A 144,179-nucleotide genomic window follows, 5' to 3' on the forward strand; every position below is an offset into this window, starting at 1 on the left:
ACGTATTAATACACCTCATGTTGCTTACTAAATTTAGAAGAAGACTTGTTTTAGGATCTGATTCTATTAACATCACCTCATGTTGTTAAATGCACAAATTATGAATTGGATTCAGAATCAGATCTATAAAAACCGAATGCTACCTAAAAGCTAGTTTCATGTCATAATAACCAAGATAACTCTTACCATTTCTTGTAGAGGGTTGTCTCCCATGCAGCACATAAGCCTACAATGAACATCAAGAGAAACCTCAAAATTTGTTTATAAAAATGTAAGCAGTTAGGGCAGGATCTACTCAGGATCGGACATGGGTTGATCACGATCTCTAGTCTCCATACAACAGTATATACATACATATGTTATTTATAGATATTTGATTTCTCTTCGTACGGAGTGGTTCGGCATGGGGTAGTCTCAGGCTACCCTTGATCCATATCTGATCCCTGAGTTACTGCGAAAGGCAGTGGCCGAATGGTGTCACCTATGGGACCCAAATTTTATTTCAACTAACTAATAATAAGGGGTTTGTAATTAACAAATGAGAACTAAAAACTCTGAAATTTAGTCTAACTTACAAACATCCATAGGGGCATCTGCATAGCCTTCAATCAGTAATGTATGAAAGGGAGTACCGCTAGGTCCTTCTCGGTACATGACACGATACGCATCATTGTCTTCTTTTACCTATAAAGCAGTATAAAGATATACTTGTAAGGAAGATACTCAAAGAGCAACTCTAAAGAGAACAAGAACTCTTTCAATTCAAATTAGTTGAACTATCTTCCATTTTCTTGCATCTGAATAACTCTTTTTCATGAATTTCTTGCATTATATAGAAGAGGTACAAATAGTTTAAGACGGTCTTGATTAAATTCAAATATTTTGGTCATTTAGTAGAAATGTTACGAAATTTCCTTGATCAGGAATTGTAAAAAGCGAACAATTAAATTTTCGTCTCGGTCAATATTTTGGGAGGCATGGAAATGGAATGTTAAGGTCATTTCGGCTGAAATATTTCAAAATTTAAATTTCTTGTGGTAGATAAAGTTATCCGACTCCTCGTGCCATGCCAGATAATAGTTATAATCGAATAAATGAACGATAATTTATTTGAGAAATATACATATAGTGGGAATCCAGATGAAAAAACTTTAGAAACTTTTTGCTCTTACCTTCCAATCACTCTTACTGTCATAATGATCATCTCCAGAAGCACTTCTCATCATGTCAAGAAAATTCTTTACTTCCTTGGATCTTCTCTCGAGGACTTTTTCATTGGGTTCTGAAGGACAAACAGTAATACAAACATCTATAAAAATTTAATATTCCCTCAAACTATAGTTTAATTCTCAATCAGATCTTCTAGTAGTAAACTACAAATTACTTTGTTAATTGATGATTACCTTCTGTGTCTGATACTGATGATGAGAGTAAGAATTGTCTCTTCACAAGCTTTTTAATGGATTCCTGATTTATGAGTTCTTGAGATGCCAATGTTTTGTCCATTTTCTCCCTACATTGTGATATTTTCTGGTATTTCGTTGCCATTTTCTCCGAACTCTCTCCCGAAAATTCCCTGAAAATCGAGGGGAAAAACGTAAAATGATACATAATCTTTAACTAGGACTAATAGGGGGAAAAGGGGAAAAATCTCTGAAAGTATCTGTCAGTGATGGAAATCTTGCAGAAGAAAGCACAAGTTGATTTACGCGATAAGAAAATAATAACTTCGTCATTTTCGAATGAAATCTACCTTTGTTCGTGCTATAAGGTCCTTATATACATACAAATATATATGTTCTGAAGAAACTTACAAATTGATAGTTCAGATCAATGTGACCAGGAAATTTATCGAGACGAGGAGAAGCTATTGATAAATTCAGTTGAGCTTCAACTGAGAAAAGGAAGAGGTCAATCTGAGAACAAATAATGAATGTAGCAACCTCAAGAACAATATGATCACCATTAAAGCTACTGAACCAATTCTCCAACTGTAAGTAACTTATCACTACTACTTATCTATCAAGGGGTCCATAGAAGTAAAACCATCTATCTACTTTTCTTGGTTATTGGTTATTGGTTAGATCAATATATCAATTACTATTGTGGGTCAAGCTGATAACTCATGAAATTAGCTAGTTTAGTTAATAATGTGTACTAGCCATTGACTTGTATGCTTAATATCTTTGTAACAGGTTGTGTCAATTGATCTTAAGAGTGATTTTCATGCAACTTGTAGGTACTTTGGACTCCAAAATTAAGAAGTGGAGCCCCTCAATGCAATTTATAGGTAGCTTTTATTTATGGGGAGGGCTACTTTGTCCTAAAGCATCAATATCATAATGATGTAGCATTCTTCTAAACTACCTAGGTATCTAATGTTCACCTTTTCATTACCACATCTTAGTAATGGAATCACAAAGTCCCACTTCTGTTACTCTTGAGAATGGTCAGCGTACTTTAACATGTATGATTATGTGCCTCGAATCCTAGACCTCAAAGGTGGAAATAGTGGTGGCCAACGGGCCGTGCCGTGCCGGCACGACCCGTTTGGCAGCCGTGGCGTGTCAGACACGCCACGGCCACGCCAGGCACGGCTTGAGCCGTGCCGTGCCCAGACCACAAAGGTCTGGGCACAGAAACGGCCCATGGGAACGGCCCCGGCGTTCCCGTTGCGTTTCTGGCCGTTTCTGTGGTCGTTCCGTGGCGTTCCCGTAGTCGTTCCCGTGGCCGTTCCATGGCGTTCCCGTGGCTCCGACCCATTCATAAATATTTTTTACTTGTAAAAAAAAAGTAATAAAAGAAATATTACATTTTTTTTCAAGTAAAAAATTGTGATGTACAAAAACTTTAAAGTCTATGTCATATCTTTGTTTATTTTATTGGAAAAAAGTTGTATAAAGACTCTCCACATTTACTTTATATTTTGTGGTTTAGGTGTGGGACTATCTTTACCACTTTATTTATTTATTTTTTTGAAAATAAGTTTTAGTTTGTTTCAACAAAAAAGAAATCTAAGTAAAAAAAAAAAAAAGCAAAACCTCTTTTGTACTACACCAATTACTAATAAATGGGGTGGGAGTGTACAACACCCTCAAAAGAGAGTGTTGTACACCCTAAGTAACTTTTTAAAATTAAAAAAATTAAAAGTGTTTTGAGGATGTTAGTACACCCTAGGTAATGCTTAAAAATTCAAATAACTAAATTGGCCTGTTGCTAGCGTGTCGTTGTTGCCGTTTCCGTTCCGTGTCGTTCCGTGCCCACGGGTCGTGCCGTGTACGATCTGTTCCGTGTCGTTCCTGCGTGTCTAATGGGACGTGTTTAACGGGTCTGGGGCTCTAAAATCCTAGCCCCGACACGGCACGCCAGACCCGTGACGGGTCGACACGGCACGGAACGGACCGTTCCGTGCCGTTCCGTGTCCTCAAATAAACGGGTCGTGCCGGTCCGTTTCCGTGTCGACACGGCCCGTTGGCCACCACTAGGTGGAAACTAACTTTTTTTTTTGATGAGAAGGTGGAAACTAACTTAATAATTACTCTAGAACTCAAGGTTTGTTGACTAAATAATTCTTATTTAGTGAGAAAAATAATCATTTTCCTTTACAAGTGGTCGCCAATAACAGTCAAGAAGAGTGCGACATTTTTGAATATCAAGAAGATTAAGTTTCATGTATTTAAAATATAGGGTCCGTGGGTATATAGACCAAAATAATATTCAAAAAAGGTTTATGATCCAATCTTCTCAAAACATGGATATTTAGTCCTTTTACATTATGGACATAATAACCCATTCTTTATGAGAGAACTACCGTCCATGTCCTTCCTACAAAAATCACGGGATTTTTAATTTCCCAGGGTCAATTTGGAATGTTTCTAATGTGGGCGTGATTTAGGGGATTTAAAGCAACTAACGTATAAATCCGAAATTGATTTTTCTCTATCTTCTAACCGTTTTGGAAAGCAAATTTATTTCCAAATCAATTCAAAACAAAAATCGTAATCAAATCAATTTTCTCTCTCTTTACAGATTTGGAAACCAAATCAATTTTCTCTCTCTTACTATGTAATTTTTTTAGATTCAAATCAATTTTCTCTCACTTAACTTTCAGATTTGGAATATATTTTCTAGGATCAATTTAGCATGATTTGGGGGTTAATATACAAAACATATATATCACTTTCTCTCACTTAACTTTTTGTTTTGGAAATAGTATTGTGAACATTAAAGCAACATATGTTTCCGTTTTTACTCATACATAAATACACATAGAATACAAATGATGAAACAAATACGTAAATTATGTATTATTTATGACGAGGAAACCATCATTTGTCAAGTATACAACATAATTTATCAAATGTATGTGGGTCTTGTTCAATAAATTACACATAATTTCTTTTACATTACATATAATTTCTTTTACATTACACATCCTTTACATTATGTTACAAGAAAAAAGTACAAAAGCTTCTTTGGTTCAAAAATGGTGCCCATCCATGTACTCTCCATTAGTTTCGTTGACTCACTTTGATTTGATGATTCTCTTTGAAATTTCATCTGGTATATCAAATCTACACACATAAATACAAATACATTAAAGAAAAAAAAATCATATATTGTATTATAAACTACATGTACAGTTTCGTAAATTATATATAATGTTTGTCAAATTTTGACAACATTTGAAGGTTTTGAGTAGTTTGGTAAACTTATCAAGGCTACTGTTTTGGGTGAAAAGTACACGTAATGGTAAATAAATAATATATAATTTATGTGCACTTATACGTAAATTATATACATAATAGTAATAACATGAAGATATACGTAAATTATATATACTTTATTGCAAAGTACACGAGATTTGATAGTAAAGCGAAGTATTTCTACTAATGAAATGAGTACTGTTTTGGTGTTAAAGCACGGGTAATGTTCTATAAATTACCCATAATTTACTACAAATTGTGGTAATTTACGATACGGTACATGTACTGTAAATTCTGTTATGAGTAACCGTACGTTAAGAACAAATGTTTCATAAATCCGTACGGATTGAAAACCAGATCTGAAAAAAAAAATGAAAATATCATTAAGCTTAAACTACAAATCTAAAGATATCTGCTATGATGATTGATTGCAATAATGTTAAACTCGAGTTGAAGGATTAAACATCAAGATCAAAAACATAAATGAAATTTTAAGAGAGAGAAAGAAAATAAACATCAAACATTCGATTGATGATTGATAATCTGATCTCACGAAATATCAGAAACAACAGAAGATTAAACATAGATCTAAAGAAATATGATATTATCACTGGATGCAAACATAACATACTAACTTTGAAGGAATCATTGAATAAGGAATAAACATAAAGATCTTAAACAGTTATGAAAATTTTAGAGAGAGAAAATAAACATCATACATTCGAAGTTATTGAATTAGTAAACAGATCTTATAGAGCGAAATAATTAGGGTTTTATTTATAAGAAGAAATATTAGATATTAACAATGGTGTTTATAAAGATTTCGAAAGTATTAAACCTGATAAATGATGAATTTGGACAGCAATATAATGTAGAAGAAGGAGATTTTCTGAGTTTAATGGAGGTTTGTCAACTAAATCGGTTTTAGAGAGATCAAATAAAGAGTTTCCGTTACTGAAAATAATGAAGATATCCTTACTTTGAATAGGAACATGATTGGAGAGAAATATGGAAGATAATAATGAAGATACCCTTACTTTGAATAGAAACATGATTGGAGAGAAATATGGGAGATAAATATGGAAAAAGATATGCATAGATTTCGAAGATAAATCAGTTATAAAATATGGAAAGGTTAGATTAGGGATTATGAAATAATATTTATTCTAGAGATTTGTGTTTTCTCTCTAGATGAGACCAAATGGACTAGATATCCATTTATATTATTTTTTTGGTTTTAAAACCCTTTATAGGATTAGAGAGGATTATATCTACTATTAGGACCCTTTTTTTGGACTATAAGCCCAAAAATTCTAAAATATATCTAGTTATTAAATATTATTATTAGATAGATATAATTAACTTTCTATTATTTATTAGGAAATTATGCAACTCTAATATACTCTATACATATAAGTTTGCTTCTAACTTTTTATGAGTAGATATGAGAAAATTTCCGTCCGAATCAAATCACCCACGATTGTGGCTATTTAACAAGGGGTTTTAACTAAATAAGTCAAAATAATATTGAAAATGAGCAGAAGAAAAGCACAAAACATTTGCTAATTATTGTTCAAGTAAAAAACATACAAAGTCTAAATACCCTTTTGTTTTCATTTCTTTTCTTTAAACTTTGAATTTATATAACTTTTTTTTTGAAGTGTCGGATTTCTACGAAACTTACATATTTTGAAATGATTTTTCATTAGCTTTCAAACAAGATCCATATTCGATACTTTCTTTTCAAAAAAAAAATTTCAGAAATTTTTTTGACCGTTTTTCTGCAAACTGCAAACTGAGGTTGCAAAATGTGAAATTGCAATCCGTTGTTGCAAAGTATAAATTGCAAACTGAATTTGAAAAATGTCAATTGCAATCTTGATTTGCAGGCTTTGTAAAAGGTAATCTCAGGTTGTAGAGCTTGCAAACCCGATTTGCAAAATTCGCAAACCCGATTTGCAAAATTCGCAAACTCGATTTGCAAATCGAGAACAAAAAAACAGAAGTTTGCAATTGAACCCAATTGGCTTGCATCCATTAACATGTCATAGTAACCCTTGGCCCGCCGCCATCTAGATGAGCCATGTTCATTTGACTGGGCCTTAAGGATTAAGTAATTTTTCTAGGCCCAGTAGATACATTGATAAATTATATGGTCTTTCTATTTTAATATATGTGTTCATTGCCACCACTTTTTAGCTTAATGGTTGGACACCAACTCCACATATTAGAGCTTCCAAGTTCGATTCTTATTGAACTGAAAATTCACGATTTATTGAATTTGAGTATAAATAAGATAGATTTAGGAATGAATGAGATCTCATGCCCCATAAGATGGTCTTAAGAGTTTTGATATGACTTTTAAGACCCAAGATGCCTGTGAGATGGTAGTTGTCGAACTTATATAATTTATGATGTAATATGTTCATGATGTATCCATGTAATGTAATGATGTAATGATGTAATGACTCGAGTCTACATAAAAAAATGTTTTTTCATTACACCTTATATACCCATCCATGCAATAAGGGAGTCACTTTTTACTAAGTAGCTAGTGCCCTCTATTTGACCCTTGTACTTTCAACCTATTCTTTGATTTCTTCTTCCACTTTTCTCTTAAGGTGTGGTGGAATTTCTTCCTCCTTAGACACTCTGCCACTTTCCTTCCTTAGATACCCTAGTACTTTCCTTCACTCTGACTCACCCATTATTTTTTGTTTGTATTTGTATATTTTTGTTGGTTTAGTTCAGTTTTTTATCTAATTTTAGTCGCATCCTCAATGACTAGGTGTCTCATCACAACCATAATTTTAAGATTTTGGGAGACATGCCCGCTCTCTTTAGAGAAAATTGGCGAGGTAACTTGGAACCTTTCCCCCTCGTGGATTACTCGTGTTTCCTTTTGAGATAGGTATGTGTGGTTTTCCCTAGTACGAGTGGTCTAATAATTTTAGTTGTTTTCTTTGGTAAAGAGGTTAATTACGTCATCTTTTTATGCATTTGGTCGAGATGGTAATAACAAATTTTTCTGAGGAGGTGTATAAGTTGTACAAGATCCATATTGGGGTAAGCGGGTAGCTAGCAACACATGTTATCTTGACTTATGCATTTTGTGATCTTTTGTTAACATCGTTATATAGTCCAGGGAATTTTGCTCAAATGCCCCGATCTGGGGTGAAAAGAGGAATTTTTGCCCCACATCTAGATTTTTTTGGAAAAATGCCCCTTTTCTATCTTTGCAATTTTTTCTTTCCCAACTTACCCTCCTATATATAACAACCGAGTTCTTCATCTCTCTCCTCTTGAATCTCACCAATCAGAGAAAACAACTGAGTTCTTCATCTCTTTCCTCTTGAATCTCACTAATCGCTCGATTTCTCTCAACCGAACATCCAAATTTGTTGCTCGAATCAATCCATCACTCGAGGTTAGTCAGTTTATCCCCTTTTCATCTCTTCAAGATGCCTAAGGTTTGAATCACAAGCTTGAGAAGCTTCCACTCTCTCTAGTCCAAAATCTATAAAGGACTCTTCTCTATTTATCTCAAACAGGTATTTCATCTCTAAATATTCACAATGTTATATGGTTAAGTTTGATTTTGTGTTGTGTCAATGGATTGAAATCTAGTGTTCGATTATTTACCAAAATTTAGGGTTTATACTATAAAAAAATGTAGGTTTTTTTAATTGTGTGTTTGATTGTGTGTTTCATTGTGAATGAAAGCATGAATGATGTTAGATGTAATTAGGTTTGATTTTGGTTCAAATCCTATTGAAAATTTGGTTTATGATTAAAATCGGTTGTACCAGTTCGAGTTGATCAAAACGAACTGAACACGTGCCAACCGATTTCAACTCCAGTAAGTTGTCCCTCCTTCTGGTGATACAATCGATTGCGCAATATCGTTATGAAATGGTAACAAACGACACGACCCTGCCGATTCTGTGGCCAGAAGGGTTTTCAGCAGACTTGTGTAAGTCTATGTCGAAATCATATGTATCATGTCGACATGGTCATAGATAATTGTGGTTAAGGTTTCATACATCTATTTACCATGTGTATTTTGTTTTTGTTTTGAAGGAATTTCTTTCTTTTTGTGCGATGGGATCTCTTAATATATGGTTATTCCACGGGGGAGATTGTGAAAATATGGATAAAAAGAATAAAGAATATGTTGGCGGTCAACAAGGTGGGATTGTTTTACAGGACGGTGCGACCCTTACTGTTCTTCGTGAAGTTGTTAGGGAAGAAGTTGGTGTAAATTTGGACATCGATTCAATGACTCTAAGTTTCCAGGTTCCCGGTATTTTCGAATTTGGTGCACCCATGGAAATACGTACCGATAGAGATTTCAATTTTTATTGGTCAGTTGCAAAATCTCACTTCCCTATGTGTCTACCTCTTTATGCGACAATTCAAAAGGGTTCCAATAAAAGCTAGTGTAACACTTTCAGTAACTTTTGTACCTGATACTTTTTGCGATAGAGGGTCTTCCAGGGCTTATGATCATTTCGATTTTGATTTGAATAGTTATTCAAGTACCTCAGAGAACACCCTAATTAAAGACGAAACAACCAAGGTTGAAAAGATCATTGGTGATACTCCGTCCGTTCCAAATTAAGAGTCCCATTTCAGAAATGTAACTTTTTTTCATAATTTTTACTTTTCCATTTTTACCCATATTAATTTTTAACATTTTTTTTGGAATTTAAAAAGATTAACACTATATATAATATTAGTTTCCATAAACACAAATTATTCTTATCTCTCTTTAAAAGATTACCAAAATACGAATTGTTTTAATTAAGTAATAATACATTATATATTGTCAACACGGGTATAATTGAAAAAACTAGGGATTTTATATGATAAAAGAAGAATGAGACTTTTGATTGGGACAGACGAAAAAGGAACACGGGACTCTTAAATTGGGACGGAGGGAGTATGAATTATTTTCCAACACCCGAACTTAAAGAAGATATTGTCTGTAATGATAATGTTATTCGGCAAGAAAGTAAGGGGAAGGATAAATTGAGAAAAAACTTGATCCGTAATGATAAAATTATTCGTCATACTGAAGTTATGGGCAAGGAAATTCCGGTAATTAAAAATAAATATATAGTTGATTTAAATTGTTCCGAAATTTGGGAGTATTCTGATGACGAGGTGGGTGGTGTAGGGAATGATTTATCATTAGATGAAGTGGAAATAGTTGATCAAAGTGTTTGGGGTCGAGGTAGTTAAGTTTGAGAAAGTTGAAGGAGATGATTGGGAAGACAATCATGTTCCGAAAGAAAAGAAGTTTGCAGATCAACATACATTCATTGGTTGTGCGTGTAGGGGTTTTGTGTATCTCATACACTACCTAGTGTTGTAAGCGGAATCTCAAACATCTCATGTTTAACACTAGATTGCCCAGGATCTATATGCATAAACTAATCAATGAACTAGAGAGGGATAAATACCTTAACGCGTTTTTCCCTCGAACCATTCCAATCGCATGCAAAGATCGAGAGCTCCAACTGTAGCTCCTCTACTTGAGACACCGAGTGAATAGACTTGATCTCCCTTCCTTTCAGACTGCTAGGACTTAGTAGAAGGTTGAGAAGAACTCTTCTTCTTGACTAGATTGATAGAATGGGAACTTTCTCTCTATATTCCTCTCTCTCCAATAGCTGTATATTCAGAGAGAGAGAGAGCTGTATAATTTTCCTTAGAGAAAAATCCACACCTTTTCTGTTCTCAACTGACCCAATATATAGACAAACCCTAATTAGAATCTCATTCAGATTAGGTTTTCTATTTTCTGGGTCACAGAAAAGATAATTACCAAAATACCCTTTTTGGGGTATTTTGATAATCCCCTTAAGTGTGGCCGGCCAGGGCAGCCCACTATGGGCCTTATATGGCCGGCCCACTTACTCTGGTCGGCCATCTCATGGCCGGCCCAAAGAGCCTCCTTTCTATCTTGTCCCAAATCTCCATTCGGACCCTTTCGGCCTTTCCAGTTGAATCCCATCCAACTTTAGCCAGTTCCCGTCTAGTCAAATCTCTCCGATCAAGTTACCACTCTTATGTGTAACCCGTTGTAGGATCCGGTCTATGTTAGCCTCGAATCAACTCCTTGATCCGATGATCGTAGTTGGCTTCTAGCAAAGCATTACGACCCCTAATTGGACCGGACTGGATGATCTTTACGTGTGGTCATCGTTATCCTAACTGACAAATTGATCGCATTGCCACCTTGGTCGAAGGACACTCCTTCGGAAGGACATCTCCTTCAGACCGAACGGATAAATCCTTCAGTCTCCCACTTGTACTTAGAACAAGTGCAATGCTCGATTCCCATGTCGCTTAGTATCCCATCTGATACGTCACACCGTTCAGACTTTCTTGATCCAGAGAACAACTGTCAATTCAAATGATTAACTCTTAATCCATTTGAGTGCGGCCACACATTTCACAGTTGCTTCTCCTCAAGTGGCCCGGAGATACTTATTCCTAACTTAATAGGAGGACATCATCCAGTCTTGTACTCCCACTTAACTTCATGTCTATCCTGTCTCCCTCAGTATGCTGCCTTTATAACCTCCTTTTACGGCGCGGCGTTTGACAGTACCAAAGTTCGACATTCCTTACATAAGATGAGTGGAGCACTCATGTTTACGGAATCTCTCCAATCTTGCCTATGAGAGTTTGTGACGCCTTTTTCAACTTCTTGAAAAAACTCTCATCTTTGGGTTAATCCAATGTAGATTCCCCAATCTACATCCATGTAATTGACTTAAATACCATATTCCTATAGCCCATGGAACTGCGCTATCAGTCAATTCCCATGCTAGTCTTCTTGAGTCATTGTTGTCCATGCAATGACCTGGACTAGGGACTTAATAATGAATCTATTCCATGTTCACTTAGTAGGGTTCCATTTACCAGATCACGTATCTGATAAACCTACCTGGAATTCCTCATTATTTTTGGACCGTCAATTAAATACTAAACCATGATTTAACGACGAAATAATTAAATTATTTCTGATAATAAGAGTTTGTAAATCTTGAGCCTTCCCGTGTAACTCCTTACACCCCCAAGTTTACCAGTCTAAGCTTTTCAGGAAAGCTTAATGCCTATGACCTTAGTATTACCACCATACTTAGTCAAGGTGACAGTTTAGTTAATAGATCAAATCTATATGGATTTTGTTTGTTATCATCCGATGATAATCTTCAGTATCGCCATATCGAATTAAAACTTCCCAAGTTTTAACTACTTTCTTTTATTAGTAAAGTTTGCAACAGACTCTGCCTGGAACCCTTCCAGCTTACTGTTCTTCCAAGTCAAGATTGTCATCTTATTCTGGAAGTTTGCAACATATGACTTTTCAACCTTTTATTTTCATACCGAGATCACACAAGTTCTTCTCAAGTACATTGTGTGATCCAGATCAGCTTATCTGGATTTGATTGGTGACGACCATAAATACTCCAAGTATTTTGTGACGTCGAGGCGAATGCTAATCATGTCCCACATGACCGATCTTATGCCTTTTGCATAACCATCTTTCTCATGCGTGCTTGCTCATCAGAATCCTTCAGATTCTAAATCTTGCTAAGCTGTGTGCCATTAGACTTGGGTAGAAATACTCCGTTTGAGTGTTTCACATTGGACTTTTCAAGACCTTTTCTTGAACAAGTCTTATCACCTTCTCGATCTATCTCCATAGATCTTTGGTGCCCAAAAGCATTTCACCTTTATGTGGTCCTTTTATTGAGTCAGTTCTAAACTGTTTTCAACATCAGAATGTTGTTCTCAATATCTAGTATGTCGTCTACATACCGGACCAAAGAAAACTGGGCCACTCCCACTAACCTTCTTGAACTTCTTAAATTCAAGATTTCTCTTCATTCCCAAAGAAAACAACTCTTGTATTCTTTGCTGAATCGAAGATTTCAACTCCTACTTGCTCGCTTTAATCCCTTGATGGATTTTGAAGCTTGCATTCTTACTAGCTTTGGAAGAGTTAACTTCCTCCTGAATGTGTCATGTACACATTCCTTTGCTAGTAATAGATCATTATGGTCATGCTCTGGGAAACACCAATGTTTCCCTCCTTGTCTGTTTTTCACTTTGAAAAACCTATTTGGACTTAACAGGAACCCTTCCATTAAGCAAAATAGACCAAGTTCCAAACTTGATTTCAGACATGGATACCATTCTGATCATATGGCTCCAAGCCATGTTTCGGAGTGATTCCGTCACAGCTAGCTCATTTTCTTCTTCAGCCGGATCCCATCCTCTGAGACAGATTTATGAGCTTTCAAGGTCTATAAGGGGTTTGAACAACTTTGAGACACTCTCAACTCCTTGAGGGTTCTCCTGCGAATCATATTTGCCCTGCGCGGGAGGATCTCCGAGATCTACCATCTCATCCTCTCTTTCCTTTTCTATCGGCTCAGAATAGTTAGGAATCGCGACTTCTGACATCGGTACAACGGTGTCAGTTTGTTGCTCGGATCGAATTTCTTCGATATCTAATATTTCTCCCACTTGTCTTCTTGAAATAACTCTTATTTCAAGGAAGACACCATCACGAGCAACAACCTCCTTGTTCTCTGATTGCTTGTGGAAGAATCCCCAATATTCATTTATCCCATAAATAAATATTCTTTCTTGATATGCAAACTTGGTTCTCGGAAACCATTTACGTTTCATATCTATAGACCTTCAGAAAAGACCACTTTTGGAACCCTTCCAAACCATACTCTTATGGTGTCTTTTCAGCTTTTGACGGAATATGGTTAGCTAGGAAGAACGACCGTGTTTGAGAATATATCCTAGAAAGTGTTCGGAAGATTGGCCTTAACCCATCACATATCGACCCATGTCTCACATGTTCGATTACTCCCACTAAACTCATCATCCATATGATGTGTTTGTGGAGCAAGGTGAGAAACTATTTCTCAACTTCTTTTGATGGTCATCAAATTTCTGATTCAAATATTCATCATCTCGATCCAATCGAATGACTTATATTTTCATCAAGTGGATTCAGGTTGACTCTAGTTAGTGTACCAATAATTTTACGTACATCTGTATGTAAAAAAAAAACTATTAGTTTACTAGCCCTTTCTCCCTTTCTAAAAGGTGACTTTGTCAAATGGCCACGTTGAACAAAATTCACATGTGTCGTATGATTCAAAATCATTAGACTTAGAAATTCATACCATTGGATCTTCTTCATGTGTTTTATGTCAATTTGACCAATGACAAAACATGAGTTGACCTCTCCGAATCCTTTGATTGTAGCCTATCGTATCATTGTTAACGCTCTTGGTTCTCTAAGAACCTTTCGTTAATTTAGCACTATTTTAAAACATCTGATGTTTCTAGAAGAACATAATAACTCTTATTAAGTTCTACCTAGATTAGCGTCTAAAAGAAGACTTTGATCCCTTTCAGCATCCTTAGCAACTCTTGCTTCTGCTCCCTCTTGGATCCTTTCTTCTTTTAGTCAAGCATGTGATTCCCACAAAGGGAATCTACAAAACTTGCTAGATTAACTTAGTCAACAAAGATACAAGAATCAGAATTCCTAATTCCTTTTCTTTCGTCTTCCAGGTACTCAGGGTAGTTTTCTTGAATGGCCTAGCCAAACTTTTACAACGACCCTTTAACCTTTTGAATCATAAGAACTCTTCTTATATTCTTTCGGTAGCTGAATCTTAAGAACGTTTCTTAGATTCACTTTTCCTCAATGTTCTTTTCAAGACGACTTTCTTAGAGGCACCATCCTCTCCATTCACGACTTCTAGTGGAACTCTTCCTTTAGTTGTCGAATGGTTGTGTATGCATCCATATCATTAATCTCTACGTGAGAGAAGAATTTTATGGATGTTCACAAAAGACTTTGGATAATCATATCCTCAGTCGTCTGAAGAACCAATGAACATTAGGAATGATATATTCTCGGACGTTTTCTTTATTTCGAATTCGAGAACGCTTCTCGGATTCCTTTCCAATCATGAAAATAATTTTCGTTTAATTCCTTCTGAAGGAATGAACGAAGGTTGGAAAACTCTTTTCTAATAGTCATATATCCTCTACTTTTAAAAGAAAATAAAACAAAATCCTAAAACTTATTATCATTGCAAAAACAGTTTTTGCCATATTATTCAATGAAAACCGTCCCCTTATGAATAATATGATTCCAAGACCCCATTCCTGTGAAGCTAAGCGTACTTTGGCACTGCCCTTAACTTCACCCTCCTGGGTGAGTAACTCCTTACTGATCATATCTCATATGACTCTTGGTTGATGAATAAGACCTTTTGTGTTCAATTCATCCTTTTGCCTCGAAATCCAAAACTCTTTTGCTGACTCGTTTGAGAATAACCATTTAGACATGTAGACCTCTTCATAGGTCTACCCGTATTGTCCCGAGGTAAAAGATGGCACCCTGCTTTGGCATGACCCACCATCGATGAACAAGGGCGCAACAGGTGTCTTAATCTGGGTAGGCATTACTCAAAATTCTTTTTGGGGACTCTTACGTTTTTGTTTGCATGCATTACTGTGAACACTAACATAATCATACACCACACAAAACGTAAATAAGTAAATGCGCGCGAGAAAATAAATCAAGCAGATATGATCCTAGTATGGCTCCTAACCTAAAAGATCTAATCTTCTTAGGTTCTTTGCTTGTTTAGCCTCCGTTCGCCTGGATCTCCATCCTCGAACATCCATTGAATTCTCCCACTCGAACCACGATCTCATCCTTTGGCTCTTCAATGGACTCAATTGTACCCTTAAACTCTAATTACAAGACTCAACGATTCGCAGATCGTATAAAACTTGAAATTAAATTAATTACAACGGGCACGGACGGGCACCCATCCGTGCTTAAAAACAAGATAGAACGATTCTATGGCCATACTAGAACCCGCATTCACATCCATACACACATAATAATATGACATTCATAAAACACCCAAGTATGTATGAGATTCGCTTACTCAGGTCGAATCTAGGTTTGCTATGTTCTAGATAGCTTTTCGGGAGATACTACCGACATCTCTATGTCTAACGTGCCTTAAGTCCCACTAATGGCTCGTTTGGTTTTATCTCAAAAGATTTTGAAATCGTTTTGGAAAAACTCCGATTCGGGCTTTGGTGGGCCCGGGTCGCTTTCGGAAAAATTATGGTCAAAGTTGGCAGAAGAAAATAACCTCCCACTTAAGTCAAGGCCCAAAAGACCCGAGTCTAACTCCAAAGACTTAAGTCAAACTTGGTCAAGGGACCCTTTGACTTGACCCAGTCAAGTCTCGGTCAAGGTCTGAACCAAGGTCAGACCCGGACTGGCACGTTCCAGACCGTGCCATGTCCCTCGGGTGGTCGCGTCCTGGCCCTAGGCCAGACGCTTCCAGCCCAGCAGACGCGTCCCAGACGCTCTGCCCAAGTCTGTGCTCCTCGGACTCCCAGTCCGAGGTAGCTTCTGGTCTCACCAGACGCGTCCCAGACGCTATATAGAAGGTCTGTCCTGGTCGCGTCCGGATTCTCAATCCGAGACGCGTCCGGACATGTCTCTGTGGTCGCGTCTGGAAGACGCGACCTCACGTGCTGGACGCGGATCCTTCGGGATCCCTGTCCGAGACGCTCTCGGACTCCCAGTCCGAGACGCTCTCGGACGCGTCCTCTGTCCGGGAAATTCTCGGACGCGTCCTAATCCGAGACGCTCTCGGATTCCCAGTCCGGGAAGGACTGGGACGCGTCCTGAGCGTCCGCGACTGGCCAGACGCGTCCTGGGACGCGTCCTGGTCAGTCCGGTCTCTGGACAGCACCCAATTTTCTTCCAAATTTCTCAAAAATTCCAACTTTTTGCTGTTTTTGATGAACTCTTCATCCAAAAATCAGCAATTTTGAAAACTCTTTTCAAAAAACCATCTGCTTTAAAATTTTATTTTGAAACTCTTTTCAAAAACACCAAATTTTAAAGTCTTCCCATTGAAACTCTTTCAATTTTCTATCAGATTAAGTCTAAATCTAATTTAAACTAATTAATTCTATGTCTAAATCCCTATTTAAACATAAAATAATCTAATCAATCAAGCTCGAATCTAATTCGACTAGTCAGAGATAGTTTCATGCAACCGGCTCGTGATGCCACTGTAGGGGTTGTGTGTATCTCATACACTACCTAGTGTTGTAAGCGGAATCTCAAACATCTCATGTTTAACACTAGATTGCCCAGGATCTATATGCATAAACTAATCAATGAACTAGAGAGGGATAAATACCTTAACGCGTTTTTCCCTCGAACCATTCCAATCGCATGCAAAGATCGAGAGCTCCAACTGTAGCTCCTCTACTTGAGACACCGAGTGAATAGACTTGATCTCCCTTCCTTTCAGACTGCTAGGACTTAGTAGAAGGTTGAGAAGAACTCTTCTTCTTGACTAGATTGATAGAATGGGAACTTTCTCTCTATATTCCTCTCTCTCCAATAGCTGTATATTCAGAGAGAGAGAGAGCTGTATAATTTTCCTTAGAGAAAAATCCACACCTTTTCTGTTCTCAACTGACCCAATATATAGACAAACCCTAATTAGAATCTCATTCAGATTAGGTTTTCTATTTTCTGGGTCACAGAAAAGATAATTACCAAAATACCCTTTTTGGGGTATTTTGATAATCCCCTTAAGTGTGGCCGGCCAGGGCAGCCCACTATGGGCCTTATATGGCCGGCCCACTTACTCTGGTCGGCCATCTCATGGCCGGCCCAAAGAGCCTCCTTTCTATCTTGTCCCAAATCTCCATTCGGACCCTTTCGGCCTTTCCAGTTGAATCCCATCCAACTTTAGCCAGTTCCCGTCTAGTCAAATCTCTCCGATCAAGTTACCACTCTTATGTGTAACCCGTTGTAGGATCCGGTCTATGTTAGCCTCGAATCAACTCCTTGATCCGATGATCGTAGTTGGCTTCTAGCAAAGCATTACGACCCCTAATTGGACCGGACTGGATGATCTTTACGTGTGGTCATCGTTATCCTAACTGACAAATTGATCGCATTGCCACCTTGGTCGAAGGACACTCCTTCGGAAGGACATCTCCTTCAGACCGAACGGATAAATCCTTCAGTGCGGAGGTAGAAGATTTGCCCGAAAAGTGTGGTGTAGACGAAAAAAGCAATCGTTATGACACTGATTCTTATTTTGTAAAGTGTAATGATGTTTTTGGAAGTAAGCAAGAATTAAACAGAAAGATGAGTGTGTGGGCTATTAATAGAAAATTTGAATATAAGGTAAAGAAGTCAGATAAATATCGCTTTGTTGCATCCTCTGTTGATGAGGATTGTAAGTGGTACATACGTGCAACTACAATAGGTGAATCTGGTTGCTTCCAGGTGCATTGGCAAGCCACTTCCAAAGTGATCGGGGAGTTGATCAAAGATAAGTTTGTTGGTGTGAAAAGAATTTATAAACCAGAAGACATAGTAGCTGATATCCAACCACAAAATGGAGTTTCACTGCATATAATGTAGCATGGTGGTCAAGAGAGCATGCTCGCAATTTGTTGAGGGGTGTTGTTTTCAGAAAGATAGCTTGAACCACTTCAAATTTTATTTCATGATTTTGGGATGTAGCATAAGTGGATTTTTACGTGGCATCAGGCATGTGGTTGTTGTTGATGGGACATTCCTAAAAGCAAATTAACTTGGTGTTCTGCGTTTGTGCTGGGATCGATGGAAACAACAATATTTATCCACTTGCATTTGACATTGTTGATTCTGAAAACTACATGTCGTGGCATTGGTTCAGGTATCAGCTTCGAAAAAGTATCGGTAATGTGGAGGAAATAGTCATAGTTTCTGATCGCTACAAGAGTATTGAGTAAGCGGTGATCGATGTGTTCCCCGGTGCGATGCACGGAATTTGTAATTATCATCTTAATATGAATGTGAAGGCAAAATTCGGACATGAAAATTTTAGTTCGTTGTTATTTAGAGCATACAAAGCCTACAAAGTTGTAGAGTTTGAACGATGGGCACGTGCTCACGCTAGTAAGAAACGTTATGATATGATGACATCAAACATTGCCGAAAGTTTGAATAGCTTGATGAAAGAGGCAAGACAACTTCCTGTTACACATGTTGTTGAGTTCCTTAGAAGTACATTACAAGACTGGTTTTTAAACGTCGTGAACAAACAACTTATAGCGACACAATTCTTACGCAATGGACAACAAACGTGGTGGAGGAAAGGAAGACGACGACTGAGCATTTTAAAATATTAGCGTTGAACAGTTTGAGGTACAATATCGTCTTCATCGTGAGGTTGTGGATATAAAAATTAAGACGTGCACTTCTCGTGTGTTCGATCTTCAACAACTTCCATGTTTTTATGCTCTTGTTGTTTGCAAGGAGAGATGTTTGGATGTTTTCCATCTTTGTTCAAGGTATTACCTTGTCGAAACAGTCAAAGATGTCTATGCATACTCGATTTTACCAGTGACATCGTCATCCACTTGGTCGTGTTCAGACGGCGCGTCAACCTCAAATATTAAACCTCTCACTACATGTCGTCGAGGAGGAAGGCCTAAGAAGGCGCTAAGAAAGTCTCGAGGTGAGGTCTTACCCAAGAGGCAGGTAAAATGTGGGAGGTGTGGTCAATTGGGACATAATCGTAAGACATGTAGAAACAACGAACCCGTTCATACTTTTTGCAAAACTCTTTCCAAATAAATGTTAATTTTTATGTTGAAACAATGATTATTTGATGATATTATCTTAGATTGTAAAATTTTAAGTATGTTTCAAATGATTATTTGATAAATAATAAATGAAGAAGGCTTTCTAACTTCTTGGAGTGTGACCCGATCCACCAATGTCGCGTGGCTTTAGTCAAAATCGCTTAATGTATGTCGTATTGTTCCTTCAGATAACAACATTGGCGAACCGATTTTAGTTCCAGTAACAAATCAAATTTCTGCTGTGCGTATCGATTTCGCATTGTCGTTATTATTCAGTTGATTTCGATTCCTGCTGATTGATTTGAACTACTGCACTTCATTTTCGATTTTCTATCTATTCCATTTACCAAATGCCATACCCTAGGGTTTATGATTTAGACACTTGTTTTATGTGACATCTATTCATATTACTATGTCACCATAGAGTGTAGGGTTTAGCTACTTGTGTAAGTTGACACCCATGCTTATAACCATACCATAGGGTCTAGGGTATCTATTGTATAGTCACATCCTTTGACCATAGTTCATATCTTGAGCTATGGTATACTACAAAGTATTATACTTGTGTGCGGTCACTTCATATGACCATACCCCAAGAGTACAGTGTAGAAATTGTAGATAACTTAGGTATGATACTTGATAGGTCTCATCCTTGACCATATTACAACATCTTGACTAAGTATATAAATGGGTTCATATGTAGAGTAGATAAACAACAGAAATTACTATTGGAGTTTGAAAAGTTTGTTTCCAACTCCAAGAGCATTTGAAGATAGATAGAAGTAACAACAACCCACGAGTTGAAGAAGGTAATCGTCGAAACATAATCACACCACCCAATAGAGCTCGACTCTATGAAGAACGAGAATAGTGGGAACTTCTGCGAGTTGAATGTTACAGGGACTGTATAAGAGTCCCTGCATTCCGAGATTACTATGTAAATCCCACGTTTCGTCAATACAAAAAAGCGCTTCGGCGCCTGAGAGATGGAGTAGCAAGGATGAGACTTCGTTTACAGAAGCGTAGGTTATTTTTTTTCTGGGGAGAGCACTAGTCATCTAAGTTCTCCATTTGTTATCCGAAGACAAGGTAGTGGTGGCCAACGGGCCGTGCCGACACGGAAGCGGACCGGCACGGCCGGTTTATTTGAGGACACGGAACGGTCCGTTCCGTGCCGTGCCGACCCGTCACAGGTCTGGCATGCCGGGGCTGAGATTTTAGAGCCCCAGACCCGTTAAACACGACCCATTAGACACGGAACGGATCGTACACGGCACGACCCGTGTGCACGGAACGACCCGCAACGGAAACGGCAACAACGACACGCTAGCAACGACCCAATTTAATTATTTGAATTTTTAAGAATTACCTAGGGTGTACAACATCCTCAAAACACTTTAATTTTTTATGTTTAAAAAATTACTTAGGGTGTACAACACCCTCTTTTGAGGGCGTTGTACACCCCCGCCCCCATTTATTGGTAATTGGTGTAGTACAACTACACCATTAAATGGGTTACAACCTATTTAATGGGTTGTACCCCATTTAATGGGTAACGTACTTAGCTCCCAAACTAGCCGTTTTATAGCTGTTGGGAGGGGTATTTCGGTCAGAACTTTTGTTTTGACCGAAATACCCCTCCCAACAGTCATAAAACGGCTATTTTGGAGGGTTAATTTGATTTGTTTTTCTAAATAAAAATTAAAACAAATTATAAATTTCTATTTTTGAAAAAAAAAATTAATTGAAGTTCTATAAATACCAAACATCTACTCTTCTCCTTCAACAAAAAATAAAATCTACTATTATAATATTTTTCTACATAATCCTCTTACCCTCTACTATTTCTTTTTACTTTATTTTTTTTACTTAGACTTTTTTTTTGTTGAAACAAACTAAAACTATTTTTCAAAAAAGTAAACAAAGAAAGTGGTAAAGATAGTCCCACACCTAAACCACAAAAGATAAAGTAAATGTGGAGAGTCTTTATACAACTCTTTTCCAATAAATAAACAAAGATATGACATAGACTCAAAAGTTTGTGTACATCACAATTATTTACTTGAAAAAAATGTAGGGTTAATTCCGTTTTGGCCCCCGATTTGTGACCAACTGGCCGTTTTGGCCCCCATAAGTGTCCGGCAGTTCGTTTTGGCCCCAAAAAATTCCTAAATGGCCCCAAATTTTTTCAACCTCCCAATTTTACCCCTATGGCATTTCTGTAATTATCTTTTTTTTCTTTTTCTTTGTCCACCTCATCTAACAATCACCACATCACCTGTCCACCTCACCCTTCTTCTCCGGCGAAAGGTTGCCGGCCGGAATAAAAAATTCCGGCCGGCCACCTTTACCCAAAAAAAAAAAAAAAAAAATTTTTTTTCTTCATCTTCTTCATTTCTCTCTCTTCTTCATCTCCTTCTTTCTCTCTCTTCTTCTTCTCCTTCTTTCTCTCTCTCTTCTTCTTCTCCTTCTTTCTCTCTCTTCTTCTTCTTTATCTCTCTTCTTCTTCTTTCTCTCTTCTTCCTCTTTCTCTCTAACCCCTCTCTCTTCTCTCTCTATAACTCCGGCGAAGGGGCGAAGCCCCTTCGCCGGAGAACCAGACCTTGAAGGTCTGGTTGTAGAAACCAGACCTTCAAGGTCTGGTTGTAGAACCAGACCGAGTCTGGTTCTACAACCAGTCCCGGTCTGGTTGGAAACCAGACCTTCAAGGTCTGGTTTCTACAACCAGACCTTCAAGGTCTGGTTTCTACAACCAGACCTTCAAGGTCTGGTTTCTACAACCAGACCTTCAAGGTCTGGTTTCTACAACCAGACCTTCAAGGTCTGGTTTCTACAACCAGACCTTCAAGGTCTGGTTTCTACAACCAGACCTTCAAGGTCTGGTTTCTACAACCAGACCTTCAAGGTCTGGTTTCTACAACCAGACCTTCAAGGTCTGGTTCTCCGGCGAAGGGGCTCCGCCCCTTCGCCGGAGTTATAGAGAGAGAAGAGAGAGGGGTTAGAGAGAAAGAGGAAGAAGAGAGAAAGAAGAAGAAGAGAGAAAGAAGAAGAAGAGAGATAAAGAAGAAGAAGAGAGATAAAGAAGAAGAAGAGAGATAAAGAAGAAGAAGAGAGATAAAGAAGAAGAAGAGAGAGAAAGAAGGAGATGAAGAAGAGAGAGAAAGAAGGAGATGAAGAAGAGAGAGAAATGAAGAAGATGAAAAAAAATTTTTTTTTTTTTTTTTGGGTAAAGGTGGCCGGCCGGAATTTTTTATTCCGGCCGGCAACCTTTCGCCGGAGAAGAAGGGTGAGGTGGACAGGTGATGTGGTGATTGTTAGATGAGGTGGACAAAGAAAAAGAAAAAAAAGATAATTACAGAAATGCCATGGGGGTAAAATTGGGAGGTTGAAAAAATTTGGGGCCATTTAGGAATTTTTTGGGGCCAAAACGAACTGCCGGACACTTATGGGGGCCAAAACGGCCAGTTGGTCACAAATCGGGGGCCAAAACGTAATTAACCCAAAAATGTATGGTGTGTTTGGATGGCGGAATCATGAATCCGCGGATTCATGAGTCCTTGGGATTCATGAGTTGATTTTAAGCTTGGAATTTAGGTTTATTAATCCAAAATCCTAGCAAATCCTAGGGGGTAGGGTGGGATTTTGGTCCAATACAAATTTTGAAATTTGGAATCCTTAGGATTCAAGAGTCCTAGGATTCTTGGTAGCCAAACAGACCAAGGATTCATGATTCCTACCAAATTCCACTTTTGATAGGAATCCTACTCAGGAATCCTGCAACCCAACACACCAGTAATGTTTCTTTTATTATTTATTTTTTGACAAGTAAAAAAAAAATTTTATGAATGGGTCGGAGCCACGGGAACGCCACGAAACGGCCACGGGACGACTACAGGAACTCCCGGGAACGGTTGGGTCGTTCCCATGGGTTGTTTCTGTGCCCAGACGTTTGTGGTCTGGGAACGGCACGGCTCAAGCCGTGCCTAGCGTGGTCGTGGCTAGGGCTGGGAAAACGGTCCGGGAACCCGAAATCCGGCCCTATCCGCCCGGACCCGATGACCGAAGTAAGCCCGAGCCGGGCTTACCCGACCCGTTACATAGGGCTATATGGGCCGGACACGGGCAGAGCTCTTTGCCCAAAGCCCGACCCGCTAAGCCCGCCCGTCAAGCCCGAGACTTTAGGTCAGATTTAGGGTCATAATCCAACGGTTGATCTTCACAAGATGTAGGGTTACTTACCAGCCATATAAAAAACATTTTTTTGCCTAAATCTTCACGAGTCTTGGGGTTTTTTAGATTTTAAGAGAGAGAGAGAGAGAGAGAGAGAAATAGACTTTTCTACAGTGAGTATTCTAGAGAGAGGGTGAGAGTATTCTAGAGAGAAATCAAAAGAAGATTAAAAGATGGAGAAGATTACTACCCTTGCTTTCTCCATCTATATGAGGATCAAAAGGATTTCAGGAGAAAGAGAAAGATGGACCAAATACGGATCAAATGGAGGAGCTTTCTCTATCTACCTTTCTTCTTTAAAAGTCATGTATTTATCTAATTTTATCATCATTAATAGATTATAGATCTGTTAATATACATTAGGAATCTCTCTTTCTTCTCCCTATGTTCTTGTAGAGACATTTTTATCTATGATTTTTTGTTTCTCTTTGTATCTTTTATTCTGTAAAAGACATATATTATCACTTTTAGTTTGATAGAAATTGATGTCTTCATCTTTAACAAAAATCATGAAGTTAACTAAGTATGAAGTCAATCTATCATTCATTTCCTCAACAAGAATGAAATCAAGTTTTGCTAAAGAAAAACCTTAAGATTTTTTTGAGATCTGAAAGAAAACCCTAATTTTTTTTCTTTTTTTCTTATTCTTGCCCGTGACCCGTCCGCCCGAGCGGGCTCGTGGGCAGAACCGGGCCGCGGGCAGACAAATGTCATTATTTGTCCTGCCCGAAATGTTTGATTGCCCGATTGGACAGAATAATCTCGAGCCCGATCCGCCCGAGTCCGTGACAAGACTGCCCGTGCCCGACCGATCCCGCCCGATTCCCACCCCTAATCGTGGCGTGTCTGACACGCCACGGCTGCCAAACGAGCCGTGCCGGCACGACACGTCCCGTTGGTCACCACTAACACAAGGTAGGCCTTACACCGACATTCTCTGGAGAATCTAAATAGTATAGATAACACTATGTGTGTTTAAACAATGAGGACGATCCAAACCTGGTGTTCGACGCATCTTCTGAACCTGAGGTCTGAATATGGGTTAATTTAGATTTATTATCGTAATTATTTTGTTTACGTTTTATCAAAATGTTGTTGAGTGCTTATGTAGTACTGAACGACTCTCCAATGTCGAAGCTTTTCTGTACCATTCGACATCGTCGAACCCAAAGTAGTGACAGTAACATTATTTACTTTTAGTAATGGCAATCGGTTGGTGTATATCGGTACTGTGTTTCAGTGTTCGTCACTGTCCGATCGTTTTTTTGTTATGTAAGCCGACACTCCGATCGATTAAAAATTTTAATTTTTTTAACTAGATATTTTATTACTCATGAAAAGTTCAAAAAACATAAAATCCACCATCGATAAATTTTTCAACTAAGTATCAATCATTTATCCACATTTGCCACAAAAACATCTCATTTTCGAAAGAATAGCGATACGTTGGCAACAACATTATTTATCCATTTGCATTTAACATTATTGATTCTGAAAACTACATGTCGTGGCATTGGTTCATGTATCAGCTTCGAAAAAGTATCGGTAATGTGGAGGACATGGTCATAGTTTATGATCGCTACAAGAGTATTGAGTAAGCGGTGATCGATGTGTTCCCCGGTGCGATGCACGGAATTTGTAATTATCATCTTAATATGAATGTGAAGGCAAAATTCGGACATGAAAATTTTAGTTCGTTGTTATTTAGAGCATACAAAGCCTACAAAGTTGAAGAGTTTGAACAATGGGCACGTGCTCACGCTAGTAAGAAACATTATGATATGATGACATCAAACATTACCGAAATGATAATCACACCACCCATGAGAGTTCGACTCTATGAAGAACGAGAATAGTGGGAACTTAATTCTACGGGCTGAATGTTACAGGGACTGTATAAGAGTCCCTGCATTCCGAGATTACTATGTAAATCTCACGTTTTGTCAATACGAAAAAGCGCTTCGGCGCCTGAGAGATGGAGTAGCAAGAATGAGACTTCGTTTACAGAAGCGTAGGTTATTTTTGTTATCCGAACACAAGGTAGGCCATACACCGACATTGTCCGGAGAATCTAGATGGTATAGATAGTTACTATATGAGTTCAAACAATGAGGACGATCCAAACCTGGTGTCTGACGCATCTTCTGAACCTGAGGTCTGAATATGGGTTAATTTAGATTTATTATCGTAATTATTTTGTTTACGTTTTATCAAAATGAGGTTGAGTGCTTATGTAGTACCGAACGGCTCGCCAATGTCGAAGCTTTTCTGTACCAATCGACATCGTCGAACCCAAAGTAGTGACAGTAACATTATTTACTTCTAGTAATGGCAATCTATTGGTGTATATCGGTACTGTGTTTCAGTGTTCGACATTGTCCGATCGTTTTTTTGTTATGTAATCCGATCGAGTAGAAATTTTAATTTCTTTAACTAGATATTTTATTACTCATGAAAAGTTCAAAAGAAATAAAATCCACCATCGATAAATTTTTCAACCAAGTATCAATCATTTCTCCGTATTTGTCACACAAAAACATCTCATTTTTAAAGAATAGCGATACGTTTTGTGAGAACACTTTGACCCTCTTTCGATTCTGTTACAATCCTCTGTATCACTAGAAGAAGCTTTCCCGTGACAACTGCTGCAACCTGTCGTGATCTTTCCAAAAAATCGAGGACATTTGTGTAGATCATGGCTCGATTCGTAAGCACACATAATAAAATTTATTCTGAAATCGATAAACATTGATAAACTATTAAGTTGGTTAAGACATTAGAAAGCCCCCAATACCAGAAAAAGAACTTACATCCTCATCCTCTATCTTTATTGCATCAGACAACCATTCGAATGCATTACATGTATTGTTCTTACATAAAAGGAAGTGGCCATTTCCTCTAACATCACCAATATACATTAACGACATGAACCCTTGGCAACCGTATCCGCATCCTACACGGTGCCATCGACATTTGAAAAGCACATGCCCTTCCTTTTTGCATGCTATACAAACATTGGCATTAGTGTTAGCCATCTTCAGCATAGGTGGTTTAACCAATATAAGACTACTAATGGAAATATTTATAGGACAACCTCTATGTATATAGAAAATGTTGATTGCTGCACAAGCTATTTCATTTATTATTACACATAGGGTTACATTGTTTTTTACGTTTCAATGTTGCAAAAGTCATTTAATAGTTGCAGTGTGTAGTTGATAGATGGGACAACACAACTTTTCCAATCTACACACTGCAATACATTTATGAATGAACCAAAATAATTTATACTTAACGTAAACGACATCTTATTGTTTCTTTTTAGAAAAAGAACTGTCAATTTGCTTCATGATATCATTATGTTTTGAAACCACAACTGTTTTTAGGTCAAATCAAAACATTTCCGACAGTTGGCGTATTTTTCTTGCTTTCCACTCATACAAATGTCACGGATATTCATCCAACCACTACATAAAGGGTTAATACATGGATACCCTGACCAAGGACAGTCAGTATAAGAATTATCATTTTCCTTACAGTAGTAACAACAACTTTGCGTTTTTTATTTTGAAATTTTTAACTCCATAGCATCATCTAACCATTGAAAAAATCACACATTAACTTGGCATTTCAAATATTTCCTACCTTGCGATGGACCACGTTCAAAACGAAGTAGTTTTGTAATACCCATACACCCATTATTTGAACATTTGAATATATCGAAGGACATTTGAATGCGGTGTGTTCGGAAGGTCACATAGTTGACATACGATGTTGGAAGATGAGGAGGACATATAAGTTAAACAATGATTTTGTAGGTAATGAGAGAGAGAATGAACTTATTTGTGGGCATTGAAGATGTTTTATTGTGGTTTCCTTTAAAAAATAATCGTTGGACAACGGTCGTTTACTTTTTCAAAAAATACAAAACATAATACCCATATCGACAGCCTTATATCGATTGTTGGTGAAGGGAACCGGTACGAAACAACCGATTACAGTGACAGTAAGTCGAAATAAGATCTGAAGCTTATTTCAATTGGGATATGTCCACTGTTATAAGCCCAATTCGCTACGAGGGAACCGAATTAATCTTTTTGTAAGGTATTTCGACAAGTTTATTGGAAAACATTCAAAACACATAGAGTATTACGATCAAAATTAATATCCTTACAACCATTGAAAGAAACAAAATTACGATTAAACCCACAAAGATTAAAATCCATATCCTTAGAGTATTAAGATTAAACCCATAAAGATTCAAACAAACACACAACAAAATACCAGAACAAGTTTATTTCCTTCCCGCCACCCTTGTCGTTACCCTCCTTGTCGGCGTAACCGCTTCAGTCGGGACAATTGGCGCTTCAGGTAGAATTTGGTCATTCAATACTTGTTGAATGACACTCATGTGCGAATCCCCCCCTCCACCCCCCCCCCCCCCCCATAGACCTTGAACGTAGCCATGGCGTTTCTAATGCCGTCCATCTGAAAAAAAAATGAAAACAAATGTAGTACAAAAATAAGAATAAGAAATAACCCATTTAAAAATAATTGCGTAACGTAAGTTTAGTAAACTCACGTAGTATTCGATTGACCTAATTTTGTTTTCCGCTTGGGTACACATCCTTTTTGTCGGGTTCTGCACCTTCGGGTGAGACACACGGTTCAACCAATTGATATAATCATCTCCGATAGTTTGCCAAGGGACAACTACTTCATTGGACCGTTTTTCCTTTGTCAAAATGTGATCGCGGTAGTTGTTCTAATACCAGTTGAAGTCCCCATAATCCTTTTCATCACCCCTCTTCTTCTTGGTCGGTCTTATAGGATCGTTTGGTATTGTTTGGACAATTCTGAACTGCCGCAGTACCCTTTTCAGGTAGATGTGGTTCAACTATGTTATTCCAAATGATACATCCAGTGAAAAATGCACAGTTGGAGGGTTTAGACCGACTACGATCGATAGGTTTGTATGGGGCCCAAGTAACCTAAAGAACAAAAATACCCCTTTAATGTATTTAACTTCATTGCAAAATATAAAATAATCGAATTTATCTTACCTCTCGATCCTGTAGGTCGTCTAGTTTTTCACGATGTAAAACCAGTCGATCATTTGGTTTCGCGACAGAAGGATGTTCTGCCCACTTACACATCATGGGCTTGCTATCGATAGGTATGTACTCCGTGTTGGGAACAGACTGACCAAGATCAAAATGGTCGTCTATCAATGCCTATAAGAATGATAAACATATTTTGAAACTTAAGCTTAAAAATACTAATACACGAGAGGATTTTATAAAATAAAATTGAAAATTACTTGGAGGAGTGGAAGATATCCAGCTATTTGTCCTTCCTTGGTCGAAGCATGACCAAGCTGCTGGAACAGATTCGCCAGACATGCCGTGCCCCAGGAATATTTGGGGACTTCAGATAGGTCCATCAACTACTGGAGATAGTAACGGGTACTTTGGTGTCGCTCTTGTCACAGAATAGGGTAGAATCCATCAAGTGCAGTAGGTACCCTCTGACAGCAATGTCCTTTCTCCGGGCGTCGTCCTAATATTTGCTACCCACAAACCAATTGAACCCATGACATTCTACCACTCCTACTCTTGCTCACTTTCATTTCAGCCTCATCGTCTTCTTCCGTGACCCCTAAGCCTTCTTTTAGAAGAGTGGATTCATGAAACTCCTTCTTTTCCATTGTCATGAAATTCCCTTTGATAGGCCTAAAAATAGGTCTATTCCCGCAAGTATACGGGGTCAAGTTATAGTATTTTAGTAAATCGGGAAATCGTCCCAAGGACAAGCTATTTTATCTAAATCTCGAATTAAAACCCCCTTTCATTAATTTTGATTTGTTTTTTTAGAAACTATTTTAAAAAGAAAGCAATACTAAAAGACTAATAAGAATGAAATCAAGATGAGAAGAAGAATCTAGGGTTTTCGATTTCACCACATAAATGGACTACTTAAAACATGCATTAATTAACAAATCCCTTTTCTCATGTATAACTCAAAATCTAACATAATAAACTATTTAGATTTCGGAATATATTCTTTAATAACACAATTCAAAATCAAGAATGTATGATTGACTACCATATAAAACTAATTTCCTACACTATCATTCAAGATCTAAAAGGCATATCTCATCTAATAAATCAATAAAAGCATGAAATATCTAATTATAATACATGAATGATAATAAGGTTATAGAATCAACATGAAATGACAATCAATAGGCATTGAAGCTCAAAATAAGGATTCATTGATTTATAACATATCTCAAAATAAGCCCAAATATGGGTTTCTTCTACATCCTAGATACAAAATTTAGCTACTCATGGAATCTAAAATAATATTCATTGAATTCATAAAATAAATGGAATTACAAAAGATTAATGGAAAGAAATCACCAAGAATGTTCCCAATCCATATTCCCATGTATCTCCATTTTGATGTCCAATTTAAGCTCCAAGTATCTCAAGAATATTGCTCAAAACTCCAAATAATAGCTTATTAGAAGATAAAAGAAGAGAAATTTAGAAGAGAGATAGAAGAAGAAGAGATTTTAGAGAAGAAGGTATGGAGAAATTAGAGGGTTAGAAGAAGAAATTAGGAGGAGAAAGTAAATCTAGAGAAAAGATGAAGGTGGTAGAGAAAATAGAAGAAGATGGGGGATTAGGGTTAGAAGATAGAAAGAGAAGTGGCTTAGAAATTAGATAAGGAAGCCATTTGAGAGGGTTTGCAAGTCTCCTTGTTAATGAGGGAGCAAGAGGTATTAAATAGGACACAAACCCTAGTATGGATGAAAGTTGGTTAAAGTTTCTCAAATCAAAGGCTAATTTATAAATAGGAAATCTTTGAACCGTTAGATTAAAGCATCTCGGGTCTGGACGGTCATAAGTGGAATAGTTGGGGGCAAAAGTGGAAATTCAATAAACCCTAATAAATGTCCTAAATCAGTCACTGGCGGCTGAGAAAAGAAGGGGAAGGCAGCAGCTAGAGTGTACCAGGAGACAAAATAGCTATGTTGCATAAGAGATAATAACCGTCGGATGATAAAGGCATAGATCTAAACGGTTATAGGTGCGGGACTATGGAAACTTCGATGAACCGCGATACATGGAATCGGATCAATATCAAGCCTACTTTGCTGAAACCGTTTGTAACATAACTAAGTTACACCCTCCTCCGTTTTGCGCCACGTGTCCCATTATAACAAATGCGTACCCGAGAGTGTACCGAATGCTAACCCCAACTTTGACTTCACATAATTCCTTCGTCCGGACTCCGAATTGACTTCCGTTTTCTCCTACGGGCTCATCTTGGACTCTATTTTTTACCCATGCAATGAACTTGTCCAAATTACCAAAATGTCCTTGACTCCAAATGACCAAAATACCCTTCATGCATCTTTTCCTCGTTTTTAACCGTTTTTCGCCCTAACTCTCCAAAAGACACCTAATCAAGAAAACCAACCATTTTATTATAATAAAGACTAGAAACGAACTAACTCGACTAAATTAAACGACTCAGATGGGACATTTTCATGACCCATCACCCTTCAATCGGGAGTCCCGTTATCTTATACACGTCTTCTAAAGTGATTGTCATTTCTCCGAAAGGTAAATGATGTGTTCGTGTCTTGCCGCCACCTCTCACTTAAAGCCGTGATGACTACACGATCTAGCTTGTGATAGGTGTATCGAGCTATTTGTAGGAGTCCACTTTGCTCGACAGGGTTACGAGCATCAATGCATTCTTGCTCAATGTCCCAAACAAGATTTTTCATCTCATTATCACCTGTTTCCACCACATGGCTGAGCTGAGGCCCTCAATGTTAACGTAAGTTGCATGGTTGTGCAACCGCAACAAAACACGTTCCTATACAACAATATCCTTTATATTATACACAATTCTCACCACAACTCACCCTAAACCAAATTAAATAAATAAGATATGTGTTCACCGCAGCAAGTTAAGTAATTTGTTACCTTCCCGTCCCTAATGTCTCTTACTATGTGGTTCTCATAATTTACGAGAAACTTTCTGTCTGACGGACCTCCAGGAAAAGGCCCCACGTGTGGAGGCCTTTTCTCTTTTGCTGGTTTTTTTGTAGGTTGACCTGCTTCAGCCTAGGTAGAAGAAGACTCTCCTTCCGTATTTTTTCAAGCGTATTCCTTCCTTTTTCTCGCGCTCGTGGTGGGACGAATACAGGGTGCCATAACTGGAATTAAATAATAATAAAACATACTTCAACAAAACATAAAAATGATAGTAGTTCAAATCGATTGCATCGTGTCGAACAGAGAGAGAAAATTTTGATTTACACAAGTCGATCTAGGCTCCGGTAGTTACTGGAGCCAAAATCGGTTCATGTATGTCGATGTTGTTTTAATAAGACCGACACGACATGATCGATTTGTAACTAATAGTTACTTGACTCAAAATCGATTGGTGTATGTCGTTGTTGAGTTTATAGGATAGACGCGACATGATCGATGTTGTCTACAGTAGTTACTTGAATCAAGATCGAATGGGAAAAATCGATTCCCTGATCAAATAACCAACACGACCTCACCGATTTGTACTCCACTAATTACTAGAGCACAAATTGATCGTCCTAAATCGAATAAGTACTCATTATACCGACACGAACTCATCGTCTATTACCCTGACAAATCGGTCTAGTACCGCCTATTTGAAGATTTCAATAATGGAGTCCACTAAAATTCGTTTAATTTTGAACTAATACTCATAAATAGAACTTAATATAAATCTAATAAGGGTAGCATACCACATTTGATGAGAAGAAATGACAAAAGTTTTGTTGGTTTTAGGGTTTATCTTGAAATTTGGGGATTTTAAATTTCTTGACAAATCCAAACCAATAAGCCTCTTAACATTGCTTTAATCGACACCTAAATCAAGCAATACTCACGAACTCTATCAAGAGCTTTATATGTAGAGGGGAAAGAAATTTCGAGTAGAAGATGAGAGAGAACACTTAGGATACCCTTAATATGGATACCTTGTGATGTAGAGAGAGAAAGATTGAGTAAAAGATGAAGATAGGTTGGAGAAAGGGTAGATGTTGATTTCGGTTTTGTAGAAGATGAAGAGAGGGTTGGAGTTTTTTATAGTGTAGGAGGGTTTGCGGAAGAAGAAAGAAGAGTGGTTAAGTTATAGGGAATATGGAGGGTTTAGTTATAGGTAATTTGGAGGGTTCAGTTATAGATTTTTTTAGAGGGGAATATATTTAGAGGGGTTAAAGGCCCCGCGGTGAAAATGCGGAAGCACCCGGATTTTTATTTTCCGCCTCACACTTTGTGCTTCGATCGGGTGCTTTTAGTTTTACTAAACTTTTTTATTTTCCATATCTATTGACGTAGGCTAACGGCGTTGGGTCAATAAATTCTGTCAATTATGACGTCTGGTCAATAAAATCTGTCAATTATGGCGTTAGATGAATAAATAATTTTTACGAATTTCAATAAGAGAATTACAGTCTATATTGATGTTACATTACAGTCTATATTGATGGCAGATTACAGTCTCCAATAAGAGAATCTGGGTTGAGCGGACAAGACAGACAACCAGACTTGAGGGGACAAGACATAGAGTCTGGGTCGATTGGTCAAGATGACACTATAATATGTCGGATGTTAAAGCGAAGAAAAACATATCAAAATTGCGTATTCACGTTAGATGATGTATGCCAAGGAGTTACACAAAAGTTATATTTAGGTCATGTCTAAATTACATATTACTCAAACAATTTAATCTAATGTTACATAGTTAAATAATTGGACACACAATCTCTGACGGAACTCGTCGATATCAGACTCCATCCAATTAGAAATTTCTCCGCCCTTCGTCAAACATTCAATAAACTTCAAAATGTACAACCCACAATCATTACTGTAAAAAACAACCAACAAAATATTACTTCTAAAGTATTTAGAAAGGCAACCACGGGCATAAAAAGGGCAAAACTAAACATTCTACTAACTCACCAGTTGTGTTGTTGAGGTATATTGGCTTTACTCGTCATGACCTAACCTTTTTTACACGGTTCATCTCTTCCCACCCATGACATAATACGACCAAGAAATGAATAATGTCGTGTTGTTGGATGTTTGCCACGTAAAGAATCATATATAGTTATTTATTTCTTAATTATGTCAACGACAGCAAGTATCCAATGGTTAGAATTAACAAACAGAGGCATATAAACTATCTTAACTTCCTTCAAAGGATTTGCGGCAATGGGTTGTGATCCTGACACATATTTCTGATGCATGTTTGAACTCTTAAGAGGGTCAGTCTCAAAATTGCTTCGTTCCGCACATGTCCACAAATGATGCTACAAGTTTATATGAAATCATACTCTTCGTTGTAAGGGAAATGATAAAGTTACAAAAGATTTTGACAAAAAAAGGTTCCCAGCTGATGTGGCGGGTGTGGTTTCAAACTTTGACCAAATCTAGGCCGTTGAGAGATGAAAATCACAACCGCCACATCAGCTGGGAACTTTTTTTTGTCAAAATCTTTTGTGATTCTAGCATCTCTCTAGTTGTAATACCCTGACAGAAAAACCACAAACGATAAAGTGTAGGAAAACTTACCGAAAAAAGGCAATCTCCAGTGGTCCAGTTCGACCCGTACCTCTCTGGGTTGCAATCTCTGCGTTGCCTAAAATAGTGGAGCACCCCGTCTATATGTTGCAATGCAAAGACAATGTAATAAGTGTCGTTACACTATCGATATGTTATACCATCACAAAACAAATAAAATGTTTTCAAAAATTAACCTCGTTATTTAGCCACTATCCCTTCATCCACAAATCTCTAAACCATTTAGGCTCGACAATATTTTGACCGATAACTTCAACTGTTGACCTACATAATAGAAAAAAATAAAGTTAAATGTATTTCATCAAACAAAATATTAGGCGACGATAAAGACAATATGAAATGTAGTAACACTTACACTCTTTTCTTCTAGTTAACGATCCAGTTCAATAACCCTAGAAAGTCGTTGGGGTGCATTTTTGGATTTCATGAAATGGATTTATCTCCCCTCTACGTCTTTTCAGCCTTTTTTCACGTTCGTTGAAGTCGTATTGTTGGAGTACCTTCTCAACTGCCTCAACCTTAGGTCTGTAACTGCATTTGTATAGTCGTCTGATACAACAAATACGTCGCTAAAGGTTGAGTAGATGCTTTCCTCCGAATTCTCCGGATTGGGAGAATTGAAAGAATTCTCTCGCACCTCTCTGCTAGGCTCATGCGCAGTCTCCCCCGACTCATCCATGTTAGCTTCCTAAACCACAAACAGTTTAATCATACAATGGTAGGAAAAACAGAATGAAATAATGAGACAAATTAATTAATCAACTATTTACCTCCATTACGTCGTCGGCTCCAAAATTACTCGGTTTCCTCTCTTCTTTCTGCATTCTAGACGCACCATCGCCTATTTCTACATCCATACTGACTATTGAGATAAGGGAAACCAATTTAATTTCAAGTTCTTCTATTTTATCATCTCTCTCACGAAATGGCTCCCTAAGCTGAGTTACAACTCCATTCGGCTTTTGTATTTGGCCATCTCTCGAACGAATTACCTCTCTAAGTTCATTTAGAACCGCATTCACCCTATCTATTTCTTCCTCGACTCCACCTTGAACTTCAACTTCCTCACCTAACTCAGTCTCGTCAGGTGAAAACATACTAACAATAACCTAAAAAAACAACAAAACTATAACTATTAACTGTACGGAAAATAATGTAACACATTAATTAATGAAATCATATCGTTACAAACTTACATCAGTTGCAACAAATTTTTCGAGTATCTTTTCATACTCAATTTTTTCCTTTACTCTTCCATCGTAAAATACGAGGGTACAAGACAATAGATTTTCTTTCGGCACATTCATATACCCATACCTCCAATTAAATATAACAAAAAAATAATAATACACAGTACATGTAAGATAAATCACAAAATATATGTATTAAACTTAAATGGGAAATATCGGAATACTTGGAATGCAAATGAAAAAACATTGAGATGGTATCTCAACTGAATACCTTTTTTCTTGTTATTTATACCCCGACCGATACATTTTTGAAGGATGTCTATAGTTCTCTTGAATACTTTAACACCCCATGCATACTTGTTGAAAACACTCAAGTCTTCAACCATGTCTAAATGATCGGGGTCAACAAATGACTTCGTCTTATCCCTCCCCAACAAAAAGAACTCTAAACATAGAAGTAAGCAAAGTTTGACCTTATGAAGATCATTCTCGCATGTACCAATACACGTTTCCAACATATCCTTGGTGATTTTTTATCTTCTGCAAAGTATTCATCGCGCAAAGAAATCTCATTTTCCATCTCGTCCATCTCGGGTGCCAACTCTCTATTCCGGAGACGTTGGAAGTTGTTAAGCCTTGAAATAATGGAAAACTATGTGATAGAAAAATTCAACTCTTTACCATCAACGTAAAATGTCATCGACTCCCTGTCGTTCACGAATGATTGCGGATAACACTCCCGAAGCAACATGTGTGGACAGCCACACCACACCATGTTAGGTTGGCCACTTGAAGAAAATGACCAAAACATGTCTTCCGAAATATACCTTGCGGTCTCTCGTTCAATTTACTTTTTATAAATGAAATCTCATCAATCTTAGACAAACAGGTAATACCTGCTTTGCAATCCATGGTAGTCTTAAGTTGTGGCTTGTTTGCCATCCTACAACAAAAACATAAATGTTTCAAACATGTGTGAAAAGGCAAGGCAATGTCGAAATTTAACAGACAAAATCGACAAGGATGAACTGAAACAAACTACAGCACATCATCAATCGATTCTAACTCCAGTAGCTTGGGTTGCCTATTGGAGTTAAAATTGATTGTTGTTTGTCGAAATAATGTAAAGCACATCGACACAAGTCAATCAGTTTGTTTACAAGTACCTTGGGTAATCTACTGGAGTCAAATTCGATTGATGTATGTCGAAATAATGAAAACCACATCGACATGGGCCAATCGATTCTAACTCCAGAACCTTGGGTTGCCTACTGGAATTAAAATCGATTGTTGTATGTCGAAATAATGAAAAGAACATCGACACGAGTCAATCGATTTGTTTTCCAGTACCTAGGGTAATCTACTGAAGTCAAATTCGATTGATGTATGTCGAAATTATTTAAAGAAGGTCGACACGAGTCAATCGAATTTGTCAGTACACAATATTAACACACGATAAAAAAACAATGATAATATTTGTAGCGCCCTGACTTTCGAGTCGGAGAATCAGACGAGTTGGAAAGTTGGGCAGAACTAGTCGTTTATTTTGAGATTTGGCTTTGAATGGTTATTTGATTGAGCTAGACCATTCGTCGGAAAGAGATAGAGAAAATCAAGAATTTTGATTGGTCAAACGAAAAGATCGGACATGGTTTGGGTATCGTTTCGTGTTCGATAACTTTCTTCGGTATCGAAATTTAGCGGGACCATATAGTTTCTTCATGGTTGCTTGTGGGATGAAAAACAAAGTAAGAAACTAAATTGGGGGTCATAAAGTAACCCGTGGGGGTTGAATTAGTAACAATATAAATGTGGCGGGACTCGTTAATGTGTTATATAAGAACTAGGGACTATAACGTAAAGTATGTCACATGGGCACCTTATTAATTGATACATGGCACCCAAGTCCCATTATATTGTTTTTTTAAAAGAAAACCAACCCCACCTGTACTCTTTTCTCACCTTCACACTTATCCACCCAACACGTCACTAACCCAAACAACCACCTCCTTTTTATACCAATTCTCATTTTCCAAACCATTATCATTTTTCAAACCAACAGACAACCGAGTGAATTAATGGGTTTTTGTCCGTGAGTTGGTGGTTTGATTTCTTTCGTCGGTTTCTTCGCGTTCGGTGGTCAGAATTCGATGAAATTTATTCCAGGTAATCCTATTCGACTTGTTCTACATATTTAGCGGTTTAGAATTTTCAATTTCGTCCAAATTTGGTGGATTTATGATGGTTATATCGATAACTGTATAGTTATACTAATTTCATTTGGGATCAAAATTTGGAGCTATTTAGACGATTATTATTCAATTTCTTCGAATGGTTTGTGTTCAGAAACATGTTTAGGAGATTGTAGACTATTTCGGGGTGTCCAAATATAGCGGGGTGGTGCCGAATTATTTTAGTGCTCGAATTTCATATTTGGAATAATTTTGGAAATGAATTGGAATAGAGATGGTTACCCGAACTTTGCCGTATTTAACATAAATGGATAGGTTGGGTTATGGATTCGTAACATTAGGTTCATTTTATGATTTGATAGTTCAAGATTCATAGTATTTGGTTCGTTATATAATTTGTCAGCTTCCTCTCTTGATTCAGGAGACGGGGAAGACGTTTGGTAGCGAATAGTTATCTTGTTTCTTTAGGGCCGTGTGTCCCTTGTCTTTCTTCCATACCGAGGGTGCTTCTGGTGTGGGTGATCCCAAGCATTTCGATTTTCGTAGCTTGGCAGGAATGGGATATCGGAAATGTAAAATAGAGTTTGTGGGAAGTTTGTTGGTTGATTTGTTTGTATTTCAGTTATTCGATGGGACGTCTCAGTGATCTCTTTAGTGCCGATAGGACATTTCTAGTATAGTTTCATTCATTTTATGCGTTCGTGCTCTGCAAGAGGACTCTTGACAGTTATGTAACTATCAAATGACCGTTTTGCCCTTTCATATTTCAATAGGACTAATGAACTGCAATAGGGAGCTCGAGGAGAAGTGGAGCTTAGTCAAGAGCTAGCACCGTTGGAAGCGCAAGAAGAGGTAGGATCCTATGAATCTTACTTGGAGCACGGGTATTCTCCGTTTCACCACTATATATATATAGTTAGCCATTTTCTTCTTTTTATAGTTCTATAGTTCAATTTATGATATGATATGGTATGATATGAATGTATGTGGTGTGCTCTATGTTATGGATGTTTCTCTTTCAAAACAAATTGGTTTTTCTGACAAATATTCACATGGAGGCGGAATCGCTTGATCTGTGTGATCGTTTTGTGTGAATTGTAAACACGTGGTGGCGGAATCGCTTGAGCTGCGTGTATAACATGGAGGCGGAATCGCTTGATCTGTGTTACGTGTAATGGTTGTTTTACGACGGGCATTGGTTGGTCCCCTTGTTTATTTTTATGTTATGGATTAGCCATGAATTATGTCAAGGGTTACACTCGGTGCGTGCGCAGCCGTTTGGTAACGACCATTCTATTTTACCCGGAATGGGGTCCCGAGAGGATGGGAGTTGGGGTATTACGACCCTTGGAGTGATTAGGGGATCGACCCAATGCCATGCTTGTTTATTTATTCTGCTAAGCCGCTGGTCTGTGTGGTTTGAATTCTGTTGTGATTGATACTTACAATGTTTTTACCGAAATGAAAGAGGGTGTTTACCCGCGTTTTCTTAACAAGAAAATACTAATTCCCTGAAAGTGGACACTTGTAAAAGCTTGGCTTTAAACAGGGTTTACCCTACCTTGAGACATAAGAACGCTCTTCTCCTTTGGGTTGATGGGACCTTTAGGAGGGCTCTGTTCTTGTAGCTTTGGAAGCCTATCAGACCATTTAATATTATTATAAGTTCATGCATATGTTTGGGTATTCTTCGAATGGTCAATGAGTTACCTTGCGAGGAAGCGTCAGATCTGGCCGGAGATAGGACGCGCCTCAAGATGAGATAATTGTATCGTCGTGGGTATATGGCTCTGCTACACGAAGATGCTCTTATAGTCGTCTGGGTAAGTCATGACATATTCTAAGCGTATCATTGTTTGAGTGAGATTTATTATTCGATGCGTATTGAGATCACAAGCCAGCCCGATGGGCGATGATGGCAAAGGGAGAGTTATGGAAGCTCTTACCTGGGTATTACGTGGATCCATGTGTACACTGCAGTAGTCAAACGTTCGATAAGGCGTCGCCTGCCTACGCACTAACAAAGGCCGAACGGTTCTTCCTAGCCGAATAGTAGGTGACCCCGACTGAGGGCGTATTCAGTCGTGATCTTGGTAAGCTAGAAGAATTATCTTGCTATATTGCTTTGCTTCGTGTGCATATTGATATCTATGTATATATATCTGTATATATGTAACACTTATAACTATTAATATATTAAAATGTTGATGTGTGTGATGCGGGTAGGATGTCTAGGTATCCTACTGAGCTGACCTTCGGGTTATCTCATTCCTATTTGTTGTTGTTCAGTTGCAGGTATTGGTGACCCGGAGTGACATAGTTTACTTCGACGGTTCACATTATGTAAGATTATAATGTCTATTATATTTTCAACATAATCACGTTAATATTATATATGTATCATCTAGAATAGTTAGGATCGTTCTCTCACTTGTTTGCGGTTGTACACATGAAAATAGTATGCACATTATCACTTTTTATTTGATGTTATTGATATTTAGAAGTTTGTGAGATATGTATGAATGTTTGACAGGTTTTTCAGGTTTGATATGTTCAATTTATAGAAGAGACTCTGTCCAAATTCAATCTCTTCTGTGAATTTTTCATATACATGAATTCAAGTTGTTTTTCTCTTTCTGAAAACTATTTTGGGTTACACATTTTCCGAACATATTTTCAAAAGTTTAGACTATATTTGATTTTCCGTTGTGTTTGTTCTTGATTTGTAACCCGTGATGAGAGTTTTGGCTTGGATTTATATTTGAAACTGGTGTTAGTGAGTCTGAGACCGAGTTTCTTTTATAAACTGTCTGGCAAACCGTGATTCGAAACACGGGGCATCACAATAATCTTAACACAAAAAATTACGTAAAACACAACTTTTTATTTATATAGCAATTTTCATCTCAAAACACAACATTAATATTTTTTGCCATATTTACGAATAAATTCAGAAAAAGCTTTCCTCTCTTTACTTAGTTCTTCAATCTTCTTCCCTTTACTTGTACCAGCAGGGTCTTGCAACTCAGTCTTGTTTCACCGAGCCACTGAAAACTAGGACACTTGGGAAACTGACAAGCAAGGTACTTGTTTCACCGTCCTTCGTGGCAGAAGACAAGATCGTGAGGCCAGTGCATCTCTCAAATTTGCACCATTTTCCAATCTTTTTCCCAATATCAAACAACTTTCCCACATTTTGGCATTACTAAACAGTGGAAAATCAATTTTCGAAGGACATATATTTTCCCACCTGTTTTGCGAGAAAATTATTTTCCAATCTTTTTTCCAATAACAAACAATTTTCTCACCTTTTTCGCTTCACTAAACAGGGAAAATCAATGCTTCTTTGAAAATCGATATCTCCACATGACCTTCCCACGTAACAAACGGACCCTAAAAGTATTGCCATGTAGGGGTGAAACCGGTCTGCGTGGACATGTTTTTTGACATATTTGAACAGGTACCTGTTATAACGGTCTGAGTTTTATATGTAAAAAAATCCGACCAAAAGTCCGTTCGAAATAAAACAGACCACCCATTTAAAAACCGGTCTTCTGGTTCGGTTTAAACCTAATTTAAACTTTATTTCACAAAATATTAACAATGAAAAGATTATATTGAGACTAATATCGTGCGCAAGAGATCAAATGAATATAATCCAACAAAGATAACAATGTCGCGTATTTTTCTTTCACTCAATAGTGTATGGAGACAAAATTGAGAACATAAGCAATTCTATTATAAGATATAACGCTTAATTATCCATTAATATTTCACCATTAATTGTATGGACAATATATATGGCATTTAATGTGGTCCGGTTTGGGCCCGCAGGCTTGTTAGAAAAAGGTTTGAACCGAACCGAAAGACCTTCAATAAAAAAAAGACCGACCACAATAAACCGGGTTTTTTTTTGTTCGTTTTTTGTGGTCCAGTCTGGTTCAGTTTTCACCGGTCTTCACGGCCTTTAGTTTCACCCCTATAATGCCATGTACTATGGTTATCCATTTTCCCATTTTTTAACAACCGACGAAACTTTGTCTTATTACTTATTAGCCAACTCAGTTATGCCATGAATTATGTCAGGGAGGACCCAGTCATTTTTGTATGTGATATTTAAAAATATCGTTACCCACTTTCCCGCAGAGTTTAGATAGCTCCTACTTGTTCGCATAATATCCGTTTATCTAATAAAACTCCACACGGTTCTCCGAGAATAAAATGGGTCGAAAACACAATATCATATAAAAGTAGGGTTATTTCCCTAATGGCCCCCAACTTTGTGACCAGCTTCCCGCCTGACCCCCTACTTTACGAGAAATACCCATATGGCCCCCTATTTCCGTTAACTTTAACTTTCCATCACTCTCTCTCTCCTCCATCTCTTTTTCTCTCTCTGCCATGTCACGCCACCTCATCACCTTCTCCGGCAGAGGTCGCCGGCTGGCAAAATTTCCGGCCGGCGACCTTCAAACTAAAAAAAAAAATTTCTCTCCTCTCTCTCTAAGAACTCCGGCGAAGGATTCGCCGAAGTTCTTAGAGAGAAAGAGAGAAATAATAAAAAAAAATGTTTTTTTTTTTTTTAGTTTGAAGGTCGCCGGCCGGAAGTTTGGCCGGCCGGCGACCTCTGCCGGTGAAGGTGATGAGGTGGCGTGACATGGCAGAGAGAGAAAAAGAGATGGAGGAGAGAGAGTGGCGGAAAGTTAAAGTTAACGGAAATAAGGGGCCATATGGGTATTTCTCGTAAAGTAGGGGGCCAGGCGGGAAGCTGGTCACAAAGTTGGGGGCCATTAGGGAAATAACCCATAAAAGTATGGGTACGAATACGTACGGTAGGTCTAGCAAAATCACTCTCTCTACCTTCTCTTTCTTTCTCGCCATCATCGTATTCGGTTTTTGTTGTCTCTCTCGTTTTCTTTTCCCTCCTTTCAATAAAAACCCTATTTTTGAGCCTGTCTGAAGTTTTCTCTCTCTAAAAAACTTCAAATAGATCTTTCATGGCTACCCCGACGCCAGGATCGTATACAGGCGGTGCTGGAGGAAAGTTTCGTAAAAGAACGGGGTATAGTAGAAATGCTACCCCTTATGATCGACCTCCAACTTTCATTAGAAACCCTATTGAAGGAACCAGGAACGGATGGATTTCAAAAATTGTTGATCCAACTTCGAGAATTATCACTAGAACTGCTCAGATGTTCTTCCCCTCTGTATTCAGAAAAAATCTTCCTGCTCCACCTTCTACTACAGGTATGAGTTCTTCTACATTCTTGTAATCAATTGGGTTTCTGTGATTCAGCACTTCTTTTGAGGGTTTTGAATTGATATATTTAGGAGTTGGCGTTGGGAGGTTTGGGTTTTGGATTTTTAGGGTTTTGGTGTTATGTTTTATACAGTTCATGCTAATGGGGATTTCTGTAAGGCTTTGTGAAGAAATTGAAAAACTTTATTTAATATTGGGGGAATTTATAGTTAATTTCAATTAGATTTAGAATTGATTATAAAATCGAAACAAAATCTTGCTTGGGATTATTTGAGGCTGTTAAGTGACTTTTTGGTGGTTTTATTTCCAGGGTTTTAAGAGAAATTCACAAAAAAAAATTGTTTTTGGTTCCTGGATGGCTGGATATCATATTAATTTAATGGCCTAGTTCATATATTCATATAATATATAAAGGAGAATCTACATAAGATTATAGAAAACTTTAATTATATTGCGAAGAAAGCCCCTTCATTTTGATATTGCGGGTCAAGGAGATCTTCTATAATACTTTATTTGGTTGTGTTTTTACTTGATTATTTGTTTTAACTAGTTCCTATTGCATTCGTAACTGAAGTCTAAATCTGATTATTCTGATGGACAATTGTGCTAATTTGTTTTGTTTTCAGAGGCAAGTCATGAATCAAGGGAAAACGGTGCAGGTGTAGATGCCGTTGTAAGTTTAAATTGGTTTCCGGAGTAATTCTTTTAAATTTTGTTTCATTTGTAACACTGCTTGACTTGATCTTTCCTCTAGCTGTTCTGTTGAACTTTTAAAAGAGGCTCACCTTAAATACTATATCCAATATCGCTGTAGTAACTATCAACTTTGAAGAACCTTGTTCATAGCATATCTATATGTGCTTGCTTGTTTGAGGAATGCATCTTGGTTAGGTTTCAGGACTATTTTGTGTTTGCGTGAATAAATCTTAAACGATGCCTGGTTATGCTGATATTGGATTAGTTTATAGTTGTTATTTGTTACTTGTTAGTTTCAACATTCCACTCCAAAGCTAGCAAAAAATGCCAACCTATTTGAACGAAACGTCATTTGCTAAAAGCTAATGTCAATTGTGTAAAGGAGTGTTCGCATGTTGTAGTTTTTACGCGAGTAACAAATCTATCCCGCTAGGGTCAGTTGTTATTATCCTATACTTTCTGTGGGCAGATTCCATCTTCTGGAGCAAATGACCGTGATGGCAATGAAGCTGACCAGTCTAATAATACTGACATCACTAAGATTAATGATCTGGAGCAAATTCTCAAGCAAAAGACATTTACAAGGCAAGTGATTTGTTATATGGTTCTCGTGATTATTACGTATTAGGGTAATAGGTTTTGAAATTTATTTGCTTGACTGACGTTGGAAGCTCGACATATTTATTTTTGGTCTTAGTACAATAATTCGTGCATGTCCTTCAATCTCTACAAGTTAAATTCTCTTCATCTTCCACATTTTGGTTAATTTATATCATCTATATCTAGTACAATAATCATGTAAATTTAGATTTACTTCTGACTGCGATAGTCCGTAAGTTCTATGGTTTTGTACCAGGGTTCAATAATTTGTGGTGAGTGTTGATAGAATATACTTGTATGAATCGGGGCTATCTCGATATCCTTTTATCCATTACACTGAAGTTTGATCAATATGTATTTCAGATTGAAAAATTCTGATAGAAGTTTAATGTACTCTATTTGTAATGAATGTTCGCTGCTTTACAGAGCTGAGATTGATCGATTGACAAATCTGATGCATTCAAGAACTGTTGATGTATCTTCAGACCATAGAAATAGAACATCCGCTCCAAGTATATCAGGAGCAGCAACTCAGGAAAATCCAGATTTTGCACATATGGTGGCCCAAAAAAATGGAATTGACAGCCAAAACTTGCGTCAAGGAATTTCGTCACCCCTTGTCTGTTCAAGTGTATGAGACCAAATTCACTTTTCCTTCTTAGAACTCGTTAATGTAGTAAAACAGCTTACAAGATACAAATCATTGATTGAAGAAAAGAGCATTTTATTTTACTCCAGATCTTACTTTTTCACTCATTAGTTTAAATCTTGCAGGATTTTGAACAGGAACTTGTTTCTCCAGCTGAGCTTGCCAAAGCCTATATGGGAAAGAGGCCTTCAGGAGTATCCCCATCTGCACTTGGTTTGCGTAGTCAAGCACTTAGGCAAGATGTGCCTTTGTTAACTAATGTACCGTTCATGCCAAAGTCGCCAAGTATGTCTCTTGGAACGAGGTCCGTTGTTCATGTTGGTGGTCTTTCTGAGAATGGTTTCATGACCCCAAGGCCTCGAGGCAGATCTGCAATATACAGCATGGCTCGTACTCCGTATTCTCGAGGTCAAAACACTGGTACTCCGAAGGTATATGTGCTTAGAATCTGGAATAAGTTTGCTGATGTATATATATGTAGAAAATGTACCGTTCTTCGTTTTGATAATCTTTTTTGTTCTCTGTGTAGGTTGAAGCACATGCAACCCCTTCAATGTCAACTCAGTTTCCATGGAGGAACAAAACATTGTCTGGTGGGAAACAGGTGAGGCGGCATTCTAAATTAATAAAAAATTGTGGCTTTTATATCTGTGTATGCCGGAGATTGTCGTTTCATCACATCTGATAAGACTGTCTGGTCATATTGGAAACGTAGGCCTCTAAAAGGAGGATGTCGGTCTTGGATAATGATATTGGCTCCGTTGGGCCTATACGAAGGATTCGCCAGAAAACGAGCATGATTGCTTCTCCTTCAAACAATATGATCTTTTCAACTCCTAGAAGCTATCTTTCTGATGTAAGTGGCAATGGTTATCATACTGCTCAAGGCTCTACTTCATTGGCACAAAGACATCTGCTGGATGAATCAAAGCCGGTTACATCAAATTTAAGGGAGTCAGCAAAAAGCCATAGGAGCATTCCAACTGTGAATTTTTCTTCTGTTCCTTCACAGTCAAGTGAAATGGCCCAAAAAATATCGCAGCAGATTAATAAGTTGGTCCCTTCACCCAAACAGAAATCGTCTGAGCTCAAGCTAGCTGCTGTGAGGGAGAATTCACCTTCTAAGTCTCCTCTCGACAAGAAACAGGGACAGGCATCCAGGAGTGTCAATTACGTGGATTCGTCAATGATTTTAGTTAATGCTCAGAACCCAGATACTTCGAGTAGCCCGATGAAAAATATTCCTTTAGGAGACAAATCAACTTCAAGAGTTACTGGGGTAAAGACTATGCAGTCAAATATCCCTATTGAGAAGACTTCAAATGCTATTTCTAAATCTGTTGTGAATACTCCACTGCAACAAGGTTTCCGGGTAAGTGCACATGAGGTAAGTGTTGGTAATATATATAGCAGTAATATACTCCTCTTTCCGTCCTTATTGACATCCATATTTTCACTCTTCCATCTCATTTAAATTATAAGAATTGAAAAAGGCCTTCAGACTTTATAACCAGTTCTTACCTGGTCTTATGGTGGACTACATATTTGGTTTGAACAATGGAACGTTGTAAAGGCGCTTCCTGTAAGTGTTATTGGCGCCCTCCGCACCCCTTGGACTTGGTAAATCTAGTTTGACTGTATTTGGTTACAGGCGCCTCCAATCGGTGGTCTCGGGCCGAAGTTTGTTACAAAATTCAGCTCAAGGTCACCAAATTCAACTCCTATGTTGAGTTGAAATCGGTGGACTCGAACCAAATTATGTTACAAACGTTGGCTCAAGGTTTACCGAATCTAACACCAATAACACTATTGAGAGTCGCCTTTAAAACTTCCCTTAAACAATTTAGGGAATGATTATGAATGTAAATTTTTCATGATTATGATCATCCAATATCATGCTCTCCGATCAGCCTATACATATGCCTTGCTGAACGTTTCGTTCAACTGTGCATGCTTCTCACAGCATATGCTGTTTTACTTTGATTTTGCAGGAGCATCTCAAACTGGATGATGATAGCAACACAGGCAGGTTTGCTCCTTCCCCATTCAGCGTTGAAAAACAAACAATTGGAGCTTCTCCACTGGAGATCAAAACAAGTGTCGTCGAAACAGTAACTACTGTAGGTGTAGGGAAGTCTTCTCTTTCTTCTTCTGAAGCATTTCCTGGAAGTTTTATCACCAATGGGGCTGATACTAGAACTTCTGATGAGCTAGCAATTCCCAAAAAGGATACAGGCTTTGGTTTTGCAGTCACATCTGCTCCTAGCACAGCAACATTACCGACGAAACTTGCTAATGAGTCACTCTTATCAGTTGAACAAGCTATACAGAAGGAGCAATATGCAACTCCAGTGTTCAGCTTTGCCTCTAAGAGCTCCGAGGAAGTTTCTCAATTTGAAACTTCACGTAATGTATTTGGGGGGGCTAAATCAGATTCGAACCGGGGGACATTACTTAGGTCAGTTTTTGTTCTTAAATCAATTTGCTGTCTTCCTCTGATTTGCTTTATTTCACGAGAATGTGTGTATCTAGGTTCGCTTAGGTAAAATTTAGAGATAGTTGCATGTCTCAAATCATATGTATATAAATTTATGAACAATCAAAAGTTATTTCTTTTCACCAATGGAATAATAACAACAACAGTAATAATAGTATTACTAATTTACTATAGTAAACAAATAATACTAATAATACTACTATAAACATAACTGAGGATGTTATAGAACTACTTATAGTATAGGTGTTTCAATTGAAAGAAGCATTATTTACAACAACCAAAGATGACCTTTCGTGATAAAGAAAATTTGCTGCATTTCTTACGCAAAAGACTAAATTATGCAAAATAATATTGCTGTGCTTTTTAAGTTGTTTTGGATATTATTTCTAACCTATACTTTGGCATGCTTCCTGCAGTGCTGCCACTTTAGCTGCTCCTGCCCATGAAACTGCAGCCGAAGTTGTGGAGTTGGTTAAGAGCGATGCAGAGAAGATTGAAAAGGCTGGCCATATATCAAGACAACCAGGAAATTCTGATTCTTCTCTGGTATCGGCATCAACTCCTTCGAGTATTTTCGCTTTTGGAGCTTCTACCAAATCAAGTCACAGCAATGGTTTATTTACTTCCTCTAGTTCTATGTTCTCAATTCCTGCCACTCCCCCAGTGTTAAATTCTTCTCCGGGGGTGGTTACATCTACTGCCACCACCACCACCACCATTGTCCCGGCCTCTACAACCACCACTACCAGTGTAGCTATTGCTGATCCCAACGACAGTCAATCTACTTCTTCTGGCACCCCTAGCCACTCGCCCTCACCGATATTCCAGTTCGGTTTGAGCTCCTCTGAAGCAGTTGTTTCATCTACTAATACGACCTCGTTGCCTTTGGCCACTTCTGGTGTAGAGTCAGATTCCGAAACTAAAACAAAGCAGACCTCACCCTTCGGCAGTCTAAACTCGTTTGGAGCCTCGTCACCTTCATTTACAAGTAACGGGAATGGTGTTTTTGGTTTCACTTCTTCGGCCCCATCTGGTACAGAGATCTCATTTGCCAACAGCCAATCCCAGGGTACTACTTTCACCTGTAACCTATCACAGAGTTCCAATCCTTTTGCAGCCGCTACTGGATCCTTATTCAGTGCCAAAGTTCCTGCGGAATCGGGAACTGGGGTAGCACCAATCACACGGACCCTGCCGAGTCAGTCTGGTTCATCTACTCCATCATTTGAGTCGAGTGGCTCTCCGGCATCAATCTCTGGAGCTTTTATGTTTGGTTCTTCTGCTCCTGGTTCCAAACAGTCTGGTTCAGGTTCTGCTTTTGCACAGGGTTCTTCAGTGTCCTTCACTACAAGTTCTGGTTCTTTTAGTTCTAGTAATGGTCCTACTAGTTTATTCAGTTCTGCTTCTCAATCTGCTCCATCATCAGTTTTTGGTTCTGGTTTTGGTGCTTCACCTTCACCGGTCACAACAGGGTATTCATTTCAATCATCAACTTCTCCTACTGGCCCTGCAGTTTCTGCATTCGGAGCATCGGCAAATACTCCTGCTATCAATTCTGCAGCTTCTCATTCAACAGGTTTCTCATTTGGATCAACTGCTGCTGCTACCAGTGCACCAACAACATTTGGTTCATCTCTGGGTTTCTCTTCTGCACCTACTTTCTCGCTTGCAACAGCTGCTGCGACTACCTCTTCGGTTTCTCTCTCCTCAAGTGACCAGATGACCGTGGAGGATAGCATGGCTGAGGACGCAGTACAAGCATCAACTCCGATGGGTCCTACATTTGGTCATCCAGCGAATTCACCTTCACCATTTGCTTTTGGTTCTCCAGCCCCTGGGGGACCTCCCATGTTTCAATTCAGTAGTCAACAAAATCCATCACCATTTCAGTCTACTGGTAATCCCACCTTCACAGCTGGTGGAAGTTTCTCACTTGGAACCAACACTGTTGCTGGTGACAAATCTGGTCGAAAAATTATCAGAGTTAAGCGAGATAAATTGCGGAAAAGGTAGGAAAAGCCACCACAGGATTTCATCCTTGCTACAAATTTGAAGATTGTGATTATTCCAACATACAGACCGATAATATTACTGCGGAACAGATACATATAAGCATGTCAACTAGCTGTTCTTGTTTGTTGGATTTCCTTGCACAGGTTAAAAAGGTAATAATTAACCTTTTCTCTCCGGCTCCCTGGTATAGTGATAAGCTTGGTTCTTCTCGAGTTCCTTTTCGCCCTTATACGCATATGTTTTCTTCTTTTTTGGTTTTGCTTGCCTTAAGGTGTTGCAATTTTGGTTTGGAATGTCTCATCTTTTCTTTTGGGTAGTTCTAGAGGATCTCAATTCTGGTCAGGCTTGTGATCAAGCTTTTATGTACTACTACTTGTATAACATTGTATGAAATAGTTATGCTGTTAGCTCAGTTTAGAAAGTACTTAATCTCATTTGTCTCTATGCTAGTTTCCTTCTCTTGAAGCCCTTTTTCTTGAATTAGGAATTTGGTTGTGGGCTTTCAGTGCGAACCAATGCAGATGTGTATATAATGTGTAAATCTTACCCTGGGGGTTGAAAAAAATTTATCGATCTTTTTGATGAAAACAGTATTTTGCCGAAAACCTTTGCCATTGTTGGTTTTAGATAGCTTAGTTATTATCAAGCATAAATAGTGAATTGGAATTCCATGAAGATGATTCTTCTCCAATGATTATGTTCACTCATCTTTATCTTCAGAAGCCTATATGGGCTTGAAAGAATTTCATGATGTTTTGATCTTAAATTGGACACTGTTAGAAAGGGTAAAAAAGTATGTGAGAAATATACGATAAAAATAGCACAAGTAAAGAAAATTCGAGAAGCAACTGTTGTTTTAGTTATGATGCTACTTCAAAATACATGACAGACAATATATGCAAGCTTTAAAAATCTATAAGTGATAAAGAGTGAATGTTTTCCTACACATTTGAATGGGTTTTCATGATTTCTAACCAAAGTTTGAGATATTCATTGTTTCTTGAAAATTCAAGCACACTAATGAAGTTATTCCCATGTGCTATCTAAGTTGTCTTTCACCCAGCAACACTTCGAAGTGGTAAGGTCTTGTCCTGTCCTTTACTCTCCAATCTCCATCTTGTGCTTCTTTCATATATGTGTGTGGAATACAAGATGATGTTGATAAAATAGGTCTTTCAGATCCAAAAAGGAGTAATTTTTATGGATTTTGGAACGGGATAAAGGAAACGGGATTCAAAGATGCAAATTCAATCAAAACAGAAAAATCTTCATTTTATATTTTTGAAAATTAAATTTTTGTTTTTCTTCTAAATATTGGATGTGAATAGTACATAAACGATACGACTTAAGCAGGTGGAACCAGGGACTAGAATAAGGTAAAAACTGTACTATCATTTCGAAAATTTCTAACAAAAACCTTCATGAGTCCCACATGAATGATTTTGTTTCAAAGAGCGTCAAAAGTGTGATTGTGAGATAAGGCAAAGGAGTAGTAAATGAAAAAAGATATCCCCTTAAAGTCGACCAGAAAAGAAAGTCAACTAATGCAAAATAAGAAGAGTTAATTCCTATATGGCCCCCTACTTTGTGACTAGCTTCCTTTATGGACCCCAAATTTCTGTAAATTCAAATATGACCCCCTATTTTTATGGAAATGTCATAACTACCCTTCCCATTAATATATTTTCAAAATAAAATTAAAAACAAAAACCTAAATTCCACCTCACTTCCCTCTCCATCACTCATCTCTCTCCACGTCACCTCTCTCTCCAACTCACCTCTCTCTCTCTCTCTCCAAGTCAGCATTCTCTTCTCCGATGAAGGTTTCTGGCCGGCGACCTTCATCGGAGAAGAGAGTGGTGACTTCGAGAGAGAGAGAGAGAGAGGTGAGTTGGAGAGAGAGGTGACATGGAGAGAGATGAGTGGTGGAGAGGGAAGTGAAGTGGAATTTAAGTTTTTTTATTTTGAAAATACATTAATAGGAGGGGTAGTTATGGCATTTGTGTGAAAATAGAGGGTCATATTTGAATTTACAGAAATTTAGGGGCCATATAAGAATTAACTCAAATAAGAAAGCATGATTGTGCTTTCTTTCCTCAAACAATACAAATGTTAACTTCAAATGTTGGGAACAAGTTTCCCCCATAACTAGTGTCAACTAAACAAGAAAAATAGTTTGACATTAAATCCTAAGCATGTTATATATAATGCTTTGAAATGATAAATGACAAATCTTAAAGGTTGTATAAAACCATCTTTTAAATGAGTATCACTACTTTGCAACAAAAAGAATATCACTATTTCCTTGTGTTCCTCCTATATAGTCCTTTGTTCTTTGTGGGGTTAACATTAACAATCATGTCCATACCACAATTCTCTAATTGTTGTGGTATTTTATGTTTTGTTTTCATTATTGAGATCAATAAAGCAAAATCGGCTTCTCAGCAGAGTTAATGTGTGTATTTTTTTTAAAAAAAGTGTTTTATCAAATAAAGATAGAAAAAGAATCCTATTATAACGGTTACAACACAAAATCTAACAAAACAACACACTGAGCAACAAATCTTTTAAGAAATGTTTTAAAGGCGCCATCTATTACCGTTAAAACCGCCACCTTCAAGATATATTTGAAAAGTAGTTTTTGAAAAAAAATTCCATTTAACACTTAGGGTCAGTTCAACATTAACAACACTTATTAGGGTCGCCAACAAAAAAAGAAAAATTGTTTTAGACAAAATGCAGTAAATACGTGTCGAGAGTCGAGAGAGATAACCCAAGGTATAGTGAGTGTCTGGTTAATGGCTTTTTTAGTATTTTGTGTCACATTTGTATTTTGACTCCTTGTATTGTAATCCCATTTCCTATTTCCATTTAGTCAAATTAGGTGTTTGGTTAGTGGTTATGTTGTAATAACTAATAAGTGTGTCTTCTTGTCGTCCACTGCTTCACTAGATTACAAGTCATTACTCATTACTCCTTAAAAAAAAAGTCATTACTCATTACTCATTAGTTTTATTTGTGTCTGCCTCTAAAATTTGTCCCTCCCAGGCCAAAATGCATATCTTTCTGTACATCTAAGCAAACACAAGTTGATTTTGTAAAAGTTGTGGTTAATATATATACCATGTTTCATCATTATATATCTGTCTTCCACCTATAATTTCCATAATGGTGAATCAATACCAAATGATCAAGAAAATGTTCCCTAGGAGGAAGTGATGAAGTAACATTGTGGGAGAAGATCATCCTCAAACTAGTTTTTATTGGGAGTTTTCTCCAACGAGTAAGTGATTTGGGGAAAGCAAAATAGTTTTCGGGGTGTAAAGACTTGGTCATAAATTGGTCAATTTGATTTGACAAATTTCTTTTGTAAATTGTTACAGGGAAATAGGGACTTAAAAAACAATTTCAAATTTTGGATGGTTTACTAATTAATTACTCCAATAAACAAACAAAACCTACAAAATCTTCTTAGGGATCAAACAAAAAAGTTGTGTTTTAAAACTTCTAGCCAACTCCATTACACCTCCATTATTGTTCTTCACGTTCTTCATATCAATGTTTTTTTTTTAGAATTTTTTTTTTATTCATAACTACTCTTCATCTTCATCTTTGAACCATTAAACAACTTTGTTTTTCTTCAAAAATTTCAGATTAGTTACACTCTCTTAAACCCTAAAATATGGAGAAAGAACCTAACAAAATTGATAATGTTGATGGAAGTATAGCTCAAGATAGCATCACTCAAGAAGACCAAGAATCATGGTTGGGTTTAAATGACATTGAAGAGGTAATGGATTTTTTATTTCATTTATTTCATATTTTTTTAACCCTTAAAGCGCAGCTGGTTCAAAACTTCGAAGGAGGTTCGTGAAACAGAAAAAATCTGTTTCGTGGTTTCGTGGGTGTACGGACCACGAACCATTTCGTGGTGTACGGACCACGAGACATTTCGTGTGTTATGGAAGCATGAAATATTTCGTGTGTCCTTAGCCCACGAAATAAATCAGTGCCCTTTTTTCTTCCTTTAGATTTTATGTACTTATTTCATTTTCATTCGTTTTTCAGTCTTTTAAACTTGATTCAAATGCATCTTCAATGTTTGGAGATGGAGCACCTATTCCAATATCTGTCAATGTGTCACATTTATTTCCAAAAGGCATGGTATGTAATTTGTGGTACACCTTGTTATCGTTATTACCTATGTTATTGATTCATTCTTGTAAAACACATAATGTATTTTTTTATATGTCGCAATTGTTTGATTCGAGGGATGACGCAATAGTTTGGTGCATCGAAATTACTATAGAAGCTCGATTTGTTATTGTGAAAAAAGGGGGGAGGTCAGTAAACAATGAAGGAAAGGGGTCGTATACCTTGTTTCGGTGTAGTCGAAGCAGTGTTTTTGATACCACAAAAGGAAAAAATTTGATTTCTAATACTGACCCAAGTAAAAGGAGGCGTACGGGTTCTCCTAAATGTGATTGCCCATTTGATATAAAGGTAAAAATATAACGTACCTCACGACAAGTGGATTGTTGAATCACTCGATGGACACCACAACCACCCGTTGGAGAAAAACCTCACGGGGCATGCATATGCAGCTAGGTTTAAAGAAGATGAGCTACAATTAGTTACTGTATTAACTAAAAGTTGATCACGCCCCAAAGATATATTGTTGCATATAAAACAAACGAAGAATGATAACTTTTCTACAATGAGGACTGTGTACAATGCACAACGAAAGATCAAGTGTGAGGAAAGTGAAGGTAGGTCAGTAATGCAACAACTTATGAAGTTGTGCATGGATTACCAGTATGTAGTCAAGTATAGATGTGATGAAAATTCCGAAGAGGTAAAGGACTTGTTTTTTGCACATCCTAAGAGTGTTCAACTTGCGTCGTGTTTTCCTCAGTTTGTTGTCATTGATTGCACTTATAAAACCAACAACTTCAAACACCCTTTGCTCCAGGTAGTCTCAGCCACTTCGACTGGGAAGACCTTTATAGTGGCAAACGCATTTATAAGCAACGAAAAGACGGAGCATTATACTTGGGTTGTGGAATGTTTGCGACAGTTACATAGTGTTGGTGACTCTCCTATTGTATTCATTACTGACAGGGAACTCGCGTTAATAAATGCAATTGAGATCGTATTTCCAGATGCGAACCATATACTTGGTATATGGTATATAAACAAGAATGTCCGGGCCAAGGCTGAAAAATACTTAGAGATTGTAGATAAGGATAAGAAGATGGATGCAAGTGAGAAGAAACTTGATAAAGATAAAATGGTGGATGAGTTTTTCAATGAATCACAACTTGTCATGTGGGCAGATACCGAGAAACTTGAGAAAGATAAAATGGTTAATAAACTCGTAAAGAAATGGAGAAAAGTCTCCTTAGAGTTAGTAAGTTATTGTCAAGATACATGATTGTCACTCTACAAAGAGAGATTTGTTAATTTTTAGACAAACCAGATACGACATTACGACACCACATCAACAAGTAGAGATGAGGGAGAACACGGGACGCTCAAGTGTTTCTTGAATAATTCGTTAGAAAATTTTGTTTCATGTTGGGAAGCTGCTCATAAGTGCTTAGATGTTCAGTTTATTGGCCTCACAGACTCATTTGAGAATAATTTGAGAAAGGTGATGCATGCCCATCAAATTATGCTTTTCGACAAATTAAGGAACGTGGTTGCAACCGCGCGATGGATATGATGTTGAAAGAGATGAGTCGGGTTGATTATGGAAGTGAGAATGTTTGCCTTTGTATACTTAGGCATACGCATTTACCCTGTAAACATGAATTGATGGAGCAACTTGCCAGTAATGTTCCTATACCACTTGATGCGATCGATAGATATTGGAGACAATTGTCATATGACGTCTTCATTGAGGTCGAGCAAGCAAACTATGATGACCTACCTGAACATATGATCGTCAGAGAAAGGTGGTCAAAAGCCTCACAACCAGAGAGGGGGCAAATGAGAATTGAACTAAGATTAGTCGGTGCTCCTAAAATAACAAACATGAGAGAACCTCAAGAACCTATTGCTGGAAAAGGTTGGCCTTCAAAAAAGCAAAGTCAGAATTGATAGGTCGACTAAAAGGAATCCATCTAGCTTTGAGATTTTACAAAAACAGAAAGTGTTAACAGAGAAATTAAAGAAGAAGATAGAAAAAGTAAAAGCATCAAAGGAGAGATTGGATAAAAAGACAACAAAAGATAAAGTCAAATAAGAAATGGCGGATATGCAAAAGGGAGAAGAAGTGAAGATAAAAATAGAAAAATATGATGATGATGATGATGTTGTGCAAAGAAAAGGGTATGCCGAGATTATGTCCGATATAAAAAGATCAAATATGATTAACCACTTTAGCCAAATGAATGAAGAAGAACTGGATCTGAAGATCAAAAACAAGAGAGAGGTATTTGAAAGGCATAAACTCATTCCACAGAGATGCCAGTCGAGAATGATATATCCTCCAATGATAGATCCAATACTTTTGGTATCAATCCCTAATCACATGAAACCATTTATCCACAAGATAGTAAATATTCCGGGCGACGGACACTGTGACTTTCATGTTGTAAGTGAAGCAATTACTGAAGGACGTCAAGCGTTGGGTAAAGAAATTTAACTTAAGATGTATGATCATATTGTCGCGAATGAAGCTTTTTACAAGTTAATGTGCCATGATGATATCATTCTCCAACTAAAAAACGTTATAATGTGCACAAATGATATCGCTCCCCAAAAAAATTGTGTGGATTTGTTGTAGCAGAGACTTTTGCCCTCCCGGTGGTGATATTATCAATCAACATGAATTTGACTTTTTTGCCGACTTTGACAGGGCCATCGAATTACAAAAAATGCCATATGATCGTTATTGCTTATCATAAAAATGATCATTATGTTTGGGTCACTTTGAAGGATTTTTCACCTCTGCCTTTTGTCCCACCATTTACTTTCTACGAAAAAGTTAAAAACAAAAATTATTGGGCTTGGCACAAGTTATTTGAAGCACAATTTGGTGGTTATAAGGCTTTGATTGGTACGGGTCCGATAGAACATTTTGATGATCCTTTGATTATTATTTAGTTTTATTTTGTTGAGTTCCGTAAGATTTTCAATTCACACGTGTTTAATATTTTTTTGAGAAATGTAATAGAGAACTATCAGATATATTATTAACTAACACAAAATTGAAGGTTATCAATTTTTTGAGTATTTATTATTTCTGTTTAATGTTTATTTATACTAAAGAAAACAACACGGGAAACACGCAAACTCACACTAACAACTAATTGTTCCATTTCGTGGACAAAGGTGGCACGAAACGGGTAGTGGGTCCTCAATCCACGGAAACTGAGGCATTTCATAGCGCTGTCCCATTTCATGGGATAAAATCAGTTCCGGTTTCCACACTATTTCGTGGCCTTGGATAACACGAAACGTTTCTTGTGTTCTATCCCACAGAACGGGACTTAGCATATTTCTTAGCTAAGTCCCATTTCGTGGGCTAAAATCAATTTCGGTTTCCACACCATTTCATGGCTTTGGACAAAACGAAATGGTTAGTGGGTCTTCATCTCACGAAATGGGACTTAGCATATTTCTTAGCGAAGTCCCATTTCCTGGGCTAAAATCAGTTCCGGTTTCCAAACTTTTTCGTGGCTTAGTGTTACGAAATGTTTCGTGTGGGTCCTCAACCCACGAAATGGGACTTAGCATATTTCTTAGCTAAGTCCCATTTCGATTGAAATAAAAATCGATTCAAAATAGCGAGACGGGAAATAAATTTTTCGATTGAAATAAAAGTCGTCTTACATCAAAACCTCCTTTCAAAGGTGTCTTACATCAAAACCACTTTCAAAATATGACATGTATTCAAAGCAATAAAAAGTTTCCTAAACAAGAGCATCTTCAACTTTCTTAATCTAACGACGCATCTTCAGCTTCTTTGGCTATCAACTCTGCGATGTGCGCCATACTCTCCTTCGTCTTTGGAGAAATGGGCTCGCTTTGACCACCTTCTTACATGTCCTCAACTTTTGAGTAAATTTTTCTAAACGAGATTTCTGAAAAAAAAATTATATGAAGTTTAATTTAGTACTAAAGTTCAGTGATTAATAAAATTTTAATTCCGTAAGTTGTATTGCTTACCATTTTTTGAATTTGCTTTCATGGTCTTTTGGGGCTAGAGGAGGAGGAAATTCATCAACTCTTACATAAGTTAGGTTACATACCTTTAGGTGAGAAACTGTTGCATACCATGACATGTAACCCTCTACAGTGGCACCGAGAGTACACATAGGGCGACAAGACGAATTAGATATGGTTTGGTCTTCTCTGTTTTTCATTCCCACGCAGGTGATGGATCGTAATAAGGCACGTATATCTTGCTCGTCAATACAGACTTTAGTGGATCATGGTCGCGAGGAGGTTTTGGAATGTGTTGAACATATCCGAGCTGACGGAGGGTTCGTTAAGGGTATAATAAGCCAGTGATATCGAAAGAGACAATCATCCTATGGTAGTATAACAACTCGTCAGCCTCATAATGATCTCCATACTTCTCGTAAGGATCCCAATCAACCTGCCCCAAACAACTTAAATTATAAATATTCATTTCGAAGTAACTGAAGTTATTTTACATATGAAAATTATATGGAGTATATGACTTACTTCTGTTGCTGTCAGGTTGTCCAGTTTCTGCCTATAATCTATCAGTATTTTCTTTCTAGCTTGGACCCTACCAGGCTTAGGTAATCATTTCCCAGCCAATGGCAACCCTTCTTGAAATTCCGGTTTAACATCCCATTTATTAAGACTAGGAAAATGCTCGTAAATTCAATCCTAAGAAAATGCTTCAGAGATTCAGTAAACTAATTATAAAAATAATTAATAAAATGATTGAGTACGAAACTCGCACGTACCATAAAAAGGGTAAAGCATCCACCTATCTATTTCGCTTCAAACCTGGTCGCAGTTGACATTTAATGCAATAGGTTAGCAAGGCCGGCAGATCCCCATAAATATGTATGAACCTTGTCCAACTCCTCAAAACACTGAAGGTATTGAACATTCACCCTGTTCCCACTCTTGTCGGGGCAAATACAAGATCCGACAACGTAGAGTAAAAACGCCCTCGCCGCATACTCCTTCTTCTGCCTCGAATGATTACTCTTCGACTTTCGTAATTTTTGCTTAAGAAAGATAATTTCACTGTTTCCAAATGCCCGTTCTTTAAAGCTTCCCTCGACTCATTACGGTCAAGTCCCAGAGTTCTATTACTCAAAGTTAACATTTCTTCCACGTTTGTTGTATTGAACGTTACACCATTTACTACATTTCCATCAACAGGGAAACCAACGATGTGTTTCACATCGTTAAGTGTGATCATCATCTCCCCAAATGGTAAATGGAAGGTGCTGGTCTCTGGATAAAACCTCTCCAAGAAAGCACTAATAAGTGTCTCGTCTGGCCTTCGATACACATGATCAATTATCGATTAAAGTCCGGAATTTTGAACCGTTTCTTTTACGAAGATGTACTCTTTTTTTAGCTCCCATTTATCAATCCACCCAGTCGTGGGCTTCACAGTCAAAACTCTTTTCAAAAAATAGAAACCAACACGTAATTAAGGAAAAAAAAAAAGCAAAATACATACCGTAAGAGAAAAGATTAAAATAATTGACCATTCAAATATAAAAAAACATACCTTGCCATGCCATATATGGTTGGCAATGTGCCACCTGTAGAACTTAAGTAACAATTGGTCCAGAGGGAATCCAACCTCGTCAGTCAGATAAGATTCTTCAACTTGTTGTGCCTCTTCTTCCGATGATTCGCTTCCTACTCTCGCTTTTTGTCCTCCTTCTTCGTCTCCTTCTTCGCTTCCTTCTTCGTCTCCTTCTTCGCTCCTCCTTCTTCGCCCGACTCCTCGCCCGAGACGTCTCGTGATTCTTCTGCCTGCTCTACGTTCAGGATTTCATCAGTGGACTCGTCGTCCGACAAGTTAGGTTGCTGCCTCCTACTTCTCCTAGCCTTTTTGTTTGGTGCGTACCTCCTGACGTCTCCCACGTTCAGACGCGGTAAGCCTACCGCGACGAACTACATCGCGTGGAGGGAACACTTGAGCAGATTGATCCACTCCCTATTTTTTACGCCTACATATCAAAATATTTCAAGTGAAACATCAATGCGAAATAGAACGTGGATTGGGAACAATTTCGTGGCTTGTCTAAAGGGGCTTTCCGTGGGTGTGGAACCATGATTTTTTTCGTGGTTCTCGAACCCACGAACTGTTTGTGGCTCAGTCGTTTTGAACTTACCCAAACTCGTTTTCAAACTTACCCAAACAAAATCCCTAAACCCTAAACACAATAAAACCATCCAATACCTATACCCTAAATAGCTGGTACATCCTAAACTCCCAATAGATTATAAGTTTACAAAATCTAAGAAATAAAATCCTAGGTTACAAAAATCAAAACCCTAGGTTTAATGGGAAGAATTATTACCTCTCTTGAAGACTAATATTTGATGAAGAAGCCTTTGAACGAACCATACTTGAAGATTGATGAAGAAATTTTTTGAAGAAGATTGTTTCTCTAGGTTTCTCTCTCTCTCTCTAAAAATTTTTACTGTTAAAGAAGACCAAGGGAATGGATGAAATTTTTACTGTTAAAGAAGAAACGGACCTATCCCAAAATGGTAAATAGTATTTGAACTTGGTTAAAAGTATTCCCCACAAAATGTCTTTTTCCGGAAAACTTTCAAAATTTTTCATATTCCCTTTAAAATTTCACACCCCGGAAACTATTTTACTTTCCCCAAAACACTGTTCTTTCTTTTATTCATGTTAAGTATATGATTTTTGCACAATTAGCTAACTTATTATGAATGAACATTCTTCCTGCCTTTCTATTGTTGGGAAACAGTGAGACGGGAGCCCTGGTTCAGAGTCGTGTTTGAGGGGGGCGGGTAGGGCGACCGCCCTGGGGCCCCCACCAAACATGGGGCCAATCTCAACTTTCGTGTATTAAGTATTACCCTAAATATTATTAACACTAAGATCATATACCTGTAATGTGTGCGACTCAGCGGAGAAAAGATTATCCCGTGCGTGAATAGTCATGGGTTCGACTTCAATGAAGAGCGCACCGTTAAGAATTCTGCAAGTTCTAGTACAAATGAAATTTGACTCCGTGAGAATGGATATCTCTCTTATTTCATGGTTTCGGGAATAATTTAATGTCATCTATATTATTGAATAATTTTGAATATTTATTTATTAATATGCTAAATATATTTTCAACTTTATGTTAACATACTATATGGCCTCCCATAAAGTTTGGCCTCTGGCCCTTAGATTCTCAGCAACGTCTCTGCTGGTTTTCCTAGTGAGAGACCCACATCTTTGCATGATCTCTGATATGAGTTGTTTAAACTCGGAATCAAAACAATTTTTGTTATTATTTCTGCTTTTGACATTATGCGTTTATGCGTGAGGCTAATAGGTACAAGGTTTGTTTTTGTGGGGGGGAGGGGGGGGGAGGGGAAGACCCCGTAAGTTCACACTATAAACCTCCCCGCATCAGACTCAGGTAGACCACATTTGATTGGTAACCCATGTTTGATGCAATAGGATTGGAAGAGGTTCATGGTAGATTTTATGATTGACAATTCCAAGAAAGACAAATTATGGATTTTTAAGTGGCAACGAATATCCGGAGAATTCATATTCAGACATTTGAGAGTTCACGAATGTCTGCGACATTCCAATTCAGATATTTTAAAAGACCACCAATATCTAGGGTATTCAACTGAGGACTGAATACTTATGGACTAAGGTGGATTTGGATGCTCATAAACATTTTTGTGGATTCTTGTGTAAATTTTGAGAAGGAAATGCCTTATGAAATGGAGGAATTAGTCAATTAGAAATACTGATTTGTTGAAGGTAATAATGATAAGAACAATATTAACTACAAACATTAATTTTGATGATCAAAAAGTAATAAAATGATAATCATATGGCGATAATATTTATTAAGGTTATTTCCCTAATAGCCCCTAACTTTGTAACCAGCTTCCTGCCTAGCCCCTAACTTTATAAAAAATTTCCAGATGACCCCCTTTTTTTCAGTTACCGTTAACCAGTCATCAACTCTCTCTCCTACATCTCTTCCTCTCTCTCTCTGCCACTTCATCTTTTCGCCACCTCATCGTCTTCTCTGGCGAAATTTTTTTTTTCTCCCTCTCTCTAAAAATCTTTTTTAAAAAAAAAAAAAAATCTCACCTCTCTCTCTCTAGATCTGGTCTGGTCTGCGAACAGACCTTCAATAGTATGTTCTCAGACCTTTTCAATGGTGATACATATTTTTACTATTTGACTGTTTAAAAACAATATTTTTACTATTTAAAACTAATTGTTGACTACAATTTATGGTGATACATATTTCTAGTCACATGAAATCCACGAGAGACTATAGTCTTAATCCACTCCTTTGGAAATGTTTTCCAAAATATCAATCAAAATGTTTCTCAAAATTCCCATATACTCTCCAATATCAAAAAAAAATTTGAAAAATGTTCATGGCCTCATGTCAGTGAGAGTAATTTCATCAAAAAAAAAGTCAGTGAGAGTATTAATCCACTACCACCCCTCATATTTTGTTGACTATTCCTAATGCACTTTAGGGCAGAATATACATTATGAAATGTGATTCCCCGTAATAATATGTTATTCCTCCAAGTAAAATGGCATAAACTCAAAAAAAAAAAAAAGTAAAATGGCAGAAATGGACAGGATGTTTTAAAGGCTCCTCCTATTTATGTTAGACGCGCCTGCCGACCTAGTTGACTGTGATAAATTTATTTTGACCGTTTCGTTCGTCCGCCGACTCATTTGACTGTGGTAAATTTACTTTGACCGTTTTGTTCACCCACGCTCTCTAAATCAGTGAATTTGAGCTGATTTTTGTAAGCAAGTTTGGTCAAAATGTACCAATTTTAACTGTATTTAACAGTAGTGGTAGAGTTAAATCAATTTTGTGAACCAAAATCGGTTCGATCCCACTGATTGTTTTTATCGAATAGATTTGAGCCTAAGTTCAAGCTAATCGATTATTCGACAAAGACTTCATCGCAATAAACTAAATTTAAAGTTCGCCATAATTAAGATTCGCCGACTTCAACCAACTCCAAATCAGAACTTTCGATTTTTAAGACTAATCAATTTCAGCAAAAACTCCTATAAAAATCACAAAGATTACCCAATTTAGATTTGTCTAGTGACGAGTTTAGAGAAACAAATAGAGGCTTTAGAGATTATCTTAATTTATAAGGCCTCAAAAAATTATTGCCCACAAAATGAACTTAGAGAAAATAAATAAATTTTGCGATTTAAAATTTCGGCCATTCAGAACTTAAGAAAATGAGAAATCCCTTTTGGAATCAGTGTACTCAAGTCGATTTTGGACCAAAATCCATTCGAATGTCAAACAAGACAATGAGAGTACCTCTTTGACCCTTTCAAATTTTTTCGAAAAAATCATGGGGCTTTTAACCGGGAGGCGCCAATAAGGCAATAGCACATATGTAAGGCACCAATAACACTTGGGGGTGCCTTTAAAACTTCAATAAATGGAAAGCAAATGCTTATAGTGCCATTGGATACCAATTGATGCCCTAACTCTAAATTCTTATACTGGACCAGGTTGGGATGCTTTGAGTTGAAGCTTGAAGATACTCATTTCTTTTTTCTTTTTTTGTTGAAAGAGATACATCATTCTTGATCAGAGCCGTGACTGAGAACCTGAGGATCCGGTGCCAAACTTTATAGGAGGCCCTCTAATACGTTAACATAAAGTTGAAAATGTATTCAACATATCGATAAATAAATATCCAAAAATATTCAATAATATAGATGACATTAAATTGTTCACGAAACCAAACTCGTAGTATGAAATTTTTAATGATCATTTCAAATAATTTTGTATTAAAGTTTCTTTGATATGCAAGAAGTATACCGTAATTAGACTCTTAGATGACCAAAGAAAACTTAATAAATGTCAAAGATGATAATCGATACATGTAGAACTAAGATTTCATGTTAGAACAGGCTAACATAAAACTTGATAATGTTGTGAAAATTATTTTGGTATAAAACTAAAAACTATATAAATACTTCGGTACTAAATCTTTTAAAAATGAGAGAGATATTCATGCTCACGAAGTCTAATTTCATTTGTACTAGTTTGAAAACAAAGTTGAATTATCCCTAAAATGATGAAATCCTAGTATATTCAAAACCTTATTAAATACAATAAGAATTTGTGGAATTCTTAAGGGTGCTAACAATAATAAGTAGGGGCGCTTATGGAACCACCCTAAGATGATAAAAAACAATGTTATCCATAGAAGTCGAACCCGCGACCATTAACGTGGGGGACAAACTTTTCTCAGTTGAACCATACACATTAATAACACTTAAGAGCACTTTTTGTTTTTGTTGAAAATAAGAGCACTAGTATATATCATGGGAGTATATATGATCTTAATATTAATAACACTTAATACTACAAAGTTGAGATTGGGCCCATGTTTAGTGGGGGCCCAAAGCGGACTCCTGCCTGCACCCCCTCAAACACGAGTTACACGACCATGTTCTTGATACACCAACTAAATGATTGTTCAAGTAGTTGATAATGTTGATAAATCTCTAAAACTATGGAGGTCCTACATCTAGAAGAGATGTTATTAGTTTAACTTAAGCTTATCACATTTTTATTACATATCAATACTTGGAAGAATTCCAAAAAAAACATAGTTAAAAACCTAACCAAGAGAGTTTAACTTCTTTAACTCGAGTTAAAACGTTGTCACGACTAAACATATTTGCTGGATAGATAGAGACGTTTATTGTTCTTTCTTTGTGGATCAAAACATCAATCACTCACTCTTTTCATGCTCCAAAAACTCCACCACCATCTCCCTCTCTCTCTCTCTCTCTACACACAAGTGAAAACAACAACACCACTCTTAACTTTCTCTCTCTAGAAAATAGGATTCATTGCTCTTCTTTCGTTCTTTACTATAAATCCAAACGTATTTCTTACTCATTTTCCTTGCTTCCTCATTAATCTAATTTCTTCTCTCGTTTACTTCTCTGAAAATCCGGTCCTCCGATTTCCCTCTTCTCATTCTAATACAAGAATAATCCCTAAGGGAAACTCAGAGTCTCAATTACTCACTTTTCTTTTTCTTTTTCGACAGAATTGTTGAAGTTTAGGGTTTTTTTTTTCACTTGAAGAATCGATCAAAGGGGAAAGAAAATGGTAGTGAAGATGGGATGGCCATGGCCGCCTCCATTATCAAAGAAATTTGAGGTGAAAATTGTTTTGCGTAGGGTTGAAGGGTTCCACATTGATGTTGTTGAAGGAGGAGATAAACAACAAGATGATGTTACGAAATTATCTGTGGAGATCAGATGGAAAGGTCCGAAATTTGCCCTAAGTCCTTTTAGAAGATCAGTGAAGAGGAATTTCACAAAAGAGGAAGAAGTGAAAAGAGATGATGGCGTGGTTGAATGGAATGAGGATTTTCAAACCATTTGCAATCTTTCTGCTTACAAGGAAAATCTTTTTCACCCATGGGAAATCGCTTTCACTGTTTTAAATGTGGGTTTGATTATTTACCCTATTTCAAATTCAATACATTTATGAACTTTTTTTTTTGGCAAATTTTTTTTGGGGGGTTTTGTTGAAAAAACAATTAATTTTGTTTACATATTTTACTTTGTTAATTAATGTTCTTTTGTTTGGATATGAAAGTTGAATAATTTTGTTATCTTTTTAAGTTCAGTTTTAAGGGTCTATTATTATTTTGGAGCATTTTAAACAAAATAATGATCTTGGGTATCCTTCATCTTATGTTGTTAGCTTTTTTATTATTGAGCATTTTCTTTATATGTTTTTGACATTACTATCTTCTTTAATTTACCCATAATCATCATTAAAGCTTCTTATAGTGTAGTTAATGTTTGGCTTTTGATTTAATGAATTGAACTCTGCTAATTCTGCTTTGGTATTAAATGGTGTATATGAAGTAGTTGCCTTCATATTTCACCTTATTGATAAGGATTCCAATTTGGAGTTGGATATAGGACTTCAAATGCTGGAACTTTAAATTGATTTGACTTATCTAGGTTATTATATATGTTGCCGTGATTCATTTAGTATTTCGCATTTGCTTAGGTGTTAATACTCACAATGACTCTTAAAGAATTGAGTAATATCTCGTTCTAGATTAATATATAACTGAAACTCTTGTTATTTGAATTCAGGGGTTGAACCAAGGATTCAAGAATAAGGTCCCAATTGTTGGAAAAGCATCCATGAACCTTGCAGAATTTGCATCAAGAGCGGCAGAAGAAGTTGAAGTTACTATTCCTCTCTCTGTGCCGAGTGGAAATGCTGACTCCCGTCCTTCTCTTTGTGTATGTGTCTTTTAACCCTTTGAAATGTCTAGAAACCCCATTTCTCAAACTTACTAAGTTTTAATGCTTGGTTCCTTCTTGCAGCTGTCTCTTAGCTTATTGGAATTGAGAAACCTGCAAGAATCGCCCGAGATATTGCAGCGATTGCCTGCTCCACTTTCACCCAGACCCGAAGGTTTATCGACCGCAAAAGACGAGTTTTCTGCTCTAAAAGCTGGTTTAAGAAAAGTAAAAATCTTAAAGGAGTATGTTTCTACCCGAAAAGCGAAGAAGATATTCCGTGAGGAAGAGGAAAGTGATGAGAGGTGTTCTAGGAGCGATGATGGTGACTATGTATTCCCATTTGACACAGAATCTCTTGACGATTGTGACGAACGTGGATTGGGTGTCGGAGATAATTCTCGTGTGAGAAAATCCTTCAGTTATGGCACCTTGGCATATGCAAACTGTGTAGGTGGATCATATGTTTCTGAGATGAGGATCAACGAAGAAAATGAGGATTGGGTTTACTACAGTAACCGAAAATCGGATGCGGCTTGTGTGAATGTCGAGGATTCAACTGCATCAATATCTTATCCACCTCTCTCGCAAAGTTCTAAGCGGAGGAGTATCCTGTCTTGGAGAAAGCGTAAGCTGAACTTTAGATCTCCTAAAGCCAAAGGTGAGCCACTATTAAAGAAGGCTTATGCTGAAGAGGGTGGGGATGATATTGATTATGATCGGCGGCAACTAAGCTCCTCCGACGAGTCCACTTCTCTAGCCGTAAGCATCAATCCTTGCACATTTCTTTTCACTATTAGTTCTTCCCTGTGGTGGTAATAGCTGATAACTATAAAAATGAAAAGAACAACGGCAACACTAATCTAATAGAGTTGCCTAATGAATGTTGATACTTACATGCTTAAAAAGTTTAAGCTGTTAGATAACTAAAACTAAATACACAGAGAACAAACCTGTGTGGTTTTATTTAGGAGTAAACACGTGTCGTAGTTAAACCCTAAACCCAGTAAAGATTGAGTTATTAGAGGCACACCTATGACCTACCAATAAATATATGGATTTGTATTTAATATTTAACTAGGGGTGAGCATGTATTGAACGGCAGGCAGATGACTGGTATCTCATTTCCAATTCTGTATCATTGAAGCAGGTCTGCATGACTGAACCTCAATAAATTGACTAAGTGTATATTTTCTGAATTATATGTTTTGCGAAATTCTTTGAGGGGTTCTTATATGTATTGCTGGCACGTGTATATGCGTGTTCTCAAGAAGTATGATATCCAAAAGTGAAGGTTTAAGTATCTTCTAAAAGGAAGTTACGTTCGAAAGTAAAATTTTGCTTACTATTTATGAAGGATAGAAGTACCATGTCCTAAGAGAAATTAAGGAGAACAATTGCTTATCTTATCTTGTTTAGTGCTAATTAAGTTACGTAATCGTAAAATTTATTAAATGCTAAATATATGCACTATGTCAAGATGAGAATTGACGAAGTTTATAACTTCTTACCTAGAAAAATGAAGTTATCATCCTGCTAGTAACATTAAAGTGATTTGCTATTCAATCTTGCAGTGGCACAAGGCTGATCAAGACCCATCCGCAAATCGATCATCTGTATCTGAATTCGGGGATGACAATTTTGCTATAGGCAGTTGGGAAAACAAGGAGTTTGTAAGCCGAGATGGAAACTTGAAGCTCGCAACTTCCGTCTTTTTGGCTTCCATTGATCAACGAAGTGAACGTGCAGCAGGAGAGAGTGCATGCACAGCTCTAGTTGCTGTAATAGCTAACTGGTTCCAGACTAATCTCGATTCTATGCCTATCAAATCCCAGTTTGACACCCTAATAAGGGAAGGATCCCTCGAATGGAGAAACCTTTGTGAGAATCAGATATACAGAGAAAAGTTTCCTGATAAACACTTTGATCTTGAAACAGTTCTCAAGGCTAATATTCGCCCGATATCTATTGCATCTGAAAAATCTTTCGTCGGATTTTTTCATCCAGATGGAATGGAAGGTGGAGAAAGGTTTGAATTTCTTCAAGATGCTATGTCGTTTGACAGTATCTGGGATGAGATAAGCTCTGTAAATGCAAACAGCTGTGGTAATGGTGAATCTCAGGTTTACATAGTTAGCTGGAATGATCACTTCTTTATCCTGAAAGTTGAACCAGAGGCTTACTACATTATCGACACTCTCGGTGAAAGGCTATACGAAGGATGCAACCAAGCTTACATTTTGAAATTCGACAACAACACAACGATCCAGAAAGTACCCGCTGAAGAAGTCGAAAAGTCTCTGAAACAAAAACAAGCTTTCGATCAAGAAATCGTTGGTTCAACAATAGAGTCTGCAAACCAAAGTCTCCTAGAAAAAGTCTCAAACGAAGATCCAAATCTGAATTTGAATCTGGGTAAATCAGAAGGAACCGACAAGAGCGAGACAAAAGAGGATGCAGTTGTTTGCAGAGGGAAAGAATCATGTAAGGAGTATATCAAGAGCTTCTTAGCTGCAATTCCTATAAGAGAATTGCAAGTTGACATTAAGAAAGGATTTATGGCTTCAACACCGATTCATCAGCGGTTACAGATTGAATTCCATTATACTGAATTTTCTCAGTCTTTGCCGAAGCCATTAATGATAGTCGCAACAGCACCTGTTGAAGAGAATTGAGTTACCGATTAACTATTTCACTTTTCTTACTGTCTCCGTCATTTTTGTTACTAATCTCCTAGGTGTAAGTTTTGATAATGTAGTTTTACATCTACTATGTGCTGATATAATGTAAGTTTTGAAAATGTAGTTCCATTAACTAATGACTGAATTCTGAGTATTTATACTGTTATTGTCCATCTTTGAGTGAGTTTGGGGAGACGTCCATTCAGGGTTTAGGGCAGAACCCGGCACACATATGTAAGACTAGTTGAGTTGGAGACGTGGTGTCAAACATGCTGGGCTGGGCTGGGGCTGGACTGATCCATAGAACAGATATCATGGCCCAGCCCAAGCCTATTTAGTATGGGCTAGGCCGTGCTAGCTCAAAAATTAAAACTCAACTGTTTTTCATTTGGTCACGAAAAAATGTAAGATCGCTGTCCACAATGAGATAAAATTATATTTGGACACTAAGACTATTGACCAGGCTGTTAACAAAAAAAAGAATAAAGAAAAATAATTGACCAGGGGACTTTGGTTTATTGATCAGTTGGGGCCTTGGGGGCCATAGAGGACCCCCTCCAAGTAAGGGGTTGATGAGTTATTGCCCCACCAACAACTAATTTATTGTACCAAACCCCTCTAGTGTAGGAGCTAAGCTCACACATAACTAACCCAACAACTAGACATGCTCTTTGTCACCTAAAAATAAAGAAAGGGACGTGCATTAAGCTAATAAACTATTACAGGTGAAAAGACGTGTGAGAATAGTTCCATATGAGAAAGTGCATTAAGCTAATAAACTATTTCAGGTGAAAAGACGCGTGAGAATAGTTCCATATGAGAAAGGGACGTGTATTAAGACGTGTGAGATTAGTCCCATAAGGGGAATATGTAAGTTCTCTCCACCAGCCAGATTCATAATCCATACAAGTTTGCTTCATTAATGTAAGTTTCTTTCACTAATTCTTGCCTAAGTAGCTTGTAGTCTAGTGAGTCACACACGTCCTAAGGTTTTCAAAAATAACTCAAATTAAAGGTAAAATACTGAAGAAGTGGTAGACTTTGTGAGCCTAAGATCAGACGCAGCCCGAGGGTCAGGGGGTCGTTTGAGGCCTTACTCGTGAACAAGCCTCAAGCCCGCGTGCCTTATATTGGTGGATTCTGCCAGGGCGGGCGGGCCGGCGGGCGTAGCACCTCATCTCATGAGCTGTGGGTATTCAACAACTAAGGATCAAATTCTTACCCTAATTTTGTTAAAGGAGATAAGAGACAAATCTTGATTAAGAAACTTAATTATTCCCGTAGTGGCAATGAAGCCATAATAACATAGAAGCAAACCATGACAAGAGAGTAGCTATTGATTTTGGGTTTTTTTACATAATGGTTTTTACAGATATATGATTTGAAGAATCAATCTTCTAGGTGATGAATCATATTTCAGCCATGGATGGTTCCAGTTTAATTAGGAAATCAAAATCAACACATGTCAATTGATGACCTTCTTCACTGACCAACTTCATCTTCAGACTATACCTTCCCTGCATCATCATAATGGACTGTATAAGTTATGATAGTAGAGAAAGTTAAACTAGAGTCGAATAAAAGCTTTCATGGAGAAGTCTAAAACTGAATTATGTATAATAGTTTTAGGTTTTATAGGAAGTCTAAACTTCAGACAGATACAATCACAAGATTTTCAAATCCCAATTCCCATTTAGAGAATTGGAGGTCCACTGTACATGATTTGAGCAAGGACTTTTGCCATAAACTCATCTGAGATTGTAGTCAGACGTTCGTACAACAACTAAGCAATTTTGAGGCAGAACGCCCACTTTAAATACTGACTCGATCAAGAGGTTAAACAAGTAAGATTTAGAGGTCTAAGCAAACCAAGACTAACCAAGTTGTTTTAAATTTGGGAAGCAGCTTAAAAGGTTTTCATTTGCAAATTTATCTACCTTCTAACGATTCATCTATCTACTTCTTCCTCGTCTATTTGAGGCTATGTGATAGAAATCAGAGAAGATGAAGATTTTATTAATCTCTTTAGAAAACTAGATTTATATGATTATTACAAGCTAATCGATTTATATAGTTCTTCACTCATTTAGTTATAGAGAGAGAGAGAGAGAGAAACTGTTCGTAACAACCTAACTAACTGAATTAGTTATGAGTTAGTTAGGTTGTTATTTAGTCTATAGGCACCTCGGCCAACTACTCTTATAAGCATATTATTACACTTCTGTAACACCTTCTTCTTCCTTAGTTATTTATCTTTCTCACACTAAGCTTACACCACTAGTATACTCTAACATCCCCCCTCAAGTTGATGAGTCGAGAAGAACCATTAACTTGTCCCTTAGAGTAAGAAACAAATCTTTAGGCAGACCTTTTGTAAGCAAATCAGCAGGTTGTTCTTGAGTAGGAATATGCTGAATTTGAAGAGAACCAGAAGCTACCAGATCCCTCACAAAGTGATAATCCACTTCTATGTGTTTTGTCCTCGCGTGACAGATAGGATTAGCAGCAATGTTCTTGGCTCCTAGATTATCACAATATAAAACCATAGGAGAAGTAATTGGATGATGAAGCTCAGTTAACAAATAAGATACCCATAACAATTCAGCAGCAGTGGAAGAGAGGGCCTTATATTCAGCCTCTGTAGAAGACTTGGCAACAGTTGGTTGCTTCTTTGAGCTCCAATTCACCAAAGAGTTTCCAAGAACCACACATACACCACTTGTAGACCTCCTGGAGTCTGGGCATCCAGCCCAATCCGAGTCAGAGTAACCTCTCAATTTCGAAATATCTCCTGGTGTAATGGTAATCCCACAGTTGATTGTCCCTTTCACATATCTTAGAATCTTCTTAAGTAATTGAAGATGAGTTGATCTTGGGGATTGCATAAATTGTGCTGCATAGTTGACAGCATATGCTAGATCAGGCCTTGTCATAGTTAAGTATTGAAGACCTCCTATGATGCTTCTATAAAAGGATGGATCAGAGATAAGTTCACCATCATTCTTAGATAGTCTGTTAATAGAAACAGGTGTGCAGCTAGGTTTCGAGTCCAGAAGATCAGCTTTCTCTAGTAATCCAAGAGCATACTTCTTTTGAGTGAGAAACAGTGCACAGGACTCATCCTTGGTAACCTCAATGCCTAAGAAAAAATGAAGGGAACCCAAGTCCTTCATGGCAAACTCCTTGCTCAGAGTAGTAATTAGTGATTTCAGTAGTGAAGAGCTACTTCCTGTCAAGATGATGTCATCCACATACAATAATAACACTAGAATATCATCTTTTGAATGCTGAATAAACATTGAATGATCATGAGCACTCTTGACAAAACCAAGTGATAGGAGAAAGGTGCCAAATCTCTGAAACCAGGCTCTAGGAGCTTGTTTCAGCCCATAGAGACTTTTATGTAAGTGACAAACATAGGATGGATTAGAAGCATCAATGAACCCCTGAGGTTGTGTCATATAAACATTCTCTTGGAGTAGCCCATGCAAAAAGGCATTAGACACATCTAATTGTTGAATAGACCAACCATTAGAGACAGCTAAGTTGAGAACTATTCTAATAGTAGCTGCTTTTACCACTGGGCTAAAAGTCTCTGAGTAATCTAACCCATCTTTCTGATGATAACCCTTAGCAACCAATCGAGCTTTAAACCTCTCTACAGACCCATTGGAGTTGTACTTAACTTTGAATACCCACTTACATCCTAGAAGATTCATTGAAGGATTGAAAGGCACAAGTGACCAAGTGTTATTTTTCTTAAGAGCTGAGAATTCTTCTTCCATTGCTTTTACCCAATTTGGGTCTTGAGAAGCTTCTTTGTAAGTAGAAGGTTCCTTATGATGTTGTAATAGTGTGAGATAAGTCTGAGAGATAGGATGTCTCGCAGAAAGATGAGAAACATAATCAGGAACAAACTTTGGTTTAGAAATTCCATTTCTTAACCTTGTAGTCATCCTATGAGATGGTGCAGCAGCTGTTGGTGCTGAGGTTGTGCTAAGTTGTGGAGATAGATCAGGTTGTGAAGACTCAGCAGAACTAATAGGAGTTACAGAATTAAGAGGTAATTGAATCACAACAGGAGTAGTATTATCAGAAGAAGAAGTGGTGTTTGACTCAGCAAAGGGAAATGTAAATTCCTCAAAGATCACATTTCTAGAGATATAAATCTTCTGAGATTCTAAGTCCAAGCATTTATAACCCTTATGAGAGGTACTATACCCGATGAAGACACATTTAGAAGACTTAGGACTCAGTTTATCATTTCTAATAGCTCCTAAGTGAGGGTAACATAAACAGCCAAAAGTCTTCAAAAGAGTGTAATCAGGAGTTTTGTTAAAAAGTACCTCATATGGTGATTTGCTGAGAAGGAGTTTAGTTGGTAGCCTATTTATGGTAAATACAGTTGCTGAAAAGGCCTCAAACCAATAGCACTTGGGAGAATTAGATTGAAATAGCAAAGCATTTCCCATTTCAGTGATTTGCCTATTTCTCCTTTCAGCTCTCCCATTTTGCTGAGGAGTGTAGGGGCAGGAGCTTCTAAATAAGATGCCACACTCATCAAGATATTGTTTGAAATCACCTTTAGATAACTCCAAAGCACCATCACTCTGAAAATATTTGATACTAGTAGACAGAAGATTCTCATGAGTAGTCTTGAAGAGTTTGAAGTACTTCAAGCTGTCTGATTTGTACTTTAAAGGATAAATCCATAGAAATCTACTATAATCATCAAGAAATAGAATGAAGTACTTATCTCCTGTGAGACTTGGCTCAGGAGAGGGGCCCCAGATGTCACAATGTATAAGATACAAAGGGGATTCAGTAAAACTTTCAGAGAGAGAGAGAAGGGAAGAAGCTTGCTTTTGGCTAATGAGCAGGAATGACAAAGAGTTTTAATAGGTTTATCTTGAACATGGATTAGTTTGTTCCTTGAAAGTAAATGAACAACTGAGTCTGAGGTGTGACCCAACCTTGTGTGCCAAATAGAGAATGGTGCAGCTAAGGATACCATATAAGAGTGATTAGAAGCTGAATCTTCTATATCAAATATAATAGGATAAAGGTGATTTGTCATTGTGCCTTCATTTAGAACTTCATCAGACCAAAGGTCTCGAATTTGATAGCCCCATGGAGTAAATTTCATTGAGCACTGGTTATCATGTGTGAATTTTGAAATGGATAATAAATTCCTTTTTAGTTTAGGAACATAAAGGACATTAAAAAGATCAAATGTATGAGATGAAGTTATAAGTTGAGCATTACCAGTAGCATTGATTGGAATTGAGAGTCCATTACCAACCATAACCGAGTCTGATCCTTCATACTTTTGTGCATTTAGAATTGTAGAAGAATCATTTGTCATGTGAGAAGTTGCTCCTGTGTCTGCTAGCCAAACCTTCTCAGTTATAGTATGATTCACTTCATTAGAAGACCTCACCTGTGATGGTATTATAACCACCATATTTGCTTCTTCACAAGCAAATTCTTCTGAACCATAATCAAAATTAGATTCATATAACTCCTCATCAGTAGGAGTACAATTTAACACTTTATCATCTTTGAGTTCATCTGTACTCTCAAAGAGATGAATACCAGCAAAATTCCCTTTTTGAGGTCGAATTGGCTGATTGAACTTCTTATATTCACTTTTAGCATTTGGATTATATTCATTTTTAGCATTTGGATTTCGAACTGCATCATCAGGTGCATACCTATAACGACATTTAGAGGCAAGATGGCCCCATCTTTTGCATATACCACATGGAATAGAGTTAAAATCAAAATCAGAAGCAGAATTATCTTGATTTTGAGTAGAAGATGAAGGATTAGGTCTATTTGATTGATTATATGATCTAACTTGATTATTAGAATAGGGAATTCTTTGTGACTGATAAGGAAAGGATGATCTGTTAACATTATGATAAGAATTTGAATTTCTAGATGGAAGATTCTTAGCAAAATAAGCTGTGGCTTCATCCTCTTGAACTTGTGATTTCATCCATTGTTCATGATGAATAATTCTTGTACGCAATTCACTAAATGAAATAGGTGTGTCTCGATTATGAATAGCAACCACAAATGATCTATATTCTTTACCAAGACCTTTTAAAACAATCCTACTAAGTTCCTTATCTGATAATCTTTCACTAACAGCTATTAAAGAGTCAGAAAGTACCTTAATCCTTCTTAGATAATCAGTAGCAGAAGAATCACCTCTCTTAATATTTTGAATTTGCTCACGAAGAGAAGCAATTTTAGCTTCATATTCTTCAATATAATTCTGTTCAAGGAACCTCCAAATGTCTCTTGAAGTCTGAAGCCCTAACACATCAGAGGAGATCGAGTGAGTAAAAGTGGCTTTCATACATGACTTGACAAAGTTATCGGTTTTTCGCCATTGAAGAAACAGTGGATTTGGAACTTCAATGTTGTTTTCAACTATTGATTTGGCTGGAATCACAATTGAACCATCAACGAATCCATAAAGATCTGTGCTAATTAGAATAGCTTCAAACTGATCTTTCCAGATGAGAAAATTTGATCCATCAAGTTTTTCAGAGACAAAACTTGCTAGATTAGAGATTGAAGTATTCGGTGAGGAAAAATTGGGAGAAGATACTGAATGAGATGATTGAGACGCCATTATTGAAGAAAGAGATGAAGATTTCTGTGATTTCTAAGAAAGTTCGATGAAGAAGAAGATCGAAAAAAAAAAAAAAATCAAGGCTCTTATACCATGATAGAAATCAGAGAAGATGAAGATTTTATTAATCTCTTTAGAAAACTAGATTTATATGATTATTACAAGCTAATCGATTTATATAGTTCTTCACTCATTTAGTTATAGAGAGAGAGAGAGAAACTGTTCGTAACAACCTAACTAACTGAATTAGTTATGAGTTAGTTAGGTTGTTATTTAGTCTATAGGCACCTCGGCCAACTACTCTTATAAGCATATTATTACACTTCTGTAACACCTTCTTCTTCCTTAGTTATTTATCTTTCTCACACTAAGCTTACACCACTAGTATACTCTAACACTATGCGTTCTTAAATATTCTTATTTATATCTACTAGTTCTATTTTCTAGTGGATTTCAAGGTATTCTCTTGATTTCTGTACTTAACAAATTGTTGATTCCTTCTGTTCATTTATTCAATTACTTAAATTTATGCCAATTTTAATCCCTCTGTTCAGAATTCAAATGTCAGTCATAATTCTTGAAGCTAGATATGAATGAAAAAGCAAACAACACGCCAAACAAGTTAATAAACTAATTCCACTATCCCTATATGTAATTATGTCTAAGGAAAGTCCAAAAATGAGGGGACGAAAACCTAAAATTACTAATGTATTAACTAATTTTCTTTTAATCGCTGTTAAACATTATATCCACTACAGAAGCTGGAAGTCGAAATGCTTACTCGAGATTTAGTATAAATGCTCGAGTAGGTCAGTCTCATTGAAGGGACTGAAAGAGATAGTCGGCCCTCAAGAAGGATGACTTACCTTTGGAGTGAATCCAGGTAAAACTTGGGTGTGAGAGATCACGAAATCGCCTGCTGAAATAGGACAAGTTGCCTCTGTGCAAAGCTCATGGTTCTCCGTATGGATGTGCAATCCAAAGAATGAAACTTCTATCACCAATTTTCCTCCTTGTAGGGGTTTCTCTGCATTACAAAACAAGCAATTCATAGCTAATACTAAATCTACTTTATCTTCATATGAATTCACAAGTATACATGATTTGAGAACCTAATGGTAGATGCAAAAACATTATTTATTGGACAGAAGTATTCCATACTCGGCCCTTGAGAGACCTCTAGGGAGCCCATTAAAGTAGAAGCCTCTTCCAGTAGTTTCAAATTCAAATTGAGCTCTTTTTCTCATGCTTGAATGCAAGGAGACCAGAAATTGCATTGACACGGAAGACAAAGTCCATAAAAGTCCATATGAATTTTCATCTGCTCACTCGAAGGTTTGCGCTACTAGAAAAAGAAAGTGATCTGTACAAGGTTCTAATCTCTTGAAAATGGAAAGAGTAATCATATAATAACTTTTTAAAGTGAAAATAACATTCATAACTTCAACGCATATCACATATAAATATCGTTCTCAAGTCTTAACCAGCTATCAAGTAGGTCTTCTTGTAACTAGAAGTACGAGCTCAATTAAACCTATACTGGAATTGCTTTAGTTACTTCTGAAAAAATAAGCAGATAGTGGAGCATAAATGGCAACACCTTACTAATCCGAATCTACTACAAAATCGCCTACAATTATTGCCTTTGACTTAGGTCCCTTACTAAGTCTAACCATCGTGAATATTTCATAGTGTCCTTAAGCAACATCACCAACTCGTACAAATTCAATAAATGTAGCTTAATTCCATCACAAACTAAAGAATGAATAAACTAATTCATCATACGAATAACTCTTCCTTTTCGGTATTGTTTTTCGCTCAATGGATGCTCAATCGACAAAAGGAAAAAAAAACGTACGAGTTACACACATAGTTCCCGTCGAGATCGAAACTTCATCTGTGTAACAGTTCATTACCATTGATCGAAACTTACATATGCACATCAGAACTCAGACAAGGATATGAATTAAGAACTTGCCTGTAGATGCCAAGATACTGAAGGTGGCTGGATTGCCACTAATAACTGGATCTGGAGATATCTCAACTTTAGATACCCTAACAACATAATTCCCTTTCTTATCTGCACAAGAGATCCAAGTCACAAAATTAATATCAATTAACACTTCAACTAACCTAAATTACAAACTAAACCTAATTCAACTAATTCAGTAACAGATTCAACAAATTCCACTAATTAACAAATTCAATCAGTAAAAAAAGGGTTAGGAAGTTACCGATTCAAGTAAAACCTAAAATACAATTGAACTAAACATTTGAAGAATAAGAACAGGCGAAATTCCGATCAAAATTTGAAGAAACGGAGTTAGGTAACTATTAATTACCGCAATCACGAACTGGTGTAGCTTGAATCGTATGTAGGACCAGAAATGCAATCACAACGATCGGAAGAATGCACTTGAATTGAACGATCGACATTGTTTCAGAGATCATCTAGTGGTGAAAAAGATGAAATTGGGAATCTGGGAGGATGAGATTAAAGGGATTTCTAGAAGGAAAATCTACTCGTAGTGGGGGTAAACTTTTTTTAATTGAATTGCCATGATTGTGTTTGTTTGACGGTATTCTTGGCGGGGAAAGTTAGCTCTCCAAGTATGAAAGACCCTATTTCAACAAAAAAAAAAAAAAAAAGTATGAAAGACCCTATCAAATAAGCAAAATGTAATGTTACAGGACGGTGACCAACCTTCCAGGCTAAAAGTGATACTGTCCGCTTTGACACACATCGGCCTCATGATTTTAAAAGGTCTAATTAGGGAAGGGTGCTTAACCTCTTTAAAGGAGCACCACACTGTCTCATCATCGATGTGGGGTTGTTTTTTTTTTTGAAACGGGTACAGTAAGAGAGAGCCCAGACTCGAAAAAAAAGGTCGCGGCTTTGGGGAATAAAAAAAATTCTCAGCGGAATAAATTCTCGAGGGAATCCAGATTTTTTTGAAAGTTCTCCGGGGAATAAATTTTTATGGGGAATACAAAATACATTTCCATCTCATCTATTCTCTCTGCCACTTCATCTTCTCGCCACCTCATCATCTTCTCCGGCGAAGGTCGCCGGCCGGCCAATTTTCCGGCCGGCGACCTTCAAACATAAAAAAAAAATTAAAATTTTTTTTTCTCTCTCCTCTCTCTCAATTTTTTTTCCCCTTTCCTCTCTCTCTCTCTAGAACAGATCTAGAGAGAGAGAGAGAGTAGATGGAGGAGAACTCCCAAAAATTAGAAGTCCCTTAGCAATAAAAAAAAACATAAAAGTCAAACTTATTTGACTAGTTTTAAGAAAAGTCTTTATTCCCCGAAGAATTTTCTTTATTTCCCAAAGCCGCGGCCAAAAAAAATAGACAAACAAACAAAAACTAACTTCTTAAGTATGATCTACCCGATCTATCATCTTTAATGATATTCATTACTTTTGATGGGAAATCGGGATAAGAAAATCTCTAGCAAAGGTAGATCAGCCTGTCGACTAACTAGATAATCAGCTGCCCTATTTGCCTCTTTATAAGTATGTTCGATATTGAAGTATTCAAAGGACTCCCTGAGTTGAGAAATGCTTCTCCATATTCTCCAACAGTGCCATGGAGGGTGAGCATTAATAGAGTTGAAGTACGAAACTATCGTCTTTGAGTCCAATCTCACCTGAATTCGTCGTTCATTCATCGAGCTTGCTAGTCTCAGCCCTGCTTCAATGCCTTGCAGCTCATGCAGCGTGATCGCCGGAGTTACCACCCCTGCAACTGCACCTCTAACATTACCTCGATAGTCTCTGATCAAAGCTCCAAGACCTGCCCTATCCGTTCGTAGGGAGTCATTTGTGTTAATCACCATAAATCCCGGTATTGGCGGCTCCCATTTGCAAATAATGCCACTAGACTGGGTATATGAGGCCGATATGCCAATGCTGCAAAAGAACCCCCTATTTTCTATAGATTCTTCCACAACCAAATTCATGCAAGCTGCTTTCATTCTCACTTCATTTTTTATGATCCATGTAAGTACTTCAACAAATTTAGTTTTACCCCTGAATATTCTAGCATTTCGTTCGCCTCATATGTGATAAAAATATGCTCCAAGTATGATCTTGTTAATGAAATTCATCTTTGATGACTCTCCTCAATTTTTTATATACCAGTCGATTTCCTCTTCCCACGTGTTGAGATGGTTTCTGAATTCCCATATATTCTAAAAGTCGTCGCCAAATTTTGCCGAAGAGTAAGAGCACCTGAAGAAGAGATGAAAGTCGTCCTCCGTCGCACTATTACAAAGAACATAATTGGTATCGATATTCACCCCCCCACCCCCCCCCCCCCCCCATCGTGCAAGTTTCGCAAATGTTTTCAGTCTTCTCAAAAGTGTAAGCCATCCTAACATAGCATGTCGAGGAATGGCATCTTTAAACCATATCAAATGACCTCAATTAAGAGAATATGCCTCAATGCATTATATGTGTCCTTCATAGTGTACACCCCATCACGCATTTCCAAATCAACTTGTCTCTTACATTGACATCAATATGGACATCTTTCAGGAGAGTTGTTATTTCACCTTAGTTGTTATAGAGGTGTGTTGGTATATGCCATTCACCATCCCTTATGCATGAGTTGACCTTGGCATTAAAATTGAGGATGTGGTCTTCAGACAATGAGGTAGGAAATAGGCTAGTTAGTCTTCCTAACAGTCATTGAACGAAGCTTCAGACTTGGTTTAGGTTTTCCCAAAATCAGATATAGGATTTGGGGAAACCCAAGCTCTAGTGGAGATAGAGAAAGAAGAGATGAAAGAAGAAGGGAAGAATTGGATATATATAATCAGCACTTGTGGAAAAGGGCGGAGCTAGGATATAAAGTTACCCCGGACTAGCCTAAAAGTACTTAGAGAGAAAATATTTCATTTCTAACGTATATGCACTTAGAAGTAGTGTTTACAAAGCAATTTTTGGTCGAATGTGTAAAATTCCGTTAATAGTTTAAATATAAAGAACTTAAGAAGAATTATTCTTAAAATTTTATAATGTATGTGATCATTGGTGGGGACTCGGAAATATCTTAAACCTAACTTGGATAACACATATAAAAGGGGGTAAAACTTGACTTTTTCACAAAAAGATGGTAAAAAAAATAGAATTTGGTTGGGGCGTTACTTTGGACTTTAAAGGGGACCAATAGAGAAATATTTAACAAAAAGAAATTAAAATTTAAAATGAGAAGGAGTAGAGGTTTGAACTAGTGGATAATTGGGTGATAGAGCATGGCCACAACGACCTGGCTACCTTCCCTACTATATTAAATATATCCCATTATCCTATTTATACCTTGACTACAGCCAGGGGTAGCCTACCCCTGGCTCCGCCCGTGCTTGGAGATGTTGGTTATATATTCATATCTATAAGCAAGAATTGGATTGCTTATTTCTGGAAGGGTGCTTCTAAAGGCACCGGGCCAAAAAGTTGTTAGCATCCAAAAATTTTATTGATTCGGATCAATGGTCATTGACCCGATGTCTCTATAAGCAGTGGTTTTTAATGTGGTTGACGTCAAACTTCGGTTGCTTCTTCCATCTTCTTCTCCCAAAACAAAACTCTAGAAAAGAGTGCAACATTCTTCGGCGACGACACCGACACCTACCGGCGACCATTGAGACATGTGGCAAACCATTATCCTTTATATTTACAGGTTCATTAAGAGATATGCTTACTTGTGAAGTTCCTTTTACTCTGTCTTATCTTTGTCTCTCTAAAATGGTTGGCCTTGATAATAAGTTCTCATTCTACTTTATCTTTTCAATATATCTTCTGATCTTCTTATCAAAAAGACCAATTAAAGTTGATTCAAAACATAACAACAATTTCATGAATGGTCCTTTAACCAACATTACCAAATAATGAATGATGCTTGTGATGAAGATTATAAAGTAATCGCAGGAATGTTTAGTTTGGTGATCCTAATGATAATCATGTTGAAATCAATCTGGGTAGTATTATTTCCACCATTACTATTAATGCTTCAGAGGTTGGAGTTTCATTAAATGATGGTTCTATTCATCAACCTTGGATTTCTTATGATGGTAATCAAAGATTACTTCAAATTTATCTCTCATCATCTTCAATAAATGAAACAAATTTACCACCATTAAAACCAATTTTTTCATCAAAGATTGATCTTTTACCTTATTTGAATGAATATATGTTTGTGGGTTTTTCTGCTTCAACTGGAAATCATACTCAAATTCATAACATTTTATCTTGGAATTTCAGTTCAATTAGTGAACCCCATCTTTGAATTCCTTCATCTGAAACTTGTGAAGATAAGATTATTTTCTGATTATAATAAAACTGCTCATCAAAAAACACCAACTAGTTTCTGGTTTTTGTAGCAGTAGTGGTTTTATGTTTAGTGGTTTTACTCAATTTCTACTATAATAGTAAAAACAGAGGAGGAGATGAGAAATCAACGGTTATAATTCTCCCAGAAGAAAAGCAACGGCCAATATCTCTGAGATTTTATCATAGACTCGGGGTTTTAATGAAAGAGAAGTACTGAGTTATGACTCGAGAGGTGTTAGTTATAAGGGTACTTTAGCAAATGGTAGTCGGGTAATCGTGACTAGGTTTTCAACTCAGTTTTTGAACTCACCTGGTTTGGATCGTCAACGAGTTATGAAGGAAATCGGAGCGATTAGCCAAGTTCGTCATCCATATCTGGTTTCTGTTGGAGGGCGGTGTTTTGATAATAAAGAGGTGATTGTTGTTTACGATTAGATTCGTGAGATTAGGAACGATTTGGTGAGTAGAGTTCGGCTTGCTGAGAGAGAGAAAGTTTGAAATTGAAATTTCTGGTTGGTTTTGTGAGAAATGGATGGAGGAGTTAGGGTTAACTGAGAAGGAACCGGTGCCTACATAGTTGGTTGGTGCTAACAGAGAAAGGAGTGGTTGGGTCTGGTGCTAACAAAGATGGATGCTAACAGCCTTTTGGCCCGATGCCTTTAGAAGCATCCTTTTTGCAATAGGTTATGATTCAGGAGGGGAATCCAATTGGTGTCAACTGCCTAACACATCCCTGATCTTCCTTGTAGATTCAGGAGAGAAAACCAATTGCAATAATCAATCATAACCAGTTGATCTCAAAAAAAAAAATCATAACCAGATGGATGAACTTAACTCCTAAAATTAGCATTGCATTTAACCAATTAATCAAGCCAAATTTAAAAAATACATTGTATTTAAAAATAAAGGGCGTGCCCATAAAATTTCCCAATTGGTTAAGAGAGCAGACTCATTTTAACTAGTCAAATCAAGTCCCCCATTGGGGAATTGTTTCCGACATAAATCAAAGAAAAGATAACAAGTGGGTGTACGACAAGATTTACCTAAGGCCAGCGCTTTGGGGAAAGCTAAATAGTTTCCGGGGTGTGAAATTTTAAAGGAAATATGCATAATTTTAGAGATTTTCTGGGGAAATAAATTTTAAGGGGAAATAAAAAAAAACACTCCACCTCACCTCACTCTCTCTCCACCTCACCTCTTTGTCTTCTCCGATTTGGTCGCCGACCGGAAAATTTTCCGGCCGGCAACCATTAAAAAAAAAAAAAAAAAAAAAAAATTTCACTCTCTCTCTCTCTAGAAACTCCGGCGAAGGGGTTTCCCTTCGCCGGAGTTCCGGTCTGTTTAAGAACAGACCGGCATGAACGTACTGGGTGCGTTCGTCAACCCAAACGGCATCACCAACCACTCGTACAAGCCGTCTTTGGTGTTGAAAGCCTTTTTCCCTTCCTTCCCGTCGGATTTGATGCCGCCACTACCAGCACAGACTTTTCAAAGTAACACGCTCCCGACAGGCAGTCCATAATGTCATCCATCGTTGGCATTATTGGAAATAGTTCACCCTTATCTTATTCAAAGCCCATCTACACACTCCAGCTGCCTCCTTTTGAGCTAGTCAAGCAGGCGTTGAACACGACCCACGAAGACATAGGGACTCTCCCGCCCCTTCGACAGCCATTCCTGCACTTGACGTCGGATCTCCTCATTCCTTCAACAGACCGGGACTCCGGCGAAGGGAAACCCCTTCGCCGGAGTTTAGAGAGAGAGTGAAAAAATATTTTTTGTTTTTTTTTTTTAATGGTCGCCGGCCGGAAAATTTTTTTTTTTTTTTTTAATGGTCGCCGGCCGGAAAATTTTCCGGCCGGCGACCTAATCGGAGAAGATAGAGGTGAGGTGGAGAGAGAGAAGTGAGGTGGAGAGAGAGAGAGAGGTGAGGTGGAGAAACTATTTTGCTTTCCCCTAAATAAAATTGTCAAACAAATTTGACCAAGTCTTCACACTCCCGAAACTTTTTAGCTTTCCCCAAAGCGCTGGCCTTTACCTAATTACGGTATTTTAGTAATAATGAGGACATGGTAGTACAAGCCCTGAAAATCATTCATCTGCCGTGCAAGTCTTTCATTAAGAGCATCCTCAATCACGTGTAATACAGTACTATATTTTACTAACAAAATTTAATAACCGTCAGATATATTCTTTCACGTTATCCCAGGATGAGATTCACCTAATCCCACGGCCGTAAAGCTTGGGATATAATCACGTGATGACTCGAATCTCTTAGCCTTATCTGTGTCGACTGGCAGAAGTCCGTGGACAGAGATTTCATCAATGGATAATGATATCCTGCGACGGTGGTGGACGATGTGTCGATGTTGTTGACGTTTAGGCTCATGGACTTTTTAAATGATTTCTCGTCCCTTCCCGATTTGTTTTTTTTTAGACTGTCGATGTTGTTGAAGGGGCCAGCGCTTTAGGGAAAGCTAAATAATTTTCGGGGTGTAAAATTTTAAAGGGAATATGCAAAATTTTGAAAAATTTCCGGGGAAACATATTTTATGGGGAATATGGTTCAAAATAAAAAACTCTCCCCCTCACCTCCCTCCACCTCACCTCACCTCCCTCCACCTCATCTTCTCTCTCTCTTCTCCGATAGGTCGCCGACCGGAAAATTTTCCGGCCGGCGACCATGGAATTTTTTTTTTCTCTCACATCTCTCTCTCTCTCTCTAAACTCCGGCGAAGGGGGTTTCCCTTCGCCGGAGTTCCGGTCTGTTGAAGAACAGATCTGATCTGTTCTTCAACAGACCGGAACTCCGGCGAAGGGAAACCCCCTTCGCCGGAGTTTAGAGAGAGATAGATGTGAGAGAATTTTTTTTTTTCATGGTCGCCGGCCGGCGACCTATCGGAGAAGAGAGAGAGAAGATGAGGTGGAGAGAGAAGATGAGGTGGAGAGAGAAGATGAGGTGGAGGGAGAGAAGTGAGGTGGAGAGAGAGAGCTGAGGTGGAGAAGCTATTTTGTTTTCCCCTAAATAAAATTGTCAAACAAAATTGACCAATTTTTGACCAAGTCTTCACACCCCGGAAACTATTTAGCTTTCCCCACAGCGCTGGCCAAAATGAATTGAAAATACTACATAAAGTGATAAACACAAGGTGTTAGTTTGTCGTAAACAATGAACTAAAAACCAGCTAAAATTCGATGTAAATGGTTGAACCACTGATTGGGAGCGAGGATTGAAGGGAGGGTTTAAGTTGGGGCATTACTTGGCATGGTCGCGTAAATAGACCTCGCAGTTGAGCTTCAACGATTGTTATATTATTGTGAAAGGCAGGCCTAAGGCAAGGAAAACCTCAGATTCCTTGGGAGAGCGACTGTTCCAGCACCAACTTCTTTGTCTTCAAAATTTTTTCGGGAACCTGTCATTATGTTCATAATCGAGTCTCTGGCGGACCCATGATTCCCCAAACTAGCTCGTGCCCTACTTGAAGAAAAGGTCAGGGGTATTCGGCACGACGGGAGAGCATCTGAAAGGTTGTTTCACCAAATGTGCTCACACACCAACCCGAGCACCTAATCTATCAAGAAATAAAATGAGATAAATTTGAACGTCCACATTAGATTTCAGTCTGATTTTAGACATACAATCTTTATTCTATAGAAAAGGAATGAGTATCTTGAGTTTACTGTCGACATTAATTGAGTTTACTTCCCTCAATAATTGATAATTGAGGTTACCCATTTATATCTACTATTTCTTTAAAAAAAAACACCAACGTCGTGTTAGGCGTGTGGGAAATAAACGTGATTACAAGGAACAACGATTTTTAGTGTGATTCTTAGCAATTTTATACATACATCATTATTTGATTTGGTCAGTAATAAGATTAATATAAATTTATTTTATTTATAGGTTATTTAACTTATGGTTCTATTCCTACATGTCAAATACGGTGCTTTATTAGTTTCGTTAGAAATAGTAAATCTAAATAGGTAAGCTCAATGCTAAGAGTAAACTCCGTTACCAATTAGTCTTAATGGGGAACGTGAAAAAATCTAAGAAAATCTATTTGGTTTAAAGATAAACTGTGGAAATATGCGAACAAGTTGCCCGGTGATTTCTGAGTTTTAGAACCATTTGTTATTATCCTCAGGCGGGTATGTACTACTTGCATGCGGAACTGTAACATCTTACAAGTATATATAAGCTTAAATATCACCCCAAATTATAAAGGAAAAACAGACAAACAAGACCTTTAAGGTGCCAAAACGAAGCTCAGAAATCCTAGACATTATACACTCTAACATGTGTGGGTCACTTCCTACCCCATGCCTCAAGGATCAGATAAATTTTATCTCTTTCATTGATGACCATAAAAGATTCATGTATCTTTATCTGATTTCAACAAAGATGAAGCAAAAGTAGAGAAACAAAAGGAAATGAAAATAAAGGTTGTAAGGTTTGATAGAGGCCGGGAGTATTGTGTAAGGTACAATGGAAAAAGTTCGGATGTCTGGTCCATTTTGTGTATTTTAAATAAAGTTACATCTAAGGTTGTTCGTCGGACACCATTTGAATTATGGAATGGACGGAAAGGAAATTTAAATCGCTTCCTTAAATGGGGTTGTCATACGGAGTGGAAATTTACAATTTCACATAAAGTCCAAGAACAACTAACAAATATTTTATGCAGTTAACTCTAAGGGATTTCGATTTTTACTGTCACATTCCTAAAGAATAGTTGCAGCTAGAAATGATAAATTCTAGATTTTGAGTCAAGTGAGAGTGATTTTCGCCAACGGATAGAGTTTGAGGAAACACGAGGGAATCTGAGTTGTCGATGGATAGTATAAATTTGGTCATTATGCAAGGAAGCCAACAAGATGTAATCCCGTAACTATAACATCTGGTTGATGAAAAACAAATGCCACAAGAACCTGTCCACACAGTGAGTATGCATGAACGGTTTTAGGAAGGTTTTCGAGAACAAGAAAATCAATTATTCATAGTGAAAATCTAGTATATCTCCAAGAGTGATTTTGATATTGGATTTAAACTTGACCTAAATTCATTTTTAGAAGCAATAAATGGACAAGAGTCTGCATTTGTTGCTATAAGTTTTGAAATAAAAACTGAAATCTATGGCTAAAAATCAAGTCGGGCATCTCATTGAGTTACCAAAGGGTTTTGATGCCATTGGTTGTGATGGGTGCATAAAATCAAAAGAGACTATTCTGAAAACACGGAACGTTATATGGCTAGACTTATTGCCAAATGTTACACTTATAAGAAGACATGAATTACTATGAAACCTTCTCTCCACTTTCCAAAAAGGATGCATTGCAAATTATTACGATTTTGATAGCTCGTTGGAGTCCGAGTTACACTAAATGGATGTTAAGACAACATTCTTTAATGAGCTTTGGGAGAGAAAGTGTACATGGGTTGACCTGAAGGTTTACCGGTTAGTTTCTAAGGCAACGAAATCCATACAAGGACTAAAATAAATATGCATCATGTTAATTGTATCTAAAGTTTCATAACGTTTTAACCTTATTTGTTTTACTAAAAATATTGGTGATCAATTTATGCACCTTAAGATTAGTGATAGCAAGTACTTATTCCTAATCCTCTATGTAGATTATATTCTATTTACCGGTAGTGATAAGAATTTTCTACATGAGACGAAAAAATTTCTTTCTTAGAATTTTGAGATTGAATATTTAGGTCAAACTCCTTATGTCACCGGCATAGGGATTCACAGTGATAGGTCTAAGAGATCTTGGAATTGTCTCGGATAGACTACATTGAAAAAATTTCATAGACATTGAGGATGCATAATTGTGAGTGGATTGTAGCACACAATTACTCATGGGTGCAAATTGACTCAAAGTCAATGTCCATTAAATGCATTAGGATGGGAGGATGTGAAAGATTTCATACGCACAAGTAATAGACAACCTTTTACGTACACATGTCTGCAATCCTCTTTCCGTGGTGGGATTGCTGGTAAGATACGAGTGCAACCCCGACAAAGAGCATTGTAAGACTCATCATACTCATTCTTTGAACGAAAACAATGTGAGAGTGATTGCAACAATGAAGGGTTCCTAACTTGTTGTGTCTCTCCATTAATACACAACAACTTACACAGAAAGATTGGGTTTTAAAGATTTTCAGTACTCATCAACAATGGTAGAATATATGTAATTTAACATCTAGTTTGACTTAAATATTTCTAACACTTACTTGTTATGGTCGAGATAGGCAAGTGAGGAAAGGAATAATATTCTTTTTCAGATTTGTTTATTTCAGTCCCACCCAACTGTGAGTACCATTAGCTCCAAAGGACTCATTTTATATAATTAATTACTAGTCAAAATAGGCGATATATAAAACAACATAGAATCAAAAAAGAAAGAGATTTGCCTACCTAACCCAAAAAAGAAAAGGAGAGAGAAGAAGTACCTACAAATTTTGGGTTTTAAATGTGCAACCAATGGGCCAAATTTAAGCTTAATAAAGTAATCCTAATATTGTTTAGAAGATTTAAGTTGCTTTTAGTGTCTTTCTATAATTATTAGAATGTGATTCTTTTCATTTTGATCCGTCCATGTTTGATTTTTTTTTACTCCATTTATGTAATTAGTCTTATATGAGGACTATATGGTAATTTAAATTATTCTATTCTTTCAATTCCAAATAAGTTCCGGCTATAGTTTAGAAGAACTCTTAATTCGACATATCACAAATCAAGAATTGAAAATTAGACCTGAAGTTTATGTCATCTTTGGACTGTCCTCGACTATTCAAGATAAAAGAGGTTTGTGGATGACTCAGTCTCTCTCCATAAAAAATGTAGGTATAATTAAATAGATGAGTTTTCGCCGATATTACCTAATTTTTGAAATGATTAATTCACTTGATGGAGTTCTATTTTGATTTGGATTTTTGAGTGAAAGGTCTAATTTTTGGGGGTAAAACAAAAATAAATCCAACCTTGCCAAAAAATGAGTTTCCAGTCTAAATGTCAGGACAACTCATTGTTTCCTAATTTTTTTTTATCCCCCTCTTGCCCTTTGACGGGACATGCTGACGTTTCCTGACAAAAAAAAATAATTTTCCGAATTCAAATTTTCAAATTTTTTTGAAAATTCAAACGAAATTTCAAATTCCCGCCCAGCAAACCATCTCTTCCTGGTAAATAAAATAATTTCCTGTATACAAGAATATTCAAATTTTCAAACGAAATTTCAAATTCCCGCCCAGCAAACCATCTCTTCCCGGTAAATAAAATAATTTCCCGTACACAAGAAAATTCAAATTTTCAAAATTTTTTTCAAACGAAATTTCAAATTCCCGGTACAAAAGTGTCTAGAACAGAAGAAAATTTTCGGTAAATAAAATAATTTCCCGGTCACAAGAAAATTCCCGGTACAAAAGTGTCTAGTACAAAAGAAAATTTCCAGTAAATAAAATAATTTCTCGGTGCGTCAAACAATTTTTCAAAAAAATTTTGTTTCCCGGAGATTTTTCGGTGGCAATTCCGTAAATTTCTGAACAGTATAGATTCTGATGGACGGGTTGTCAGATTCTTTTTCAGAAAAAAATCGTTTTCCGAGAAAATTTTGATGGCAATTTTGTAATTTTCGATGGCATGAACCGTAAATACTTTATTTTCCAAGGGCCATTTCGTCATTTTTTTTCCCAACTTGACTCTTTGGACCTGCTTTTCATTTTTTGGTTACCTAGGATGGGAACTATTTTTTCCCTCATTTTGGACGGCTAACCCAATCCCTCTTTTGATTTCTATATAAAGTACTTTGCTAAGTGTAGATAAAATGAGTAAGATGTTTTCATTTTAAACACATTGATATCTTTGAAAGATTTATTATTCTTTTAATTCTTCGACTGCTCTTATAAATAAACTATAGCACTTCCTATATAAAGTAGGCTTCTTGCTTCTCTCAATTTATGATTTAATAGCAACTTATGGTGTTATAATACAGTAAGTACTAAGTAGCGTCCTTCAACTGAAAAAAAAAAAAGTAGTGTTCCATCAAAAAAATATTTCCTTATTTGAAAATATACATTTTTTTTTTATCATTGACTGGGAATAGAAATTATGCCAGAATGTTGCGATCAATCTTTTACCCTATCTAAGGGCACTATTTTTTTTTTTTTTGGAAACCGATTACATTGTCGTACAATTGGCATTGAATACATCAAAGATGTGATAAGCTTGCTACCCGCCCACTCAAACTCTAACATGATCTGGCCTATAGCCCACTCAAACATAACCTGGCCTATAGCCCAACTAGATAAATGGCCTAAAGCCCAACTACACTACCTTATTTATACCCTAATAATCCCAATTCAAATAACCAAAGATTCCACCTTCTCTGGGATTCGAACCTGGGACCTCCAGGGATTTCTGGAGTTTATGTCAACACCTTGGAACCACTTGGGCTACCAACTGTTGACCATCTAAGGGCACTATTAAACAATTACTAACAAAGTTTAGAAAATATGTAACACATCTAAACTTGGGTAGAGACGCAGACTCCACCATGGACTCAGTACTTTGGGTGAATTTCAAGTTATAAAACACAATAAGACCCAATGTTTTTATAAGAATAATAATTTAACTATTAATAGCTATTAATATTGTTATATTGAAAGTTGAGTGCTTTAAGAGGCAGTGATGTTTGAGCAAATCAAAGATTGCAAGCAACCAAATTATTATTAAGAGAAATAGAAGGATAAGATGTCTCTATCTACTGTATTGGCTTTTTGTTGGTTTACTTTCTTTTGTTATTTATTTAAAATAGGTTGATGATTGTGTCAGGGCATATGTTTTTCTTAAAGGCATATGTGTAATGTGTTTTCAAGGTTAGTGGGAAAAATTATGCCACTCTATTAAAACAGGAAACAATAAAAGAAAACCCCAAAATTTGGACTTAAATAGAAAAAAACCACCCAAAATAATAATGTCAAAAAAAAAGATTTTTAACATTTTTTTAACGGCTGACAACATATATGATTATGTTGTTAATAAGACAGACATATTTTTTTTCATAATTTTCTTTTTACCCTTCTATGTTGACAACATATATAAGTATGTTGTTATAAACCGTTTACAACTTACATAATTGTGTTGTCATAAAATGTGGACGACATGTCCAATAATGTCCTAACATTTTATAAAATGTTAGACAACATACATAGTTACCTGACTTATTATAAAATGTTGACAACATACATAATTATGTTGTTAACAACATACACAAAGTCAAAATATTATTTGTCCGTTAATAGATTTGTCACATACAAAGGATAATATGCATAACACTTTAATTTTTACAAAAGACAAACAAAAAAATGCATTAGTCTAAATATTTATGTCGAAAGCATAGCAAAAATTGCGGAAACCATTTCTCTTTTCACAAGACAAATCGAAAAATAGTTTAGCCAAAATGTTAGTGTCAGTCAATGTGTTTGTCAAATGAAAAAGAAGAAATGTAAAAAGATTTTGCAAAAAATTTCGAGCAAAAACGAATTTGTTGAGAGCAAACTGAAATTTGTTCAGAAATTTTCAAAAATGATTTTCACGTTGATTTGGGCGGGAAATTTCATTTCGGGGGTAAAATTGTACTTTTACGATACGAGTTTTTTTTTTTGTTTTTACAATATTACTCAGATATGGACCTAATTTCGTATTATCCCCCAAATTTTAGGTTTATAATTATCTTCTACCCTTCGGATTTGCTAGCCAACAACCAAGTAATGTACGTGGGTTTTTTTGTTTAAGGGCTCATCTCCTGAAAATAAAGAAATTTTTCCCAGTCTGATCGGTAAAGCTTTCGGAGAATGAGGGGAGACCCGCGAAGGTAAAATTCTGAATACGGGTGCAAAGGATCATCTGGAAGCGCTGAAAGGGTTGGAGGAAGGGACGAACTACATCGATGAGTTATATCCGGCAGGCTAACACCCACATACCTAGAAAAGAAGGGGAAAAACTTACCTTTTGGAAACATAAGGCACGTCATAAAGGAATCCAGGTATATTAGGTAGCCAAATTCACGAGTTCAGAGTACAAATTTTTGAGTGAGAAAAAAATTGATATCTTTTATTTCCTCCCAACAGACAACCACCCTTATTTTTTTCTTTTTGGGTTTTTTGAGCTTATCCCCTCAAAATTAATTGATAATTGAGTTTACCCCCTTAAGTAATTGGTAATTGAGCTTACCCCCTTCAATTTAGATTTTTTGTCAAAACTACTAAGGATATGTTTGGTGTGTGATAATAAAATCAGAAAGTAAATAATATATAAACAAAATCAATCTTTACTAATCATATTCATGACCAAATCAAACAATAAAATGAAGTAGAATCCCTAATGTGAATCATATTGAAGAATAGTTGTTCGTGGTAGTGGCAATTATTTCACGTACGCCAAACATAGCCTTTGTGTTTTTGTCACTAATAGTAAGTCCAAGGGGGTAAGCTCAATTACCCATTATTGAGGGGGGTAAACTCAATTACCAATTAGTGACGAGGGGGTAAGCCCAAAAAACCCTTTCTTTTTTTAGTTCCTTGTGCTCCATCTTTCCTCCCACCACCACCATCAACTCGAGCGACACACCTATCATCAATTTCGGCGATACCCTACGACTAACTCGGGTTGTCATCATCAACAATACTCTCTCTCTTTCTCTATTTTCTCTTTATGTTCCGGCGAAGCAGAGAGTCCCTTCGCCAAAACCATCATTTTTTTTCCAGATGAAGGATTATCTGCAAAACTAGATGAAATTGTCTGGTTCTACTAGATGAAGCTTCGTCTAGATTTATGATGTAGTCGCAGCGGAATTAAAATAAGAACAATAAAATAAACGAAGAACTGTAAAGTAAACGATAAATAAACTAAAACTTGATTAACTTCAATGGTTTTTTTCTTCAATCTGAATAACAAAATAGACTAGACCTCCTTTTATAGGATAATAGACTTTCCTAGATAGACTCAAACTAGGATTCCTAAATATTAAAGAAACTAAAACATAGAAACTCCTAAATAAAAGAAATACCAAATTAAGGTAACTTCCTAATCCTATACTAACTAGGACCACTAATGTAGTCGACTAGGTCGTGGGCACGCGTGAACGTGGGCCCACGCGTTATGCGCCTGCATCAATTTAGAACCCTCAAACCGACACGACACGACCAAGACCTTTGTCTGGAAAGTGATGGTGGTGCTAGTGGTAGAAGTTGGGTTGGTTCATATCAACGCAATCAACCACTTGGTTCACTACCTAAACGTGTTAAGCACGAGAATGGGAGCAATTGGAGTGCTTGCTTACTTCTATCATCCCGTATACTTCAAATCTAAGGGTCATAATTATATAACAGAATTCAATTCCAACAGTCAACATAAGTGGATCCGAAAGAGCAATCTAGAACTCGGGAGCAGTTTAATTATGTAACCCTTAAGAGTACAGAATCATATTATGCATCTGACTACTTAAATCATTCTCTCTAAATTTTCCCTTTTCTCTTCCTCTCCCTCACACCTTCCATTAATTACTAGATGTCACTCTGACATTTCTTTTCCCAATCTATGTTTCTCTCTCTAAACTTTCCCTCTCTAACTTTCCCTCTCTTCTTCTAGGATTCTTTTTAATTTTTGTTGTTTTCTTAGAAACCCTCAACCTTGTTTTTGTTTATTCAATTAAACTTATCCTTTTCATTTCTTTACAAAACCCTCGATCCCCCTTTCACACCCTTTCTCACTCTCCTCTGAAAACCCTAAATCTCTTTCTCTCTCTCTCTAGAATTCTGTATCTATCCATCTGTTTGTTGTAATTAGGGAGCCATGTTTTCGACGCCATTTGTTCTATCATTCGCTTTATTACTATCTTTACCTTTGTTATTTCTTCTCGCTCCTCGAATTCTTCCCCCAAAACATCTCCCAATCTCTCTCCCTGATGAACTTGATGATCTTGCCCTTTTTCGTAGAGCATCTCTTCAAGCAATACATCAATCGTCAAGATCTTCTGTTTCTCATCTTGGTACGACAAATCCCTCACCAAAGATAGCTTTTTTGTTCTTGACAAATTCTGACCTAATTTTCGCTCCTCTCTGGGAAAAATTCTTCAAAGGAAATGAACGTCTTTTCAATATCTATATACACGCAGATCCGACTGTTAAATTGAATCCTCCTGGTGGTGTTTTTGAGGGTAGATTCATAGCCAGTAAGAAAACAAAACGATCATCTCCAACCCTAATTTCTGCTGCAAGAAGACTTCTTGCTACTGCTCTTCTTGATGATCAAACTAATACCTTTTTTGCCCTAATTTCTCAACACTGTATTCCTCTTCACTCGTTCCGATTCGTTTATCACTCATTATTTGCTTCTCCTAATACAGACGATTCTTCTACTGAGTCAGTAACTCGGTGGAATCGTCATGGACAATTCAAATACAGAAGCTTTATTGAAATACTTGATAAAGAAGATACTCTACCAGATCGATACGTAGCAAGAGGGGAAAATGTTATGATGCCTGAAGTTTCATTTGAAGATTTCAGAGTTGGATCTCAATTTTTCATTCTAACTCGTCGTCATTCATTAATGGTGATTCGAGATCGAAAATTATGGAGGAAATTTAGGTTACCTTGTCTGAACATTCATTCTTGTTACCCAGAAGAACACTACTTTCCTACTCTGTTATCAATGGAAGATCCAAAGGGTTGTACCCAATTTACCCTAACTCGAGTTAACTGGACAGATAGCGTTAATGGCCATCCCCATACTTATCTACCAGATGAAGTTAATCCTGAACTCATTTACAGACTTAGGGTTTCAAATTCATCATATTCTTATCTCTTCGCAAGAAAATTCTCGCCGGAAACTTTAATTCCGTTAATGGAGATCTCCGATACCGTCATTTTCCGAGACTGAATTACAGAAGAAGTCTATAATCAGGTATTCTCATCTTTTGTTTACTCAATTTCTTCTTTTTATTTCTTTTTGCCAAAATTGGGGGAGAACTTAGTGGGTTGACTCAGTGACTTCCCGATTCAACTCAGCAGAATGAATCTGGCAAATCTAGGGTTAGATATGGTCATATGAAACCGTTTAAAACGTTTTTTTTGAGATTAATTTCGTACTTAAATATCGGAAAATGGTTTTAGTCAAGTCAACGTTAATCTTGATGTTGGAGGAGAATCGTTAAATTAGTAGAATGTGGGAAATTTCCTGTTGACTCGGGGTCACGTTAATGATGACGACGAGTTCAATTTGTTATGAAACCGATTTCCTAACCTAGTGACTTGTTCAGCCGGTTGTTATATTATTACAGCTGTATTTTGTCAAATGGTTGTACTCCCACTGGAAAACTGACAATGACATTATTTTAGTCTTTACTGCAATTTTGGCGGGAAATGTACAGTGTTAATATCTTTCCGTTAGTCAACATTAGTTGACTGTTCTCGTCCGAAATCTTAAAAGACTAAAATGCCCTTGTCTTCTTGTCTTGGAATTGTGCAGGTTGTGAATCGGTATGTTCTTAATGTAGTGTGTGAACTGTGAAGTGAGTGAGTTAACGAGTTAGAGGCTGTATCATAAGGATGGAAGGGGTAACTGGAACCGGTGATAATAAAAGTTCTCATTTGTTAGATTGTGTGATCATGTTTTTTTTTCCTCATCAAAGGATGGGGAGAAGAAGAAAGTTGATCCGAACGACCGAAGATCAGGCCCGTAACCAGGTCCAGAAGCAGCCCAACTTGAGCCCAAGAATGTGACCCATGTATGTTATTGTTATCAATTGTTGTTTAGAAATCCCAACATTGTATATATAAAAATTGATGAAGAAAGTTATGAATGAAAAATGGGTGGTTGGTTGAGTTACTTTTTTTTAGTTCAGAACTTCTAGTATACTTCTTTTTCTTTCTTTAGTTTTAGGTAGGGGAAGATTTTCCAAGCAATCAAAAAGAGAAAGGAAAATGAATTCTCACAATAGAGTTTCTTTTTAGTCTTTCTTGGATGCCTATCTCATTGGTGTAGAAAACATCTTTTTTTTTTGATGAGAGGTGTAGAAAACATCTTAGGAGAGCAACAATCAACTGCCCTATTTCACATAACTTTTTCTTAACTTTTCTGTAGTGGCAGTGGGTTTTGAGTACAAAATTACATTTACATGAACAAAAATGCTAAATGGTGTGACTTTTAGGGTTGACCATGGGCCGAAAGGTGACGTTGCTGGCCCCAATAGTCTGGCCGTGAAAAGAGAGAAACTGACTAACCAATTAGGGCTGGCTATGTCACCTTTCCGTCCAAGGCCGGTCCCATAAACCGGGCTGTGCTTCTCCTTCATGAAATGTTAAGGGCAACCGTAGAAGTTCTATGTGTGCCCTAACCTCCCAACTTGGTGTATGTATGCACATAAACTAGTGGGAGGTTGGATTTTTTTTCCTAAAATATCAGTTAGGATGTTTTCTTCACAACTTGGTGTTATTTGCTTTCTTCTTTGAAGCTCTTTTTCTTTCCTTTTTTTTTGGAGAATAAGAACTGAAATCAGAAAAAGAATGGATAATGTTTTTGATAGAAGGCGTTTTTCACACCATTGACAATTATAATTGCAATTCTTTACTCAAAACCTTGAAAGTTGTTTGGATGTACTTTACTTCATTCTTACTTCACCAAAGCCATAGTTAAGCATCCATCTTTTGAGGCATTGTTTGGGTAGGTAATTCACTCTAAGGTTTTGGTATCCTTTCACTTTTAATTCACTTTTGACAAAAAAAACCTATATCATAATAACGATTTATGTCTTGCTCGCTTAAAAAAGAAAAAACTGATGTGTTTCGGTGCAACCTGTATTATCTGAAACAGAATTAGTGTAGATATTTTTTTTTTGCATAACTAGATATTTGATATAGATAGACTGGGAAAAATTTAACTACATCCAAATATGAATCTACTTTATATTGATTAGGGTATAAAATTGGATATTATTTCATTTTGACGGAACTTTTTAAGTTCTACCTTAAATGGAGCTTAGACTCCGACTTTTATGGATGTGAGTCCATTGGCGATAAGTTGGAAAAAGATTCATTACCATATATATGTAGACGGTTCATTCATCTAGAAAACTTAATCATATATGGCTACAACTATTCGGTCAAATTCGGCCACCTACATTGCTTATGTAAGAACTTTAAAGGTACATGTATATCAAAATTTTATAAAGGGTCGGTGGGTATATAGACCAAAATAATGTTCAAAAAAGGTTTATGATCCAATCTTCTCAAAATATGGATATTTAGTCCTTTTACATTATGGACATAAAAACCCTCACTTTCTAAACACATTACCATCAATGTCCCACGCTCAAATTTGACGTGGAGATTTATTAGCAAAAATTGTGGAGATTTATTAGCAAAAAATATGGAGATTTATTAGAAAAAAATGGATAGAAACAAATCATAATTTCTCTCTCCTCTAAACAGATTTGGAAAGTAAATTTTCTCTTTCCTATTATCCGAATCAATCAGAAACAAAAATCATAACCAAAACGAAACGTCATCACCACGGATATTTCCAAATCAATTTTCTCTCTCTTCTATACAGATTTAGAAACCAAATCAATTTTCTCTTTCCTATTATCCGAATCAATCAGAAAAAAAAATCCTAACCAAAACTACTGTAAAGTATGTATAATTTATTCACAAGTTTTCATGGTTATTTTTCATCATAAAGAAGTTTGTTTCAACGTTATGGTGAGATTTTGGGTTGATTTTTATGGTTTTTTCTGTTGTGACATAGTTTCTGATGTTCAAAGCTTCGTCATAAATCAATTTTTAGAGATCTGTTTGATAAATTATGTCAATTTCTGTCTGGTATAACTTAAACTACTGTAAAGTATGTATAATTTATTCACAAGTATCCGTGATTTACCACAGGATTCGGTAATTTTTGATAAATAACCAATGATAACAGCAAAAATTTAAAAGTTTTTAATTGATCAAACCTTGTAATTTCTGATAGTGGTCATTTATATGAAGGAATTTATATTGTATACTGATATACAATAAGTATGTTTTACAATGGGATTTAATGATGTACAACAAATTCTGATATACTAATGATAAAGTATAATTTTAAACGTTATATACCTAAACTGTAAATACGATATTATGTATAATTTACAATAAATTATGCAAACTTTATGAAAAATAATGAGACATTTATCACAAATAATGAAATCATGTTTCCTTTCCATGTCTTTCAATATGAACATAGAATCGCATTTCAATGGTGACCATCCATGCACTATCCATTTGCAATCTTCAACAGGACACACAGCAGTAGCACGCTTAGAATCATTCTTTATGAATTTGAAATCATGCCCGGTGTTGATGTTATATTGCCTAAGAGCATATCGAAAAGCTTTTGCACCCCCAGGAAATAACTGTCCTAGTTCTGTAAATATCTTATCCCAACCATCTGATTTCAGTTTGATTTCCTTATCTTGATTTGATGATTCTGCCTGGAACTCCATCTATGATAACAAAGTGAGAAAGATTAATTCAAATAAATTATATATACAAGTATATTATTTGCAGTAAATTATATGAACATTTGAATAAATTACATGTACTTTACAGAAAAGTACACAGGATTTACATAGGTAAATCAAAGATGTTCTAATAATGAAACGAGAATTGTTTTGATATTAAATCATACATAATGTTTCATAAATTACGTATGATTTACACAAAATAATATAATGTTAATGTTATTCGTGAAAAATTTGCAAAACCAGAACATATATCATGTTCTCAATTTGATAAACATCGCAGGGAAAAGTTTATATAATTTACGTTACATTATGGTAATTTATTCTAAAGTATATATAATGTTAATTCTGTTATGAGTAACCGTGCGAAAGAATCACGTTTCATCAATCTGTACGGAAAAAAATCAGATCTGGAGAAAATTTGAATATCATACTTTGCATAAACTCCAAATCTATTGATAACCGATATGACGATTGATTGCAAACAATAAGTAAACTCGATTTGTAAGATTTAGAAATGAAGTATTAATCTCATGAAGATCGTGATCATTAATACAACTTTAGAGAGAGAAAGACAATAATAACTTTCTTGATCTGAAACAGAATCATCAAATAAGAAAATTGTTTACCTGATTAACAATTAAGATGATGATTTTTAATAGCTCTAATGATAATGAAACAAGTTAATGGAAGATTTTCAAACGAAACATAATCAGAAAACATAAAAATTTGATTTGAGTTTTACCTGAACTTAGAAACTCAGTTTTCTGTTTTAATGGAGGATAGTTTCAGAAGATGAAGATGTAGAGAGAGAGAGAGAGATAGGACGAGAAGGTTTCGGTTACAAAGTTTTTTGTTTTAATGGAGAATAGTTTCAGAAGATGAAGATGTAGAGAGGGAGAGAGAGAAAAAAATAAGATGAGAAGGTTTCAGTTACAAATTTAAGGAAGATAATGATTTCTTTCTTCCTTTAGAGACGGTAATTGGAGAGAGAAACAGGGAGATAAATAAGGGAAACGAATATTGGTTGATTTGAGCTTAAATTAGATCTTATATATATGGAAGGTTAGTTTAGGTATTATAAATTATTTGGTATTCTAGGGATTTGTGTTTTCTCTCTAGATGACATCAAATGGACTAGATATCCATTTGTATTATTTTTTTGGTTTTGAAACCCTTTATAGGATTAGAGAGGACTAAAAGTCCTATTAGGGTCCGTTTTTTGGATTATAAGCCCAAAAATTCTTTTATAAAGTGGTGTTAGTAGGTCCAACCTCCCATTAGTTTATGCAAACGTCATAATTTCCTATTAAAGTAAATAGACCTATTTGATAAAGAAGTGTATAGAAATAAAGAAAGAAATAGGTTTCACCACCTATTTTCATTTTAGTAAGCAAACCTAACACCAATCATGATTTTATGCTTAGGAATGTAACCCTACCAACTCAATCATCAGACCGTGTGGACCGTGATTGGCTTAACTTTTTATAATTGCCATCGTTTTCCTTATGAATAAAGATTGATTGCATATTGTAAAGCTCTATCACTAATTAAGTATTTCTATGTAAACAAACAGCTGATGGGGACAGAGGGTTAATTTTTCGTGAAATTGATACGTTAGAAATACTTAAATTTAGTTGTTTAATTAATAAAAAAAGAGTTATCGAAGTCGTCTATAGTGTTATTTATTTTAGGTATGATTGATTGATCAAACCATCTGTTTATAAACTGAGAAAATTTGATATACTTACAAGTTAATGGATGGAATAAAGTGAATCATAAACAAATAGAGTGTACTTGGATAAACCCAACATGAGTTGGTTTTGGATTGAGATAGTATGTGTTACTAAATGTTTGACTAATATGAATTCTGTACTAAAATTCAACTGCAACGGTTAAGTTTGTGGTCATCCGACTCAAAACCATTTGTCAATGAGTGAAGAGGAATTAAACATTATATTCTTGGTTGCTAGATAGCCCTTCTCCCATGTGGCACTATCCTCACACGCCTCCTCACGTGTGACCCTCGTTCTGATATCATGTTAAGTTTATGGTCATCCAACTCAAAACTAATTGACAATGAGTGAAGGAGACCTAGACATTATATTCTTGGTTGCTAGATAGTCCTTCTACCCTGTGTGTCTATTCTCACAATAAATAATTAACTTAAACTCCAACTAATAATATCTTAATAATATAACAATAAGTTTGTTGTCACGTTATATAAGGACGAAAGAATTGTGAATAAACAAACTTCTAAGTGATGAGAACCAAGGCTTATTAAGAAATATCAATGTAGAACGTCCAAGCTTTCTGTTTGAAATGTCCATCACTGAATGCAAATAAAAACTAATCCAATCAAGGAGAACAAAGTGCAGTTATAACCTGGTAGTTATCGATAACAAATTAACATAAGATAATTCTATATAGGAGGATAGAGTGAAAAGCTAGATAAAATCAACCTTTTAAAGGTACAATAAATCAGGCTCTAACAACCTCACCACAGTTCTGGGTCAAAAATTTCCATATGTATTCTAACCAAAAAAGATATGAAAATTAATAATACTTCTTACTGTGCAAAAGGTACCAACATTAATAATTAAAGATACTTGGTAGTTAAAAGAACAATCACGGCACGCGGTTAAGCAACCTTTTTTAGCAACTATAACTTTCTTGTGGCTTTCATCCATCATGAAGTGGTTGTTGTTTCCCTGGTTCTCTTTTCAGAGAATAGTTCTTAAACTTTCTGTTTCTTTTAACAAAACAGAGTACACCCACTTCTGTTTTTCTTTCTATCTCTTAAATCAGAGAAAGAGTTATCTTCTAATAATTAAAATAACAAGAGTGATTATAAAAAAGAAAAATCAAATGTAAAATATCCGAGTCGAGGATACCTCTGTCCTTAAGACAATTCACACCCTGTATATCGGTACCAACAGTGATGGTGTATGTCTCCCAGGATAAAACGGATTACCTATCAAAGTAAAGATGGTACCTCTTAGTTATGATAGTCTGACGAACTTGGTAAGTAATATGAACTTCTGAACAACGATCCTTAAACTCTAATGCTTGAAAATGAATGTTCAGAAATGCAAAAAACTAATGATATGTTTGCTGAATTCTCATGGTATTTATAGGGGTATTGACACCACTTCGTATGGGTGCCTATAGATGAATGGATGCTTCCCAACAGTCATATTTGACTGTTGGTTTTCGGGTGCCATATTGATCGTCAGATCTTAATGGATCTATTAAGATCTCGCGCATTGAACGCCCACCGTTAGATCATCAACGGATCTATCTTAAGAGCGCCAAATATCCTGACCGTCAGATCATATCTATGATCGTAAAATCCAAGGCTCCTATCGCTCCTCGCTCCTCGCTCCTCGCGACGATGCGTACGTGCAAAGTGCAAAGTGCAAAGTGCAAAGTGCAAAGTGCAAAGTGCAAAGTGCAAAGTGCAAAGTGCAAAGTGCAAAGTGCAAAGTGCAAAGTGCAAAGTGCAAAGTGCAAAGTGCAAAGTGCGTGCGGGCGCCTCTTAAGCGCCCATTCGCCCACGCCGCGCGTGCGCGTGCGTGATGCGTGGTTTGCGTGGTGCAAACCACGCCAACCATCCCATCATCCCAACCAATCTATTATTAGTAACATAAGGAAAAGTCTATATAAGGAAGTAGAACTTTCCTTATTTTTCCAATACGGTACTAATAATAAAACTACACGTTGTAGTTATCCCTATATTTTCCCGAAGTAAATCAATGATAACTCATTCATATGAAATCGGATTCTGACAAACTTTATGTCTAAATTCAAGAGCTCGACGAGACGAATCCAATGGTCCATCCTGATCTTGATTTGGACAACGTTTGGTTGCCCAAATTGACAAAAGACAGATCCGGTTTCTACAGTGGTTACTACTCTTAGGCCGATCAAGCGATTTTTCGAATTAAGAAGAAAATCACCCCTAAAAGGCGAAGGATCTGATTCAACAACCGGTGAACACAATCTTGATGTACGAGAATGAAGAAGCCGCTATGAACAAGGGTCAACAAAAACCAGGGAAGTCCTTCAACATTAGCTTGTAGTATTCTAGACTAAAATGCCCTTCTCTTGTCTTGTCTTGTCTTGGAATTGTGCAGGTTGTGAATCGGTATGTTTTTAATGTAGTGTGTGAACTGTGAAGTGAGTGAGTTAACGAGTTAGAGGTTGTATCATAAGGATGGAAGGGGTAACTGGAATCGGTGATAATAAAAGTTCTCTTTTGTTAGATTGTGTGATCATGTTTTTTCTCATGAAAGGATGGGGAGAAGAAGAAAGTTGATCCGAACGACCGAATATCAGGCCTGTAACCAGGTCCAGAAGCAGCCCAACTTGAGCCCAAAAAGGTGACCCATGTATGTTATTGTTATCAATTGTTGTTTAGAAATCCACCATATTTGGAAGTCATCTCCGATAAATCCACCATATTTGGCAAAATGAAAACCCTCAAAGGAAAGTAAGGGTGCAGTTACCTTCTGATTCCTTCCCCCCCTTGAGAAAGGTGTCTGATTCTAGGGTTCCTGATCCTAACCCTAAATTAGTGAAAGAGAAGGTGGGTAGCAGTGGCCCCTCTGATCCTGATCCTTTAGTAGTGAAAGAGAAGATGGTCAGCTATGGTTCTTCTGAGATAGCTAAGATTATAGAAGGAAAGAGGAAAGTCAATTCTGACGTTGGGGGCATCAGAATTCAGGAGCCATCTGATCCGCCGGCTAAAGGTATTGACAAGCTATTGGAAGTGACGAAGGAGGTTACCGTTGATCAATCTGATAAAGGAAAGAAGACAGTGGAGGAAGGTACTAATTGGCAGGGCTTAGCTGGAGAGATGATGGAAGGACAAATGTTGCTGACTGAGGAAGCCATGACAGCTGTCAACCAGGTGATGGAAAGGGAAGAGAAATGGTCAAAGTCTAAAAAGGTATTTCTCAGGAAGAAGACCCCAGTCAAAAAATTGTACGTTCCTAAGGCAGGAGTCGCGGTAAGAAAAGAGAGTGGCAAGTTTGGCCCAAGTAACGAAGGCCCAAACAAAACAGTGCCTCCAGAAGTAATAGCCCCAGTTGCTGGGCTTAAGTTAGGGGCAGCTTCCGAAGAAGGGGTGGAGCGAAATATTGAAGGTAGGGATCAAGAGAGGACCCATAACTTTATGAACACTGGTATCGAGTTAGGGTTTTCTGGGTTCCCTAACGATAAGATGGTTCTGGCGCTGATTCAAGAAGAAAACATACCCTTGAATAGCTTCCAAGAGGATATCAGGGAGGAGGGTTTGCCATTAGTGATTAACCCTCTTGCAGTTATTGTACCTGAAGAAGCCAACCAGCAGGATTCTAGCGTTGAAATTCTCGAAGGAGAAGAGGCCAGTCAGATAGCCAAGGAGTTAGCAGCTAGAAAGGTGTGCAAGGAAGGTTCTTCAGGTGGTAAAAAGAAGAGACACTCGGGATTCTATAGAGAGCTAAAACAGTTGGAGTGGAGGATGACGGTGCCTATGAAGAAGACTAAGATGAACGCTGGGTCGAGTTCGTCAGTAGGGGGTGTTAAGTTTCCATGCCTTTGAACGTATTGAGTTGGAATGTGAGAGGGTTAGGCAACCCAGCCAAGCATTTGGCAGTTCATAATGCTATTAAGGAGTTTTCTGTTTCTTTTGTGTGCTTGTAAGAGTCTAAAATTTCTTGTATGACTCCTCTTTTGGTTCGGTCTCTTTGGGGTAGGGGAAACCATGGCTGGCTAGACAAACCTTCCATTGGTTCCTCAAGGGGGATCCTGTGTATTTGGAACTCTGATGAGTTAGTTTTGTTGGATCAGTTTATTGGTCTGTATTCTGTTAACCTGGTTATTAGTAATGTTAAAGATGGTTTTAATTGGTTTTTTTCTGGAGTCTATGGTCCTTGTTAAAGACATGAGTTTTGGATCAGTGCATTGGTGGCGACTTCAATGTGGTTAGATTCATTCATGAGAAGAGAAATGGTGTTAAGATCTCGAGTAGCATGAGAGGGTTTGAAGATTGGATTTTCAGGAATGGGCTAATCGATTTACCAAAGAAGGGGGGGTGAATTTACATGGTCTAACAATCAAGAAAATCCATCCATGAGCTTGTTGGATAGATTTTTGGTTAATCAGGATTGGGAAGTGAAATTTCCGCTAGTGGAGCAACTTATTTTGTCTAGACCTGTTTCAGATCACTAACCTGTTCTGTTGAGAGCAGAAATCTCTTATACTCAACCTCCCCCTTTTAGGTTAGAAGAAATTTGGATGCTTGAGCCTGATTTCCTCGACAACATCATGCAGTGGTGGGATGAGGTTATTCCAAGTGGGTATAATGGTGAGGTCCTGTGGAGGAAGTTGCAGTATGTGAAAGATAAATTGAAAGTTTGGTCGAAGGAGAAGTATAAACGGCTGAACGAGAGAATGAAGAGCTTGAAGGAACAGATTAGTGGTTGGGATTTGGAAGAAGAGAGCAACAATCTATCGTCTCGGGTTTTTCAGGAGAGGAAGATGGCTAGGGCGGAGTTGGTTAAATTGCTGAACTTGGAGGAAATAAGCCTTAGACAGAAATGAAGGGTTCAATGGCTCAAAGTCGGGGATAGGAATTCGGCCTACTTTCACAAAATAATTAATATTGTCGGGCTAGACGTAACAGAATCAACAATCTTGAGTGCAATAGGAGTAGCATCTCAGAGGACAAGGAGATTGAAGAGGCAGCCAACAACCATTTTAGCAAGTTGTATGCAGAGAATAGATTTTGGAGGCCGGACATTGTAATATGGTGCTCCCAAAGATCAATCCGAGAGCAACTCTGTTCTAGAAGCAGAGATCAAGGAAGAGGAAGTAAAAATTGTTATGAAAGAGTTAGCTAGGGATAAGGCACCTGGTCCAGATGGCTTTCCATTGAGTTTCTATATTCGGAGTTGGGACATAATCAGACAGGATGTTATGCGAATGATAAATGAGTTTTCTGATTCTGCAAGATTGGATTGGAGATTAAATAATACTTTCATTGTGCTGATTCCCAAGAAAGAGGAGGTTAGTTCGTTCTCGGACTTTAGACCCATTAGCTTGGTCAGTGGGATCTATAAGATCTTGTCAAAAATTTTGGCTTCTAGGATGAAGAGGGTCATGGCGGAGTTGATATCCCCTTTCCAAGGAGCTTTTGTGGAGGGGAGGCAGATCTTGGACATCATTTTGATTGCCAATGAACTCATTGACTCGAGGAGGAAGAAAGGGCAACAAGGTTTGGTCATCAAGATCGATTTAGAAAAGGCTTACGATAGGGTGGCTTGGGACTTCCTTTATCAGGTGATGGAGAAAATGGGTTTCGGATATAAATGGCGATCTTGGGTGTATGGTTGTGTTAGTTCGGCCTCTTTTTCTATTCTTCGTAAAGGTAGACCTTCGCAGCCTTTTCAGAGTTCAAGAGGGCTGAGACAGGGAGATCCGATCTCTCCACTTTTATTCTTGTTGGTTGCTGAATCGTTGAGCCATTGCCTTCGTGTAGCAGAACATAGAAATTGGGTGAAAGGATTCAAAGTGGAGGAACAAGGGACAGCAATCAATCATCTTCAATTCGCGGACGATACTCTCTTCTTCTTAGACGATGCAACTAATCAGGTCGTTAAGTTGAAGGATATATTGATCTGGTTCGAAATCGCGTCGGGATTGAAAGTCAACTATACTAAGTCGGTTCTTATGACGGTCTTACCTGACTCCTCTTTGAGAGCTCAAGTAAAGGCTTTGGGTTGTGTGGTGGGATCTCTCCCTTCTAGTTACCTTGGACTCCCTCTTGGATAGTCTTTCAAGTCCAAGGCCGCTTGGGACCCGGTGATTGAAAGGGTTAATAAAAGGTTATTTTCGTGGAAAGCTAAAACTCTTTCGAGAGGAGGTAAGATGACTTTAATTAAGTCCATCCTGTCGGCCCTCCCTCTCTATTATCTATCCCTATTCAGCATGCCGGCATCAGTTCTTAAAGTAATTGATAGGAAGATGTGTGACTTCCTTTGGCATGATAAGGAAAACACTAAGCGGATCCATTGGGTGGCATGGGAGGTAATTTGTCAGGAGCTAGAGTGCGGTGGATTGGGTATCAAGAATCTAAGAGCTATGAACGATGCTCTGCTATCCAAGTGGCTTTGGAGGTTTGCCAAGGAGAAGTCCTCCTTATGGAGGATTATTATAGCGGAGAAGTTTGGTAGTATTAGCGGAGGGTGGAGGCACTCGAATATTAAAACTTCCCATGGGTGCGGGTTGTGGAAAGGAATAGCAGCCAGGGGGAATGCCTTTTTTAGTATCACTAAGTTGTCCTTAGGGGACGGAAGGAGTATAAGCTTCTGAGAAGATGCTTGGTGCATTCAGATTTCTCTTAAGGATAGATTTCCAGCCATTTATCACATCTCGACATCTCAAAAGGAATCGGTTCACAACCACTTCAATTGGACCTTGGGAGTCTGGGAAGTGAGGACGAGAAGGAGTCTTAATGATTGGGAGATTCCCATTTTCGGCAACCTGATGGAGGTTATTAGTCAGAGCAGGCCCATTATGGGCAAGGAGGATGCTAGGGTCTGGGTGGATAAGGGAGATAAAATCCTATCTGTTAGGAATTGCTATTCTAAGCTTAGTCATAATTCTGTTCCTCAGTCAGAGCACTATGACTATAGCTCTTTGTGGTCGAGTACTGTCCCACCTAGGGTGAGTTTTATGATGTGGGCAGCAGCCCTAGGTAAGCTCCCTACGATAGACTCTCTAAAGAAGCGAGGCTGGGCTATACCCAATAGGTGTGGGAGATGTAGGGTGGAAGAGGAGTCGGTTCCTCATCTGATGATTCATTGCCCGGAGGCCGGAAAGTTATGGTCCTATTTCATTAGGTCTGCTGGAACTAGCTGGTGTAGTCCGAATAGTCTGATTGAGATGCTGACTCAATGGTGTAAGATCACAGTGAAGAAGTCTAAGAGAGGTCTATGGAACCTTTTCCCTTTTGCTATATGTTGGTGCATTTGGAAGGCGAGGAATGATGGAATTTTTAAGGACTCCCCTCGGGCGTTTAAAGTAGAGGTGGAAGATGTTTTGGGAGTTTTGTTTCATTGGAGTATGTCTCTAGGTTGGACTAGGGCTTACACGTATTTAGATTTCGTGTCTAGTTGGGATAGTATTTTGAGCATGTAGTCGCTTCGGATTCCCTTTGTTCTTTTCTTGTTGTCTATGTATAGTCCTTCCTCTCTTTTTTCGTTATATTAATTCAAATTCTTCAAAAAAAAAATGTTGTTTAGAAATCCCAACTTTGTATATATAAAAATTGATGAAGAAAGTTATGAATGAAAAATGGGTGGTCGGTTAAGTTAGCTTTGTTTGTTCAGAACTTGAAGTGTACTCTTTCTTTAGTTTTAGGTAGGGGAAGATTTTCCAAGGAATCAAAAGGAGAAAGGAAAATGAAATCTCACCATAGAGTTTCTTTTTAGTCTTTCTTGGATGCCTATCTCATTGGTGTAGAAAACATCTTAAGAGAGCAACAACCGGATGCCCTATTCCACATAACCTTTTTTTGTAGTGGCAGTGGGTTTTGAGTAGAAAATTAGATTTACATGAACAAAAATGCTAAATGGTGCGACTTTTAGAGTTGACCATGGGCCGAAAGGTGACGTTGCTGGCCTCGATAGTCTGGCTGTGAAAAGAGAGAAACTGACTGACCAATGGTGGCTATGTCACCTTTCAGCCCAAGGCCGGCCCCCTAATCCTGGCGGTGCTTCTCCTACATGAAATGTTACCGGCAACGGTAGAAGTTCTATCGTGTGCCCTAACCTCCCAACTTGGTGTACCTATGCACATAAACTAATGGGAGGTTTGATTTTTTTTCTTAAAATACTAATTAGAATGTTTTCTTCACAACTTGGTGTTATTTGCTTTTATTTTATCTTTTTCATTTTTTTCTTTGAAGCTCTTTTCCTTTCCTTTTTGTTTCTTTTGTGTAATTTGGTCCTATTTTTAGAGAATAAGAACTAGAACTGAAATCAGAAAAAGAACGGATAATGTTTGTGATAGGAGGCGTTTTTCACACCATTGACAAATATCATTGCAATTGTTTACTCAAAACCTTTAACTTTGTTTGGATATACTTTACTTAAACCTTACTTCACCAAAGCCATAGTTGATCATCCATCTTTTGAGGAATTGTTTGGTTAGGTAATTCCTTCTAAGGTTTTGGTATCCTTTCACTTTTAAATCACTTTTGACAAAAAAAAACCTATATCATAGTAACAATTAATGTTGTGGTCACTTTTAAAAGAAATCTGATGTGCTTCGCTTGAACCTGTATTATCTGAAACAGAATTAGTGTAGATTTTTTTTCCATAAATAGATCATTGATATAGATAGACAGGAAAAATTTAACTACATCCAAATACGAATCTACATTATGTTGTTTGGGGTATAGAATTGCATTATATTTCGTTTTGATAAAACTTTTTGAGTTCTACTCGAATTGGAGCTTAGACTCCGACTCCTATGGATGTGAGTCCATTAACCACAACGAGTTGGAAAAAGATTCATTACCATATATGTATAGATAGTTCATTCATCTAGAAAACTTAACCATATATGGCTTCAACTAATTGGTCGAATTCGGCCGCCTACATTGCTTATGTAAGACATTTAAATGTACATGTAGATCGAAATTTTATAAAGAGGTGTTTGTAGATAGGGTCCAACCTCCCATTAGTTTATGCAAACGTCATAATTTGCTATTAAAGTAAATAGAACTATTTGAGAATGCCGTGGCTTTGGGGAATAAAGAAAATTCTCCGGGGAATAAAGACTTCTCTTAAAACTAGTCAAATAAGATTGACTTTTTATGCTTCTTTTTATTGCTAAGGGGCTTCTAATTTTAGAAGATGCTATAAAAAAGGCTCCTCCATCTCATCACCTCTCTCTACCACTTCATCTTCTCGACACCTCATCATCTTCTCCGGCGACCTTCAAACATAATTTTTTTTATTTTATTTTCTCTCTCCTGTCTCTCTCTAAATTTTTTTTTCTCTCTCTAGAACAGATCTAGAGAGAGGGAGAAGGTCTGCTCTCAGGAATTACGCCACCACCACCACCAGCACAACCACCACCACCACCACCACCAAAAAGCAAAACAAGCGGACCACCATCACTACCACCAAAAGAAAAACAACCAGACCACCACCACCACCAAAAGAAAAACAACCAGACCACCACCATAAGACCAGACTACACCGCCACCGCCACCGCCACCACAAGACTACACCACCACCACCACCAAAGGTCTGACCACACCACCATCACATCCAGTCAAACGACCGCCACCGACACCACCACAAACAAAAATACCACCAAACACCCATCACCACCACACAGCGAACACTACCATCTGTGAACCCTCGTCGGATCTGGCGAGGGTTTAGCCACCCATACCTACGGTTAGAGAGAGAGATTCGACGAGAGTCTTTCGTTACATAGAGAGATCGGTGGGGGTCTTCGGTTAGATAGAGAGAGAGAGAAAAAAAAAGATCCGACGAGGGTATTTGGCTCCATAAAGAGAGAGAGGGATTCGACGACCATGAGGGAGAGGAAGTGGGAGAGGGAGATTTGCTCTATCTTAAAATCAAAATAGTTCAGAAAAACAAACCCTAAATTCTGAGTTATTTGTTTTGAAGAAGAAAGAGAAAAAACCTTAACATTTTAGGGTTTTTTATACTTCTCATTTTATTTGACCAAGAGCCTGGGACAAACTGGGACTTTTTTTATTTGTCAGGGATATAAACGTCAAAATCATATTCAGACTCTAATAATTCAGATTTAAAAACCAAACATCTAATTCGTATTCAGATTCAACCATTTCAGATTCAACCATTTCAGATTCAACCATTTCAGTTCAGTCAACTCAGATTCAGCCATTTCAGATTTAGACACAAATAAAAAAAACAAACAACACCTTAGTTGCTAAAAAAAAGTTGCTTAACCGCGTTACCGTGATTGTTCTAGTATATTAATGTTCATATATTTTTGGTTAGAGTACATATTGAAAATTTTAATCCAGAACTGTAGTGAGGTTCTTAGAGCCTGATTTATTGTACCTTTGAAATATTGATTTTACCTAGCTTTTCACTCTATCCTCCTATATAGAATTCCTATATAGAATTCTCTTGTGTTAGTATGTTATCGATAACTTACCAAGTTATAACTGCCAACAACCCTTGGTTGGAGTGGTAAGAGGTATAATCTTCCACCTAGAGGTCAAGTGTTCGAGGCACACGCTGAACAATTCAAAAAAAAAAACTTATCAAGTTATAACTGCATTTTGTTCTCCTTGATTGGATTAGTTTTTATTTGCATTCAATGACGAACATTTCAAACAGACTTATTGTATATTATAAAGATATTATTTGTTGGAATTTCAGTTAATTATTTGGTGTGAGAATAGTCACACATGGGAGCAGGGGCGTGGGTGAGGGGTGCGAGCGGTGCGATCGCACCGGTCCCCACTCCCCTTAGGGCCCCTTCTTCTAAAAATTTTATATATAAAAATTATACTCCTTCCGTCCCATTTTGTTTGGTGGTTATTCATTTTATGGATGTCCCAAAATGTTTGGTCACTTTCCTTTTATAACATTCATTTAATTATTAAGATGATGAAATTTCCAAGATTACCCTTTAGTTTGAATACTATTCAAAGGTTCTAACTGGTTCTACGCTTCTATCAATGTTGTATTTAATGAAATACTCTATATTAAATGAGGGTAGTTTAGAGGAAGTCTTTATATTTGTCAACAATAAATAACATTTCTTAATAAGTTGAATTTCCCAAAACTACAAACAAAATGGGACGAAGGGAGTATATGTTAGTGAGAAAGCTTATGTAAAATAATTAAATCAAGTTAGCTCAGCTGGTTTGGTCCTTGCCTGGTAACAAGAAGGTCGTGAGTTCCATTCCCCACTGTGACATTCAATTTCTATTTTGGTTTATGGGCCCATGAATACCTGACTTGGGCTCTAATCTTTTAAGACTCAAATATATTATTTTGTAGGCCCCCACAAATGACTTCTAATTATTTAGTAGGTTAGGTGTTCCACTTCTTTAACTTTCAATCACTTGTCTTTGTTATCTCATAAATCCATTGAAAAGGTTGATCTAGATGTGTTAGTTGTTAATACGAAGCCAAATGTAAAATACCAAAACTAAACGCTTGACAATTTTTCATTTTCTCCATCTCTTATCTTTTTCTCTCTTTTTAGTCATTTTTCTCTATCAACTTAATATTTTTTCATCTGTGTTTTTATATTGATTTTTAAGCAAAAACAGTTGATTTAGTTTGTTGTATGAATACTATTATAATTCATTTAGTGAAATTATAAATTCTTGAGATTTAATACTTACAGTAATTACATCAAATTTATTTTGAATAATTATTAGGGTGCATAATTTTTTATTTTTTATTACTTTCATATTGCGATATAAAGGGCACCAATCAAAATTTCGCACCGGCCTCCCAAATTCTCAGCCACGCCACTGCATGGGAAAAGGGCTATTTAACAACCAAAAATATAATGTCTAGGTCCTTTCCACTCATTGTCAATTGAATTTGAGTTGGAAGACCACAAACTTAACATGATATCAAAGCTAGGGCCACACGTGAGAGTGCGTGTGAGAATAGTCCCACATAGAAGAAAGGCTATCTGACAACCAAGAAATAATATCTAGGACGTATCCGCTCATTGCCAATTGATTTTGAGTTGATGACCACATCAGTCAAACACAGGGACGTAACTACTCAAGGGCCAGGAGGGGCCATGGCCCCCCTGACCCTTAAGCATTCCAATTATGCCCATTTAATTATATTAAAATATAGTTTTACATTACCTTTAATGGCCCCTAACTAAAAGAAGAAGAAGAAGAAGAAGAAGAAGAAGAAGAAGAAGAAGAAGAAGAAGAAGAAGAAGAAGAAGAAGAAGAAGAAGAAGAAGAAGAAGAAGAAGAAGAAGAAGAAGAAGAAGAAGAAGAAGAAGAAGAAGAAGAAGAAGAAGAAGAAGAAGAAGAAGAAGAAGAAGAAGAAGAAGAAGAAGAAGAAGAAGAAGAAGAAGAAGAAGAAGAAGAAGAAGAAGAAGAAGAAGAAGAAGAAGAAGAAGAAGAAGAAGAAGAAGAAGAAGAAGAAGAAGAAGAAGAAGAAGAAGAAGAAGAAGAAGAAGAAGAAGAAGAAGAAGAAGAATAGTATTCAAACTAAAGTGTAGTCTTGGAAATTTCATCATCTTAATAATTAAATGAACGTTATAAAAGGAAAGTGACCAAACACTTTTGGACATCCATAAAATGAATAGCCACCAAACAAAATGGGACGGAAGGAGTATAATTTTTATATATAAAAATTTTAGAAGAAGGGGCCCTAAGGGGAGTGGGGACCGGTGCGATCGCACCGCTCACACCCCCTCACCCACGCCCCTGCTCCCATGTGTGACTATTCTCACACCAAATAATTAACTGAAATTCCAACAAATAATATCTTTATAATATACAGTAAGTCTGTTGTCACACTATATAAGGGCGAAAGAACTGTGAATAAATAGACTTCTAATTGATGGGAACCAAGGCTTATTAAGAAATATCAATGTTGAACGTTCAAGGTTTCTGTTTGAAATGTCCGTCATTGACTGCAAATAAAAACTAATCCAATCAAGGAGAACAAAATGCAGTTATAACTTGGTAAGTTTTTTTTTTTTTTTGAATTGTTCAGCGTTTGCCTCGAACACTTGACCTCTAGGTGGAAGATTATACCACTTACCACTCCAACCAAGGGTTGTTGGCAATTATAACTTGGTAAGTTATCGATAACATACTAACACAAGAGAATTCTATATAGGAATTCTATATAGGAGGATAGAGTGAAAAGCTAGGTAAAATCAATATTTCAAAGGTACAATAAATCAGGCTCTAAGAACCTCACTACAGTTCTGGATTAAAATTTTCAATATGTACTCTAACCAAAAATATATGAACATTAATATACTAGAACAATCACGGTAACGCGGTTAAGCAACTTTTTTTTAGCAACTAAGGTGTTGTTTGTTTTTTTTATTTGTGTCTAAATCTGAAATGGCTGAATCTGAGTTGACTGAACTGAAATGGTTGAATCTGAAATGGCTGAATCTGAATACGAATTAGATGTTTGGTTTTTAAATCTGAATTATTAGAGTCTGAATATGATTTTGACGTTTATATCCCTGACAAATAAAAAAAGTCCCAGTTTGTCCCAGGCTCTTGGTCAAATAAAATGAGAAGTATAAAAAACCCTAAAAAGTTAAGGTTCTTTCTCTTTCTTCTTCAAAACAAATAACTCAGAATTTAGGGTTTGTTTTTCTAAACTATTTTGATTTTAAGATAGAGCAAATCTCCCTCTCCCTCACGGTCGTCGAATCCCTCTCTCTCTTTATGGAGCCAAATACCCTCGTCGGATCTTTTTTTTCTCTCTCTCTATCTAACCGAAGACCCTCACCGATCTCTCTATGTAACGAAAGACTCTCGTTGAATCTCTCTCTCTAACCGTAGGTATGGGTGGCTAAACCCTCGCCAGATCCGACGAGGGTTCACAGATGATAGTGTTCGCTGTGTGGTGGTGATGGGTGTTTGGTGGTGTTTTTGTTTGTGGTGGTGTCGGTGGTGGTCGTTTGACTGGATGTGATGGAGGTGTGGTCTGACCTTTGGTGGTGGTGGTGGTGTAGTCTTGTGGTGGCGGTGGCGGTGGCGGTTTAGTCTGGTCTTATGGTGGTGGTCTGGTCTTTTTTCTTTTGGTGGTGGTGGTGGTCTGGTTGTTTTTCTTTTGGTGGTAGTGATGGTGGTCCGCTTGTTTTGCTTTTGGTGGTGGTGGTGGTGGTGGTTTTGCCGGTGGCGGTGGTGGTGTAATTCTTTAAATGAGACTTGGATTTTGTTAAATCACATGGGTAAAAGCGTCATTAAACATATTTCGGACAGTAGGCTTACCTTCCAGACTTGTTTTAAAGTCTGAAATAATGGGCTTTTATTCAACCAATTCACACCTCTGACTCATTCAGACAAAGTTTCAAATTTTAGTAAATAAAAAACAAACATCTGAAATTTGAATTGGCGCCAGACCTGAAAAAATAAAAAAACAAACAACACCTAACACCTAACTATCTTGTGACTAAATTGAGGAAAACATAAAAAAGTTTATTTTGTGAAGAGTAACTGAAATATATCTTTTCAACAACAAAAATAAAACTACATAATGTCTTGACATTAGATCATTTAGCTCTTCATTTATTAACTAGCATAAATTAGTAAAGTAGGGACGGCCATAAGAATCAACTAAAGTGTTGTTTATTTTTTTTTATTTTTTCAGAACTAAAATCTAAACTGGGATCAATTCGGATTTCAAATGTTTGTTTTTTCTAATTAAGAAAATCTGAAATATTATCTGAATTAAATCACTGTCTGAATCGGCTGAAAAGAAGCCCACATTTTTCAGACTTCAAAACAAGTCTAAAAACAAAGGTTCGATGGTTGAAATGTGTGAAATACCATTTATACCTCCGTAAAGTATAAAATATTTTATGTAGCACCACCACCACCCACACACACCACCACCACCCATACCACCACCACCACCACCACCACCGCCACCTAGACCACCACCACCAACACAATCTAGATCACCACTACCAACACAACCCAAACCACCACCCCGACCACGATTACCACCACCACCATCACAAGTACAACCCCCACCACCACCATAGGTACAACCCCCCGACCACCACCACAAGTACAAACCTCTATCACCACAAAAACCAGACCGCCATCAACACTAGAAATCGACCTTCGCCACCACCAGAAATTGAGTACCACCACAAAATATCACCAGCTAAGGACAAAATACCTCATGTTAGCAAGTCATGTTTGAAGAGTTGTTCTCAGTTCACTATATATAGACATCAGTCAAAATAAGATAATATATACTACCATTTGTATTAAAATTCTGTTCACATACATCCTGATCATCATTTTAACATAACTATCAAACTGAAAATGAATGATTTGATTCAAAAGTTAAAAATATCAAGCAGTTTTTTCATTATCACCAATGGTTCCTTCAACCCAAGGTTTGTTGGAAAAACCATTCAAAAATAAAACTGCGATTTCAACTCTGTTTCTTGATGCCTTCTCTGTTATTTCTTTAGTCCAATCCAACTCCACCAATGGATAATCTCCATTTTTATTAAATCAGCATATAGAAACACATATAATGCACAATCAATCTTACATTATAAACTAATTAGCATTCATCATTTTTATGCCAAACACAATGAAATCAAAAGATATGTAGTTAATACTTACGAATTCTCTTGTTTAGGGCAAGTAACATTTTTGAGTGTTAGATTGGCTTTTCAGTCAGATTTGCTTTATTAATTTTGTTCACCAATTTTTTTGCGAATTTCTTTGTTTCTCTTGAACATCGTATACTGATTTTTGGTGTTTTCTTTAAAGAATCATAATGAAACCATTGTTCATCAATTCTGTCATAAGCAACAAGATGCCAATTGAAACCTTCATAACTTTTAGCGTTAGCACTTGTGTTCAAGGAGAAGAGAAACCAATCACTCTTCTTTTCATAAGCTCCTTTGAGCTTTTTGGTAAGTATTTCAGAGACGTTACCTTCTGATGCTTCGAATTTCACCAATGTCTACAATAAATTGTTGTTCATCTAATTAGATAACTAATCAAAACTAAATACAAAATAGTAATGTTTGAAAGAACTTACCCAAATTGTTGAACTGAAAATAGTCGTATCCTTGTTAAATCTGACTTTATTTAATGGATACCAATCTATTATTTGTCTATCAACAAAATTCAATCATATTATTTGACTATCAACAAAATTCGTTCACATTTTGAAATGTACTGCATGAACTCATTCATAACAGGGATCTCATTCCGAAAATTGCAGAGGAACTTACTGAATCTTAGAAGATTGACATAGTATGTTTTGTAAAGTTCTTAAGAATATTCGCATCTCCATGTTCGTTCGGAAATGTGATGTACACGGCTCTCTATTGGATATGTTGCATTTGAAAATCTAGTGTACATCTCCAAGTGTATAGTACCTAAATGTATGTTAGGACATGAAAGGTTCTTCAGTTCATAGAGTATCAAATGCACGATGAGAATGCTCTCTAAACCAAGTACATTTAAGTATTGTCATATAGAGATTGTTGAAATTATTGTTTTATTTTGAAGTTAGAAGTTTGAGAAGTTAACCACGGATGAATTGCATTCATTTGTTTGTAAATCATTACTCCGTTGACAATTAATAATAGAATGTACGGTAAATATTTTGTTTTACTGGAGATTACGCTAATAATCTAACACCAAAATATTTATTGTCGTCTGCAGTATGTATATTACATGAGTCAACTGTTTGAAGAACGTCACAAAATTGACTACTTAACAAGTATTTTTCAACAGAAATAATACCATCCTTCAACAAAAAAAAAAAACAGAAATAATAAAACAAAAGTCAGCAGAAGCAGAGGAATTTTTCAAAAGAAGAAAGACAATCGAACAATAATCACGCTTCCAAATCAATCCTTTTCTTCCATGCATCTGCTGACTCTCTCAAAATTTTGTAAGTAATCTCTGTCCTTTTTCTCCTTGCCTGGTCCGCAAATGTTTCTTTCTGGGAGCAGGTACTTGGCATCTGTTCATCCTGGCTCTCCATGAAAATCCGTTTTAGATGCATCATAACGTAAATCCCGCAGTCCGGTCTGCTTGATAAGATCAAAGTTTCATTATGGAATGTGTTTGACATCATAAGTATTATTAAGGGGAAATGGAACTTACTCTGACCCTTGTTGTGGGCATTCTTCTTCTTTTAGTAAATCTAGCTTTTTCTTCAGTCTTTTACGACCGTAATTCTTCTCATTTAATACACCTGCCAGGAGCTCTTCAAACTCCTTTGCATTGCGGTTGCACCTCTAAGTCAAGTCCCGGTCACGTTGGAGAGAGTTAAAGTGGACCCACTCATTTTCATGGAATTTATAGACAAGGAGTGTCCAGTGATACCCATAGAAAGAATCATCTGTATAGGGTGTGTTTAGTGGAACACATAATGATGAAGTATGGTTCCTCATAAACTGTTCCGTAATTCTCTCATTCAAATTTGCAGATATAGTTACGTGGTTGTATTTCTGGTTTATCATTGTCTGCAAGTACCAATCATTCCTTTTTATAAGTATTTGATAATCATGAAGGAATAATAGAAAGTGTGAAGAAATCTTACTAAGAGGATGGCTGACAGGAATATTATCTCTCGGCTCCTGTTTTTTCGGCTGTCATGAAGGTCGTCTGTAAACCAATCAATTATTGAGAGTCGCACTCCCTATACATCATCAAGTCATCTAACTCTTTTGCAGTTAGACGGTGTTGTTTATCTTTGTTCCAGACCAAGAGCCTGGACAATATATGTTATAATTTACTACACATTGAATAATGTACATACCATGTCGAAATGTAAGGTACATATAAAACTTTTCAGGAATCGTACCTTTTCCAGCCTTTATTCATGAATTCCAACATTAAGGGTCTTTCAATTTGAAGCACATACGGCCAAAGACCTGTGATGGTCCAGCCACCTAATTTTTCTTTGTCTTCTTTCTTACATTTGATGGATTCAAAATCGACAATTTCTTTTCCAGTTTTGGCCTTGAAAGTTGCTTTCCGAGCACGGGGATTCTGCTTTACCCTTCTAACAAGCGAAGTTGGAACAGGTTTTGACCCAGGGCTGCCTTTTGTTGCTACTCTCTTTGGAGGAGAGACATGCATAGGTGCTAATTTCCGTTTATTGTTTTCTGATGTTTGTAGCACTTCTTTGACAAAAGTTCTGCCCATGTCTACTATGTCACAAAAATCACTCTCCGGCGGTGTGGTCCAAACAACTATTTGTGAGCAATTATCTAAGCCTAGATCAAACTTTTGTAGGTGTTCTTCGTCACTTTCTACATAGAGTTAATACAATGTCAAAGTTTGTATTAGTTACATTCTATTATAACACAAAGTTTAGAGATTTCACCAAATTAGACGCGAAACTAACCTATTTGTGAGCAATCATCTTGGTTAAGTTTTCCGTCCCGTTGTTGAATTCTTGCTAGCCAGCCCTCTTGGCTTGACAAATTGATATCCTGGCTACAACCCTCCTCACCCTCTTCATTTTGGTCCTTCCCTATGCTTTGTTCTGTTATGTTATCATTGAAAATAATAGTCACTAACTCATATGTACTGAACATGATAAAATGTAGGGTACAAGAATAAATTTCCTATGCTTTGTTCTGTTATGTTATCATTCTATAATAACACGAAGTTTAGAGATTTTACCAAATTAGACGCGAAACTAACCTAATTGTGAGCAATCATCTTTGTTAAGTTTTTCCTCCCGTTTTTGAATTCTTTCTAGCCAGCCTTCTTTGCTTGACAAATTAATCTCCTGGCTACAACCCTCCTCACCGTCCTCATTTTGGTCCTTCCCTATGCTTTGTTATGTTATGTTATCATTGAAAATGATAAAATGTACTGAACTCATATGTACTGAACATGATAAAATGTAGGGTACCGGAATAAATTTCCTATCCGTTCATTTCAAATTTTCCTCATTTATATCATTCCCTATGCTTTTAATCTGTTATGTTCTCATCGAAATTTTTTCAAATTGACCATAATTTCATAAAAAGATAGGCATACACCATTAACTAACCATAATTTTTCAAATTGAACATAATGTCATAAAGTTTCGAAAGTACTTTTCCAAAACCAAGCTGACCATAATTTCTTCAATTTGGTAAATCAAGAATTCCGGGCAACTGGCCCAATCAGAGTCAGCAAAACCCGAAAGTGTCAAAGAGCTGGAAGACGAAAGGAGGATCCCATGATCGAGGGTCCCCTTCAAATATCTTAGCACTCGAGTCGCAGCATTCATATGTGTTGAACGGGGATGCTGCATAAATTGACTTAAATAATTCACTGAAAAAGCGATATCAGGCCTCGTTACAGTGACATAGAGAAGTCGACCAATGAGACGTCTAAATGAAGTGGGATCGTCTAAAGGTGTACCGTCCGTAGGTAATAGTTTCAAATGTTGTTCCATAGGAAATAAACTCGTTTTAGTATCTAGGTCATAAATGGTGTAACCCTTTTTTCCATAAGGGTACCCGATAAAGATTCCTGGTTTAGCTCGCATATCAAATTTAGTAGTAGCTTTGACATTATGAGCAAAACACAAACACCCGAAAACACGGAGGGTCGAGTAGTCTGGTGGAGTATTATATAAAACCTCATAAGTTGACTTAAGTGATAAAATTGGAGTTGGCATCTGATTAATTAAGTAAGTTGCCGTTTTTAAACATTCGCCCCAAAAACTGAGGGGAGATTAGCTTGAAATCGCAAGGCACGAGCGACATCCAGCAAGTGTCTATGTTTGCGTTCAACGACCCCATTTTGTTGTGGAGTATGAACGGAACTGCGTTGGTGGATAATAACATTCGGCTGAAACCAAGACTGTAAGTCCTTAGTAAGAAATTCAGTTCCATTGTCGAAACGAAAAGTCTGAATAGGGCAGGTAGAGCTGGTTGCCGAATCAGAAGAAATGGACTTAATAGTCTTTTGATATTGTTTAATTGTGAAATTGAAGAAATATTCTAAATATTTCTTAGTCTCAGACTTGGACTGCATAAGAAATGTCCAAGTATATATGGAATAGTCATCAACTAAGGTGAGAAAGTATCGCTTATTTGTGAGCGAAGGAACAGGAAACGGTCCCCAAATGTCAACATGAACTAATTAGAAAGGAAAAGTACTAATTATTGTACTTTTACGAAAAGGCAATTTAGATTGCTTAGCCATAGGGCAAATTGTACAGTCATGCGTGGAGTCGAAGCGAATAAAATCAAATCGTTGAGATAAGTGTTTGAGGCGATTCAAACTTGGATGTACTAGTCGGCCGTGCCAAATGTCAAGCGACTTATGTAGTTTAAGTGCTTTAGAGTTACGACGTAAAATATAAAGGTCGCCAACCTCATCAGCTTGTCCAACCAGGCGGGTTGTCAAAACTTCCGTAAAGACACAAGTGGGAAGGTGAGAAAGTCGCAAGACAATTTAAAGATTTACATAATTGTCGTACAGAAATCAAATTAAACTTGAAACTAGGAATATGATAAACATTTTCGATATGTAAAGAGTCAGAAAAAACTACCTTACGATATGTTTAACAGAAAGGGTACTCCCATCAGGAATTTGAACGCAAAGAGATGGAGGAGCAAGTTCGTACGAACTAAAACACTGTAATGAAAAACAGACGTGGTTTGAAGCTCCACTATCGATAATCCACAAAGTAGGGTGGATGGAAAGAATAGTTCCCGAGAAAAGTTTCGTAGCCGTAGGGCTAGGGTCACCAGTATCTATACCGGGAAAAAGAATCAATCTCAATGAAGGAGAAGGAATATAAATCATGGGTCGGCAAAAATTAGTAGAAAAACTCGAGAGAATAAGTTGTAAGAGTCTGCTAAAGAAAAAGTAAGTATGGGAAATAGGTTGAAGAAGTGATAACTCAAGTAGCTTTGTCGGTAAAGTCGACAAGTAAGTCATTGTCGAAGAAATGTCAAATATTGACTGAAGGAGCAGCGACAACAAAAATAGTATTGTTGTGTTTGAAGTTGACAAGAAAATCATTGTCGGAATGCTAAAATATTTGATAAGAAGTACCAACCAAATGATGGTGATTCGTCAGACATAATTAAAGGTTGTCTGAGAAAAACAATATAATCACGGAGTTAGAAGTCCGGAAATGGGTCAAACAGTGAAAAGTATAGAAACTGATGAAAGCGACAGTTGTGTTAAAAAACAGAACCTGTGACAAATAAGTGGTCAGAGGGTAATCGCAACACTATTATTTTTGTAAAACAAAAACAGTTCCAGACTTCAGAACTGTCTCGATTGGTTTGGAAACCACCCAAAAATTTTGATCGGAAATAGTAACCTGAAAAGAAAGTGTCTATAAAGTAATAAATCGGCCAATCGGCGAGGTAAAATTATCACGGAGTGACTAAGCTGGAAATATGTCAAAGAAAGTACTATGTTGAGAGAGTATTGAACAAAGAAAAACGACAGTTCTGTAAAGTCAGATATGTTGCAAATACGTGGTCAGAGGTGATCGCAACAGTATCTCTAATGTAGCAAATACGTGGTTAGAGGGTAATCGCATCCGTATAGCTAATGTAGCAAAGTCAGTGACATAAGAGAAACCGTCACGAATAAGTTGCAACAGTGTGAAATGTAGCCAGAAATCAGTGACAGAGGAGGGTTGTCACGAATAATATGAAAATCACCCAAAATGTTAGTCTGATGAGATGACCGAAAAAAATGGTTTCAAACCACCGTGAAGGGTCAGGTCCTTGTTCTAAGTCTCTGTGATAGGTTGTCTGGTCTATGTGTGGCAAAAAAAAAATCAGACCAGTTTGGTCGTATTAACGCTGGTCTTGATGAAACTAGTGAGAGAAAATGTGTGGAAACTAATCTCTGTGAATCAAGATGGAGTCTGTGATTAGGTGAGTGTAGCCATGATTATAGTTTATCTCTGTGAATCAGGGGTCATTTATGGTCATTTCATACCAGCTACGCCAAAAAGAAAAATCAAACAACAAGAATAGTCGATTTTAGCAAGAGAGGTAGAGAGATACATGTCTGCCAAGCTACCAAGGTTGTTCGGTCGGTCGGGTACAAGGTGAAGTCGCCGATTGAGAGATCCAGGCGTCGGTTAGGGGATGTAGTCGCTGGTGGCAGTAGGAAACCTTAGTTTTCTCGGGAAGAAGAGTCTGGTTTTGTGTTGTTCGGGCCTAGGACGTGTTGTTCGGGCCGGGTTGATTACCAAAGGAAGGGATTAAATGGGCCTCAAGGGATTTCTAAAGCCACCAAGTCTGTAAATCCAAAAACAAGAGTCTGGTTTTGTTTTAAAAAATCGGACCTAATTGGTCGAATAAAAACAAAATCAGACCTAATTGGTCGGATTAGTTGTAGTGTCTCAGATTTTGTCTAAAAGTAAACAAAATTGAAAAATAAATAAATAATGATGGTGAAATAAAGAATAGATAGGAAGACTGACCTTTGAGTGTCGATAAAAGAGAAACGTAGAGATGACGAGAAGAGTTCCCAAATAATGATCGAAGAAACAATGAAATCCTTTAGCTCGTGATACCATGTTAAATCAAGAATTCCGACACAAGTAATAGATAATCAAAGGTAATTTCATTGATAGTAATGAGTAAGTATTTATATGTTTGTACAAGGAGAAAACTTTATATGATTAGAAATACGGAAAAGGGAAATATTACAAAGATGCTAGATGGGAAGGAAACTAAATAGTGAAACAATATTCTTCATATATCGTAGTTGATTGATGGAAGAAGGGAGATATTTTTTCTTTATTCTTGATATTACTTCAATACAATTCTTACTATGACTCCAAAAAAACAAACCAAACCTAGCATTTCCTATCGGGTCTTGACTCTTGAAGTACTTAAATATGCTTGTAAATTAAAATAACGGTTCAAATTTAAAGATTGCCTTTGCTTTTAGCCTGACTGCTGGTATTAGTGTCTGCATCATCACTGGTTTCTGCTTCACTCTCTTTCTCATCTTCTTCCTCGCTATCTTCATCTTCGCTATCTTCATCCTCTTTTTTCTTTGACTCCTCAACCTGCTCTGAGTCATCTTCATCTTCTGAGTCCTCTCCTCCTTTGTCGTCTTCCTCCTCTCCTTCGTCATCTTCCTTGTCTCGTCGTTTTCCTCCCCTCCGTCGTCTTCCTCCTCATCCACCCTCTCTTCATCAACATCCTACTGGTTTCCCTTCTGTTGAACACTGTCTGCTGGTTTTTCATTATTAATTGTTTTCAGAGCTTCTTTTGCTGAATCTCTTTCATCACATGCTTCCGTAAGTTGTTCCCTCAGTTTTCTATTTTCTTTTTCCAGCGTATAATTCTTAAGGAGTAACTCTTCAATGGGAAATGACTAATTAGGTAGTAAATAATTTCAAAATAGCTAAAAAAGCCCTAATCTTTTACTATTAGTTATTTCCTATCAAAATATTAAGGCTAACTATAGGTTAGGTTTAAAATAATTTCGTTAATTATTATTCAGGTCAAAATTTCAAAAGAATTTTATCAATATTCCATTAATATCCTTAGCTCTATTTTGCTCTCTCTCTCTCTCTCTCTACCTTAGACTGCAAGTCGACGGGAGGAACTTAGGGCAAAATTTTCGATTTTGATAGGAGAGAAGGCGAAGAGAAGACGATGATTTGAAGTTTTCTTGCTTCGTTCACTGATTCATATGTAGTTTCAGGTCTTCATCTTCTCTTAGTTTTCTTTTTATACAAAGAATTAGGGTTTTTCCATCTTGCGGAAGTTTTGTATTCGTCCCGTGATTTGTTCATCAACTATTCGCATTCGTTTCCTCAGTTCATCTTCTTCATCTTCTTTACTGTAAGTTAGTTTTCTTCATCTTTAACCTAGTTGTATTTATATAATGGATTGTTATTTATCTTTTGATTTGTTTCCTCTGTTTATATTTCTCTACTTGATGAATCTTCAATCCTATATATGAATTTTTATTTTATGTATTATAGATTGCTTTATGTTTAGTGTTTTGATTTTTTTCATACATGGTTTGTTGGTTCTGATGATTTTACACATCTATTTCTGATGAATTTGTTCTGCAAATTGTGTTTGCACAATTTGGGTAGAACTGCAAATTGTGTTTGCACAATTGGGTAGAACATTGCTTTTGTATTTGCAGCATTGTTAACAGATTTGTTTTGATGTTTCAGGAAATGGATTTAGTTGAGTCATCTAGTGCTTCATCTTGTTTTACTCAAGCTGGTTCTTCATCGAAGTTGTTCCAACATCCTCTCCGGTCTGAATCTTGAGGATCTGTGTTTACCGAAGTTGGTCAGAAGTTTGAAGGAGATGCTGATCAATTTAGGTTTGCATTGAATAGGTATTCCATCAAATTTGGTTTCGGGTATAGAATGAAGAGGAACCATGCTCATCGGGTAGTAGCAGTATGTCCGGTTGAGGGTTGTGGGTGGAAGGTTCATGGTTGTTCAAGGTTTGGTATTTCATTGTTATTTTATTTGAAGAAATATGTTCCTGAGCACACTTGTGGTGGGGGGGTTTACTGATATAAACAAGCCAGCAGTTCATTCTAGTGTGGTATCTAATTTGATTGAAAGTGAAGTAAAGGTTGATCCGAAAAAGAAAAACAAGGCTATTATTACTACTTTTCAATCAGATTATGGTATTAAAATCCCGTACTAAATTGCTTACAATGCAAAGAAAAAACACTTGATTCTGCATTTGGTGATGAGGAATCTAGATATGCTAAACTTGATTGGTATACGAAGTCCATTATGAAGTGGAATCCTGGTAGTTATGTGCAGCTACAACTTGATATGGACACTTATCAGTTTGAAAGGGTTTTTATAGCATACGAGGCTTGTATTCATGGCTTTAAGTACTGTAGGCCTGTTATTTGGATTGATGGGACGCATCTTAAATCCAAATATAAGGGGACTTTGCTAACAACTTGTGCAAAGAATGGCAATGAAGGTATGATTTCTAAGTTAATGAGTTTATATAGTATCGTGTTATAAATAGTTGTTTGTTTATTGTTACTCGATAAAGAATTATTTGACATTTGAATATGAAGTTTTTTCTTTTTAAATGTATGCAAAGATAGTTTGCTTGAAACTGTTGTAGGTACTTTTTTAGGTTTCTGTATGCAAGCACCTGATGGAACAATGTGTGGTATGCAAACACCTGTTTGCATATTTGTTATGCAAACAGTTGTTTGCATCTATTTGTTTTGCAACCATATTTGCAAATATATGTCATGCAAACATGTTTGCATATTCAACCTCTGCAAATATATGTCATGCAAACATGTTTGGTATGGTTTCTTAAGTTAATGAACTTATATAGTTTTGTTTAACCAGTCTTCTAGTTGCAATTTATTTATTTAACTACGTTTTCTTTTCAGGACTTTTTACTATTGCTTTAGCTGTCGTTAGTGTTGAAAACAATTCAAATTGAAATTTGTTTTTGGAGAATTTGGCTCGTGTTGTAGATAGAAGTCGTACATATACTTTCTTATCTGATCATCACCCGAGTATTATCAAAGGAGTTAGTGGTCTTTTTCCAGATGCACACCATAGTTATTGTGTGTGGCATATTAGGAACAACTTAGTTAATGCAATGGTTATGGTGCTCAAAGAGCAGATTACATTGAGTCTTTGTTGTATCGGGCTGCTCGTGCGTTGACTAAGGATGAATTTATCATTCATTTTAAAGAGATGGAGTTAGTAGGTGGTAGACATTTGACGGAGTTCTTTAAGAATTGCCCATTTGAAAAGTGGGAAAACTCTTATTTTGTCGGTAAAAGGTATTGTGTGAGAGTTATAATTCATGGATTAGGGAGGAAAGGGGCATGTCGATAGTTCTAATGTTAGAAACCATTCGTATACGAATGATGGAAATGATGCAAACAAGACTTGAACTAGCTGAAAAATGGACTAGTTTGTTGTGTCCGGAGATAGATAAAATCATAAGACAAAGGCGCAAGTTCGGTTCTACATGGAAGGTTGTAAAATCATCAAAATTTGTATATGAGATCTTTTCAACACCAAGTGAGTTAGTTGATTTGAGTTCGTTCTACTGTTCGTGTTTGAAATGACAAGTTGAATGCATCCCATGTGAGCATGCTATTATAGTTATCAAGTATGATGGACGACATATGGATAAATTTGTTGAAGAATATTTTACGACCGAGAGCTTCAAAAAAACTTATGAACACGCCATTATCCCCATTCCAAACAGTGATGAACCCAAGGAGTTCGCAACAAACGAGATGATAATCAATCCACCATCAAATAAGAGGTCACCTAGTAGGCCAAGAAGTGTGAGAATTGAGAGTGTTGGAGCAGCCAAGTTTAAGAAGAAGAGAAAATGTGGACGTTGTGGCAAGTTATCGTATTACAACAAAATAACGTGTGCAACAATATTGAATTAAGATTAATTTTGACATTTATTTTTTTATTGTTACTCTAATGTAAAGGATTATTTGACATTTGAATATGAAGTTTGAAGCTTTTTCTGGTTAAATGTATGCAAATATAATTTGCTTGAAACTGTTGCAGGTTTGTATACAGGCATCTGATTAGAAGTGTGGTATGCAAACACTTGTTTGCAGTGTGGTATGCAAACACCTGTTTGCAGTGTGGTATGCAAACAGTTTTCATCTGTAAATCACAACCGTTTTGCAAATGTTATGCAAACTTCTTTGCATATTCAACCTCTGCAAACGTGTTTGCGTATTACAACAAAAGAACGTGTGCAACAATATTGAATTAAGATTAATTTTGACATTCATTTGTTTATTGTTACTCTAATGTAAAGGATTATTTGACATTTGAATATGAAGTTTGAAGTTTTTTCTGGTTAAATGTATGCAAATATAATTTGCTTGAAACTGTTGCAGGTTTGTATGCAGGCATCTGATTGGAAGTGTGGTATGCAAACAGCAGTGTGGTATGCAAACAGTTTTCATCTGTAAATCACAACCGTTTTGCAAATGTTATGCAAACTTCTTTGCATATTCAACCTCTGCAAACGTGTTTGCATATTCAACCACTGCAAACATGTTTGCACATTCCACCACTGCAAACTTGTTTGCACATTCCACCACTGCAAACTTGTTTGCACATTCCACCACTGCAAACTTGTTTGCATTTATATGTTGCAAATGTGCTAATGAGGTTTTGTTTCCAACTACTGCAAACATGTATGAAGCGTTCTGTCTACAAAATTTTTTGAGTTGTTTGCATAAACATTATGTTTTCATAAATTTTGATGGGTGTTGCCCTCGAATTAAGTTCAATATTTTTGACGGGGGTTCGGGGGCGTAGCCCCCGTTTTTTTAGAAAAAATTTCAGTGTTTTGCTCTTAACAAATTTTATAAAAAATATATTGATTGAGGTTGCCCCATTTTAAAAGTAAATAGTTGAATATTCTTGACGGGGTTCGCGGGCGTAGCCCCCGATTTTCTTGAAATTAAATTGTCAAATATTGTTTTGCCCTAAACCTATGAACATTTTTTTGCGTTCAGTTTCATGTTTGCAAACCTAAACATGTTTATTCTGCAAACAATGTTTGCATTATTTGTTATGCAGTGGGTGAAATAGAATGCAAACACTTGGTTGCATATTTCTGTATACTATATGAAAACAAAACATGATTATGCAAACATCAATCAGCATTTTCATCAAAATGAAGTTAAGAACATCAAAATAAGTATCATTTTTATTGTCACTTGTTCTATTGTTCACATACATCAAGTTAAAACATCAATCAACATTTTCATCATCACTAACTGTCCCTTCAACCCAAGATTTGTTTCTCGAATCATCTAAAATTGCAGCTGCAATTTCAGCTCTCTTCCTTGAAGCCTTCTCTGACATATCTTCCGGCCAGTCTTCCTTTCTGATCACATCAGCATACAGAAGCACATACAGTGCACAATCAGTCCTACAATACATTATAAACTAATTAGTACTCATCATTTATATGCCAAAACAATGAAATCAAAATAGATTTTATATTTATACTTACGAGTTTTTTTATTTTGGGCAGTTAACTTTGGTTAGCTTTGGACTTGATTTCAGTGGTTGTTTAGTTAGTCCAGCTGCATTAATTATGTTCACCAATCTAACTGTGAACTTCTTTGCTTCCTTCGCACTTCTTATACTTATTTTTAGAATTTTCTTCAAGGAATCATAATGAAACCGTCTGTCATCAATTCTATCAAATGCAATAAGATTCCAATGGCAACCTTCATGACTCTTTTTCTCAGCACTTGTGTTTAATGAGAATAGGAACCAGTTACACTTCTTCTTAAAAGCTTCTTTGAGTTTCTTTGTAAGTATTGCAGATATGTTCCGTTCTGAAGCATCAAATTTCATTAAAGTCTACATATAAATTAATGTTCATCTAATTAGATAAATAATCCGAAACTGAATATAAAATATAGTTGTTTGAAAGATCTTACCCATATGGTTGAGCTAAAAACAACCACATTCTTCTATTGTCCCACATTATTTTCTAGATATCAATCAATAATTTGACTATCAACAAATTCGTTCATAATCAAATCCTCGATTTGGTCTCCAGTGATGATCAACTCTTTGTTTTTATCCCAAGCAATTGAACTACAAAAAATTCAACAGAATCACTTAACATTTTTGCAACCACACTTGCAGACACTATTTTGCAACCCTATGTTTGCAGCCATTGAGTTGCAACCAACTGTTTGCAGATAAAGAATTGCAACTAATTGTTTGCAGACAATGTCTTTGCAACTCACTGTTCGCAAAATAAAAGTTAGTTGCAATTCACATGTAAAACCTTTTAAAGTAGACATGTACTTACTTCCTGTTTGCCAATGCATAGAATCCTTTAATTATCCTCAGATCCTCTTCAGTGAATAGATTCCATATTTCAGAACTTTCTCACTTTTTGAATTCTTCACTTCTCTTACTAGCTTCAATTTCCTTGTTACTAGTTTCACTTCCCATCTTACTAGCTTCACTTTCTTTCTTACTATTTGCACTTCCTTTCTTACTATCTTCTGTTTCCTTCTTACCATTTTCTGTTTCCTTCTTACCATTTTCCGTTCCTTCTTACTCTCTTCACTTGCTTTCTTTTCTGTACTTCCCTTAGTTTGAACACTAAGTTTCTCAATTGATGAACCTCTTGTTTTGTTGTTCATAACTTTTAACTTCTTTTTCTTGACTGGTTTTTCTGGTGTGACAAAGTCAGAAGTTTCGTCAAACTTTTTTTTGATACTTAGACGTATCAACCTCTTCAAAATTTGTTTGTTTAGTCATTTCATGACTAACAGTAACATTTTTCTCATTCGGCTTGATTGTATTTGTTTTTGAAACCACTTTTTTTTCAGGGCTCTTCTTCATTTTTGAGGTGTTCTCCTCAATCTCCTCACTGAACTTAGCTACTATTGCTGTTTTTAGTTGTTTATGTTCTTTCATTAGAATCATATTTGATTCTCTTACACATTGTATTTCTTCCTTCAACTTCTCGATTTCTTCATTTTGCATACTCAATTCTTTCTTTTGGTCTTCACATTGAACTTCCAATTTTGTAACTTTATCTTCAAGATCTTTCAAATAAGAAACATCAATTTCATTACCCAGAGTCAATATCCCACCAGAAATTAGATTTTCCTCACTTTCCGAAAGTGGCACAAAAAAATCTTCGGATAGTTGAAATTCAAACAATGTATTTGCAAATTACAGAATACATTCAACATTTTTGCAAACAATCTTTGAAAATTACAACACATAACCCTAGTATACAAGTTAATGATTTGCAAAAGCTAAATATATTATACCTGGTTACTTGCCACGTCTTCCAGAGCTTGAAGAAAATCCAACTTCATATGATCAAGACTCCATCTAATTATGCGAGGACATCTGTCCTTCTTCTCATGTAATCTTCTATAAAGATTTGAGTCTCGGAAAACCAGAACTGCATATATTGAACCCAAACATATTAGAAGGATCAAACAATGCAAACATCTCTAAAAACAAATAATGCAAACATAACTCAATTTCATGGTCTACTGTAATTCATAATTACATGATGGGTCGATTGAAGAAAATGTCGACAGACCAGCCAAAGCATCAGGATGTCTTCTTCTTTTACCGGTAAAATAAATTTTATTCATCTTGATTCAATTTATGTAGTTTACATAGTTTGCATAATTTGCTTTTGCAAATGTTATTTGCATTATTTGTCTTCATCAGGATGTCTGTCTTATGCAAACTCTGTTCCAGCTTGTGTTGCAAACAGGAAAGATGAACAAATTTGCATTATCATTAACTTCACAAAATCTTCCGTTTTTTCATTATTCTCTACAAAAAAAAAACTCTCAAGTGTTGATTCTATGGTTGCTGTAGAAATCTTATACGACTTCCCAAAATATGTAGCAACAAATTCCTCATCTTTTTTCCCTTCGAAGGGTTAAACCAGCACACCTTTTTTTTGGCATTCCAAGCAGAATTGCCACATCATCTACTTTGAATTCTAAATCTATCTCACCAAACTCAAATTTTCCTTTCTCTCTACTGTATCTTTTCACCAACTCAAAGATTATTGCTATTGGCCTTTCAAGATTTGTTGGTTCTATCTCATCATTATAAAAAGCTTTGAAAATTGATCCGAATGGAGTTTCTGATAGTGCCATACAATGTTCAAGTTTCATTTTTGCACCTATATTTTTCATGAACATCGCTGTATTCTTCATCGTACTCCTGTAGTTGTACGTTTCATATTCCTTCTTTACTTTTTTATTATCATTTTTTATCACCTTTGTACTTTCAGATAACACCATGTCAGTGCTTTCGGATTTAGCACCCTCAGTACTATCTGAGGGTACTATTTGTTTTTCTCCTTTTTTTGCTTTCACCATTTTCTGCATAAATAATCAAGTGAATTTGTTAGTAAACAGTTTGTTTAACTTTTGCTAATACATTTGCAAAACCTATTTGCAGAAGCACTAAACAACAATTATTTTTAAAACCATTTGCAGTTTTTATTACTGCTAATAGTGTTTTCAAAATCCATTCAAAATAGCACTAACAAACTATGTTTTCCAAATAGTGTTTGCAGTTTTAAAACCCATTTACAACAGCACTCAACATGATTCAAATCTATTACTGCAAATATTGTTTGCAAAATCCATTTAGAAAAGCACAAAACAAGAAGGGTATGGAATCCCCATTTGCAGATCTTATACTACAAATAAGGCTTTCAAACCCTGCATGAACAACTTGTAAAACCCTATTTGATCTTATATGAAGCAAGTGTAAAACACAATATATTCCCAAAATCATTAACAAAAAAAGTTTTGTAAACCCTAGTTGCAGTTGTAAATCTGCCATTCGAAAACCACGAACAAATATATATTGGGTTTAAAAACCCTATTTGCAGATCTACAACTGGTACTAGGGTTTGCAAAGCCAAAGATTAAAAAAAATATTTGGTTTTAAAGAAATATTTGGTAAATCTACTGCTGTAAACCTTGTTTGTAGCGCCATTCATAAACCCAAAAACAAAAATATAGGGTTTACAAACCCTATTTTTCGTTAGAGACAGAAAGTTGGAAAAAAAATCTAAACAAACTTAAATAATTAGTTAAGTTATACTTACTTGATGTTTGTTTAGTAGATTACTGAGAAATTGAGAGATAGAAACACTAAAACTCGAAGAAGAAGAAGAAGATGAACGAAGAGTCGAAAGAACTCAGTCTGTTTACTCACGAGGGAAAGGGAATTTTGATTTGTTTATCACTTAAAATTCCTTATATACGTTAGGATACACGCGTCATTTTTAATTTGTTAAGGGTAATGAAGAAAATCCACGTTTTCGGGACAATCTCGGGATCTTTTTGACCTCTTTACTAATTTCCAAATTTTTTCCGTCTTTCCAACTATTTCCCATATTTTTATGACCTATATAGTAATTAACCCTCTTCAATGCTCTCGTTAGTTGACAACAGGACAGACTCCCTCTCATCGGGTGGGCACCACCAAGTTTCACTCACCTTTTTGATATTCCATTTCACAGTATCATGTCATAACCAATAAAAAAATGCCAGGGAATATAAATCTGTGATTCAAATTTTTGTATGTATTGTTGCCCCCATGCCATATATAATCTGTGAACTAAAATATGAACAGTATACTAAACTATGTACTGTAAGCTATTATATTTCATGTAAGCTAAAATAGTTCCTATACAAAAAAATATATACTGTAAAAGGAACTATGTATTGAAAATTTTAATATGTACTGTAAATTTTTATATGTACTTGGCCAGTAATACGGATAGTCAGTTTGGTGCCCTTTACATTCATTAAATTGAGGAAACACTGCTATTGTATACCTGCTCAGGGGTTAGCTCACTTGGCTTTTCCTCAAATGTTTTGTCAATTTCGCGCATCGACCATCTTACTAGTCTGGGCACTTCCTCCTTGTTCTTTTCTTGTCTCTCGTAACATGTCGTATGTTCACAGAACCAAATCTGTTTAGGCAATCAAATCTTTTTACTGAACTTATATTATCAAAAGAAACATACATTTGAATATGTATAGAAAAGAAAAACTTACAGGCAGAAGTATAAGGCATCCCGAAGCATTAATTGGGTCGCTGGGGAGCCGTTGAATTCGATCCATCATGTACAGATGTATTGCTCTCGGCCAAGATACCTCATTTATTGTGTCAATGCTTTCCAAGGAATTTAATAATTGTGGAGGAACAACATACCCTGATGAGGAAGGAAACAGTAAATTGGCACCCAATGTCATGATTACCAATCTCACGACATCCATGTCATCGGCTTCTTTCCTATCGATTACCCTTAGAGCCTCTGTGATCTGAGTACTTGTGATTGGCCCAGCGATCCCATCAAAATACTTCTGACAGAATTCTATCATTGGTGGTTTTAGAGACTTAGCCCGTGGGAATACATCACGAATTTTGCCGGCCATCGGCAAACCCATTATCAGACCCACATCCTCTAGAGTAATCTGTAGCTCCTTCCCACCCAAACAAAACTCATCCGAAGATATCGAGTATAGGCAAAGTAGTTCAAAAATAGCCCTGTTAGGCTTGCTTAAGTGCTCCATGTCTACTTTGTCATTGATGAAAGACAAACAAATCTTTGAATGCAGTTCCCTCCAACAACTCTCTTTGCTTTGGGGTAATATTGGCATAAGTACTCTTTAGTAGGTCCAAAATTTTACGAAGCGAGTATTTATAGGCCTTTGATAATTTGGCTGCGAGATCTGATGGCCCGTTCTTTAGCTCCGTGACAATTGACCCAGTGGGCACTTGAGGAACATGAGGTCTAGATAACTATGTTTTCTTTTTCTTACTTTGCTCTTTTGCTGATTCACTAACGGTGCTCTTGCCCTTCGCTTTAGATTGCAGTTGGCTGCTTTCAGCAGGGGCTTCCTGTAAGTGATGACAATTTTTTGGTTAGTTGATAATTAACTTGTGAGTATCTCTAGAAATAATCATATACACTGGAAATATATTTTCTTACAGTTAACAAATTCATGTATAATAACTATACTTGGGTACTAGGAAGAAATTACTTTGTTACTTTGGTCTAGGCCAGCTTCAGTAACTATCCTCTTCCCCTTCTGTTTGGCTGGTACTTGGGTGCTTTCAACAGGAACTTCCTGTAAGTGAAAACCATTTTTTGGTTAGTACATATTTAACTTCCCAATTCAGTTGAAATAGTTCGGTTACATTACTAACTATCCATCTGACTCGCTGAAATGTTCAGGAAATAATCATATGCACTAGAAATATATTTATGAACAGGTAATAAATTTATGTACATTGATGATATTTGGGCACATTGAAGAAATTACTTTGGTTGTTGGGTCTATGGCTGCTTGACTAATTTTCCCGTTGGCCTTAACTTTGGATTTCGATTTGCTGCTTTGAGCAAGAGCTTGCTGTAAGTGAAGACAATTTTTGGTTAGCACATATTTAACATCCCCCTTCACAGGCAATAAATTATGTACTGGATAATGATATGTACTGGAAAATAATGATATGCACTGGAAATATATATGTACAGGTAATAACTTTATGTACTTTGTTCATATTTGGTTCTAGGGTTGCTTGTCTATTTCCCCCCTTCCCCCTATCTTTGGATAGTGATTTGCTGCTTTTAACAAGAGCTTCCTGTAATTGAAGGCCATTTTTTTGTTAACACATTTTTAACATCCCCATTCAATGGAAATAGTACTGTTACATTACTAACTGTACATCCTACTCGATGAAAGGTTCAGGAAATAATGATATGCATTGGAAAAATAATTATGTACAGGAAATATATTTATGTACTTTGATAATATTTGGGTACAGTGAGAAAATTACTTTAGTACTTGGCTGTAGGGCTGCTTCACTTGTTTCCCCCTTCCCCTTAGTTTTGGCTGGTAATTTGCTGCTTTCAACAACAACTTCCTGTCATTGAGGAGCATTTTTTGTTTAGCACATTTTTTACATTAACTCGATGAAATACACAGGAAATAATGATATGCATTGGAAATATAGTTATTTACAGGTAATACATTTATGTACAATTATGATATTTGGGTACATTGAAGAAATTACTTTGGTTGTTGGGTTTGGGGCAGCTTTAGTAGTTTCCCTCTTCCCCTTCGCTTTCCGTGGTGATTCGGTGTTCGAACAAGAGCTGTCTGTAAGTGAAGACAATTTTTTTGTGAGTACATATTCTAGTTCGCCATGCACAGGAAATAGTACTGTTACATTACTAAGTGTCCGTTCTACTCGTTGAAGTGTTCAGGAAGTAATCATATGCATGCACTGGAAATATATTTTTGTACAGGTAATAAAAACATGTACTTTGACTAAACTTGGGTACGGGAAGAAATGACCTTGTTACTTGAATCTACTGCTGCCTCACGAACTTTCCTCTTGCCTTGTGTGTTGGATGGTGCTTTGATGCTCTGGACAGCGGCTTCCTGTAAGTGACCACCATTAATTTGATTATTACATTTTTTTTAGTTAGTTCATATATACAGATGTTTAGGACATTAGCCTATTTACCAGAAATATATTTATGTACCGAAATGCACTTTTAAATCCAATGAAATTTGTTTATGTAAGAGTACAAAACTTGTTTGCTGGGAAGATTTTTTTTTTGTTTTCTGGTGCAAAACGAGTCCTCAAGGATCTGCTTCTACAACCAGAATGCATTTTGGGAATATGTACATGAAATAAATTTATGTACAGGGAGTACACTTGTGTACTGAAATGAAATTTGTGGACTACCTTTAAAGAAGAAATGTAGTGTCAAAATTTTTCATGTAGGGTGCAACGTTTTATGTACTTTAAAATATTGTAAATAAAAGAAAGACTTGGCTTTTCCTTTCTGTTGCTTTTTCGTCTTCCCCTCTAATCTTGACTATCATCCGATTTTGACACTATCTTAGATCTGGTAGTCATTGGTTCTATGATCGTAACACGTTTGGCCGTCTTTATTGGAGTGTTAGGGTTTACCATCTACATGAAGGAAAGGCAAAAACAGAATACCGAAACCCAAAAACAAACTCAAAAACCCTAAAAACAGAAACCCTAAAAATAGAAACCTCTTAAAACCTCTATCATCAAAAGACTTTCTTTTTCTGTTACGAAAAAAACCAAGAACAAGATGTCAAAGTGAAGAGGTTACTCACTGTTCCAGGCGAAGAGGATTTTGAAAAAAAACAAGAGGATGTTGTTCGATTTTAGCTTCCTTTTCTTTTGGGAGTAAGTTGTTTTGCCCTAATATCACTCTGAACAAGACCTGGGAAGAGGAAATTTTGTTTGGAGAAGAAGGATTTTAAGAACAAGAAATTTTTTTGGAAGAAGAAAGTTGTTTTACTTTTTTTTCTCTCCCAAGAACCGATGAATAAACAGATGGATTTTTGAGGGAGAGGACCAAAAAAAGGGGGGTAAATTAGATTCCGCCCCAGGCCATTTCCAAATTGAGGGAGAGGTCCAAAATGTCAGAATTGCCTGACAATTCCTGTTTCAAAGGGTTATTCCTTCCCTTTTTGCCCCTGCCTGCTTCTCCCTTACCTGCCTTAATGGCTGATTGACACGATAATTAATGAGCCGGAATTGTCTAATCCTTAGCATTAAATGAGGAGAAAATATCTCCAATTTTATTTCCTTCCCTCTCCAATCTGATTTCCTTCCCTTATCTCCCCGCCCAAATCTGATCTCCTTGATTTTCTTCCTTCTCTCTCTATCCTCTGTTCTCTCTCCTCTAATGGCGCCATTTTCACCCAAATTTTCATCCAAAAATTTGGGTTGAAATTTTCGATCCCGCCCAAAATTTATTCAACTTTTTCTAGCTCTATTTATAGACAAAAGCTCATCATCTTTTGAAAGACCAACTGTTACTGTTCTTCAAAATCAGGTTAGTGATTTTAATGTTCATCATCTTCCTGGCTTGAAGAGAACACTAGTGTTTTGCCTCACTCATCTTCTGCCATGAATACTCCTTAAACAAAAACAAAAACAAAAACAAAAACATTTAAACTCATCTTCTAGCCTTGAATGGTATCATTTAATGTTATCATTTTAATGTTCTTAAATCTCATCTTTTAGCCTTGAATGTTATCATTTAATGTTTCTTTTGCTGGACTGCTCCTTAAAGACAAACAGTTAGACTCTAGAACTCATACATATTTGTTTTGCTTGACTGTCCCTTTCATGTTTCTGCCATGAATACTCCTTAAACAAAAACAAAAACATTTAAACACATCTACTTGCATTGAATGAAATAATTTCAAGATGATTGATATACTTCCAACAGAAGTCACCAAAATGATGAATATTAGGATCCTTTAAACAACTTCTTCGAAATAAATGATTTACTGTAACACTGGTTCATTCCCCACCCATCAAGTACTTCAAGATCACCACCCTTAATGAATCTGTATATTTACTAGTCAGTATACAGTTCCCTTTTTGTTTTATAGTTGGTTGTACATTTTTTAGTTCCTACTTAATTATATAGTGTGTGTTCTTGGTCAGTTTTCTGTACATGTTTCCCTATAGTGGCCAAGTTGACCTTACATTGTTCAGTTCCCGTTTTGCAATATGTCTATACTTTTCGTTTCTTTAACTTTTGCAGGTTGGAACGTCATATCTCTAATCTTAACACGTCAACTGTGAATCGGTACATTTTCATTCCTTTTATGTTCGTTTTTATTGTTCAACTAAACTGCACAATTTTACGTTCCTTATCCGTTAGGCCGTTCCGTCGTAGTTGGATAGTTTACAGTACATTCTTCAGTTCCCGATTTATTCTCTTATGCAGAATGAACAGAGAAGAAATAGCGTCCCAGTCAAATGAAGAGTCCACTGGTGAAGCAGAACGAGAATTCTTCAGTCCCCACCCATCAAGTACTTCAAAATCACCACCCTTAATGAATAGGTATATTTTCATTCCTTATATGTTCGTTTTTATTGTTCAACTATACTGTACAATTTTACGTTTCTTATCCGTTAGGCCGTTCCCTCGTCGTTGGATAGTTTACAGTACATTCTGAAGTTCCCGATTCTTCTCTTATGCAGAATGAACAGAGAAGAAATGGCGTCCCAGTCAAATGAAGAGTCCATTCGTGAAGCAGAACGTGAATTCTTCAGTCCCCACCCATCAAGTACTTCAAAATCACCACCCTTAATGAATCGGTATATTTTCATTCCTTATATGTTCGTTTTTATTGTTCAACTATACTGTACAATTTTACGTTCCTTATCCGTTAGGCCGTTCCTTCGTCGTTGGATAGTTTACAGTACATTCTGAAGTTCCCGATCCTTCTCTTATGCAGAATGAACGGAGAAGAAATGGCGTCCCAGTCAAATGAAGAGTCCATTCGTGAAGCAGAACGTGAATTCTTCAATCCCCACCCATCAAGTACTTCAAGATCACCACCCTTAATGAATCGGTATATTTTCATTCCTTATATGTTCGATTTTATTGTTCAACTATACTGTACAATCTTACGTTCCTTATCCGTTAGGCCGTTCCCTTGTCGTTGGATAGTTTACGGTACATTCTTCAGTTCCCGATCCTTCTCTTATGCAGAATGAACAGAGAAGAAATGGCATCCCAGTCAAATGAAGAGTCCATTCGTGAAGCAGAACGTGAATTCTGCAGTCCCTACCCATCAAGTACTTCAAGATCACCACCCTTAATGAATCGATATATTTATTAGTCAGTATATAGTTCCCGTTTTGTTTTATAGTTGGTTGTACATGTTGTAGTTCTTACGTAGTTATACAAGGTGTGTTGTACTTCGTCAGTTTTCTGTACATGTTCCTTCTCCTCTTCACCTTATTCCTGTAATTATTCGGGTTTGAACTTGAATTCTTCCCTTCGAATGCTTCAAATTTGTCAAGATCATCACCCTCAATGAGTACAGAAGCAATGAATCGGTACATTTTCGTATCTGTTCTCCCCGTTCCCCTTCAGTGTCCAAGTTGGCCTTACATTATTCAGTTCCCGTTTTGCAATATCTCTATACATTATTCAGTTGGCACCCTTCAGTGTGGGTGCTAACTGATCCTGTCCATCATGTACGCGTGCACTGCTCTTGCCCACGATACTTTTTTTATGCTTTCCATCGATTCCAAGCAGTTCAGGAAGATTGGGGGAATGGAGTAACCAGTACTCGAAGCAAACAGTAGATTAGCAGATATTGATAAGATTACCAGCCTGACAATATCCATATCATCCACATCTTTATCGTCTACGACCTTGGTTAGAGCTTCGGATACCTTGTGACATGTCACATAACCAGGTACTTCTCCGAAATATTTGACACAAAAGTCAATCTGCGGTTGCCTTAATACCTTGGTCTTGGGTATCACATCTTCAATTTCCCCCTCCATTGGCAAGCCCAGGATGAGGGCCACATCCTCTGGTGTCACCTGAAGCTCTTTTCCTGCTATTGTGAATCTTTCAGTCTTGGTATTGTAGAGACTGAGTAATTCGAAAATAGCTTTGTTTGGACGAACGGGATTTGCCATCTCCAGCAAGTATTTGAAAGGAGTCTCATCCAACAACTCATTCTGTCTATCACTCAACTTAAAATAAGTTGTCTTCATTTGGTCCCAAATTTTACGTAAGGACCACTTGTAAGCCTTTGATAGTTTGCTATTAAGTTCGTCGGGTCTGTTTTTCAACTCATTTCCGCTCTGTTCTCTTGCTTCTCCTTGAGCTTTTGATGGAGCCTTCTTTTTTCGTTGAGGACCCTTTGGTTGTTGGGTGGCTTTCCTCTTGCTCTTGGTATTCTTCACTATTTTTGGTTCCGTTTCCTGCGGGAACAAATAAGTTTACAGTAAATTAAAATACTGACAGTGCATTATGTAATGTACTGTTTACAGGATGGTAAGCCATATGTGTATTGGAACAAATCAATTCACAGTAAACTATAAACTGAGAGTGCATTATGTAATGTATGGTTCACCATATTGTATGCTTTGTGTGTTTTGGAAGAAATCAATTTACCGTAAACTATAAAACTGACAGTGCATTATGTAATGTATAGTGTACAGTATGGTATGCTTTGTGAGTGTTGGAACAAATCAATTGACAGTAAACTATAAAACCGACAGTGCATTATGTAATGTATAGTGTACAGTATGCTATGCTTTGTGTGTTTTGAAACATATCAATTTACAGTAAACTATAATACTGACAGTGCATTATGTAATGTCTAGTGTACAGTAAGGTATGCTTTGTGTGTTTTAGAACAAATCAATTTATAGTAAACTATAAAACTGACAGTAAACTATCTATTTACAGTAAACTATAAAACTGACATTATAAAACTGACAGTGATCTAGACCAAAGCTTTGTCAAACAGTAAAACGAAATACTTTTTGCATCGGAACTAAAAAGTTTCTAGACCTCTGGATCATGTACATGAAACTAAAAAGAGTTAGGTTCGTAACCGTAAAATACTTCAAAGCTTTGTCAAAAAGTAAAACGAAAAACTTTGTGCATGGGAATTAAAAAGTTTCTACACCTCTGGATCATGTACATGAAACTAAAAAGAGTTAGGTTCATAACCGTAAAATACTTCAAAGCTTTGTCAAAAAGTAAAACGAAATACTTTGTGCATGGGAACTAAAAAGTTTCTAGAGCACTGGATCATGTACATGAAATTAAAAAGAGTTAGGTTCGTAACTGTAAAACACTTCAAACCTTTTGTCAAATAGTAAAATGAAAGGATTTGTGCATGGGAACTAAAAAGTTTGTAGAGCACAGGATCATGTACATGGAACTAAAAAGAGTGTGGACTTTTGTACCTTCATCTTCCCCCTTGGGCTACTCCTTGTTGGTTGCTTTTCTTTCATCTTCTTTTCTTTCACTGATTTCGATCTCGTCGTTGCTGGTTCAGTAGGGATTTTCTTTGGTGAGGTTTTTTTTGTGTTTTTCTTCACCATCTGCAAACAGGAAGTTAAATTTGTAACTGATTTTTCGGAAGATTTAGGGTTTTTCGTCAGATTTAGGGCTTTTCTTCAGATTTAGAGTTTTTCTTTTTGTTAAAGGAAACCTGATTTTTTTTTTGAGAAAACTTACCTTTTATAAAGAACAATCTTTCACTGATCTTGCACTAACGAAATGAAGAACAACTTGAGAGTTTTGAACTGCTTTTTAGAGAGAGAGAGAGTGAGCGGTTTTCTTTTCGTTAATGGGGGACGAAGAATCAGGAGTAATGGGGAGAGAAAAATTTCGGTTTCCAAAACTGAAAGGCGTGGGATCGAGGTAATGGCGAAGTGACGTTGGCGTGGAGCAGTCATTCCAAATCTGACTGGACGTCAGATTTTGGCCAAAAGTGGGTCAATTTCGCGCTATTTTTCGAATGGCAAATCCCTAATATCTTCACAATCGAAGGTTTTTTCGTTTTCCAGTTTCAAGGGGATGACACTTTGGACCTGATCCTTAATTCCGGACTGCCTTGGGCCCGGTCCTCATTCTTCCCCTGATTTTGGGCCGTTTGCCCAAAGCCTCTAAACAGATTTGTGGGAAGAAGAAAGGTTGTTGGAGAAAGAAAGAAAAAGAGGAAGGCGTGGGTTTGAATTGATGAGATGGGACTGTTGAGGGTAAATTTGGACGGGCGTCAGAGATATGGAGATATTTGGCGCGATTTTTTTCGTTGGGTTTTTCGTTATTTCTCGAAAAGGCTATGCCCTTTTCGTAATTTGAACACCCAATCTGACAGAGAGGACCTGCCCCTAAAGTTTCACTGACGCGGGCCTGCACCTTATTGATGCTTTGTTTTTGGGAGTTTTGCCCAAGCCCTCTATATTTACCTTCCCGATTCACAGGAAATAGTTCTCTTACATTACTAACTGTCCATTCTCCTCGTTAAAATGTTCAGGAAATAATCATATGCACTGGAAATATATTTACGTATAGGTAATAAATTTTGTGTACATTGATGATACTTAGGTACAGTGAAAAATTTACTTTGGTACTTGGGTCTAGGGTTGCTTTTCTAACGTCCCTCTTCCCCTTCGCTTTGGATGGTAATTGGCTGCTTTGAACAGTAAGTGAAGACCATTTATTGGTTAGTATATATTTAGCTTCCCCATTCACTGGAAATAGTTCTGTTACATTACTAACTGTCCATTCTACTCGCTAAAATGTTCAGGAAATAATCATATGCACTGGAAATATATTTATGTTTGTGAATATGTACATTGACTAAACTTGGCTACAGAGAAAAATTACCTTGGTACTTGGGTCTAAGGCTGCTTCACTAATTTTCCTCTTCCATTTCGCTTTGGATTGTAATTGTCTGCTTTCAACAGAGGCTTCTGTAAGTGAAGACCATTTTTTGATTAGTACATTTTTGGTTAGCACATATATACAAATGTGTATGAAACAAGACTCTTTACCTTAAATAGATTTATGTACCGGAGATAACTTTTATGTTACAGGAAATCTGTTTATGTACATGTGTACAACTTTGGTGGAGGGGAGAATATTTTTTTCTGGTGCAAAACTAGACATGAAGGATCCTCTACTACAATCAACATGCATTTTGGGTACAACATATGTACATGAAATAAATTTATGTACAAGCAAGACACTTGTGTATTGGAATAAAATTTGTGGACTCTATTTAAAGAAGAAATGTAGTGTCAAAATTTTCATGTAGGGTGCAACGTATTATGTACTGTAAAATATTGTAAAGAAAAGCAAGAGTTTCCTTCTCCTTTCTGGGGCTTGTTCCTCTTCCCCTCTGGTCTTGAAAATCATCCGCTTTTCTCTCTACCTTAGATCTGGTTGTCATTGGTTCTATGCTCGTCACACGTTTAGCCGTCTTTTGTGGCGTCTTATGGTGTACCATTTGCATCAAGGAGAGGCAGAAACAGATACCATTTTTAACCGAAACTCAAAAACCTTATCAAAAAACCGAAACTCAAAAACAAACTCAAGGAAAGGCGAAACTCAGAAACCCTATCATCAAAAGACTTTTTTTCGATTAGGAAAAAAAAAGAACAGGATGTTAAAGATCTAATTGGATACTCACTGTTCCAAGTGAAGAGGATGTTGAAAAAAACAAGAGGATGATGTTCGATTTTAGCTTCCTTTCGTTTGGGAGTAAGTTGTTTTGCCTTATTATCACTTTGAAGGAGATCTGGGAAGAAGAAATTTTTTGGAAGAAGAAAGTTTCTTGGCAAGAAATTTTTTAGGAACAAGAAAGTTGTTTTGTTCCTTTTCTCCCCTAATAATAGCAGTAAACAGATTTCTGGAAAGAAAAAAGGTTTTTGGAGAGAGAAAGAAAAAGAGGAAGGCGTGGGTTTTGAATTGATGGGATGGGACTGTTGAGTGTTAAACTGGACAGGCGTCAGAAATTTGTCGCGATTTTTTTCGTTAGTGTTTTCGTTATTTATCGAAAAAGCTATGTCATTTTCGTCATTTAAACACCGAATCTGACAAAGAGGACCTGCCACTAAAATATTCACTGACGTGGGTATGCATCTTATTGCTGCTTTCTTTTTGGGCGTTTTGCCCAACCCCTCCCCTCATTAATACTCCCTTTCAACTATTTTCCATATTTTTTTGACTTATATATAAAACATTACAAAGATAAAATGAGCAGTGCCACTTACATATGTGTTGAGAGGGCAAGTCATCATGATCATTTATTCCTAAAAATAAAAATAAACAAGGCAACATTGAATCAAAAACCTTAAATATCAACTAACTGCTTAAGAAAGAAAATCAATCAGGGAGATGCTAGAGTGCCCAGTTTTTGGGCATTTTAATGTCCAGCTGATGTGGAATCACTAAAAGACAAGGTTTTTTCAGAGTTTGACTATGGTGGGGACCGCTTTTGTTTCTAAATGAGGAAATATGTCACCTTCTAAGTACCAATTTCTAAGTCACTCTATCATTTCCCAATCATACAAAGGTATAATTTACACACAGGAACATCTCCATTCCCATCCTGTTAGAAAAGAGAACCCAGTACTATTACTTAGAAGAATTATTATTAGTGTATCAAAAAAGAAAGGAAGATGTTGAAGTAGATCTGATACTGCACATATCTCTGATTAGTACTAAAGTAGAATTACTAACCACCTTTTTGAAGATCTGTTGATGATAACTCAGAAAATTTATGAATGAAATCTAGTTTATTTTCCAAAAAATAAAAGAAAAGAGAAGGAAAGAAGGAAAGAAGAGAAGTTAGTTGAGGACTACCTGATGTTTAATGTCGATGATCTTCTTGAGATGTTGGAGAAGTTTTGGGGAAAACATTTGAACTTTAGGTGGCAGAAGAAAAATCGGTTAGATTTAGTGAAAGTAAGAAATATACTGTATGAGAAAATGGGAGGAGGAAGTGGGATGTTTATTGAATATAGGTTGTTGAGCTTCTTTACATGTTCGGGTTCCAATGAAGCAGCTTGTGCGGGGTCAAAGAAAGAAGCGGGATATTTAATGAAGAAAGTAAAAGGGAGGTGAATGGGTGCGTCTATAGGCGCCTCCCAAAACTACTATAGGGGCCTCCCCTCTGTAGGCGCCTCCCTAACCGACTATAGGGGCCTCCCGAGCACCTCCCTCTTCTCCTCCTCTTCTTTGTTTTTCTCGTCATCTCTCTCTACTTTCAATCTGAAAATTAATCCCAAATTTGAAAATCAACCAACTAAAACTCATTCATCTTCAAAAAGATTTAACACAAAAGATTAAACACAAAACGATAATCCATTTTCTATCTCCTTTGGTTTCTTTCTCT

General features: G+C 36.9%; 6 protein-coding genes and 3 long non-coding RNA genes across 13 annotated transcripts in view; 4 read left to right on the forward strand and 5 right to left on the reverse strand.

Annotated features, from left to right (window-relative positions):
• The window catches only part of LOC147549766 (uncharacterized), a 4,133-nt gene extending 2,078 nt beyond the window's left edge, over nt 1–2,055 (reverse strand). Inside the window, exons 1-5 of the mRNA XM_086667270.1 lie at nt 1,815–2,055; nt 1,404–1,576; nt 1,173–1,282; nt 576–684; nt 187–226 (exon numbers count right to left, since the gene is read on the reverse strand). Coding sequence (XP_086523396.1) covers nt 187–226; nt 576–684; nt 1,173–1,282; nt 1,404–1,548 — 404 coding nt within the window. The 5' untranslated portion in view covers nt 1,549–1,576; nt 1,815–2,055. The remainder of the gene's footprint in view (nt 1–186; nt 227–575; nt 685–1,172; nt 1,283–1,403; nt 1,577–1,814) is intronic.
• On the forward strand, nt 1,908–2,501 carry LOC147549767 (uncharacterized). Its single transcript, XR_015237208.1, has 2 exons — nt 1,908–1,993; nt 2,240–2,501. It is a non-coding gene; the product is annotated as an uncharacterized LOC147549767 (long non-coding RNA).
• A 39,290-nt stretch (nt 2,502–41,791) lies between these two features.
• On the forward strand, nt 41,792–49,869 carry LOC147549768 (uncharacterized). Of its 4 annotated transcripts, XM_086672463.1 has the most exons (10): nt 41,792–41,962; nt 42,525–42,959; nt 43,599–43,645; nt 44,138–44,253; nt 44,695–44,899; nt 45,043–45,348; nt 45,447–45,521; nt 45,633–46,304; nt 46,909–47,375; nt 47,831–49,869. In XM_086672463.1, exons 2-10 carry the CDS (start codon nt 42,710–42,712, stop codon nt 49,425–49,427), a joined length of 3,735 nt encoding a protein of 1,244 aa, XP_086528589.1. In that variant the 5' UTR covers nt 41,792–41,962; nt 42,525–42,709; the 3' UTR covers nt 49,428–49,869. The 4 variants fall into 4 exon arrangements, with proteins under 4 accessions (XP_086528589.1, XP_086528590.1, XP_086528592.1 ...); XM_086672464.1 differs by lacking the exon at nt 41,792–41,962 and having other exon boundaries at nt 45,633–46,289; XM_086672466.1 differs by lacking the exons at nt 41,792–41,962; nt 44,695–44,899 and having other exon boundaries at nt 42,547–42,959.
• Nucleotides 47,546–50,894, reverse strand: LOC147549769 (uncharacterized). The gene is made up of 2 exons (XR_015238874.1): nt 50,373–50,894; nt 47,546–50,200 (listed from the first exon to the last, which is right to left on the reverse strand). It is a non-coding gene; the product is annotated as an uncharacterized LOC147549769 (long non-coding RNA).
• A 6,334-nt stretch (nt 50,895–57,228) lies between these two features.
• On the reverse strand, nt 57,229–59,959 carry LOC147549770 (uncharacterized). The gene is made up of 4 exons (XR_015238875.1): nt 59,161–59,959; nt 58,376–59,050; nt 57,603–58,035; nt 57,229–57,517 (listed from the first exon to the last, which is right to left on the reverse strand). It is a non-coding gene; the product is annotated as an uncharacterized LOC147549770 (long non-coding RNA).
• A 4,196-nt stretch (nt 59,960–64,155) lies between these two features.
• Nucleotides 64,156–68,790, forward strand: LOC147549771 (uncharacterized). Of its 2 annotated transcripts, none has more exons than XM_086667216.1 (4): nt 64,156–65,125; nt 65,791–65,943; nt 66,028–66,705; nt 67,518–68,790. In XM_086667216.1, the coding sequence occupies exons 1-4, from the start codon at nt 64,781–64,783 to the stop codon at nt 68,616–68,618; spliced, it is 2,277 nt and encodes a 758-aa protein (XP_086523342.1). In that variant the 5' UTR covers nt 64,156–64,780; the 3' UTR covers nt 68,619–68,790. The 2 variants fall into 2 exon arrangements, with proteins under 2 accessions (XP_086523342.1, XP_086523343.1); XM_086667217.1 differs by having other exon boundaries at nt 64,370–65,255; nt 65,305–65,943.
• A 1,089-nt stretch (nt 68,791–69,879) lies between these two features.
• LOC147549772 (uncharacterized) lies at nt 69,880–77,959 on the reverse strand. The gene is made up of 4 exons (XM_086672468.1): nt 77,613–77,959; nt 77,249–77,350; nt 76,137–76,297; nt 69,880–70,141 (listed from the first exon to the last, which is right to left on the reverse strand). Exons 1-4 carry the CDS (start codon nt 77,719–77,721, stop codon nt 70,034–70,036), a joined length of 480 nt encoding a protein of 159 aa, XP_086528594.1. The 5' UTR covers nt 77,722–77,959; the 3' UTR covers nt 69,880–70,033.
• A 716-nt stretch (nt 77,960–78,675) lies between these two features.
• Nucleotides 78,676–79,248, reverse strand: LOC147549773 (uncharacterized). Its single transcript, XM_086668387.1, has one exon. The coding sequence runs from the start codon at nt 79,246–79,248 to the stop codon at nt 78,676–78,678; it is 573 nt and encodes a 190-aa protein (XP_086524513.1).
• Nucleotides 79,249–93,144: 13,896 nt separating this feature from the next.
• On the forward strand, nt 93,145–95,502 carry LOC147549774 (glycosyltransferase BC10-like). The gene is made up of 2 exons (XM_086672469.1): nt 93,145–94,578; nt 95,143–95,502. The coding sequence occupies exon 1, from the start codon at nt 93,469–93,471 to the stop codon at nt 94,552–94,554; it is 1,086 nt and encodes a 361-aa protein (XP_086528595.1). The 5' UTR covers nt 93,145–93,468; the 3' UTR covers nt 94,555–94,578; nt 95,143–95,502.
• Nucleotides 95,503–144,179: the final 48,677 nt, after the last annotated feature.

Source organism: Eschscholzia californica, unplaced genomic scaffold (assembly GCF_041429995.1).
Source record: "Eschscholzia californica isolate CP2 unplaced genomic scaffold, dmEscCali1.0.p SCAF_3, whole genome shotgun sequence".
Taxonomy (NCBI): Eukaryota; Viridiplantae; Streptophyta; class Magnoliopsida; order Ranunculales; family Papaveraceae; genus Eschscholzia; species Eschscholzia californica.

What these genes read in the sequence shown, in the direction of transcription:
- LOC147549773 (XM_086668387.1), bottom strand. Translation starts at nt 79,248, where the DNA reads ATGAAAGCAGCTTGCATGAATTTGGTTGTGGAAGAATCTATAGAAAAT.
- LOC147549768 (XM_086672463.1), top strand. Translation starts at nt 42,710, where the DNA reads ATGGCTACCCCGACGCCAGGATCGTATACAGGCGGTGCTGGAGGAAAG. An exon ending in CACCCCTTGTCTGTTCAAGT is followed by an intron (nt 44,900 to 45,042) that starts GTATGAGACCAA and finishes TAAATCTTGCAG; the next exon opens with GATTTTGAACAGGAACTTGT. An exon ending in TCCGGGTAAGTGCACATGAG is followed by an intron (nt 46,305 to 46,908) that starts GTAAGTGTTGGT and finishes TTGATTTTGCAG; the next exon opens with GAGCATCTCAAACTGGATGA.
- LOC147549772 (XM_086672468.1), bottom strand. Translation starts at nt 77,721, where the DNA reads ATGATCTCTGAAACAATGTCGATCGTTCAATTCAAGTGCATTCTTCCG. An exon ending in TACACCAGTTCGTGATTGCG is followed by an intron (nt 77,351 to 77,612) that starts GTAATTAATAGT and finishes TCTCTTGTGCAG; the next exon opens with ATAAGAAAGGGAATTATGTT. An exon ending in TACCTGGATTCACTCCAAAG is followed by an intron (nt 70,142 to 76,136) that starts GTAAGTCATCCT and finishes ATGATGATGCAG; the next exon opens with GGAAGGTATAGTCTGAAGAT.
- LOC147549774 (XM_086672469.1), top strand. Translation starts at nt 93,469, where the DNA reads ATGTTTTCGACGCCATTTGTTCTATCATTCGCTTTATTACTATCTTTA.
- LOC147549771 (XM_086667216.1), top strand. Translation starts at nt 64,781, where the DNA reads ATGGTAGTGAAGATGGGATGGCCATGGCCGCCTCCATTATCAAAGAAA. An exon ending in TCGCTTTCACTGTTTTAAAT is followed by an intron (nt 65,126 to 65,790) that starts GTGGGTTTGATT and finishes ATTTGAATTCAG; the next exon opens with GGGTTGAACCAAGGATTCAA. An exon ending in ACTCCCGTCCTTCTCTTTGT is followed by an intron (nt 65,944 to 66,027) that starts GTATGTGTCTTT and finishes TCCTTCTTGCAG; the next exon opens with CTGTCTCTTAGCTTATTGGA.